The sequence below is a fragment of the Nelumbo lutea genome, chromosome 5, assembly GCF_056320005.1.
Source record: "Nelumbo lutea isolate HS-2025 chromosome 5, American lotus-T2T, whole genome shotgun sequence".
In the NCBI taxonomy this organism is placed as follows: domain Eukaryota; kingdom Viridiplantae; phylum Streptophyta; class Magnoliopsida; order Proteales; family Nelumbonaceae; genus Nelumbo; species Nelumbo lutea.
The window spans coordinates 9016656-9160834 of NC_142688.1; the positions used below are offsets into that span (position 1 = coordinate 9016656).

A 144179-nucleotide genomic window follows, 5' to 3' on the forward strand; every position below is an offset into this window, starting at 1 on the left:
AGACAGGACTTGAGAGAGTGGGAACAGAAACTGGAGGGAGAAAAGAGGCTGGGTGAGGTTCGAATGATTCTGAACCGGAGAGAGGAGAAGGCAAATGAAAAAGATAGGATTCTTAAGCAGAGAGAGAAGGAACTCGAAGATGCTGAAAAGAAGATTGAGATTACTAATGTAACTCTAAAAAAGAAAGAAGATGATATAAATGTCAGACTAGCAAACCTAGCTGTAAAGGAGGAGGCATGTTTCTGTTCTTGTTGAGATACTCCCGTATCTATAAATTCTTGTTAATCCATACCTGATGGAGCGCGATCCGGCTGGTCTTAGCTGTCCGCTGCCTTGCTTCCGAACGGGGTAGCAGGGGACCTGAAACGGAAGAGATGGGAAAGCTCCGGGGGGAACCCGGTGTAGAGGCTCCGAAGCTCAAGTTAGAATCCTTCAAAAGCAAGGTAATACCAGATAGCGCTAGTTTGCATACCTCCGTTGTCGGGGGGCAGGGGTCTCTTATAGTCACTTCGTGTACTCGTCCCGAGGCCCTTGTCAGGTCGGGTATGATTACCCTTGTGCTTGTCAACTCGGCCGTCGTCCCTTCTGCTGAGACAGAACTGTCACTGCCTAACCGTCTAACTGGAGATGGCGGCGTCAGTGGCCGTTTAGAGTGTTGTTACCAAACGTCAGATCCCAAGTCAGTCAGGCGTGGCGCCCTCGGGCACGGACTTCCTTAGTGTCAGGCATGGTACGACTTGTTTGGCTTTGGTGCCCAGAAGATGATGCGAAGTGCTGAGCGAGGCGGTCTTGAGCTCGGAGGTATCCCGAACTGTTACAAGGTGGGTCAGTTCGGCGAAGTGTATCCCGAGCTGTTACAAGGTGGGTCAGTTCGGCAAAGTGTATCCCGGGCTGTTACAAGGTGGGTCAGTTCGAAGTGTATCCCGAGCTGTTACAAGGGTCAGTTCGGCGAAGTATATCCCGAGCTGTTACAAGGTGGGTCAGTTCGGCAAAGTGTGTCCCCTTATTCCCACCTAGGCTTGGCCCCTTTTGCCGAGCTGTCGTTTCTGCCACGTGTCACATAATAAAGAGGTCGGGCCAAATCTTCCTTCATCAATACCCATGCATCCGATACTTTTCTTTTGTTTCTTTTGGTGCAGGAAGTTGATACTGTCAAAATGAACCTGGAGATGAAAGAAAGAGAGGAGTGCACAAGCACTCCAAAGGGGAAGAGGAGTGCTTGTACACAATTGTGGTTCTTTGGCTACATGGTCCAAATTCTGGGAAAAAGAAATCAATTGGTATTGAAGATATCTGTCTAATTCCAAATGGAGATACATCCAACACTGGACTCTTTTGTGAAGATTTCAAAAGAGAAACTTGAGGTGGGTAAACATAGTGAAGTTCATTTCTCAACTATTAAAAGCAAGTCAAGCATTGTAACAAGTCAAGAAGATCTGTTGGTAAACCACCATATAATTATTCTCAGGTAAGTTGATCACAATATGTAGAAAGAAAGATACAGGCATATAGCTACTTCACTATTGTCATTTGTGAGAAAAATGCAGAATAAAATCGCATATTCTGCTGTCCAGGTGGTTCTGGAATAAGGCTGTTTTGTGTTGAGTATCCCATGGTTGTAGTAATGATATTTGATGCTTGTATGCTTATGCAGGAGGCTGGGAGTTCCAAGTTATCTGGTTGTGAAACACAGACACTTAAAGGCTTCTTTCTTCTCTAAATACCATTATTGAGATACTAATACATGTGGTAATTTCTAACTTTTTGTTAAGGTAGGGAGGATCAGCAATTACCAGGAAAGGATCATAGAAGATATGAACTTGGGTGGCAAAAGTTTCCTTGCAAATGATATTGAAGAAACCAATGGTTATGATTCCATATTGATTGAAATTTTGGAAAAGGATTTATCATCATCAACTGTTGTGGATTTCAGATATAGACAAACTTCTATCTTGGCTCAAGCATTCATTTTCCCAAGCTTGTCATCAGAGTTGTACACAAGGGGGGTCATTATTGTGGATAACCAAGAGAAGCTTGGAAAGATATATGATTTTCTTTGTGATTCTGCTCAAATGGTCATGTCTTCAAGAGGAAGGTGTGTATTCTATCTTTAGCATTTTTGCTATTGAATTACAAATTTAGATCATTAAATAAGAGAAACTCCTCTTTCATTTTCCTTTTCATCATTTCTTTTTGTCTACCATTTCTAGATTTCTACTTCATTCCTTCCCTGTTTTGTACTTTCATAATTCATTTCACACTTATTGTTGATTTGGGCTCATCATGTGTGACAATCATCGAATTTCTTGTCAAGAAGAGATTTTAGCAGTTTTTCAACTCTCACCCTTTTTTCTTTTGTAATGTAAATTCCATTCACCTTGCTTTTGTTACTTTAAGAAGGGCATTCCATTATATAGTGAAACCTACTCAATCTGGGGTACCTTCTTTGAGTATTAAAATTGGCTTTTAAAATGATTAGTTTGTTAGGATCTCTTTCATATCAAAACAAAAAATTAGAAAGATCCTTTGTTTATTGTTGGTTTTGATCAACATAGGAGTTCAACGGTATTCTAAAGTCCTAGAGTTGTTTGAATTTTGACACAGGTCCCATGAACACCTAGAGGTGTAAAACTGGGCCCCCACAAAGTGCAGGCTGTGCCATGCTGACCCGCGGGCCGTCTCGGGCTGTGTCGCGCTCCCCTGGGATAACTTGGGGGATCAGCCCAGTATGGCCCACGGCCCAATCCCATGTGGGTCCATGCCATGCCATGGGCCGGGCTGGGCCTTGGATCGGGCCAAAGCTATTTATTTAAAAAAATTGAAAAAAACTTAAAATTTTAATTTTATATGAATTTTGATGTACACAATTGCTTATATATACAATAATTAAATAAATCAGTATAATAAAATTGAAAACAATTGTTTATTTTATTAATATTATATATATATATATATGGGCCATGTTGGGCTGTACTATGGGCTATGGGCGGCATGACCTAGTGGGTCGTGCCGGTCCAACTTGGCTCGCAGACCTAAAACCCTAGCCCCAGCATGACCCACACAAATGTGTCGGGCCTGGCCAGTCCAAATTCGTGTTGGGCCACAGGCGGGTCAGCTTGATTTACTCCTCTATGCCCTTGTAATATTTGTTGGGATTTGCTTCTCAGAGAGTGCTCCTAACACCAACCTTATAGCCACTTCCCACCTTGTATTGGGAACATCTCCCCATGAATAATAAATGCAAGTACGAGAGATGTTCCGATGTTTGACCAAGGCATGTTCCCTGGGAATAATAAATCCAGTTTGAATATGATCCATTTACAACCCTATTGCCCGCATTATGTATGGGCTTGATGCAAATCTGAGATAGGCTTAACTTAGAAGAAAATTGTTTCTTAAGCCTAGAAATTTATAGGTCTAGTTGGGTTTAGCTAAGTTATAAATGATCAACCTTAAGTAGGAGTTTTATAACATTTCTATTTGGGTCATTATTTGTTTTATTGTTTTAATTAATTTTTATATAGAATTCAAATGGTTTATTTTATTACTTTTAATATTTTTTTTACTTTTTACTATTAATTTTAGATATTTTTAAATATCATTCAAATGCATTTTAATTTTTAATTTATGAACTACTAGTTTTTATAAATTTCTTAATTTTTAATAGTTTCTTGACAAAAACTTGCTAAACTTTAATATTTTTATGAACTTTAATAATTTTTTTTTTATAAATTTTAGTTATTAGGTTTTAAATTACACTTTTCTATAACTATTTATGATATTTATATTAACTAATTTTTAAATTGTTATTTGTTTGAGGGTTGGGTTGGGCTGATGTAGCCTAACCTTTGGGCCTAGGTCGGAAAAAGAGTAAATGAATTTTAAGCAATTTAATGGAGTAATTGAGATGAGAGAATTAATGGAGTATTTATTGGAGGAGGGAGAGAGAGAGAGAGAGAGTTAATAGATGATCAAATGAGTTAATGAGGAAGAGGAGAGATGAAAGTCCAAAAAAGTCTTAAAGACTTAAAGTTGCTTGGTTACTTGAATAATTTTATTCAATTTTAAAAAATAGAATTCAAAAAACCATAAAATAGATACATGATAGGGGAGAAAGGAGAACCATGCTGACATGGCATGGCACACCTTGAGCGTACGCACATGTGTGTGTATAATTGAGTTACATGTGGGTCATAAAATTTAAGTCCAAATACCATAGATGATGTATTGTTATTGCACACGTGCGATTTTGCTCTAGTAATATATAATACTTATACTTCTCTTGATTTATGTGCAAAGTGTAAAAATTTAGGTATATTATCTAAAACTCACCATGATGATTACACATTTCTTTTATATTCACCATGATTTTTAGAAACCGCCAAAAATCCCTCTGTTAGTGAGTTCTGTTGTCTAAAATTCACTTTCTGTAGGGATTTTCATTACATGACCAAAATACCTATGAATGGCTAATCAAGTTCATTATAGATTTTTTTTTTAAAATAAAATTACCCTTAACCTCGGCCTGAGCCCACACTCGGCCCACAAATTTTATGGTGAATCCTAAGCCTAATACTTCAAGTCTGGCCTAGGCCTAAGCCTAGCTTTTATAAAATAAAATACTTAAATGCTTAAGTGAACAACTTATGTTAAAGGTAATTGATGAGGCCCCATATTTACGGCCTTGGTCTGTGCCACAACAGGCCCAAGAATGAACCAAAGAGCTCCTTGGTGATCTGAATTGGCCTGACCACTGATCCGAATAATTGGAACCATCTCTGTGTGTATGGCACAACTGGATAAGGACATTGCATTTATTGCCTTTAATTTACCTTGGATATCAACCAAGGCTCTCTGACCTGCCTTTGCCTTCTAGGTTTTCACCTTATGTTTGGATCAAAGTTCAAAGTATCGACACGTATTGGCCTGTATAGGTCAATACGTATCGTTCCAAGATCCCTCTGATACACCCACAGGTCTGACCAGTTCAGGGGGTAGAGGAGACCTAAACTGCCCCCGTACTGGCGTATCGGGCATATTGATATTTTGAACCTTGGTTTGGACCGAGCTCCAGCCTGAAGAACCCAATAGATCAGTATTTCTTATTTGGTTACTTTGTTCATCATCATTAGGAGTCCAATATAAAAATCCATATTGAATATGGGTCAAATTCAGATTAGTTCTGTTATTGAATTGTATTAATAATCGAATTCAAAATAACCATAAATTTATATCATTTCTTTTATTATTTACACATATGTGTATGCATGTAGATATGCTAGTCAGACTCAAATCCTAGACTGAATAAGGTTATAACTGCATATGATTTCATTATCTATACTACTTATAAAAATGTGAATGAGTCTTATTTTTTGGAATTTTCATTGGACAGAATTTACCCCTTCATCTTGAGCTATCATAAGGGCAAATTTATATTTTAATAAAAAAGCATTAATTGAGATAATAAACCAAATGAACAACATTTATGAAAAGAAAGTTTAAGACCCCATCTATACTACTATTAAAAGTGTGAATGGGAGTATGGAATTTTTTGTTTGACTAAAATACCCCAACTTTTTTTTTATTTTTAATTTGGTCCCCCTCTCATTGTAAGGATGGAAATGTAATTTGAACAACTATCATTTTTCTCATCCAAATCCTTCTCATTAACTCTTATATTTAAGGTACATAATAACTACCAATAATATTCATTGAATCCTTTTCTTGATTAGAATACCCCTATTTTTAAATTTATTCTCTCCAATTATGAGAGCATAAAATGTAATTTGAACCACTACATTTTTTTTTTCTTTCAATTTCCTCTCACTAAGTTTATATTTAGAGTATTAACTCTTATATTAATTGACCATATTTAAAAAAATAAATGTGCCAAAGAATGATGATAGAAATAAAATACAAATTTAAAATCAACACGAAACGGAGCTGTTTTCCTATCTAGTAGCAAGTCAATAATTCAACCTTTTAGGTTAAATGTGTAAACCCTTGATATCATAATTCAATAATAATAAAAATTAATTAAAAAGAATGAAATCAAATTAAAATATAAAAAGTACAAAAAATAATTGTAGAAAACATTTGGACACATCTCTAATATTATATATTTATCATGTTAAATAAAAATAAACAAGAATAAAATTGTAAAAAAATTTGAAAATATATTCTTATTATCATCATCATAAAAAGTTATTACATGCTGCTTTGCATACACTCACTAATATATATTAAACATATCTATGTTTCAAAGTATAAATCTGATCGATTTTTTTTTCCATAAAAAAAAAAATCTGATCGGTTTTGGCAAACTAGTCACGAGAATCTAAAATATTCAAACGGCCTTGGACTTTTTGACTCCATTGACACTCATACATCAAGTATCGGCATTATATAATGAAGTCCAGCTTCTATCAACCATAAATCGTCTGGCTCCCTCTGAAGTATGGTTCATCTCGGGTTTATCAAGTAATTCACAAATAATAACGAAAAATCTAGAAGTAACATAACAAGAAATTACATCTGAACGCCCATAAAATTCAATTATAAGGGGAAAGCGATGAGAAGGGTTTCAACGTTGAGATAGAAGGTTCATCATCTTTGGGCGTGGCTTACACTTTGCTTTCAAGGCCTGGGCTTTGGGCAGGGTGAGTCCCCCATCTCCTTCGGTCATGTCCACAAGGTCGTCACCAACCCTCTCCCACTCGAAGCACTGAATAAGTGAGCCCAAAGCTAGCCCAACCACGCGCTCAGCCAACCCCTCCCCGGGACAACCTCTCCTTCCCGATCCAAACGGCATTAGCTTGAACCCATCTCTTCGCCCTTCAAGCCCTTCAAATCTCTCTGGTTTGAATTTTCCGGGTTCCTCCCATATTTTAGGGTCGTTGTGTATGGCCCACAAGTTCACTAGCAGCATGGTGCCACGTGGGATGTCGAAACCTCCTATAACACAGTCCTCTGATGACTCATGGGGTACAAGCAGGGGGCCCGCTGGATACATCCGAAGTGTTTCGTTGATGATACAGCGGAGATAGGGGAGCTTGGATAGATCGGATTCATCGAGCAATCGGCCTTGTCCAACATGATTGTCTACCTCGTCCTGGGCCTTCTTGAGGACGTCTGGATTGTTGAGCAAGAGTGACATTGCCCATTCCATAGTTCCTGCAGATGTGTCGGTTCCAGCTGATAGCAATGCCTGTAAGGAGAAATATTAGGATTTTCTGGACAGGCTTATCTAATCAATCAACTTCATTATGCCAATTAACTTTGCTGGTAAGGTCTTCCGCTGGTTGTAATAGAGACTTGAGATCTAATGCCACCTTACGCCAAGGTTGGGGATGGGCTATCGCTGTTGTGTAGTCGCATGGAGCAAAAAAAAAAAAAAATCAATTACACCAGGGTTGGGGATGGGTTATCGCTGTTGTCTAGTCGCATGGAGCCAAAAATAAATAAATAAATAATTTTATCAGATGAATGCATTTGATAGTATATTAAAGGGGGATGTCTTTAAAGTGAATTATTATTTTTTTGTTGACTTCTGGAAATAAATGAAAACCATTTGGATTGAAAATAATTTTATTCTTAAAACAAAAGCGTAGAAAACGTTTTCTGGTTGTATGTATTTTTATTTCTTAAACTGAAACAAAAAATAGCTTTTCATGCTTAATTTAGAACACGGTTTTGTTTTAATTTTGCTTTTTTCTGATATGGCAATTTCAATAACAAAATAGAGCAAAAAACAAAAATTTTCCTGTGAGACGGATAAACATAATAAATAGAATATTTAAATATGAAAAATTCATATCCATTTATTGGCTGCAAATGAGCTCTAAGCCTATGGTCCAGTACGATTCATCCGGGTCGAAGCCGCTAAGAGAAGAAAATGTCAAAACAATGAAACTAGGCATGCTAAAGAATGAAAATTCTTTTTGTACATCCTACAATTTTCCGTTTTCTATATTTTAGCTGAGTTTTACTCTTTACTTTCATTTTGTTGTATTTTCTGTATTATCTGTAATTTTAATTTATAATTTCTATATTTCTTGTACTTTATCAATTTTAAATTTGAATTTTCTCCTCACATAATAAGCCCCACACTAACTGTGCACTAGAAACATCTTTCCATAAATGATAATATCAAGTACGGGATATGTTCTGATCTTCATGAAAAAAAAGTTGTAAATGTGTCTTTATCCCAAATTAAAATCCTGAAATCTTAAAGTTGGGAGTGGTGGGTCCTTTTCCAAAATTAAAGTTGGGATGGGGTCTAAGTGTTACCATGCGCAAAGTATGAAATCTGTAATTAATAATAAGTGTTAGGGAAAATTCTTCATCAGTATCTTGTAGTTTGGCCCGAGTGATAATTTGGTCTTCTAACTTTAAAATATGATAATCTAATACCTAAATTTTTGAAATATGACAATTTAATACTTACGGACAGTCAGTCATGTATATCATAATGAATTTATGTGTGATTTAATATTTTAAAAATGTTAAAATTATCCTTGAAAATAAAACACATTGTTCATCATCTTCTTCCTCAATAAAATGAAATAGAGCCTAATCTCTTTGTCACAAACACCACAAACATTTGTCATCGTCCTGCAAATATGTGTGATCTCATGTGGTGTCCACTATTAGTAATGCAAACTAGGTGAAGAATACTGGTAGGGGTATAAATGGATTGAATTTGAATTGGATCAGACAATATTTGAATTCGAATATAATCAGAAAATTTGATTCGATATCCGATATTGAAAATTAATACTCGAATTCGAATTTGATTAAATATTCAAATATTCGATTTGATTCAAATTCGATTAATTAATTATTTTAGATAATTAATAAATATATAAAATAAATATTTTATTGATATAAATATTATAAATTATTTATACAATTTAATTGTTATATATAAATTATATAAAAATATTTTATATTATATAAGAATTAAATAATTGGTCGAATTCGAATATTTTTTTAATCGAATCAGGACATATCCGAATTCAAATCTGATAAACTATTCAGTATGAGTAGGATATCCAAATTCGATTCGATTATGTCGAATATCGAATTTGAATTTGGATTTTCGAATACCATTGATACCATAAATACTACAAATATGTGTGATGTAAGAGGCAAGTCTGCAATGCCCCCACCCCTAGAGGTACAAATCATGCATTTTGGCATGACACAATTTTGAGTCAGTCCAACTGGGCACATTGGATTGTGGGCTGTGCTAGGCACGACATGATCATATGGACCATATTGGGCCTAGGGTTTCAAGTCCATGGGCCGACACGACATGGTATGACCGAGTGGGTTGTGCCACCCGTGACTTAGCATGGCCCTATATATAATAATTATATATATATATATATATATATATAAATTTATATATTTTATTATTTTTTCAAAATAAAAAAAAATACATGGCTTGATCTGGTCTACAAGCTGGCCTGACCAAGGCTCGACGGTGGATCAGCCCATCTCATGGTACGACACATGGGCATAGCACAACACGGGCCTGTGAGGGCTCGGGCCATGGGTCATGCCAGGCCGTGCTCGGCCCGATTACACCTTATTGCTTTGTGTGTGTGACGTTTGAGATGACGTAAATGTGTGGTAATTTATTAATTATTAATTATTCTTAATAAATACTAAATAACGATAAAAGGAAAAGGTTAGAAAAAACAAAATAAAATAACGAAATCTGGATTCGGCAAATAAGTACGGGAGATGTTCACAATGCAAACACTCACATGCACATCCACCGTGCATTGAGAACATTTTCCGTACGGGAGCAGATCCCGCTTCGATAGGGTTCTGCTGCTCGCCACGCCGTGTTCGCCCGTGATTGACTTCGTGGCGAGCACCGGAGTACCAGATCTCCAGTTCGAGTGAGTGAGTGAGTGGGGTGGGACTTGGGAGGGAGGAAAAGAAAACTACCAGAACCAGGCCTTTGATGATCTTGTCAGTGTAGTATTCGGGCTCTGCTTTTTGGAGGGACAACAGAACGTCGATCATCGTCTGTCTTTCGCCAGAGTCAGAAGCAGAGTTCGAAGAGGAAGAGTCATCCGTCTTCATCCTCCTATGCTCTTCGATTAATTCCTGAATAAATTCGTCCCTCTTTTGTTGCAGCCTCATCATCCTCTTTTTCAATCCGTTGAGTCCAATCCAGCTTAAAGCCGGCAAGTAATCTCCGATATGCGATGCACCAGCTAGATACAACGTCTCCGTCACTAAATCTTGGAAATGTTTTGCTTTATCTAACTCCCCCACGTTCTCTCCGTAATATCGCTTTCCGGCGATCATCATCATCATCACATTGAGCGTCAACTCAAAAAACGTCGACTTCATATCCACCACCTTGGAACCAGATGAAGCAAGCCGTCGGATCATTGATCGAATCTCGTTGGTGCGGGATCGGGAAAACATCTGAAGACGAGTGGTGGACAAGATCTCGATGGTACTGATGCGCCTGAGATTGCGCCAGTGGTTGCCATACGGGGACCAGACGATGCTTGAATAGTTGTAACCAATGTATTTCCCAGCAAAGAGGCGAGGACGGTTGGCAAAGAGGATGTCGTTGGTGGTGAAGCATTCCTCGGCAGCGGAAGGGGAAGAGACGAGGAGGACAGGGCGGGAGCCCAATCTGAGGAACGAAATCGGGCCATATTTGTTTGAAATATGAGCTAGAGTTCGGTAGAGTGGCTTCTTGAATAATAGGTAGAGATGCCCGATTATGGGTAAGGTGAGAGGGCTCGGAGGGAGTTTACGTTTCTTACCGAATTGAAATTTGGAGAATAAAAGGAAGCCTAAGAAGAACAACACAAAGTAATATAGATACAGCAACACATCCATATCTAATAATTTTGTGAAACTTGGAATTTGATGTGCTTTCTTTACCCTTTACGCTATGCTGGTGCCTGGTGCTGGTATTATATAATAAAATAAAGTATATATATGCATTAGTGGGTTGTGGCCGGGGAAGCCTTTGTATAAACGCATTACACAATCCGCCCACTAACAAAACACAAAATTAGTGCATGATATTATTGACCACCTGTCCCACAAGTGTTCTTCTCAGTCTACGGTCGTTTTGACAGCATATGCGAATTGAGTCGATCGGCTTTAAAGGCAATTTCCAGCAGGTTTCATCTAATCCAAATGTCCAATCCAAAAATCTTTCAATTTTGATTTTTAGAGGAAAAAGATTATGACCATTGTCTTTGGTATCAAAATAGAATTAAGCCCAAAATACAGAATATTAATCTGCAATTTACCCATGACTGTTATTGCGGACTCGTTGTTCAACGAGTGTGATTACGGACTCTTGACTTACCCCTACCTTCTAGAAATAGAGAAGACGACCGTCCAACGTTGAAAGGTCGGACTTGGACCATATTACTTTTCCTTTTTCCAACCCACCCACTCTCTGACATTGACCACCCGGTGGGCCTCGGCCAAACAAAGAGAGAGATGTAGATAAACAAGTGATCCGATTTGAAGATTATTCCAGATTGGAGGTTTGGTCCGCAATTACCGGGTCCAACATTCTTCTTTGGTTCACGGGCCGGGGCTATACACAACGGATCACGGATCTCTTCAAATAAAAAAATCTTAAATTGGTGTACAAACACAAAGAACACTTGGAGATAGGGCTGCAAGTCGGACCAGATTAGGCTGGGTTGAGCCCAACCCTAGCCCAATTTTAAAATTTAAACCCTCAATCCTAACCCTAACTCAATTCGACATTCAATCTGATTTATCCTAACCCTAACTAAATTCCTTCAATCTTAACCCAATTCCTACGAAACTTCTAAATCTCATATCTTAACTCAACTTTCATTGCATATATTAATACTATGTTTTATTAGTATTTATTTGTTGATGCTTTTATTGGTTCTTTAAGTACAAAATTCAAAGAAAAAAATGTTTGAAATGATTATAGTTTATTATGAGTTATAGCTTATAATAGATCTTTTATGAGTAGTAAGCTATGAGTGGCAAACAACAAGGAGGAGATAAAGAATAAAATATTCAGAAAACATAAAAAAATGTTATTAAGGTTTTGGTATTTCCAATTAAATTAAGTGAAGTGATTACCTTAAAAGAAATAAATGATAGCATGTAACAAGGGCTATACAACTATTATGCATATAAACAAATCAATGTATGATATCATATATAACATATATTTATATATGATATATACTATATAATTGGATTCATGTTGGGTTGGATTATCCGAGAGATCAACTCTAATCCAACTTGAAGTAAAGTCAAATTCATAAATTTCAACCCCAACCCGATAATCAACCCAACCCATTCCAACTTTTTAAGGTTGGATTCAAGCCAACCCAACCCAAATTGCAGCCTTACTTAGAGTTGGAGCAAGGCATTTTAGCTGCACAGAGGGATATTTCTCGTATCCCATCACTTACGCAAGGGAGAACGGACAGTCCATCCCCTATACCCACTTAGAAAATTGATTCCGCACTGGCACCTATTAGTGTCAATTGACCACCATGCATGGGCGTAAGCAAGGGAAAAAAATAGATAAAGTGATAACTACTGCACCTATTAGTGTCAATTGACGACCATGCATGGACCTAAGTGATGATGGTAGATTTGGCCCTCCAGTGAAATTGTGACATGTGGCACCTCGCGACAACTAGGAAAACACCCAGCCAACAAACTTACGAAGTTGGTGACCCACCCGGGCACCAGTTTGGCCGGCCTGGTGCGACCTGCGTGCGGCCTGACGCGCGCCTGCGCAACCTGTGCGAACTGCGCACGGCCTACGCGACCTGCGTGCGGCGTGTGGCCTGCACGACCTGGCCGACCTGGACCAGCCTAGCGCATGATCCGATCAAGGCGCCCATCGACGAACCTGGCCTAGACACTGACCCGCCAACTGACACAGGCGCCAGCTTGATGACCTGGTCTAGACACTGACCCGCCGACTGACACAGGCGCCAGCTTGACGACCTGGCCTAGACACTGACCTGCCGACTGACACAGACGCCGACTTGACGACCTGGCCTAGATAATGACCCGCCGACTGACGCAGGCACCCCTCTGACAACCCGGCCCATGCGTCAACCTGGCCGCCTGACAGGTGTTTGATGCCTTGAGATGTTCGAGGTGGAACTAGGGTCTTGGGTGGCTTGGTTCAACTGATGTTGACGACCTCCCGAGGTCGCATGAGAATATACGCATCCACCCCAAAGGCAGATGATTATCATCATATTGTTCCTACAAGCCCTGAGGCTTCCGAGGCAAGGTTGAAAGTATCATTACGTATCTACCCGTATCAACCGATATGTATCATTCTAGGACCCTTTCGATACGCCCCTATAATGGGTGTATCGGGGGTCTGACTGGTTCAGGGGATGGAGGGATCCTAAACCAGCTCCCTTGAACCAGTTTTGAAAAAAAAAAAAAAACAAGTATCAAAATTCCTGATACGCCCCTACCGACATATCGAGCATATCAATATTTTTAACCTTGTCCTGAGATGACATGGCATTAGGAGGTTGGGTGTGTTGGTTTCACCCATGATCACAATCCTTATCAACAGACCCACCATAAATTGCCACCAGCTTAGAGGTGAACAAGACGATGGATGCCCCATTGTATATCTCCATGAAGCTAAAAAAGAAAAATGGTATAATCACTTAAATCTCCCTAGGGTTTTCTAAAATGGCCTTAAACCTCCCCTCAATTTTGACATGCTCTTAAACCTCCCTTGATTGGGAATAAAAGGACTTCTAAACCCCTTCTGTTAGTTTATTATTAAAATCCAATAGCAACAACTGTCATATTATGAATTTAAACATATTATAATGTCAATTTTACCCTTACGTAAAATCATCAAATGTTTGATGACTGAAATATCCTTAAATCTTAAAAAAAAAGGAAAAAAAGAAAAACATTCAACTTCTATTTACCCACAAAAACATGGTTATCTCTATTACCCATATATAAGTAGAATGATCGAACACCCTAATTTTGCTTTTTCAATATTATTCCTGCAAATGCCTGTTTGCCCTAGGGTTGTTCATGGGTCGGGTTGGGTCGGTTTACTGTAGTTTTTCCAACTGACCCGATTTGGTCGGGTTACCTGACATAGAAACCGAAACCGACCCAATGCTAAGCAAAACCGACTTAGTCAGTTTGAGTCGGGTTGGGTCGGTTTTGGTTTTAAGTTCATCCCTATGATAAAATCTTGCTAATTTTAAAAACAGTCATAAATTGAACATCATTTCAGCCATCTCCTATGATAAAATTTAAATAAAAAGTTAATCACAAAAGTTATTCATTAATCATCATTCACTAATCCAAAGTTTCTTGCAACCATTCAAAAACTAAGTGGCCTAATGGGCTTTGGAACTCCATGTTTGAATTAGGAACTAAGTCGGTTCAGTTCGGGTCGGTTCAGTTTTCACACAAGAAAACCGAAACCGACCTGAATCATCGGTTTAATAATTTGCACAACCCAAAACTGACCCGTGATGATGAAAACCCGATTGACTCGGGTTGGGTCGGTTCGGGTTGGTCTGGTTGGGCCTTCTTATGAACAGCCCTAATTTGCCCCATTCTCATATATTATTTTATTTCTATTAATTATCTACCAATATATAAAAATTAGAAATTACTCCTTTCTAGTTCCAATTATAAAAAATAGAAATTACCCCCTACAAATGCCTGTATATCTCCCTGGCGTTGGGAAACCTCCCAATTAAATACCTCGGCTTCCCTCTCACTAGTACCAGACTTTCCCACTCAGACCCTGTGCCTCTGATTAAAAGGGTGAACCATTGGAAAAGCTCGTCCCTGTCATATGCTAGTCGTGTGGAGCTTATTCGGTTAGTACTTGTCTGTTTGGCGCTTTTTTTGGTGTAGCCTGGCAGCCATCCCGCAAAGTGTGCTCAATGTCTCAGTATGTACGAAGTTCCTTTGACCGGGAGCGAACTCAAAAGGCATCTTCAACGTGCGTGAACTGGGATAGTTGTGCTCCTAAGGCTTAGTTGGGTAGGAGTACAAATATAAATATGTATTATGTAAATACATATAGAATAAATACAGCTTTGCTAACCCAGAACGTTTGGAAATTAGCTAGTGATAGAAATTGTCTTTGGACAGTTTGGTTTTTCAAGAAGTATCTCCTAAGACACTCCCTGTGGTCTCTCCCTGTTTCGGCAAGATGCTCTTGGGCTGTCCAGAGCTTCCTCCAGGCTCCAGGTGAGAAGCTTAGTCCCGAACAACGTTCATTACATCATTGGTGATGGCACTTCCACTTTGCTCTGGTTAGCCCTTTTGTTACGGTTCAAAACAGGCTTAGCCTTGCCTACGCTTGGCAGGCTTACGTTGGGGACATGCCCGTCATTTTCGCCTGTAAGACTTTTGGGAGAACTGATGTCATCTTCAGGCAGACCACCGAAAGCTTAACGTACTCCTTGAGGAGGGGTGGTCGACCTCCTTGGGTGCCTAACCTTGGCACTCTTAGACCATCATCCCCTTGCGAGGCGGCCCTGGTTAATGGTTAGCATGGCTACCAGGGTTCCTCATGGGCGCACACTAGCTCATGGGGACAGTGTTGGACCGGCACTGCGCTGCCGACACTCAAGGGAGGCTTGGCACGCGGGCCTGGCTCAAGCATGTCCCTACACCTCGCCAGCCCCTTGCCCAAGCTGATTGAGCTATCCCGTTGCCCCTAGCGCACGGGTGGGTTCCGGCCCAAGCGGTTGCCTATCATCATGGCACACAGGTGCCTGCCATCATCGGCATACAGGAGACCCTACACATCGGTGCCAAGTCACCTCATCGGCGCATAGTCGCCTTCCATGATGGTTGTCCCCCTTTAGCACGTAAGTGGCGCCTCCCATGGACCGGTCTGAGCCAGAAGAGTGCCCCGGCCATTGGACTTGAGGTCATGATCCAGTGCTACTGACTTTGGTGGAGCCATCCCAGCGGGCAACTCCTAGCCTCTAAGCGCACAAAGGCTTGTCCTGGCCTGCCTTGGCCAGGACGCCGCACGGGTTTTCTTCCGCTGTAGAATTACCCCCGTGACAGTTGGTATCAGAGCAAGTTGGCCAGTTGCAGCCGCAGTTGGTTTTCAACAGATTAGCCCAGAGCCAGTTGAAGCGGTCATTTCGACAAGCAGCATTTGGTGGGGTGCGGTCTCTAGTCACCTCCACCCAGGATCGCGCATAATTCAGATCAGGCCTGGTAAGAGGCCATTTCATAGCTTGTGGCCCCATTCCAATGACACTAAAACAACTTCCCTTGCGGTTGCAGACGCTGTGGTTGTTGTCCTCATGCGGTGGCAGACGCGTGAGCCTTGATAGGAATATGGGTACACTGCCCGAGCAGATTGTTAATCAGGCCTATCAAGAGGCCATTCAATGTTCGCGTTCCCATTTCAATGACCCTAAAACAGCTTCCTTTGCGGGGGCAGACGCATTGGTGGTTGTCCTCATGCGGGGGCAGACGCGTGGGCCTTGTTAGGAATGTGGTTACGCTAGCCGTTGGAGCATGGCGGCCCTACACCGGCAAAGTATCAGGTGGACATGCTCAGTTTTCAGGTTGAACACTTGCAGCAGCAGAAGCTTATCACAAGGCGAGTGCATGTTCGGCAACTCATGGGTAAAAGTTGCCACACTCGCGTTCGAAGCGGTCAAGTCTCCTTGAGGCAGCAGCGGTGGGGCCCCCTCGGAGTGAAGATGTAGCCCGAGTCGGCGAGGCGAAGCGTAGTTTCGAGGGCCCAGGAGAGCATAAGCCATGGCTAGGTTTGAGTAACCCGCACAGGGCGAGGTGAAGTCTGCAGGCCAGCATGGTGAAAGGGTACCCAGGTCATCGCCAACATGAGGAGTAGACCTATCAACGTGTTCGGTAGCATCACCGAAAAGCTACCAAGAAGACGGTTGAGCCTTGAGGTAAGATGATACATGGGGCGGACCTCCGCGAAGCACCACACACATTTCTTCGAGGGCCTTTCTTTCACAATTCAACGGCATAGCCATTGCGCGGTTTGAGTAACCTCGACACTGGGGTGAAGTCCAGGCAGGCCGGCATGGTGAAATGGTTCCGTCCCCATAAATGGACACCAATATAGGCAAGACCCGGGCTAGCCAGACGAGCCCTGGAACTGGCAAGGAAGTGGATGGCGCGGGACATAGACGCCCATTCACGAGGAAGACCCATTGTCGAGGACGACAATGGATTGAGTGGGGGAGCCTGTTACGGTTCAAAACAGGCTTAGCCTTGCCTACGCTTGGCAGGCTTACGTTGGGGACATGCCCGTCATTTTCGCCTGTAAGACTTTTGGGAGAACTGATGTCATCTTCAGGCAGACCACCGAAAGCTTAACGTACTCCTTGAGGAGGGGTGGTCGACCTCCTTGGGTGCCTAACCTTGGCACTCTTAGACCATCATCCCCTTGCGGGGCGGCCCTGGTTAATGGTTAGCATGGCTACCAGGGTTCCTCATGGGCGCACACTAGCTCATGGGGACAGTGTTGGACCGGCACTGCGCTGCCGACACTCAAGGGAGGCTTGGCACGCGGGCCTGGCTCAAGCATGTCCCTACACCTCGCCAGCCCCTTGCCCAAGCTGATTGAGCTATCCCGTTGCCCCTAGCGCACGGGTGGGTTCCGGCCCAAGCGGTTGCCTATCATCATGGCACACAGGTGCCTGCCATCATCGGCATACAGGAGACCCTACACATCGGTGCCAAGTCACCTCATCGGCGCATAGTCGCCTTCCATGATGGTTGTCCCCCTTTAGCACGTAAGTGGCGCCTCCCATGGACCGGTCTGAGCCAGAAGAGTGCCCCGGCCATTGGACTTGAGGTCATGATCCAGTGCTACTGACTTTGGTGGAGCCATCCCAGCGGGCAACTCCTAGCCTCTAAGCGCACAAAGGCTTGTCCTGGCCTGCCTTGGCCAGGACGCCGCACGGGTTTCTTCCGCTGTAGAATTACCCCCGTGACACTTTGGCATCCTAAAGGCAGTTTGAGTGATCTCCCTAAAGTGCAAAGCGGGCTTGTCCAAGCTTCAAGAATGGCTCGGGTTAGCTGTATCGTTCAGAATTACAACTGGGTTCCCTTCAAGTCTCAGTTCTACTCTTTCTAATCCCTTTGTTACGAGTCTCTCTCTATTCCTATATCCTCAAAGGCCTTGAAGACAGAGTTGCCTATTCCCCTTGTTTGGGCCTCTGGAAACTGTTGGAAAATGGGGTTACTGTAATTTTGAAGGAGAAGTTTTGAAGTGCGTCTGAAAGCACTGTCTTTAGAATGTTATTTGCCCTTACACAATTTCACTGAGTTTGTTGTTAGGTTACAGGCAAATCCGTTCGCATGATACAACAGAGCCTTGGGCGAGAATCTGAAACCAGTAAAGTTGAAGAATCTCCAAATAAACTTTCTGTAAGACTATAGCAGATCGAACTAAGAGAGAGAGAGAAAGTGGATTTTGAAATTGTATGCTTTTGAAGTCTAATTCATACTCCTTAAATACTTTATGAAGAGGTATGAAGAAAATGTAAGTACTAGTTCAGAGAAAGCACCTTGAACAATCACAATTTCAAACATTGTGACTGTTTAAAAGGTAGTTAATAGAAACCTCCCTTGGCACTCCTTTGTCTCCTGGATGGCAGCCCGCAATGCTCTCTCCACCAAGGATCGCCTTAGTTCTCATGGGATCCAAGTCTGAGACTTTTCTTGCTTCCTCTACCGCTGAGAGATTGAATGCCGACCATGACCATGCGTTCATCAACTGCCCTTAATTTCGCCTGTGAGGTCTGGCGAGTAATCCTATCCAAGTGTGGTATGCATTGGCTTGAAGTCCTCTCTTGGGATCTCTTCTAGCCTGGAGCATCGAGGTGAGCATAATTTCGCCTGTGAGGTCTGGCGAGTAATCCTATCCAAGTGTGGTATGCATTATCTATAATGGACTAACTAAAGTTTGCCACCTTTGGGGTGAGCATAACCGTATTTTCAATATGCCATTTGATCCTCTATCAGGTGAACACATTTAAGTTCCCTCTTCTATTTCTAGTAGGTTTAATTAAGCTAGGAAAATCATTTTTAAAGCAGCAAGAGAATTTCCTAATACTTGATTCAATTATTTTCCATGTCTTTGAGCAAAACTGTATTGTGGTCTATGTTGCCTTTGTACTAATGCTTGTCTAGATGGTTGTCAAACTTAGATCTCCTTGGGTGCCAAAATATAAGTTCTCTTTAAAATTTTTGTATATATTAATGCAAAAACCTAATTTTTATTTTATTTTGTTTTTCATGTTGAATGCATTTGTAAGGAGTACCAACATATCATAGTTTTCAAGGCGCCCAGGCGACTGGGGTGCCTTGTCGCCTAGTAGCCTAGGTCGGCGCCTAGGTGATGGATTTTTTAAAGTAAAACCTTAGATCCTAGGGTAGTTCCCTAGGTTCCATAACCATCTTTCCTTAATAATTATTCATAATTTTCATAAGAAAAGTATAAATTTCATGTTTAAGTCTAAAAAATCAACATTTTATGAGAAGAAAAAGAGCAAAGTAAAGAAAATTAAAAAAAAATATAGGGGTTGAATCCCTACTTTTGTTAGAGGAAAAAAGAAAAGAACTCGTGGAAGAAGAAAATGTGTTGATTAGACACAATTTTAAGTTCTTCCCTTGCTTATAGGTTCAGGTTTTAAAATTTTTGAGAGTTCAATCAAGAATCAAAATTTTGATATGATATGCCCCGTATCGAGTTTATTATATAGTATCTTTGGGGTCTCGATACCCGTTTACAAGTGTTTTTGGGAACCCATTTTTTTAAATAAGATATATATATATAATAGGGAAAGTATCATTATAAGTATCAATACACCTCTGCCAATACATAGAGGTGCATCATGGGTTCAACACATCAGTTAGCAATGTTTGCATTGATTAAACCCTAACAAAATAAGAAAATAACAAAAAGAAATTAGTAAATAAACACATAAAATGAATGTTGTAGTTTAATAATGTCTATTTTATAATTAGAATGTCAAAAAATTAAAAATCTAAAGGTATTTTATAACCCGATGCAAAAAACTACTAGGCGACTGGCGAGGTGAGCCTCCAAGGGTGCCTTGTTGCCTTGGTGTCACCTTAACAACTATGCAACATACATGGATGGAGATGTTTAAGCTCAATATTTTTCATTTTTGTTGTATTTTATTATATGTAACAAGACAAATTGTCTCTTGTGAAACATTTGATGTATGGATATTTTGTAAAAAAATTATTTGTAAATATGATGTGATGTGAAAATAAAATAGGTGATTTCTCAAGTAGGTTAATGTTGGAAATTCAAAAATTTTTAGTGGTGGAAAAGATATTAAAGATAACCAAAATTGAAAATAGTGATGAACAAAATTGTCACTAGAGATTCAAAATTTGATATATTGATAGAAAAAATTGTTAGTAATGGATAAAATGGTAATTATAGATACTTAGAATGTTAATATATAGTGACAGACAAAATAATTACTATAAATATCAATAGTGACTAGCAAAATGATCACTATAAATATGTATAGTGTCGATCTACTAACTGTTACTATAGTAAGAATCTATAGGATGGAGTAGATAATGGGTTGCCCGGGACTCGAACCCGGAACTAATCGGATGCAGTAGATAATTTCTTTGCTAAAATAGGAAAAAAATCCCTCCCCAAACCGTGCTTGCATTTTTTTCATTGCACACGGCTTTCCCTATGTATACATCTAAAATTCAGTTCCCTAAACGGGATTCTAAGAAAGTTGAATACTCGGTTGATTCAACCATTACTATATGAACATTTCAGAATTGAATTTAATCAAAATTATTGTATCTTGGTTTCATAACTAATCATTCAGGATTGGTCAGATCATTGATACGAAGAATATCCAAATACCAAATCCGCTCTCTATAGAACCTCCGCGAAGGAAAAGAAATCCTTGGGAGGATCAAAGAAAGAACTTGTTCTGCCTCCGTAAAGAATTCTTTCAACAATTCCGAACCTAATCTTTTCAAAAAAAGCCCGTACGGTATTTTTGTGTTTACAAGCTAGAGTTCTAGAACACGAAAGTCGAAGCATATACTTTATTCGATACAAACTTTTCTGTGTGTTCTTTTAGGATCCGCTGTGATAATGAGAAATATTTTTGCATTTCCGCCCAAATCTATTGATAATATCAGAATCTGATGAAACGGCCCAGACCGGCTTACTAATGGGATGCCCCAATACGTTACAAAATTTTGCTTTACCCAATGATCCAATCAGAAGAATAATTGGGACGATGGTTTCGAACTTCTTACTAGCAATATTATTAGATATGAATTTTCTAGCATTTGATTCCTTACTAGTGAAGGATTTAGCCGTACACTTGAAAGATAATCCAGAAAATCGAGGGAATGATTGGATAATTGGTTTATATGGATCCTGTCGGGTTGAGACCACAAGTAAAAATGACATTGCCAAAAATTTACAAGGTGATATTTCCATCTATTCATCAAAAGAGGAGTCCCTTTTGAAGCCAGTATGGATTTTCCTTGATATCTAACATAATGCATGAAAGAATCCTTGACCAACCATAGGATAGTTTGTAAATCATTACAAAAACACTACTACAAAATGTTTTATTTTTCCATAGAAATGGATTCGCTCAAGAAGGGTTCCAGAAGATGTTGATCGTAAATGAAAAGATTGTTTACGAATATAGATTGTCATTCACATACATGAGAATTATATAGGACAAACTATTCCTCAAGCAAAGCAGCCGATAAGTCATCCAAGGGTTTGTGTGAATAATGGAATGGTAAGCATTACTCATTTGAAAGTGTCCCACGGTGATTTAATATCTTTTCAAGAATCCTATAGTTAACAACTCTTCTCTATATAGTAATTCGACCTATTGCTCCGGATCCCCCATCAGTTTACTAGGAAGACAAGAATCGAAAGGATCAAACTACCTATTCGGAGGTGAATCATAGAACACCAAAAGCAATGGTGTCTTATGGACCTAACATAAGTCACATCCCTCACGACATAAGATTGAAAGATCCAAATTGATGAAAGAGGATTTGGCCCTCCAATAACATTATGACACCTGGCACCTCGTGACAAATAGGTGCAGCCTCGTGACAACTAAGTAGCTCGTCACCAGGCAGCACTTACAGGCAGTTCGCCACTAGGTAGTTCGCCACCATGCAACCTAGCACCTTACAGCCAGCTCACCACAAGCAGCTCGCCACTTATAGGCAGCTCACCATCATGTAGCCTGGCAACTTAGACAATTCGGCACTACACAGGCAGCTCACCACTAGGCAGCCCGCCACCAAGCAGCTCACGACCAAGCAACCTGGCACTCACAGATAGGTCACTTCCAAGTCAGACCGACCACCACATGACAACCCCGAAGAGCTCACCACCGTACCCCGCATTTTACAAGATTGTGACTTGTAACAATTATATTAGCTCACCCACTCACCAATTTATGCGGAAATGGGCAACCTTATAGGTTGGTGGCTTTATCCCCCCCCCCTAACACGAAAGCAGGTCCCATCACAGCAGGAATCCAGGAACTGTTCCACCAAACACACGAGGACTCTAGTATATAAAGGCCTCACCCCCCATGGGCGAGAGAGAAGAGAAGGAAAAAAAAAAAAAAGAGATGGTAACCCCTGCTCTCTAGCTCTCTCATTCTTTAAAATCATTCTCAGCTCACAACTAAGTGCTGACTTAGCCATCGGAGTGACCTCGCCGGGTAAACACCCTCGGATTATCTGATTCAGTTCATGCATATTCTTCAATTCCCGCCGTCTACAAAGATGAGTAGATCATCTCCTGCGGGGAGGATGGGTTTCTCAGTTCCCGCCATTTACAAAGAGAAGCAGATCATCTCCTACAGGGAGCAGCCGGGTTGCACTACACTGGGGAACTCCACTTCAGCCTCTGAGTAACCAACCACTTAAGAGCAAACGAGGTGATGAGATACTTAACCAAAAAAAAAGTTGATACGTAACCAGAAACCGTTACATTACAAACCTTCCTCTTCGAAGCGGAAACGGACGTGGCCAAAACATATAAAGATCGGCGCAGTCACCGATAGGGACATATCTTTCCGGATAGAGGATAGTCTAGATCGATTCATAGATAGATCTCTCTCCATATAGATAGTTATCTCCATGGATAGAGATAAAGATGGGGATCCATCTAGATCTTGATTCACTATTTCCATTTTTTTTCTTCCTTGATTTTGATTGATTGCCTTTTTGATGACTCGATCAAAGAAACATCAGTTTTCAATAGTCACCAATAGGGACATATCTATCCGGATAGAGGATAGTCTAGATCGATTCATAGATAGATCTCTCTCCATATAGATAGTTATCTTCGTGGATAGAGATAAAGATGGGGATCCATCTAGGTCTTGATTCACTATTTCCATTTTTTTTTCTTCCTTGATTCTGATTGATTGCCTTTTTGACGACTCGGTCAAAGAAACATCAGTTTTCCATAGTCACTGATAGGGACATATCTATTCGGATAGAGGATAGTCTAGATCGATTCATAGATAGATCTCTCTCCATATAGATAGTTATTTCCGTGGATAGAGATAAAGATGGGGATCCATCTAGATCTTGATTCACTATTTCCATTTTTTTTCTTCCTTGATTCTGATTGATTTCCTTTTTGATGACTCGGTCAAGGAAACATCAGTTTTCAATTATTACTTGCTGGGTCGAAGTGTAGACGAGCGAGCAGAGCCCAGGAAATAGGGAAGTCCGTCATAGAGCAGTCGACTAGAAGTAGAAGACTGCTGGCTTGAGAGAAGCGGCCTCTCTCGGGAAACATGGCCCAGTTTCTCTTCTTTTTGTTTGATTTCGGTTTTTTTTTTCAGGGGCCCACCCAATTTCTCTAGTAGTTCAAGCTTGCTTCTAGTACCAAACAAGGGCCTTTCCTTACTCGCCTAAACCAGACTTACTCTTGCTCTTGAACATGAATACTTGAAGTCCCTCCGCTGCTCTGCTCTGCTCTGTCTTATAGTCGATTGTTCTGTGGGTAGTGGAGACGCTAGAGATGTTTCAGCAACAATTCCTACTAATGTTATTTCGTATAAAACTATAGTGTGCTACTGCATCTCGCGCACTCCTGCGAAGAAAACTATAGGGCAACAAGCGAGAAAACTATATTGCGCTAACGCGCACTCCAGCTTTTGCATGCTTTCGCACTGACGCGCTCGAATAGATTATCCAACCAGAAAGAAATGTCACTAACGGCACGGAACAAGTCGATCGACAAGTACTCACTTCGATCCGAGAGTCACAAAGGAAAGAGATACTCATCAACTAGAAACATATACTTGAATGTTGAATGCTATGAGTCGAGAGAGAAAGAATTACTAGTGCCTGAAACATATGTTTAACACATATCGCTTCACTTGCAAGGATAAAGGCCCTTACTTGTACACCTATTCCCATATCACATTGTTCATCGTACCTGATGAGGGTGGATTTTGCCCTCCAATGACATTATGACACCTGGCACCTTGTGACAAATAGGGGCAGGCTCATGACAACCAGACAGTTCGCCACTTACAGGCAGCTCACCATGTAGCCTGGCAACTTAGACAACTCGCCACCTTACAAGCAGCCTGCCACCATGCAGCACTTACAGGCAGCTCACCACCATGCAGCCTGACACCTCACAGGCAGCCCGCCAGTAGGCAGTTCGCCACCAAGTAGCCCAGCACTTCACAGGCAGCTCGCCACCAAGCAGTCCAACACTTCATAGGCAGCTTGCTACCTAATCAGGCCGACCTCCGCATGACAACCCCGAGGATCTCACCACCGTACCCCACATCTTACACGATCGTACTTTGTAACGGCTACATTAGCTCACCCACTCCCCGATTCAGGCGGAGGTGGGCAACCTTACCGGTTGGTGGCATTTTACCCACCTAACTCTCAGACTGTGATTTTTAGCTCGCGGTCTACTATGAGAGTACTAACTTAAGCATCGGAACGACCTCATCGGATTAGCCACCCCGGTTCCTCTGACATTTAGTTCCTTGCAGGTCTCTAAAGAGCAAACGAAGCTCATCAATCCAGCTTGGCACCTGGTCAGCCTAGCACCTCACAGGCAGCTCGACACCTAGTCAGCCCAGCACCTCACAAGCAGAGACCTCGGCACAACCTAAGTCCCAGTTGCCTCTTCGGCATGGGCACCTAAGTCCTAGTCGCCTCTTCGGCATGGGCAACCTAAGTCCTAGTTGCCTCTTTGGCATGGGCACCTAAGTCCCAGTCACCTCTTCGGCATGGGCACCTAAGTCCCAGTCACCTCTTCGGCATGGGCGAGCTAAGACCTAGTCGCCTCTTCGACATAGGCAAAGTTCAGGAGTGGACTACGAGTCGCTTCCAAAGCCTAAGGGTTACAATACTACATAAGACCCAGTCATCTCTTCGACATCGGCAGAGTTCAGGAGTGGACTATGAGTTGCTCCCAAAGCCTAAGGGCTATAATACTACACAAGACCTAGCCGCCTCGTCAGCATGGGTAAAGTCAAAGAGAGTGGACTACGAGTCGCTCCCAAAGCCTAAGGGCTACAATACTGCAAAAAACCCCTTCGGCATGGGCAAAGCCCAGGAGTGGACTACGAGTTGCTCCCAAAGCCTAAGGACTACAATACTGCACAAGACCTAGCCGCCTCGTCAGCATGGGTAAAGTCAAAGAGAGTGGACTACGAGTCGCTCCCAAAGCCTAAGGGCTACAATACTGCAAAAAACCCCTTCGGCATGGGCAAAGCCCAGGAGTGGACTACGAGTTGCTCCCAAAGCCTAAGGACTACAATACTGCACAAGACCTAGCCGCCTCGTCGGCATGGGCAAAGTCAAGGAGAGTGGACTACAAGTCGCTCCCAGAGCCTAAGGGCTACAGTACCGAACTGGCAGAGACATCGGCACCTTACAGGCAGATCGCTTCCAAGCAGCTCCTAGAGCCTAAGAAACTGAATCAGTGCTTACGAGCTCACCGAATTACAGGCCAAAAGGATAAATTTACTTCCTTCGCCGAGTTACTTTCAGCTTGAGAGTGGGGGGTAAATGATGAGGGCAGATTTGGCCCTCTAATGACATTATGACACCTGGCACCTCATGACAAATAGGGCAGCCTCATGACAACCAAACAACTCACCATGTAGCCTGGCAACTTAGACAACTCGCCACCTTACAAGCAGCCCGCCACTATGCAACACTTGCAGGCAGCTCGCCACCATGCAACCTGGCACCTCACAGGCACCCCGCCACCAAGCAGCTCGTCACTTCACAGGCAGCCCGCCACAAGGCAGCTCGACACTTCACAGGCAGCTCGCTACCTAGTCAGGTCGACCTCCGCATGACAACCCCGAGGATCTCACCATCATACCCCACATCTTATGGGACCGTACTTTGTAACGGCTACATTAGCTCATCCACTCCCTGATTCAGGCGGAAGTGGGCAACCTTACCGGTTGGTGGCATTTTACCCACCTAACACGCAAACGGATCCCATCACAGCGAGGATCCAGGAACCACTCCACCAAACCCATGTGGACTCCGGTATATAAGGACCGCACCCCCTAGGGGCGAAGGTATGATGATGATGATGATGCATAATCTTTGCTCTCTAGCTCTCTAACTCTCTGATATCATCTTCAAGCTCTCTACTACTAGGTGCTAACTTAGCCATCGGAGTGTCTCTGCCGGGTAAACCACCCCGGGATCTTTGACTCCTTTCTTGCAGAAACCTCGGTTTTCGTCATTGCTGGCAACCAGATCGTCTCCAGCACGGAGCAGCCAGATTACACTGCATCACTCCCAACGAAAGTAGTGGCTCGCCTACTTCTACCTACTACACCTACATTCTTGGACCTACTGCCCAGACACATATCATCCGGAAACAGATCCATCCATCGAGCCCTCATCAACGGCAAACTATGACCAGTTACAGTGGACACTCATTAGTAGTCAGCCTTCGCGAAAGGAATGACCCTAGCTCGTACAGATAAGGAGTGCCCACTAATGGGCACTCATGGTACAGAAGGACCATGCACCAAATTTTACAAGTACGAGTTGATTGCCCGAAAGAAGTCCGGAAAGAAAGAGGTGAGTCCCGAGGGCCATAACGCCAGAAGCGAGTGTTGGAAAGAATGGAATGACAGAAATTGATTGACAGAAGGAATCACCGAGAGCAGGGAGGGGAAGAGTGACTAAAACAAATAGTCGAGAAAGTATTACTAGACAGAATGGCATTGACTAGATAGTTGTACACGAGAGGATGACTATCACCAACCATACATAAATACGATACAATAAGGCACTCCCTTGCCCCTCGACAAACAATCACAACCCCAAGCCCGTCCACTTTCTGCTTCAAGTCTATCCATCGGTCAAAAACAACATCCGTTTTATCAGCTTTTCAACGGCACACCCTTGCTTATGCTTCGAGATACCCTTCGGCAGGTAAAGAAACTGAATCCGATTCCAAAATGACTCGAAACCGGGGTTCAAATCACTCCATTTTTAATGGCACCCAGGCAGTAAAAAAAGATATAGACTCTCAAACCAGAAGTATGATCCGACTCGAGTTTGTCAAAGAATTAGTGACGGCTTTGAAAATCTGTCACTATAGGTAAATGTATATAGTGACGGTCATATGTTGTTTGTCACTATAGCAAGATTTTATAGTTACAGATGTAACCGTCATTATAGGCCTAACCGTTAGTAACGGATTTTTAAAATCCGTCACTATAGTTTATAGTGGCACCACTTGTAGGGACAGATGGAATTTCGTCATTTTTCATCATTATAAATTCTGTAGTGATGGATTCTCTGTTTATAGTGACATTTTGTCCGTCACTAAAACCCATTTATCTTCTAGTGATTGGGCATTCTAGAACTATTTCAAGCTTCCTGAGTTCCTAATCCAATTCATCTTGGCAGATGTTCTTGGCCGCGTTTAAGGCCAATTGACAGAAGTCTGTGATTCCTCTAAGAACAAAGCCTTTTTTGATCGATGGAACATGCATGTTCATTTCAGGAATCCTATTAAGACTGGCACTCTTGGAACCCCCTCCCCCTGGAATGGTGTGTCCAACATAGATGGGCTCTTAGGCTATGTTTGGTTTGAAGGAAAAGGTAGGGAAAGACAGGAAAATTAATACAAGATTTGTTAAGGTTTTTCTACCTTTGCCTTCCTTTTCCAACATTTTCCCTCAAACCAAATATAGTCTTAATGATTCCCAGATACTTAGTTTAGAAGGAATACAAATGCAAATATCTAGATTGCAAAATTTTATATTTTATATTATTTTTTATATATTTGTAATGGACATATTTGCATTTATACTCTTTCCAAACTGAGTCAGACTTGTGATTTTGGCTTTATCATAAGGACCACCTTGAGTCCCCTCTTTGTGTTGTGGCTGCTGGAATGCAGCCTGTCCCTATTCTGGTCCAAGAGATGGAAGCCATTCATAGAGCAGTCGTGGAAGCGAAAAGTAAAGGCATCAAGAAGCTTCTGGTCCAATCGGACTCCCTCATTGCCATAAACAGTATAATTGGAGCGGTGGAGACCCCTTGGAGAATTTGGTGGCTCATCGCAGAAATCCAGGCCTTGAGGCGTTTTGAGTTTCTTTCCTTTGTGCATATAGCTAGAGAGCCTAACAGAGTGGTCAATTTTTTGTCTAAGGTGTGCATGGGGGCGTACATGAGTTAGTCTTGTATCCTTCGGCCTTCCCGGCCGAGCTCTCCCGTCTCGTTTTAAGTGATATAAAGGGAGCTCAAGCTCGCCAAGTGTAATACATCCGCTGAACTTTTTTATATATAGTTATGAGTAAACCCCTCGATTAGAATCCTTTAAGAAGAGGCACAAAAAATGTTCAAAATACTCATTCAATTATTAATAAGTTGATTTTAGAAAAAAATAATATAAAATTTATAAAAAATAAAATAAATAAGAGAGTTTAAAGCTGGATGTTAACTTTGATCAATTGATATGAAGGGTAATTTTGAAAAATAAATCAATTTTAGAAAAGAGATTGGAAGGATTTAGAGTAGTATTTATATGAAGAGAAAATATGGAAAATAAACATTTTGGTCAAAAGTAATCGTATGGATATTTTGGATGTTTCCATGCCTCTTATTTGAGAATTCTAATAGAGAGGATCAACTTGCAATTGTTTTAAAAAGTTTAGGGAGGTGATTACAATTATCGAACTTCAGGAGAGGTTATAGCAATTGCCAAAATCTTTAAGGGAGGCTTTAGCAATTTACCCTAATAAATATTCTTACAAGTTACTTTTTATTGAACTGTATTAAAAGTTATTTTTTGATAAATATTATGTCAATCTTCATGTAAAAAAAACAACATTTTTTCATTGACATGTCAATTGATTTTGTTTTAGAAAACAAAAGCATTTAGACGAACACACCTAATTAGCCTACTCTTGGACACTCCGAACATGTTTGGTTCGCTGCTTTGTGCCTCATTTTTTTTCTTAATTCTTTCTCATTCTAAGTAAGAATGGGTAAAATGAATAACATTAAAGCATTTGGTTACAAAATTCTTGCCATGGGCCTCATCTTTTTTTTAGAACAAAAAATCGACCCATAACACAAAAATTGAGGCATCTTGTAGCATGAAAAATAATCATGCCCCATCTTGTTCATTTTCATTCTTTAAAGAAACTCTATGATAACAATTATTAAACACCGCCCTCACTCCTAGATCTACAAAACCACCACCATTATTGTTCATTAATTGCCGACCATCCATTGGTAAACATCTATGCAACGATTTTGGAAACTTAGGTTGGCAGTTTATGACCGCTAACATAGCTTTGTTCAATGTTTTAAACACTGACCCAGAATCGGAATCATTTTGGCTATCAATTTCTGGGTTGACGACTCGACCATCCGATTTGAACGGATGGCCCATTCCAACAAAAAGAATTAAAAATCAAAATAAAAAACAGCAAAAAACCATTGAATGGGTTAAATAGGTCAACTATTCAACTGCTTGGGTCAACGGGTTGGTGACCAATTCAACAGTTTTTTGTTGGGAACTGGGGTAAAACAGAACCGGTTGCCTAGATGGTTTCTGGTCTTACTGTCCAGGTCAACAGTAGTTCGAAAATGTTGGTTTTGTTTAAAAATGAAAATAAGCAACATAGGGCACTAGCCAATTTAAAAAGAATTCATTTATAAGAAAGTATTTGGTTCATAGCAATATTTTCTCATTATACTCATTTTACCCATTCTTATCCATTTTAAAATTTCATCTTGAATAAGAATGAAAAAGAAAGAGAGTTGAACCAAACATGGCCTCAACTTACACCTCCGCTAATTTCTTAAATTAATCTTTGAATGTCTAAATGGTCTTTCCCATACAACACAAAAGTATAGGGACACTAATCAAGAGCTGCTTCTTTTCCGAATCTCCTATCAATAAAATACTTTTCAACATCATTTAACATTGAACATCTCATATATAGTATCTCATTTTTATGATGGGTCCTAGTCTCAGATGTGCAGTGTAAGATCATTTTGGATGTGCGTTGGAACGTGTTATTTTGGTAGGAGATTTCAACTACATACTTGGTGCTTTTTTTTAATTGAAGTTTGTTGCGCAGATAGCAACTTTCAAGAATCTCTCATATTAAATGGCTTCTAAGAGAATCTGGATCTGCTACTCACACTAGCGTCACAACTTTTTCCAACCACACAATGAGAACATCTCTCATACTGGTATGTTACTATTCACAGGAGATGTTTCCCAATACACGGCGGTATGTAGTTGTGAGGAAACCCCTTGGGCACTAGAGAGGGTGAGCACCCTATCGCACCACGAGGTGTTGTTGGCAAGTCGGGTTCTTTAAGAATGCAGTTCTAATAGAGCAGTAAATTCCATCAAGTGCTAAATACTGACAGGAAATCAATAGGGAACAAGTACCATGAGACAAAGATGAAAATGACTTTGAAAAGAGATTCAAAGAGTGCTTAAATTTGTCAAGAGAGAAGCAAATGGGGGTTGGTAATGCCCCCTAGTTGTTTGAGGAACAACGAGAACTGGTCTGCTACTTGACTCGGGGAGCGAACTGTTGCAGATTACAGCGGCGCCCCAAGCCCAAGATGTCGCGTTATGCCCTCAAGATAGCTGGAGCTGATGCAAGCTCTATCGGTAAAGCCAATAGCTAGAAGCAGTGACGGCACAACATCCTTGACCAGTTCTCAAACTTTAAATAAGTAGGACAATGCAATTAATCCGTTGAGTGTGCCATGAAATTGATACCTCCAAGTGGGTCATTTTTAGTAAGTATAACCAAGGTTCTTAAGATTAACCCGGACAATGAACCGATCAGGGGTCCAGTTCCCAGGTTGAATGGTCCAACCGTTCGAACCGAATAGATGACCCGTTCTAACAAAAAAATAAAAAATAGTCAAAACCGTTGAACAGTGTGAATGGTTCAACTGACCAGGTCAGCAGTTTACTAGCCAAATCAATGTTTTTTTGGCAAAGTCCCATTTGGAGGAAAACCAGAACCGGTCACCTAACCAGAACCTAACCAGTTCCAGGTTTTTCGGTCTGACCATCTGATCTGGTCCAATTTTAAAAACCATGAACAGAACTAGTGATGCAAGATGAACTGAAAATCGGGTTACTATGCCCAATTCCACACTAACCTAGAATCCACAACAGGTGTTGACAGGTTAAGACGACAAAATGGTTATCTAACTTTCACCATAACTAGGTGAATCGCACTCCAGGTATGTTCATTTTAGCTCTAATTTTGCCTTCACTTCATTCTTTGCTTTCATCACCAACCTAGCCTCCCTTGCTTAGTGTTGCAATCTTTTGCTCACGTATATAACTTAAGCATCAGAGAATTCTATTTCGGATACTTGTACAACTGAAATCGTGAAAAATAAAAGCAACTCGATTCAAACAACCACCTTGGCTCTCATCATTCCATCACACGACACACAGTAGTAGCCAGAAAAATGAGAACGGAACAAGAACGGATGGAGTGGAACCGTGGAAGGAAGCATATAGATGTTCCCGTCTGGGCATGGAGCCGACCCCAAATCCTAAGCCAATACAGCTTAATTACTCTCAATTATTGGAAAAGTGATTGAGGAATAAGGGCCGTCTTCATGACCCCATGAGTAAACAGAAATCTATTGTCCTAATTACGTTACACGCACAAGTTACTAAAATCTCTAACTCAATTACAAAGCCATCAATCTCTTGCTCAGGTATTAAACCCTGAATGGGGGCAACCCATTCATTCTCTCACCAAGAGAAACAAGAAGCAAAACCTCTATGGAGAGAGAAACAATTATCTCCTCTTAAGCACTGAACAATCTTCTTACTTTGTGAATGAGCCTTCGACATATGGGGCATACCTTGTTTTCTTCATCCACAATCCTGCAAAATGCATCCTTGTGAGCTAACTAAATGGACTGAAGAATGAGCTTGATGTAACAAATTCCAACTCTTTGCATATTACCTTTGGGCGCATGTATAGCAGGTGGCACAGTGACCGCAAGGAACAAAGAAACAGTTCCGTTGTTCGTCATAGCAAATCACACATATCTTTCCATCATACAAGTCCTCTGAAGAGCCACACATTCTTGACTCAGGATCTTCTTCTTCTTCACCCGTCCCATAAGAAAATTGAATTCTCTTCTCTGGCAATAATGGACTGGTCTCATTCTCTGTTACTTCCTCTGTTTCTCTCTCCACCATTGTCTGGCCTTCACAGGCTCCTAGATATTTCAAAATCAGTGAAATGATAACCACAATAAATCCTGCAGCAAAGAGACAAAGCCCATTTCATCAAGTCCCTGGAAGCTTTCAAAGAGCAGACAAAGAGTCGAGTTTATATCTGAAACTGTGTAATACCTAAAATTGCAATATAAGCAATCAGGCGAGCAATGAAGGAGAGCTCAATATACCATCCATCAAGAACACCCTGTGATTATTTATGCACAAGCAGTTAGGAAGCTTAATTCTGGTTTGGAAACCGAAATAATAAAGTGAATGAGAAAGGATTGAGTTATTACATGATTGGGAGTTGTTAGAACGACAAAATGAGTTCTGGGGAAGAGAAGTTTGATTTGGCACGACCCATTTATTGTTGAACAATTGCTTGCTGCTTTGCTTGTGTCATACATCTTTGACCAGACATTGATGCTCAATGCCGTTGTAATGCTTTTGGGACTCGTATTCACTACTTTTACATAGTAACTGTCAGCTTCCTCAATAATGAATCCAACCTCTCCCTTGCCTGGCATTCGATTCAGAAGAAACTAAATAGGATTACAGAACATACACAGTTTCTTCTCTCTTGTTGTTGCTATCATTTGAAGAGTTCAACTAAAATTTAAGCATGGGTCTATTGTAAATCGTGAAGAAATTCCTTGAATTAGAACTTGACAACTTTTTGGTACTAAAGAAAAAAAGAAGAAGAAGAAAAGAAAAACTCAGCTTAATTTACTTTCTCTTAGCTAATAAAATGCTCTCCTTGAATGAATAGATTCTGGAATGTGTTACCTTTTGTTGGACTGCTGAGAACGAGGGTATGGGAGGAATTTGTGGAACATGGAACCAATGTTTTGAAACTCCGCTCTCCTATGGAAGAGTCAAACATAATTAATGATTTCGTGAGATTAAGGAAAACCCAGAAATCTAATATAAATGACAATACCTTTAATTACAAGAATTATGAGGTCACTATCACTAAAATTACTACTCTGAACTTCCCATCTCAAACTGATCCTTGATCCCTCGTTCAACCACAATGCGAATTCCTAAAACAAGAATAGTTCAACTCCACAATTCTTTAGATCATCTTACAAAATAGGGGAAATAAAAAAAAAAGAGAGAAGATGGAAGAATAAAATTGAAAATAAAATAGAAAACAGAGAAGATGTTGAATATTACGAAAGAAGAATAATACCTGTTTACGGTATGATCCAATAATGACATAATTTGAGACGTTCCAGTTAGTTTCCAAGCTCAATTCTGGCTTTTCCCGGAACCCATAAAGAAAAACCCCTTTCTTTACATCATCTCTAATCTGAATCTCGTCTACAAAGATAGAACTTGCCTTCAACAACCGCGACGAATTTGGTCCCAACGTCAAATGGCAGTTCCCGTAATACCCATACCGCAAACTCAACGAAACTGCAAGAAACATGAGCACGTCTTGTTTCAGAAACGATTAATTAATGAATGCTGCAGAGAAAAATTATAAAGATTACATGCCACATAACCATAAAGTTACTGGAACGATCCATCGGGAATAAGATTCATGCCCACTGTACGAATAGCTTGGAGATGGGAAAGCTGGTCTGCTCATCGCCACAGAGACCAAGAAATGAGTGGAAAGAAAATGCACTTGGACAGAGAGAGTGAGAGACGATGGTCTAAGGAGGGCATGACAGGTAAGGAAGACCAGTGGATGAGAGAAGGTACTCCACTTCGGTTTCAACTAACTGTTTTTTCGAGTTTGGCGGGTAAGTGGAGGATATTTTTCTGAACGGTAGGTGATCCGCCGTTCTACCTTGCCGTTATTAGGAAATCGTAATAGGGAAAAACAAATTTTTAAAAACCGACCCGCAACTCGAACCGCTTTAGTCATTGGTTTTTTTGTCAGTAGTTTAATCGTTCGGTTCGAACAGATGACTCATTTTAATTTAAAAATAATAATAAAAAAGTTAAAAATACTTAAAATATAAAATGATAAAATTATTATCTCAGTCAAATAGATTAACAATTTGACCACCCAGATCGATGGGTCTTTGAACAAGCCAATAATCTTTGGCCAAGGACCAGGTTAAGGGTGAAATAAAATTGATTGTCTAAACGATTTTAAAGTCAAATAAAAAGAGAACCATACTTTGGCGAGTTTTAATTTGCTAACCACTTGCCGCTGCCTATGTCATGAGCACACGGGAATATCTCAAATTCCCTTCGACTCAATCTTTTAAAAACCGATCCAAAATTGGAGCTGCCCACTGTTTTTCGGGTCAGTGGTTCAAATTTTCAGCCCGAATGAATGATTTATTACAATTTTAAAAAATAAAAAATAGAAAAAAAACTGTCAATGGTTAATTAGATAACCCAGATCAACAAGTGACAGAAGAACGGTTCAGAAGTGAAATTAAATCAAATAATCAATTGCCTGAATGATTTTCAGGCCGAACTGTCCAACCATCGTGGTTCTAAAACTATGCTTTAACTATTAAAAGCTATAGGGTAAAATACTTATACTTCCCTTGACGTTTTTGAAATGTACTTAAACCTCCCCTCACTAAGGTTCATAAGAATGCCCAACTCGATCAAACCGACCAACCCGGATTGACTCAACCCGAGTCGGCTGGGTTTTCATCCGTATCGGTCGGTTTCGGGTTGGGCACATACATAAACCAAAATCTCGGGTCGGTTTCGGTTTTCTTGCGTGAAAACCGAAACCGACCCGACCCGAACTGAATTAGTATTCTACTAGTTTGGTAGTTCCTACTTCCTAGTTTGAGTAGTTTCCTAATTCCTACTAGTTTTCTACTTTTATAATTCTACTAGAACTAGAACTCTAAAAGGCCCATTAGGCAATTACAATTAGAATTCAATTAGGTGTCCTTTTTTAGTTTTTTACCTAGATTAGAATTTATAAGGTTTCTAAATTTTTATTTTATTGATTTACCTACCTAGATTTACCTAGTTTTTTACTCTAGAAGGCACATTATTGACACTTGTTTTTACATGAAGAATTTATTGATTTTATTCTTTACCTGAATTAAATTTAGATTTATCTTGGACTCTTGAATATCAACTTATCAATTAATTCAGATTTTATTTAGTTTTGTACAGGAGCAAAACCAAAACCAACCCAACTCGACTCAAACCGACCAGGTCGGTTTGGCCTGTCAGTGGATTGGTTTCGGTTCCCACTTTAGCTAACCCGACCAGGTCGGGTCGGTTGGAAAATTCCCAAGAAACCAACCCAACCCGACCCGTGAACACCCCTAACCCTCACCTTTAAAAGTTGCAAAGACATATCCTCACTTTTGGTTTAAAAGTTGCTTATTGACCCCTTCCGTTAATTCTAGTGGATGGAGATGAAAAATTCCCAAACTAGTGACTACCTTTATATGTTTACCAGAAAAGTTAAAATTTCATATTACCAAATTTACCCTTCTAGGACTATTCTGCCATCACTTGAAATAATTCTCACTTAGTTCCTCTTTTCCAGTTCTGCCATCCAATTCAATGTTCTCAAGGATTTTCTACAAAAAAACCTCTGTGCAAACAAAGAATACCTACTTTTGAAGGTGATTTCACACAATTTTTTGAGTTTACTTTGATTTTTTTTTTTTTTGTTTTTAGATGTAGCTTTTTTTTCATACGTTGAATACATTATTAGCCTAAGTTTTTTGTGTTTTTTTTTATTCTTGATTTTTCTTGATCTATTATTATTTATATAGCAAACAAGACGAGTAAAAAGTATATATAAACTGTACTTGAGTCTAGAACAGATCATACCTTGTTTTGTTATTGTTTATATAGGCAACTTCACTGTTTGTTTAATACCTGGTTCTACTCGTAAAGGGATGTCTTTGCAATGTTTAAAGGTGAGGGGAGGTTTAAGTACTTATCAGAAACGTTAAGGGCGGTTTTAAGTATTTTACCCAAACATGATTCATGGGTATTTTGGGTATTTTAAAAAAAAATTGAGCAATAAATATCTATTTCTATTAAGTTTTTTAACATGCAACTAATAGAAGGGGTCAGTAAGCAACTTTAACACCAAAAGTGAGGAGAGGTGTTTGCAACTTTTAAAGGTGAGGGGAGGTTTAAGTACATTTCAGAAATGTCAGGGGAGGTTTAAAACTAGGGGTGGCAACAAGCTATTTGTGGTTCAGCTCAGTTTCAGTCGAGCTCGAGCCCAATTCAATGACTTGATTATTAATATATATAATAAAAATATTATAATTATTAATTATTATATTTCTTAATTTTTAAATATAAAATAATATATATATATATATATATATATAATTTTTTATTTTTATAAAATATAAAACCAGCTAAACCGCGCCGAGCTCGAACCCAAGGTTCTGGCTCAAACCGAGCTCAAGCTTGAACCTGATACTATTTGGCTCATCTTGGCTCAAATCCACCCCTACCCAAAATTATATTGCGTTTGTTCAAAAGAACAAAAAAAAGGACCAAAGAAAAGTAATACGGGTTTGCTAGATGGAATTAAGACAAAATGGTTCTTTTTACCAAATTACCCATGGTAATAAAATATCACTTATACGGTTATACCTCAAAATTATATTTTAAAATTGATTAAAGTCTTCATCATAGCTAGTATAATGGCACGTGCAAGATCAACCTTAACGTATTGGGCCAAGTCCAACCCTAAAGGTTGCGAGCCCAGGCCTAAACAGGAAACCTATGCCCGATCCCAAAAGTTTTTGGGCCAGACCGAGATTCTAGGCTAGACATTTTTTTTTATTTATTTCATGTGTAAACATACAATATTTGTACAAGGATTGTCTAACACTTATCATAAGAATTAAAATATCATAAGAAAATAGCAAAAAAATAAAAAAGAAGAAAAAATGGTAAAGAATTCCATTGGTCATTCAATTCTAAAATCAATTCTTATTTATACTTTTTTCCTTATTCAAATTAAAACATTTAAAAAACATAAAATCTTTTAAATCTAAAAAATATATAATATTTACATAATATATCTTTTATTTATTTATTTATCATTATTCTTATTAACTGGCTTTGGATGTGATGGTCATGGTTCCTCTACCTTTTTTGATGTGGACTTAAATGGAACAATTATTCTGTTTTTAATTTAATTATTTCTTCTTTTCTTCAATGCAATTTCTTTTCTCACACCCATTACCCTGATTTGTTAATGAGTGCAAAACTAATATATATAAAAACTTACAAGCAATTAATACTAATTTGATTTGTTTTTTTTTTTTTCACCCGGGATGTGCCAGTGAAATATCAAAAATGGCATGTGCTCAAAATTCAAATTGCTCTTAAAAAAAAGAACAACAAACTCTAACCACGTTGCAAGCAATTCTCCTCGTCGACAGAAACCTGGGGGTAATTGAAAGGCGTTATTTGATTTAGAATCTCATGAGATTTTGAGAGAGAGAAGAGAGAGAACTAACAATGATAGACCGGGACCTAGTTCTGGTCCGAAAAGGAAGAAAGATTACACAATGAATGAGGTAAATAATTACACCAGCAAATTTTCACGAGAGAGAGAGAACGCGAATAAGTCGGGCTTAAAAAGGAAGCTTTAAAACCCTAACCATATACCGTCATATCTCTCAAGCTTTCTCCAACTCGGTCGTCGTCATTTGCAAAAGAATTGCCTGATAAAACAAATCTCCTTCATACTTGATTCGTCTTCCTCTTCCTTCTTCATTCATCTTATTTTTCTTTTTTTAGTTGGTTTTTGTCCTTCATCTCTTCTAATTTTTAGTAGTTTTCTAAGAATAGTTTTCACTCATACGGTTTATACACTTATTGTCAGCTGTGTGTGTGAGAGAGAGAAAGAGAGAGAGAAAGAGAGAGAGAGCTCCAATGCTCCATCTTCCTCTGTTCAATTTGCTTGTGTTTCCTTAACCGTCCTCTTAGAAGATCGCGGGTTTTCCCAATAGAAAAAACAAGAGAATTCAAATATAGAGAATATGGGCAGAGTAAAGCTTCAAATTAAGAAAATCGAGAACCCAACGAGCAGGCAGGTCACTTTCTCCAAGAGGAGAAATGGGCTCGTTAAGAAAGCTTATGAACTTTCTGTTCTCTGTGATGTTGATATTGCTCTCATCGTCTTTTCCCCCTCCGGAAAAGTCAACCTCTTCTCCGGGAAAAAAAGGTTTCCATTGTGTCCTTTGGACTCAATCCATTCTCTGTTCTTTTTTTTATATGATAATATTTAATATGTATCTAGATAGTTTATTTTAAAATTTTACTCGGTTTTTTGTTTGCTCAGGATCGAAGACGTTCTGTCCCGATACATAAATCTTCCAGAGCATGAGAGAGGACGGTGAGCTTTCCATCTCTCATCTCTACTGCTTTTGTAGGTTTCTAACAGGTTATTTATTACTTACTTGATGTGTTGATGGTTTTTTCTTTTGTCCCTTGACATGGATCGATCTGATTCTTTGCTTTTGCCGGATGCCATAATATATAATTACAAAGCCTACATAACCAAGAGGTAAATACCTTCTACAACATACTTGCTAACTTTCTTCTTCTTCTTCTTCTTTCTTGGTGTTGATGTATTTTTGGTTTAAACAATCACAGTTTCTCCAAAGAGATCTTGACAGAATGAAGAGTGAATATGATCTAGCTACCCGAGCAACATGGTGTGGATTTTATTTCTCCTTTACTCAATATATTCCTTCATGAGTTCATTTTTTTTTTTCTTTCCGTCTATTCTTGTTTTTTTTTTAATTTCTCCTTCATCTCTGTTTGTTGAATACTAGTCGAGTTAGCCGCAACACAAGGAGCATCAATTGTCAAATTGAGGTACGTTGATTTGAATGTGAACCTTGGGTTTTATCAAGTCACCTCTTCATCAAGCTTCTTTTAATTAATAATTCATACAGAACTACTTCATCTGGATTACAGGATCTTCAAAATGAAAAGGGTAGATGGCAGTTTCGTTTGAAGGACGCCGAAACGCAATTGAGGTAGGACTAATCTATTATCCCAGTCTGTAATTAAATAGTTCCACCTCAGTCTCCAAAAGAAACCCTATGTCTGGAAGAAATTAAGAAGCGATCAATTGATATCTGAACACCCTAGCTACCTGCTATCATAGGAGCTTTGAAGGAGATGCTCTTCCGATCACCACATTACGTGAAGCTGTTCTCCAGGAGTATATCTTAGAAGAGGCTTTGAGACGTGTGCGAGAGAGGAAGGTATCATATACTGGTTCAGTCGTGTTTCTTTAACTTATTCGCTTCTTTAATCGGATGAACTCATGAAAATTTCCATTTGCGAACCAACAGCTTGCCCTGAAAGGAAATTGTTTTTCAACTAATGTCCAGCCAAGCTCTACTCAGGTACGTAGATATAATTTTTTTTCTTTCTACATTTATGCTTCTTGTGTTGTGTTGTTTTAATTAATTGAATCAAAACAATATTATTAATTGTGTATTAATTTTGCTTGTTTATGTCTAACAATCAGGTGTTTCTGCCACCTCAGAGTTCGAACGTAAACGGGTTTGTTACAGGAAACTCAAACCGTGTCTTTGATCGATTTCCACCACACTTCCAGAGGATAAACTCTTTGGATTCATCAATTGGCCTTCTTCCTGAAAGGTGTTTAGTTAATTATCATGAAAAAAATTGCAGATTGAGCTCTGTATTTATTTATTTTGAACTATAAATTACACTTTGCGTGCAGGGATTATTATCAAAGAGAACACATTGCGCAGTTTCTGCCACCATCCTCGACGTTCATTCAAGTAAACGGTATGCAACCATCGGTCAATCGTATCAACGCACATGGTAGACTGGAGGATGCCGTCGACCTGCGCCATCCCGAGTTCCGGCATGCGAACCTGGATCATTGGCGACCTGAAAGCCATCCTATAGGTAAAGAGCTTGCTTACTATGCCACTAATTCTACATTAGTGTATACAGCTTTATACATTAATAATGATTACTGATGTAACCGTTTTCGGCCATGTACCAATGTTTTGTGATGTAAAATTTTTTGGCTAAGTACCTCGTTATTTGACCCGGTGGTGGCGTGCCTTAGTGATGAGCTACTTGGTGGTGAACTGCCTGGTGGCGAACTGCCCGATGGCGAACTGTCTGGTGGCGAACTACTTGGTGGCGAGCTCCCTGGTGGCGAACTGCCTGGTGGCGAACTGCCTGGTGGCGAACTACCTGGTGGTGAACTGCCCGGTGGCGAACTGCCTGGTGGCGAGCTGCTCGGTGGCAAACTGCCTGGTGGCGAACTGCCTGGTGGCGAACTGCCTACTAGGCAGCCGGTGACTTAGAGAATGCTGGAGCTCCCTGGTGCGGCGCAATCCGATTGCCCTCAGCATGAGGTGGTCTTCTTTCCTTTGTAGGCCGCGGGAGCTGAGGGACCTACGAGAACTTCATCTTTTCCTCCTCTTTGTAAGTGGCAGGAGCTGAGGGACCTGCGAGAACTCCATCTTTTCCTCCTCTTTGTAGGTAGTGGGAGCTGAGGGACCTCCGAGAACTCCATCTTTTCCTCCTCTTTGTACGCGGCGGGAGCTGAAGGACCTGCGAGAACTGAATCAGAGGTCTCGGGGGTATTTTCCCGACGAGGGCTCTCCGACGCTTAAGTTAGCACTCTTATTGTAGAGAGCTTTGAAGATAATATGAGAGAGCTAGAGAGCAGGGGTTACTTCCCTTTTTTCATCCCCCTCTCCTTTGGGGGGTGAGGTCTTTATATACCGGAGTCCTCGTGGGTTAGGTGGGTGAAAAGCCCGCATCCTGTCAGAACCGGGGTACGGTGGTGAACTCCTCGAGGTCGTCAGGTTGGCGCTTGTGTCAGGCAGCCAGGTCGGCGCCTAGGCCGGGTTGTCAGGGGGGCACCTGCGTCAATCGGCGGGTCAGTGTCTAGGCCAGGTCGTCAGGTCGGCGCCTGTGTCAGCCGGCGGGTCAGTGTCTAGACCAGGTCGTCAAGCTAGCGCCTGTGTCAGTCGGCGTGTCAGTGTCTAGACCAGGTCGTCAAGCTGGCGCCTGTGTCAGTCGGCGGGTCAGTGTCTAGGCCAGGTTTGTCGATGGGTGCCTTATGGGCGGCTTGGCTGGATCATGCGCTAGGCTGGTCCAGGTCGGCCAGGTCGCGCAGGCCGCACGCAGTTCGCGCAGGCTATGCGCTAGGCCGCGCGCAGTTCACGCAGGCCGTGCACCAGGCCGGCCAGACTGGTGCCCGGGTGGGTCACCAACTTTGTAAGTTTGTTGACTGGGTATTTTCCTAGTTGTCATGAGGTTCCACGTGTCACAATTTCACTGGAGGGCCAAATCTACCTTCATCAATTACAATATGCGCTTGAACTTAGCCTAGTTTAACCTCTCTCGAGTCTCAATTTTTTTTTTTTTGGTAAGATCTCGAGTCTCGATTTACAATTTTAAATAAGTTGATATGATATTCAATAATAGCATTTTCTTTACTTATAGAATGCAAAATGACTATAATAAATCTGTAGTGGGCCGAGCTTGGGGCGGGTGAACTGGATTGAGTTGACCTGATCCTATAAAAATTTAGGCAAATTGCTAAACGTAAAATTTCTTAAACTACCTTAACGCTTAGGAAATTGACTAACTACACCCTACCCTTTCAGTATTTTCTTAAATTACTTTTATTATTTCTAACAATTGATTAAATCTTCGTCACCGACAGTATATTATTTTATTCATCATTCTTTTATAAATTTTAGGAAGCAGATTACTACTCTACTAAGTCTATGGTCTCTCCCAATATTGCTGCTCGAAATAATGACGCTAATGAGGTTATTGAATGAAATATTGAAATGAGTTAAGAGTTTTAAATTTCCAAGGGAGTCTAGGATTGATGCCAATGAGGTTGTTGCAGGTTTTGATCTCTAGGATTCTATCCTGAAATCGGTTAACTGGTGTTATTGGATTTTAATCTCATAAGAAATTAAATTCAATGGATTTAATTGCTCAATTACATGAGAAATTACACATGTACACTTGTTTGGAAAAATTAGCTTTTTTCTTATAAAATCCAGTTTTGAACTTATCCCACATTGATAAATTATAAGCTTTGTTTTCATTATTTTATAGGAGCTGATTTGCACTCCTTAGAAATAGTATAAGAGAGTATGGAGGTTTGATACCGTGCAACATGTGCGCATGCATGCACACGTGTGTGCGGTGCAATGAGGCGCACTTTGCTCGCGAAGGGAAATTTTGGTTTTGGTGTGATGCTAACCATTGATCGTCGTTGATGAGATCAACGGTCACGATTCGATCGGGTATGATCAAGAGGCACAATTCAAAGTTAACAAGGTGCTTTCTCTAAACCAATATCTACCTTTTCTTCATACCTCTTCATAAACTATTTAAGGAGCATGAATCAGACTTCTCAAACACACATTTTCAAAATCCACTTTCTCTCTCTCGAACGGATTTGCCTATAACTCAACAGCAAACTCAGTTTGGGCAAATAACGTTCTAAAGACAGTGTCTTTAGATGCGCCTTAGAGCTTCTCCTCCAAAGTTTGTCTTTAGATGCGCCTTAGAGCTTCTCCTCCAAAGTTTCAGTGGCCCCATTTTCCAACAGGTGTATTGACAAAACTAATATTTTTCAATCTGAAGACATCAAAAGGGATTATTTCTCTCACTCTCTCTTGCCTCCACTCTCCACCAGCAATGGTGTACCTCCGGCACCACCCCTCCGCTTGACCTCAATCAAGGATCGGAGTTATGGGTTTTTTCAATCACCCTATTATTCCCCTCTTTCATACATTGAGTTGAAATCAAACAACTAAGTAGTGTGGTTTGTCATCTTCCCCAATGAGAACAACGAACCTAGTGGCGGCGTCACTCAGTTTTTCACCCATGTTATTGGCTTCTCCAAAATGGCCATTGGTTCACTCTTAGACCTAAGTTATCTCCCTCGATCGAGGGAAACACTACAACATCTAGCATATTTTCTGTGTCAACGTCCAAGTTCTAACCACCGGAAGTTGTATGCATCTTCTCTGTGTCGTATGAGGAGTGTATGTGTTTGGGAGGTTGGGGTTGAATGAATAGTTGTTGCTACTTCTGTTGAAGGCATCTCAATATAAGCAATTTGTGTGTGTGTGTATGAAGAAGCAAACAGGGCGTTGCATTCTACGATAGCTTCCGTGCCGCTTGTTCCCCTTCTCCATAACCTCCATGGTTTTTAAATTTGACTCGGTGATCGAACCAGTTAGGGATCTGGTTACCGGGTCAAACGGCCAAATGGTCAGCCAGTTCTAACAGAAAAAATTAAAAAAATTAAAATTTGAAAAACGGTCAAAACCATTTGAATTGTTAATCGGTCAGTTCAGCGGTTTGTTGACCAAAATCAACGGTTTTGGGAAAAAACAGAACCGGACAGGTTCGGTCCGACCATCCAATCCGGTTTGATTTTGAAAACCATGATAACCTCCCTCACACTCCAAGAATCATTTCTTCATTTCCACCTCCGAACTCCCCTATAATTCCATCCATTCTCTACTTCATTGCAGTTGTTTTGCTCTATGAATCATAGACAAGAATCAACAGAGCATTGATCCAAGTTCCATTCACTCTCTGCCACCGTTACGTACACCCAGATCAAGAAACCTGATCCAAGTTCACCCTGGCACAGCTTGGCTTAAAGGAAAAAAGGAAGTCTCGGTTCTGCCGCTGCGTCGAGACTGGCAACTGGCAAGGAAGGAAATAGTTAAACTAGGCCCTAAAGACTCTCAGAGCTTTGCAAATCATTGAAGGCAGATGAACCCATCTCCGATTCCTATGTTGCAGGCAATCCTAATGCGACTACAGATGAATCATGTCTCTGATTCCTGTGTTGCTATTCATGGTTTTCAAAACCGAACTGAACCAGACGGTTAGACCGGAAAAATCGGGAATCAATCACCTGACTAGTTCCGTTTTCCCCAAAACTGTTGATTTTGGTCAATAAATCGTTGAACCGGCCGGTTGACCATTCAAACGGTTTTGACTATTTTTCAAATTTTTTTGTCAGAACGGGTCGAACCCGATAACCGGACCCCTGATCGGTTCGGCCACCGGGTCGGTTTAAAAAACCATGTTGCTACTAGGAATTGTTTTCGAGATCCATAAGCTCCAAGCTTTGGCAAGATAGAATCTCCTTGAGTACATTCCCCTAGAGAAACTTTGCTTCTTACAAACACATAGGCTATTCTCGAAGGGGTACAAATTTGTGGGAGAAAACTTCCACTAAGATTGTTGAAAGAAAAATCAAAACCCTCGAGATTTAAACATTTGTAAAAGAGTCAAATGTGGAGGTGCAGGTGGCAGATCTGGGTTCCTTGTAGAGCTGAGAGATACTCAACAAATCTGAAACGAGTGAGAGAAGAAACGGAAAGGAGAGAGAGAGTTAAAATTGCATTTTAGAAAAAAAAATTATACATCACATGGTGTCACATGTATATGGAATTTGATGGAATATTAACACCATATGGGTAGAACGAGCTTGTCAATTGTCAAAAATAGTAGGGGAACTTTAAAACAATATTGAAACAATAGGGGTGTAGTTAGTCAATTTCTTAAACCTTAGGGGTAATTTAAAAAATTTGCCCATTGCTAAAACTTGAAGCTTCTGACCCTTGCTGATATTAGAAGAGTCCGGATCTACTCCTCACATAAGCGCACCTCATAGCCACATGGCATCGTGTATGTTCTCTTCAGTACCAACTGCAAGCCCTTCCTCCTTTTCTAAAATTGATTTATTTTTCAAATTTATCGTTCATATCAGTCATTCAAAGGTAAAGCTGAAACTTCAAACATTTATTTTTTCTTCATAAATCTTGTATCATTTTTTCATAGAAACCAAGCTCAGTAATAATTGTATGGGTATTTTGGTCATTCTCATGCTTCTTATTACAATAATCTAATATTAGGGGTATATTTGCATTTAGGTCAAAAAGTAAGAGGTGAATGCAATTACCAAATGTTTAAACTTCAAGAAAGGTTTCATACGCAATTTATCTAAAAACAAAATATGTAATACACGCATACTTAAACCCATAAAAATATTTATTTGATATAGACAATTATTCTTCTAGTGTTTATTGTTTATTCAACCATTCTGTCAAGAGTAAATCAACCACCATTAATTGTTTCATAATCGCCTAGTTTCAAAATGATTCATGGCCACGAATATGTTTGCAGGGAATAGTGGCTCCGCAGTGCAGAGCCAAGAGAACGATCTCTCTTTCATCTGTTATTCTGTCAGATAAAGACCATCATGACGAAGTGCTTTGTCACCAAATCAATTTCGTCCCAACTCAGGAGGGGAACGCTGAATTCGGTTTTTGTGTTGTGCTGCCTTCTAAGCGTGAAACATAAAATAAGGTGGCAAAAACAAAATTTCTAACTTGTTGGTTTAGAGGAGGACCTAGTTGTTATATCAGTTTGGTGGTTTCAAGCTTTAAAAGAAAGAGCATGTAATTGTTAGACCTGTTTAATTTATGAGCTATAATTAATCTGTTAAGTGTTGGATAATTGGTAATCTTTTTTGGGTTTTTTCCTTTGAGCCAGGTAGCTGGGCCAAACTAAACATTGAGCTTATTGGTTGAGATTTTGCCCACTGTAATGGGCTTGGTTGTCAATAATTCGTCCAATCAAGGTTCTAAATATCAACACGGGTCTATACGTTTTTTTAGTTTTATGTTTTTTCCGAAATCGGTTGAGGGGTTGGTTTAAAGCCTGGATATCCTTTGAACCGGTGATTGACCAGATATAACCCCTGGAGGGACATATTGATAAGCCATCAGCATGATATGGGTCGGTACGTATCCATACTTTGAACATTGCGTCAAATCCAAAACCACTCCATTTATGTCTAAAGGTGGCAGTTGAATGGGTTTGGTTGGGTTTAGTTTGGGTTTATTTTGGGTTGAGCTTCAATCCAACTCATCTAACCCGCCAACCCATTAATGACCCGGTTATATAAAATGAAATGGGTTGGGTACTTGGGTTCAATTCAAACCCACCTTGACCAATCCAACCCACCCAAATCTATTAATCTTATATTTATGTACTTAAAACAAAAGCAAATCCATTTGATTATGTTTGGATTTGATCAAACCACTTAAGTTCACACCGATCATAATAACTTGAACTATCTAATCGGATTGTCTTCGAGCTACTCACATTAAAATTGATTGAACCATTTGGATTTTGGATCAATTTAGTCGATCCAAACCATGCTGGTTCAGTCAATGGCAATTTGACTCGATTGCCCCATATCAGCATGTGCACAGACTTGGGGGCGAAAGATTGGTCCTAAATGTGTCAAGGGAAGTAAATCGGGTCAGTAATCGTGCTTGTACTTGGCCGAACCAGCATAGTCTGGATCGGGTTATGTTCGGACTAGGTTGGTTGATCCAAACGAACCAAACTGAGGTTATCGGGTCTGTTCAAATTTAGACCAAGTTGAACTAGTCCAAACTTAGGTTGGATTGATTTGGATTTATGTGGATTTGGGTGAAGTGTGTTCATTTGAGGAAAAACTAATTTTAGTCAATAATTAATAGAAATTAATGTATTAATTATAAATTATTTCACTCAAATGAAGAAAATTAGAAAAAAAAAGCTTAGGAATTAATACTTGTATCTTTAGTGGTTAAGCCACTAGTTATCCACAACCTAATCCATTTAAATTGACTCAAATGGGTGATCAATCCATTTCCAACCCACCAAGTAAATGGGCGGGGTGGGTTGGGTGAGAAATTGCAACCCCTATCTATGCCCTAGTCCATGTCGGGGAAAGTGAGAAACTCAAACCCTAAATTGGACTTTGTTAAAAAAACTGGATTAGTGGGTATGACCATGTATGCTCAATTTCCTCCCTAGATGGGTTTATGGGTTTTGCTTGCTGGCAATCCAAGATGGACAGGGATATGCTACAAATACAATGCTACCAACATGTCACAACAGGCCACTCAGCTGTACATTGGAAACATCTCCCTTGTCATTCATGAGAGATGTTCCCAATGTGCGGCTGCAGTTGACAGTTGGAACATGTTGGCAGCCTATTGTTGGTAGCAGATCCAAATTGCCCAAGATGGCCCTATTTATTTATTCCGCTGTTTCAAATTAGTTCAAATCAGCCCTCCACAAGATTGCCCCCGACAAAACGTCCCACAGCACATCCCCACCGTGTATTGGGAACATGTGTTGTGGAATGTTGTGGGGGGCTGATTTGATCTCGTTATCTTATTTCCTTTTTTGAATGGGTTTGACTATGCTATGAAAAAGATATGATATCTGAAAAATTTCTGACCAGTCAAATGGAATCATAAAGGTGGTAGTCAATTAGGTGTTATTTATCAAAATTCATGAGTGAATTTTGATTGGTCAAAACTCTTCACATATCATATATTTTCCGCATCCTAGATTTTCCCTTTTTGAATTGTTACCCTCACCTGCTTTGTTTGTGGACCTTGTCCATCACCGAGCTCCTAAATTACAAGAGGATGAAATGTATAATACATGTAGCGGCCACTTCCGTGATGGTAGCATCCACCATTTTAATTAAACAAATGAAAACTTTAATTTTTTTTCTAATTCATCCAAACGTAGATCTCACCTTTTTAATTCAATTAAAATCTATGATAGGAAAACCATATAGTATGAGAAGAATTTTGACTAATCAAAACCCACCAATGAATTGGCTATTATGTTTATAATTCCAGTTATTCCCTTTTTTAAAAGCTTGCAAAACTTGATTTTAACAAGGCCGGCCCATATAAGTGGTAATCAATCATATGGGCTTTCATCAAAATTCACGGGCCAAAGGGATCGAAGCCTTTGCGGTGTCATGTCTTTCTGGCATCATAAGTCATTGGGCTGGGCTGGGGTTGTTAGGTATAAAACCCATTAGTATATTGATTCTTGATAAAAGAGAATAATATATGTATGGCGGGGCGTGACCATACATGCCCTGGCTCAAAATCACAAGTCACAAGACAAGATACGATCGTTCTCAATACACTCAATTCTCACAAACAGAAATGATAAAACCGAAAAACGACACAGACCTCCCATTGGAAAGAGGTCGTCCCCACGCGCTACAGCTCAACTCCGTCGTCCATGTCTGACTCTGACTCTCAACACTCTGCAAATCACAATAAATGGTATTAGATCTGGTGGTCGTTGGGTTGGTTTAGGACACAGCTCAGCCCAAGGTGGTGGAGAGAGAGATACAGAGGGAGAACAACTGCCCAACGGAAGGTATAGGCATGCCGACCGTTGCCTCTCTCCTATCTTCTCATCCCTCTCCTTCTCATATCCTCTCTTCCTATCGCCCTCGTTCTATATCAATCTTCTCGCCCTCTCAATTCCGACCAACAAATAACCCCAGAAAGCTACGGCCCCTCGTGCTCGCTTCGTCGACATCCTCTTTCGATGAGCTCAACGCCAAAGGCAAATCTGATGCCGCCAATGTTTCAAAGGTCAGTTTTGTTTCTTGAATTCTTGTTCTCTTCTATAACGAGTTTGTTACAGTTTGGATAGGGATTCTAATCCGGTTTTGTTTGGTTTTTAGAAATCATTTTTGTCCAATCTTATACAAGATATAGAGCCTTTGGATGTAACCCTTCTTCAAAAGGATGTTCCACCCAATACTGTAGATGCCATGAAGAGAACTATATCAGGCATGTTGGGCTTACTTCCTTCTGACCAGTTTCAAGTCTTGATTGAAGCTTTCTGGGAGCCCCTCTCCAAGTTGTTGGTTTCTTCTATGATGACCGGGTATATTACGTTTTTCTCTAATTTTCTTGTGTTCAAGTTTCGTTGTCATTTATCCGTATCTATGGTGGAGAGAGAAGAAAAACCACCTAATCTGTCTGATTCCAAATGGATGGGCTTTTGTTTCACAAACTAGGGCTACTTCCTCTCTTACATGCGATTGGGGTTGCTTCTCAGTAGTTAAAAATCTAAAATTTTGGTTGAAAATTACAAGCTTGCTGATGTAAGATGGAGGCGAAAACACAGAGAATTATGCAATAAGAGAATATAAATGGGCTAATACCCAATATTCACCTCAACTATCCGGGGTCTTAGGAGACAATAAGAGGTTATGAGTGCGTTTTTTTTAAGCAGAAAAACAGAGGAGAAAATAGCAATAATAGATTAACGAATGCTTATTGTAACTGGTCATAGAACATCATTCATGAGGAATCAGTCTTCACTATCAATAAGGTAATTTTAAATTTTTATTCTTATACTGATCAAAAAAATTGATTCTTATATAAGTCTGCAAGAAAGCCTGATATATGCTTATTGTTAATTCACAAAAAGCACCAACTAAAGTTGACATTCATGTAAATATCTGCCTCGTTTTCTTTGAATCTTCAACATGTTGTAGATAGTCCCGTAACACTCCCCGAGATCATCACTCTCCATCCTGCAGTTCTCCCTTCTGGAAAGCAGGCAAGCTGCTATTTAGTTTTTACCTCCTCCAAAGATTTCAATTAGACCCACAAATCTTCCTTTAATATTCTTCCTTTCTGCAATACGATCTTCCTCCATTTGTGTTGTTCCTCCATTCATGATAATGATTTGTGTAGATTGCTCTATCAATGATTCCTTGAAACCAGAGCACTGTGTTGCCTGCAAATATCAAGTTGCTTTCTTCAACTCTTGAGCCCTCAGTGTCATACTGGATACCGCTTCTTGTCTAGATCTCTTCAAAGATGAAGGATTTAGCCCCATAGTCTGTGGCCTTTTTTCAGCATAAAGTGGCTTTTCTTAGACCTGTACCTGCATTCTCGAGCTTGTCAGTCTGAGATTTACCATTGTACCAAGTAATGGCCCCGATAAACACCTGAAAAAGATTTCCAAAATTAAAACACACACACACACAAATAAATTCCTTCTAAAAAGGGCCCTACTAAAAACAGATTTATAAGACCAAAAGTTTTCCAAGTAAAATACACAGCACTGATTTGGAATCTTCTGATAATGATGTAGGAAACCACTTATCCATAGTCTTGAAATGTCTATGGATTTCAATTAAACCAATTAAATGAGATTGATACAACCAAATTTCTTCTGATACTGGACTAAAGGTTTCTAATACCACTTCTCTATTCTTTGTGCGGCCTTCTTGCTTTCACTTAGGAAGTTCTTTTTTTTTTTTTTATTATTATTTTGGCAACCCCATTAATCTAAGGTAAGATAAGAACAACAGTCTTGATTTGATTATTTAGTATCTGGTGAAAAGTCAATAATCTTACTATCCATTTCCTTGTCCTGGGGTTTATGGGTCACACCTGAAGGATCAGTTGAAGTTTGTACACTTGTATTGACAACATTACTTCAATTTTCATAAACATCCACTACATCTATTGCCAAATGTTCTTCTATAAACAAGCCTATAAATGAAAACGTTTCCCTATAGTTTTGAGCATGATAGAAATGTTCTTTTGGGTAATTTATAGCTTCTCTCTTGCCCACCAATGCTAAAAATACTCTAGGTCTAGATAATAGGCTTGGACATTATTCAAAAATGTTTTGCCTTGCCCTATTTATTCTTTTGAATTTGATCCTTTTTCTTTGTCCATTGATTCCTGAGATAATAAATAGTCCTATTCCATATATTGTAGGTATACACTGAGGAATGCTGAATATAGACTTTGCCTTGAAAAGAACCTTGATATAAATGCAGAGGATTTTGGAAAACAAAGGCTAGAGAATGCTAAACCTGATGACCATGTGATGCCAGTTGATGGTAGCCCAAGAATATTTGAGTTTTCTGGGAAAAATGATATATTGCCCAAATATGAAAGAAGTGATGAATATCCCTCGTATGAGAGCAAGAGTTTTCATGACCTTGGGGAAATAACCCCTGAGGCTCGAGAATATATTCTTCATTTGCAATCTCGTTTGTCTTCTGCCAAGAAGGTACATGCTATTCTCTGTACTTTTTTTATGGCTTATTCTCCATACTTCAAATAAGATTTCTTGATAAACATTGAAATGTCTTCTCCATTAACTTTGATAATTGTCTAACTTTTGATTAGCTAAATTTATCTATTGTCAACATCAGGAAAAAGAATAGGGGTTTGTGCAATCATGTACGACCCATATATACTTCTTTGATCACTGCCACATGTTGAGGGTTTTCTGTGATTTCACATTAATCTTTATTCTACTTTTTAGATCATGTGCATATTGTTTATATATGGTTGTTCAAATGCTCAAATATTGTGTTAGATATTGGATAAGTTCTTACTTCTTTATCATTTCTAACTTCTTATTCAAAACAAATTGAAAGTTTAGTGGAATAAATAATTGGGAGGGTAAATTGAAGGTGATTAAGTTTCACAAGGAATTGCAAAAGCTGAAAGCCAATTTAAAAGAGTGGAAGATGGACCATTTTGGGAGAATTGAGGAACAAAAGTTGAGCCTACTGTCTTAGATTGTAGAGTTGGATGTTAAGGAGACTCAAAGGAACTTGAATGAGCAAGGTAAATTTCTGAGAAGGCAGTTGGAAGAAGTGTTACTAAGAGAGGAGATTTGTTGGAGGCAAAAGCCTAGGCACAAGTAGATTAAGGAAGGTGATGGGAATACCAAATTTTGTGGCCAAGCTAGAGATTGATGGGGAAGTGATCTCTACCCAGGATGAGATTTCTAGGACCTTTCTTGATCATTTCAAATCCATTTATAGAAGACCACTGAATCACAAGTTGCGGGTAGATGGTTTGGATTGGCCAAGTTTGGCTGTTGAAAACGCAAGTTGGCTAGAGAGAAATTTTGAGATTTTTTTTTGATAAATGAATTTTGAGGAGGAGACTAAATGCACGATTTTCTTAATGGATAGGTCCAAGGCCTCAAACCCAAATGGTTTTACAATTGCATTCTATCAAGACTATTAGGAAGTGCTGAAAGATGATTTATGTGATGTCTTTGGAGTTTGCATATAATCATATAGTCGGCACAGGAGTCAGTACCATTTTCTTGGCCTTCGCCCCTAGGAGACTGATGCTAGTTACCCAAAGGATTTTCAACTAATCAGCTTGGTGACTAGTATTTATAAAATTTTAGCTAAAGTCTTGTCTTTGGGGATTAAAGAGGTCCTCCCTTCTCCCGCTAGTCAAAACCAAGGGGCCTTTATACAAGGAAGACAAATAACAAATCCGATCTTGATTACTAATGAGTTTGTGGAGGAGATGAGGAGATTTAGGTGAAAGGGCTTTGTGTGTAAATTGGACCTTAAAAAAGCTTATGATTTGGTGGACTGGGAGTTTTTATTAGAGGTGTTGAGAAATTGTGGATTTGGGGAAAGATGGTGTAATTGGGTGTTTGGTTGCATTAGCTCTTCTCACTATTCTATTTTGGTGAATGAAGTGGTGAAGGAATTTTTCCAAGCTTCTAGGGGTGTTAGGCAGGATGATCTCCTTTCTTCTTTTTGTTCACTTTAGTAGTCGTTGTGTTTGTTAGGTTAATCTCGTTTGCTGATAGGGAGGACTTGACAAGAGGTTGGAGATTAGGAAGAAATGATTTTCCAATTACCCACCCTTGATTTGCAGATGATATAATTATTTTTTTGTTAAGGGGCTGATGTCAGAAAGGTAAGGAATCTAAAAGAGCTAATAAGGAGGTTTGAAAGATTTTCTAATTTGAAATTTAACTTGGACAAAAGCTGCATAGCAAGTATTAATATGGACTATGGAGGGTAGGGAAGTTAAGGCTATTGTAGATTGTTTAAAGTGTTCTTGGCCCTTGAAGTACCTAGGCCATCTGTTAGGAACCAACCCTAGGGAGAGTAGGTCTTGGAACCCAGTGGTAGAAAGTTTGATAAGAGATTAGCCACATTGAAGAAGAACTATATCTCCTTGGGAGGGCACATACTTTGATTAGGGCTACTCATTGCCAATTTGCCAACCTACTTTCTCTTTGTCTTTAGGATTCCACCTAGAAAAGCAAAGAAATTAGAAAAACTTATGAGAGATTTTCTTTAGGAACTAGGGGAAAGCAAGAAGGACCATCTAATTAAGTGGGAGATTGTGTGTAGAAGTAGGGGTGTAAACGAATCGAATTCGAACCGAATCAGGCAATATCCAAATTCGAATTCGATTAGAAAATCCGATATCTGATGGATATTGAAAATTAATATTCGAAAATTTGACCAATTAATTATTTTAGCTAATAAATAAATATTTTATTTATTTAAAGTATATAAATATATAAATTATTTATATAATTTAACTATTATATATACGTTATATAAAACATTTAAATATTTTATATATTATATATAAGAATTAAATAATTGGTCAGATTTGGATATTTATCAAATCAAATCAGGTTATATCTGAATTTGATTCGATTATGTTGAATCTTGAATTCGAAATCAGATTTTCGAATACCATTGGCACCCCTATGTAGAAGTAAAGAGGAAGGGGTGTAGGCATAGAAAATTTGGTACCAAATAATGCAGTGTTATTAGGAAAATGATTGTGGAGGTGGCCTTTGGAAAGGAGTTTGTGGTATGAAGTGGCAGCAAGTATTCATGGTTGTTTAGAGAACAATTGGGATGTTGGTGTATCTTGTTGGGCCATGTTGGCAACACCATGGAAGGCAATTCACAATATTCTTCCCTAATTTCTCAGGTATGTTAGGTATGATGTGTGTTATGGGAATTCTGTTATGTTTCCGAAGTATGTTTGGGTCGGGGATTTTTCTTTAAGGCTCCGTTCAGTTTGTGGAATGGGGATGAGAAAAAGGGAATATTCCAAAAATATTCCTTTTTTCTCTCATTTATTTTGAGGGAAATAGAGGGATGGGATGAGAAAAGTGTGAGATGTCAGATCCCAAAATCATGGATTTGGGGTCGCACCAAAACCATGCGACCCCGATGGAAAAATTTGAGAAACCACTATAGAGAACCAGCGATGTCGAATAGAGGAGGGAGAGAACCAGTGCCTTCCCCGTTACCATCGGCGATCTGCTACCTCCCCTTCCCCGTTCGGACCTAGAAACAGAGCAGCGGCGGTGGAACCCCCTCTCAGCCATTCCCTTCCTCCCTCTCTCTTCTCTTCTCCTCTTTCTTCTTCTTTTGTCTTTTGTTTTTTCACCCAAAAAAAGCACTGTTCATCATCTTCTTGACAACGAACACAGGAAATACCAGTAGTGGTAACCAAGATCATTTACCCTCTAGTACCTCTCCTTTCATCGTCTTCGCTTTCCGCCACGAACTACTATTTGTCTCCCTCTTGGTGAAACAGAGCCATGTTCACCGTCTTCGCTTTCCTCTCGTCACAGTGCTTTTCTCATTGTTTTCCCATATATAAAACCAAACAATGGAAGAGAACTTTTACACTTTCTCATCCCACCCAAATCTTCCCACAAACCAAACGGAGCCTAAAGGACCTTTTTCCTTCCCTATACTCCAGTAACTCCTTTGGTCCCAACTTGGGATTTTGGTTTTCGTAATGGGTTAAGGGATGAGGAGATTGGTTTTGTGTCCAATTTGTTGAGAATTCTTAGTAAGGTTTGTGTGGATCCCTCAAAACCAGACAAAAGGGTTTACTTTCCAAAAGGTCTTTTCTTATAATTCTTTCTTTAAATTTCTTTGTTAGTCTTCGCCTTAGCATTTCCCTATTAAGGAAGTTTGATGTAGACCTATTCCCCTTAAAGTTAGTGCTTTTTCCTAGGAAGTGTTCTATGGAAAGTAAGCACCTTAGATAACTTACAAGAGAGAAGACCTCTCTTGTGTATCTCACCTAATTGATGTATTCTTTGCAGGCATAACAGTAAGGATTGCTACCATTTACTAATTTCTTGTTCCGTTACTACAATAGTCTTTTAAAAGCGTAAGGCACAAAAAAGGTGCAGGGGTCAATTTGCGCCTGAGGCGCGCACCATTTTAAGCAAGGCACAAAAATTAAAAAAAAATGCTAAAAATTCAGAAAATTCAAAAAATTATTAAGCATAATATTAATAAAAACATAAACTTAAATTTTAAAATAAATGTTTTAAAAAATCTATTATCTAAAATTAAAATACATAAACATAACATGTAAAGCATATTCAAATAAGAATTTAAAAATAAAATCAAACATATAAAACATTTTCAAGCATATAAAACTCATAATCTCTTTTTTTCTCAATTACATTACTTCAAGTAGCTAATGTGAGTGTGACATATTACATTCCTGATTCTACGAGCCGCCTTTGTGCCATGCCCCTCGAGGCAAGGGGCGTGGCATGGGGGCGGAGCCCCTGTCCCAACCGCTAGACTCAAAGCAAAAAAGCGTCAAATTTTCAAAAGGCGCGCGCCTGGGCTGAGGCGCACGCCTTTTGAAAGGGTTGCGCCTAGGACTTGGGCGAGGTGCCTACCCTAAAATGCCACCTCGCTTGTGCACCTAGGTGCACTATACTACAAAATTATGGGTTTGGCTTTTCTCGTTGTTTGGGTGCAAGTGGAGTATGCCAATAGAGGTTAGCACGCTCTTTGATTCTTCTACCTTCGTTTAGGTGCTTGGTCTTAAAAAGGAGGAAGGTTTATGTGGAGGTGTTCTAGAACAACTTTGTTGTGGATCATATGGGAAGAAAGGAATGTGATGAAAGAAGATTTGGGCCGACCTCACAATTACGCAACACGTGGCAAAGGCAACAGCCGGCACAATAGCATGCCTAAGGCAAGGGCACCAAAGGGAGGAGGAACCAGCAGTCCGAACTCCCTACCAACAGCCCGAACTCCCTACTAAGAGCCCGAACTCTCACTTAGGCCCCGAGGGAAACTCAAAGGACAGTAACCCGAACTGGCCTGCCCTATGGCAGCTCGGGACACTCCTCTGAACTCCCTACCAATAGCCCGAACTCGCTACTAGGAGCCCGAACTCTTACTTAGGCCCCGAGCCAAACTCAAAGGACAGTAACTCGAACTAGCCTGCCCTATGGCAGCTCGGGACACTCCTCCGAACTAGCCTGCCCTATGGTAGTTCGGGACACACTTCCGAACTCAAGACTTACCTCGCTCACCACAACAGCACTTCGCCTGTAGGACGCCAAACTGAACCGTACCATGCCTAACACCGAGGAAGTTCGTATCCAGGGGCGGCGCACCTGACCGACTTGGGATCTGACGCTTGACAGCCGCACTCCAAACGGCCACCTGCCACCGCCATCTCCAGTTATAGAGATGGCTCCGACAAGGAGCAGTGGCGGTTGTCCCAGCAGAAGGGATGACGCCCGAACTGGCAGAAACACAGAAGTAATCATACCCGACCTGACATAAGCCTCGGAGTGAGTGCGCGAAGTGGTTATAAAAGGCCCCCTACCCCCAACAACAAGGTATGCAAACTTTGCGCCATCTGGTTTTATCTTGCCTTTGAGAGAATACTAACTTGAGCTTCGGAGCAATCTCACCGGGTTCCCCCGGAGTTCCCTCATCTTCTCCGTTTCAGGCTTCCCGTTGCTTCAATCAGAGGCAAGGTCGATGGCAGCTAGGACCGACCGGATTGCGCACCATCAATTGGCGTCGTCTGTGGGAAAGCTTCTAAAAGCCTCCCTCTAAAACTCTCTTAACCTCCTCTTCTTCCAAAAACTCCAACACCCATGGCTTCCTCCAACAATACCGGACGTGGCACAGAAACGAACACCACCGGGGATCAACTCCAAGTTCCCATGGTGTGCATCGGGTAGTTCACCATCCCTCTTTCAGTGGATGGGATCCCCAGCCTGAGTGCGCCACAAGCAGTGGCGCCCCTCAACCTTCCTGCCTTGAACGTCCCTCTTCCACTCCCTATCGAAGCAACCTTCATTGAACCAACTGTTGTCCCACTGGCGACCCTCTAGAACTAGCTGGACGACCTAATGCAATGCATGCGGGCAATGCAAGCCCAAATGCAACAATTCACAGCAGCATCAACTCCAGCAACACCAAGTACTACACCACCTCTCCCAACACCATTATCAGCAGCAGTTCCCTCAGCTACCCCTGAACCAGTCACTGCTTCCACCTCGGTACCCTGTTTCGAAGCCGGTTAAGGCCTCCCCTCAAGGTGGACGCCCTCACCGAGAAGCTTCCCAACTCCAGAATCCCCCTAATAGCCAGGCCTCATCTCCAGGCCGAAAGCAAAGAAAAGTTACCCCCGCCTCGTAGCTCGTAGGTGGGTCGGGAACCTCGTCCACAAAGTCAGCACCTCGGTGCTCCAAGCCTGAGTTCCCACTCACGGAGAACCGGTTCAGCGCCCTAGCAGCAGACCAACATTTCGGGCCCATCGAGCTCGGCAACACGGAGGCCAGCGGCGCCAGTACCAGGCCCGCTCAACGAAGGCGCCAACGAAGTCGCCGAACTGCCACTCGTGTCCTGCCCAAGCTCAGAGGAAAGGAAGAGACAAGCTCGGACGAGGTAAAAGATGCCCCGATTCTCTTAGTTCCTTCCCACCTCGCATCAGAACTCCTGGCAGTCCCCATGCCCAGAGACTTCAAGCTTCCATCTTTGGACAAGTATGATGGGTCCTTTGACCCCAACGACCATGTCGATGCTTTCCAGTCACAAATGCACATCACTAGGGCCAGTGAGTCATGCATGTGCGTGGCCTTCACCACCACCTTCAGGGGGTGGCCTGCACTTGGTACCGGAACCTAGCCCTCGGGTCAATAAGAAGGTGGGCCCAGTTCGTGTAGATCTTCACCGCACACTTCGTTACCAGCAAGCGGTGCCCCAGAACCGAGGAAAGCATCTTCGGGGTAGTCCAGAGGGAAGGTGAATCCATCTGGGGCTACATCAAGCGGTTCAATGAAGCATGCTTGCAGATACCGCTATTAGACCCCACAGTACAGCTCGCCGTAGCCAAGAGAGGGGCAACGCACAAGGAGTTCAAATGGCACATGGTGGCCAGCCAGCCCGCAACCGTGGCCGATTTCCTCAAGCTCGCGGACAAGTTCATGAGAACAAAGGAAGAAATCAACCAAAGAACCGAAGGCGGGGTCGAGAAAAGAAAAAGAGAAGGTAAGCCCTCCAACCCAGGCGACAGAAGAAGCCAAGCTTGAGAAGCGAAGCCAAGCCAGCCGTCCCGAGCTCCCTTAGCAGTTCGGACGGATTACACGCCGCTAAACACAAGGCGGACCAAGATCTTGATGACGATCAAAGATGCCCCCTACGTGAAGTGGCCACCTCGCCTAAAGAGTAATCCAAATGAGAGAAATAAAAATCTATATTGTAGTTTTCATAGAGATCACGGTCATAGTACCGAACAGTGTAATAATCTCCAGGACGAGAGAGAGGGACTCATCCATCGCGGATACTTGAGAAATTTTGTACAAAATGATAATAATAATAAGGCAGGTCGGCAAGGGGAGCACGGAAAGGATGCCCTCGAATCCAGCAGCAGACCGGCCGAAGCCTTGCAGCGACCTCCAAAGAGGTTGGAGAACCATCCATGTGATAGTGGGTGGTTCGGTGGTAGCAGGGTGCACTTCGGCAGCAGCACAGACGTCAGTTCGCAAGGCAGCCCGAGAAAAACAGAACCCTCCAAAGAGGCTGAAGACGGAAGAACCGATCTTTTTCACGGAAGACGACGTGCGAGGTGTCCACTATCCCCATGATGACGCGCTCGTCATAAAACTAAGGATCAGCGACTTCGAAGTCCGGCGCGTACTTGTAGACTCAGGTAGTTCGGTGGACATCCTCTTCAAGTCGGCGTTTGACCAACTACAGTTGTAGAGAAGCGAGTTGAAGCCCGCAAACACTCCTCTGGTGGGTTTCAATGGAGAGGAAGTCAGGCCCCTTGGGAAAATAACAGTACCTGTGGAAATCGGCACATGGCCTTGCGCAGTTAGGCTCAACCACGATTTCCTGGTGGTTGCGACCCCCTCCCTATACAATGCCATAATAGGGCGGCCAATTACGCATATTCTGCGGACAGCTTGAGTCCCGCAAGTGTTATGTTGCCGCCCTGAAGGGAAAAACCAAGGCAATCGATGACCTCGAACGGAGCAGGGCGAGGAACGAGCTTCGCCCACCGAGGAAACGATCGCGATTCCGACCTTGGCTACAGATCCGGCTCGAACACTACAAATCGATGCTTCCATCAAAGAGCCTTCACGAACTGAACTGGTGAGTTTCTTACATCAAAATTTAGATATTTTTGTATGGTCCGCGGCCGATATGCTCGATATTGACCCTGGCCTTATATTCACAAGCTTAACACTGACCCTGTAGTCAGACCCATTAGACAGAAGAAGCACAACTTAGCCCCGGAGCACCGGAGGGCGATCGACGAGGAGGTCGAAAAGCTCCTCGCAATGGACTTCATAAGGGAAGTTCATTACCCGAGCTGGGTAGCCAACCCAGTGCTGGTGAAAAAAGCAAACGGCAAGTGGCGCATGTGCGTCGACTACACCAACCTGAACCGAGCTTGCCCAAAAGATTGCTTCCCCCTCCCCCGATTTGACCGCCTAGTGGACGCGACCTCGGGACATGAGCTGCTAAGCTTCTTGGACGCCTACTCAGGCTACATCCAAATCAAGATGGACCAGTCCGATGAGGAAAAAACCAGCTTCATAACCGAGTTCGGCCTATACTGTTACAAGGTCATGCCCTTCGGACTAAAGAATGCTGGGGCGACCTTCCAAAGACTTGTAAATAACCTTTTCGGCCCTTAATTGGCACGAAAATAGAATGTTATGTAGACGACATGGTCGTCAAGACGTAGTTTTCACAGGAATTAATAAAAGACTTAGATTTTGTCTTCCGAATTCTGCGTCAATATAGCATGAAACTGAACCCAAACAAGTGTGTCTTCGGTTTCACCTCGGGTAAGTTTCTAGGGTACATTGTCAACCGGCGCGGTATTGAAGCCAACCCGGACAAAATAAAGGCCATCCTAGATATGAGACCACCTCGAAAAGTAAAAGAGGTTCAGAGGCTAAACGGCCGCATAGCCGCTTTGAGCCGCTTCATGTCCAAATCGGCAGACCATTGTCTCCCTTTCTTTAAGGCGATCAAAGGCAAAGGGTTCGAATGGACCCGAGACTGCCAGCTTGTGTTCAACGAACTAAAGAGCTACCTCGCCACTGTGCCAACCTTAGCCAGGCCCAAGGAGGGCGAGGTCTTAGAACTGCACCTCTCGGCGAGCGACAAGGTGATCAGTTCGGTACTAATAAAAGTAGATCGGGTCCAGCGACCCGTCTATTATGTTAGTAAAATTCTGCAGGGAGCAGAGACGAGATACCCGCAGATAGAAAAGCTAGCATACGCACTGGTAATTGTAACTCGGAAACTCCGCCCATATTTCCAGGCTCACACCGTCGTCATCTTGACTGACAAACCCCTGAGACAAGTCTTACTCAAGCCCAAGGTTTCCGGTCGACTGACGAAGTGGGCCATCAAGCTCAGCGAGTACGACCTCCAGCACAAGCCACAGACTGCCATTAAAGCCCAAGCCTTAGCAGATTTTATTGCTGAGTGCACATTCAACCTCCCTGCGGACCGCAATGCAACCAAGAGGGTGCAGCGCCAGGCAGCCAAATACGTCATAATAGACGAATGGCTGTACCGACGGTCCTACACACTCCCCTACTTGCGTTGCCTACGACCTACCGAAGTCGAGCTCGTACTCCGCGACACTCATGAAGGTCTGTGCGGTGGACACCTGGGGGGTAGAGCCCTCGCCCAAAAGGCACTTCGACAAGGATACTACTAGCCAACGATGAAGGCAAAAGCTGTTGAGCTCGTCAGAAAATGAGACAAATGTCAGAAGCACGCCAATATCCACCATCAGCCTGCTTCCGACCTCAAATACCTCACCAGCTCATGGCCCTTTGCACAATGGGGCATCGACCTCTTGGGGCCATTCCCGCCAGCAACAGGTGGGAGAAAGTTCCTGGTGGTGGCAGTAGATTACTTCACAAAATGGATAGAAGTTGAACCTCTGGCAACAATTACAGCCCGAAACATACAGACTTCTTTTGGAAGAACATAGTATGTCGCTTCGGGCTACCTCGTGTACAGATCTCGGACAACGGCAAACAGTTCGAGGATATCAAGTTCCAAGAATGGTGCAAAAATATGGGAATTCGTCAGAACTTCACATCGGTCGCACACCCGCAGGCAAACGGTCAGACAGAAGTAATGAACAAGCCCATCCTCCGCGGACTGAAAGCACCACTAGACCGAGCTAAAGGGTTGTGGGCGGACGAGCTACCAAGTGTTCTATGGGCTCACCGAACTACAGAAAAAACCACCACGGGAGAGACCCCCTTTAACCTCACCTACGACACTGAAGCGGTAATCCCAGCAGAAATCGAAATACCTACACTGCGACTAGAAGCATATGATGATCAGACAAACGGAGACGAGTTACGTACCAACCTCGACTTACTAGACAAGGTAAGAGACCTCGCGCACATCCGGACAACGGCCTACCAGTAGCAAGTAGCTCAGTACTACAACGCCAAAGTAAAGAAGCGAAGCTTCCTAGTCGGCGACCTGGTTCTCCGTAAGATTATGGTGCTCAAACCCGGCATGGGCAAACTTGGACCAAATTGGGAAGGGCCCTACAGAGTAAAGAGAGTGCTCGAAGGGGCATACGAGCTCGAAACCTTAGAAGGCAAACAAGTACCCCGAGTGTGGAACATCATTAACTTAAGGCGATACTACCTATAGGTCGCCAAGCGAAGTGGACGAAATCGCTACAAGAGCCAAAGGGCCAGGATGCCGAGCTAACGGAGGAACCTCGGCATAGGCAAGCAAAGAAAAGTTAGCCAAAAGACTCAGGCGAAGCGGAGACTAAGTATTAAACACCGAAACAGGTCGCGCAAGTGCAATGACCCGGGCAAGAAACAGATCGAGCATATTATCAATTCGGCAATTATGTCAGTTCGGGAGAAAGAACAATCAACACTTAACCAAAAGAAAAGTGCATTCCATTGCAAGATAAGGAAGAATACATTTAAAAATAAATAAAAAATTCACAAGCCCGGAGTTGCTTCTTCCTCATCAGAAGGCACTTTAACGGCACCCGAAGGTCCTGCCTTGCCCTCGGAATCAGGCTCACCATTGGCAGCGTTGGCCATCTCCTAAGTTATGCGCAAAGTGGATATGGCACTGATATCGAGCTTGGGGTACGTGTTCCGGATCATCCATCGGCTCAATTTAAATCCCCTCCTGTACGAGTCCACCATCAGGTCATCAAAGCGAGGCGAGGCGATGTCTTCATCAACGGCCTTCTTCTTAGCATCTTCGATGCCTTGGGAAAAGATCTGCGTTTTCTCCCTTATGTCCTCCTGAAGGTATTCGACCTGATGCTGCAGGTCCAACCTCAGGTCCGCCATATGCTTCACAACCACCCCCATGGCCTCGGCATCCCTCTGAGACCTCGCCTGCCTGGCCATAGCAACGCGAGCAGCCTCCTCGGCAGCATGAGCAGCCGCCTCAGCAGCTCGAGTAGTCGCCTCGGCGGCACGGAAAGCCTCTTCGGCAGCTCACGCCTGCCTCGAGCTCCTCTCCACCTGGGCCGCTAAGGCATGAATAGAAGAGTTCACCTACCAAAAGGAACAAGTGATTAAGACGACAGCAAGAGGGATAAAAAACAAAGAAGCCCCGACAAGAAATTTGACTCACCACCATAGCATGAGTTGCGGCGCGGCACGCGATCTAGTTCAAGGGAAGATCGGTCCACGCTGCGATCTCCTCGGGGAAGGTAGCCTCCCTACTCTTCTGAAGAGCATAGTTCGGCGACAGCACACTCCTAAATTCCCCTTTAGCTCCCGAGCCTGAGGGTCCAGCTCGCGTATAAGCAGACCTAGAGTAAGCAGGAGCACTAGAGTAGGCGGGAGCCCCCGTGTGAGTAGTCTCGGCATAAGGGGCCCCTACCGCTTCTTGCATTGAAGGAGCCACCTCGGGCTCCCTGGGCGGATCCTCTGACGTGTATTCTGGTGCATGAGGCTCCGCATCCTGGGGCAACTCGGCACGAGTTCGCTTGGCGACCCGCTTCCTCCTCTTCATACCTTGGAACAGGTGCCCACCGCGAGTCCTCTCCAAGTCCATCACACCTGCAAAAAAGAGTTCGACATAAGAATAAACGAAAGAACAAAGCAAAACAAAACCTCTAAGCATGGAACCTACTCGAACTCAGTCCGACCACAATGAGCTTGGCCTCTGTCAGGTATTGATGGCATTTTAGCCCTAGCCGTGCCCATTGCCGAAGGCCCTTCACCGTCTCCTTATCAAGAGTGACACCGGAGTCAGGGGCGGCCATCCCCCACCCGGTCTGAAAAGGCCACCCTCATGCACTTCGCACCCCGAAGTAGTACCGCTTTCACGCCGGGACCTTGTTGGGAAGTTCGTGCAAGAGCTTAAAACCCGGGCGAGGAGACAGGTAATACGCCCGCCTACTCCCGAGAAGAGGACCCGCTTGTTTCTTGAGCATCAAAATAGAGGAGAATATCTCGAAGTCTAAAGGAAAGCCCTGTTCGCAAAAAAGGGAGATTGGCCCCACCAAGTTACGAAGAGAGTTCGGGTGAAGCTGGTTGACGGTAACGCCGAAGTGGTTTATGACCTCGACAAGAAGGGGGTGGAAAGGCAGTCTCAGCCCCGTAGTGAGCTGCTCCCGAAATATCACGATCTCATCAGGACCGTGTTCCCTAGGAAAGCTACCCGAAGGAATGAAATAGACATACTCCCCAGGCAAATTGTAAGAGGTAATAAGGGATTGGAGCCCCTCGGGCGTCATGGTGGAAGGACCAAACGTGTTTGGCATCTGACCTCGACGAGAGGTAGACGCCAAACTGCCTGAAGTGGCTCAACTAGAAGAACCGTCTGAGCTATCTAAGCTATCCAAGCTAGACTAGTCGGGGGATGCGACTCAGTTCGTAGAACCTGCATCAGAACCACTAGAAGAACCGTCTGAGCTATCCAAGCTAGACATCAAGGAGAAAAGGTGGATTCCAGGAAAGTACTCACTCAAAAAGGAGGTTCGAACAGACTCCAGAGACTGGAACAGGCAAAAAACTTTGAAGGCGAGCTAAAGCTTGGACGCGAGCTGAAACTTGGACGCGAGCTCAAGAAGCAAAGCGCAGAAGTGACAAAGCGACTGGGGTCCCCTACTATTTATACCCACAGTAACCGAGAACCAACAGTGCAGATCAGAGCCAATCTGACGGACCGCATTCGCGCTGACCGCACGTCCCCTGAGACTGAGACGTGATTGGCACACGTCTTTCTGAAACTGACAGAGCGCCGTGCACGTCTTTCTAAAACTTGCAGAGCGACCAGCGCACGTCTCCTCGCCTTTTGAACGGCAGCGACGCATTTTTTCAAAATCGGAAAGACCCGTTGTCACGTCTCCAGCGGCGCGCTTTTTTGAAATTCGAAATAAGCGCGCGCCACCACATCTATCAACATTTGTAAGCAGGTAGGTGCGTCTCCCACCTTTTGGGCGCTCTGACAAAGCACCTCGCGCTATCAAGATTCGAAGTACGGGACAAATCCACCTACCACCTCGCGAAACTCCCCGCGCCAGGGCAGGACCCTTAGCACGAGGAGTTGGGGGCAATTGATGAAGGAAGATTTGGCTCGACCTCACAATTACGCAACACGTGGCAAAGGCAACAGCTCGGCACAACAGCGCACCTAAGGCGAGAGCACCAAAGGGAGGAACCAACAGTCCGAACTCCCTACCAACAGCCCGAACTCTCACTTAGGCCCTGAGCCAAACTCAAAGGACAGTTACCCGAACTGGCCTGCCCTATGGCAGCTCGGGACACTCCTTCGAACTCCCTACCAACAACTCGAACTCTCTACTAGGAGCCCGAACTCTCACTTAGGCCCCGAGCCAAACTCAAAGGATAGTAACCCGAACTAGCCTGCCCTATGGCAGCTCGGGACACTCCTCCGAACTAGCCTACCCTATGGCAGTTCGGGACATACCTCCGAACTCAAGACTTACCTTGCTCACCACTATAGCACTTCGCCTGCAGGACGCCAAACTGAACCCTACCATGCCTAACACCGAGGAAGTTCGTATCCAGGGGCGGCGCACCTGACCGACTTGGGATCTGACGCTTGACAGCCGCACTCCAAACGGCCACCTGCCACCGCCATCTCCAATTACAAGGACGGCTCCGACAAGGAGCAGTGGCGGTTCTGTCCCAACAAAAGGGATGGCGCCCGAACTGGAAAAAACATAGAAGTAATCATACCCGACCTGACAGAAGCCTCGGAGTGAATGCGCGAAATGGTTATAAAAGGCCCCCTACCCCCAACAACAAGGTATGCAAACTTTGCGCCATCTGGTTTTATCTTGCCTTTGAGAGAATACTAACTTGAGCTTCGAAGCAATCTCACCGGGTTCCCCCCGGAGTTCCCTCATCTTCTCCGTTTCAGGCTTCCCGTTGCTCCAGTCAGAGGCAAGGTCGTTGACAGCTAGGACCGGCCGGATTGCGCACCATCAGAATGCAAGAATCTTCCAAGAGAATGAGAGAAGCCTACAAGAGATAAAGGATTGTGTGCTGAATAGGGCAATCCAATGGTTAAAAACTTTGGAACTATTCAGTCAATTTTGTTTTGACGATCTATGGAGGAATTGGTCATCTATGGCAAGTTGCTCTTTCAGAAAGAACGGTCTCCCTCTGAAGGCTATGGAAAGCTAAATTTTTATGGAAACAATCTTGGAAATCCAGATCTGTCTGGAATAGGTGGGGTTCTCAAAAATGAGGATGGGAATATTTTGTCCTTTTTCTCAGGTTCACTGGGAGAACGGCTGGATTACTACCAGCTATTCCAGGCATGCATGTTGCAAATCAACGTGGTTTGAAATCCCTACTGATAGAAGGGGAGTCAAAAGTGGTGGTGGTGTAGGACTCAGTCTGCTATTTGGTGCTACTAGGAATGAAATCAAGAGATTCAAAGCGCTTACACAGAATAAGAATATAAGCATGAAGAGGGTGGGAAGAGCAGCAAATGCTTTGGCTGATTGTTTAGCCAAGCAAAGGGGTAAATAGGGAGCATTTGTTCTTGGCTCAATTGTAACTTGCTTTATTTTTTAACTTATGTTATTGGAGAGGATGCTGCTGCACCTCTCTTCTGGATACTTGTATTGCTTTGATCTATTGAATTAATAAATTCTTCTACATTGATCCAAAAAAAATGTTGCATGTCAATAAACATGGTATGGATCATATGGATCAAATGTAATGAAGGTAACAGTTCAAATAATTTGTCATTTAAAAACAAGTTGCGATTTTGGATTGGAATGATGGAACAGTATCTTGGGTAAGTCAGATGAATAATCTATTTGGGTCATGAGGGTTGCAGCAATATTGGCTGGCCACATGTTACTGGTTGGCTCTATGCTTATAAGAAACATGTTGGATGCAATAAGACTTTTCAATGATCAATCATGTGCAGAAAATATAAAGAACATGTAGAGAAGATGGGCTGAATGGCCCATAGACTGTCATTTCATGTTATGTTATGTTTCTCTCTGTTGTGGGCCTTATTCTGGGCCCATACTCTGTAATATTCTGTTTTTTGTATTTTCCTGCTCACTCAAGGGCCTCTCTGTAATTTGTCAAAGATTAACTTATTAATAAGATGTTTAGAGTGTTAGAGAGGGGTTATGTTCGAACTTCTTACTCTCTAGCACTCATTGCCGCCAGATCTCTCTTCTCTTCTTCTCCTGTTTGTTCATTTTCTGGTTTGCATCTAATCTCAAACAGTTCCATACATCAAGTGGACTGTTTTTCAACTTGGTATCAGAGCAGGCCATTGCTTGGCGTGTCCCTCATGTGGTTCTAGTTCAGCCAACTACATGAGGAGGTTCTAGGGCTGAAAGTTTACAGTCATCCGCCTGGTTCTTGGAGGTCATTGGAGGGTGCCCAAGTTTCTATACACTTGGAGAAGGGTTCGGTGACTAGGAAGAACCAGAGAGCAAGTTGTTTGGCCTGATTTGAAATCAGAGAAAAGGACTTTCGAAGTTATCTTAGAGAACAAGTGTTCGGCCTGGTTTATAGTTCAAACCAGAGACTCTCTTGCTGTAAGTCTTTTCTCAGTTCTTTGCTGAGTTATTTTTTGTTATTTGGGAGGACTGTTAAATTCAAAACACCTCCATTCGGCGCACTGTTGCTGGACTGATTTTTGGGTTATTCTGGAAGTGTGGTTCGGCTGTTATTGGGCTTCCAAACTGCCAAAAAAACTGATCTAAATTGAGTGGTACAAGCCTCTACTTTAGTTCAGCTGCTTCTTGGACTTAGACAAAGTGTTCTTGAAGTGATTTCTGCTTGTTAACAGTGAAGTGTTGGCTGTTGCATACATAGTGTTTGTAAAAAGTCCTCTTAGGTACTGTGGACTGTTTTCTTTGTTCTCCTTGGGAAATTATTGTTGGGAACCAAGAATACATATTGTTTGGAGGCCTACTGATTGTTCCTTGAAGGCTGAATCAGAGTTTCTCCTCTTTGAAAGTGCTGCCACCGAACTTGGTTCTCACGGCTGTCAGTTCTGAACTGAGTTTGTGTGTTGTTGTGTTTGCTATTGTTTCAATTCAATCTGAGTTCTTTGAAATCAGATCACTTTTAAAGGCCTGCCGAAACCTTAATTGAAGTTGTTACATAATGGACTTCTCAGAAATTGAAGAACAAGAGCACTGCTGAATATGGACATAATTTGGGAACTACAACTGATTCCTTGTTGGCTGTAACTACAGTTAAATTGGATGGAACCAATTATTTGGCCTGGTCACAATCCGTAAAAATTCATATTTGCAGTAGAGGAAAGTGGGGGTTTATCCTCTGGGAGCAAGAAAGCTCCCCCAGAGGAGGATCCCTCTTATGAGAAATGGGTGCAGGAGAATTACACAGTGATTGGGTGGCTTGTGAACTCAATGCAGCCACAGATTAGCCAACATTACTTGTGGATGAACTCGGCTAAAGAAAATCTGGGATAGTGTTGCAGAAACTTACTCCCAGAAGTTGAATGTTGCCAGAGCTTACAAACTGAGAAGTGATGTGAAGAATCTAAGACAGGGGGAGAAGTCACTTGCAACATACTTCTCAGCCCTAAAATCTATATGGCAAGAGATTGATTTGATAGAGGCCGTGACATGGGATACCCCTAAGGATGCTGAAACATATAGGAAATTGGTTGAAAGGAATAGGGTCTTTGAGTTCTTGACAGGGCTGAATTCTGAATATGACATTACAAAGCAAAACATCTTGTCCAAGGAAGATGTTTCATTGTCTTAAGCATATGCTTTGGTCAGCAGTGAAGAAAGCAGGAGGCAAGTGCAGGTTCAAGGGGTCAGTATCAATGATCATTTTGCAAATGTGGGAATCAAACCCAAAGGGGTTACAGGAGCCCCCAGTGGCACAGGAAAGAAGGAGGTGGTGTGTGAATATTGCAAGAAGCCGAAACACACTAAGGACAAGTGCTGAAAATTGCATCCCAGTCTTGTCCCTATCCGATTCCAGAAGAAGAATGACAGTAGAAAGACAGGAAGTGCACATACAGCCACAAGTACAGATATAGAGTTTGAGTCTGCAAGTGCACAATTGGAAGCCATGAAAGCTGATTATGAGAAGTTTGGAAGGATGATCAGCGAACTTGAAGGTGTAACTTCATCATCCAACCCTTCTGGAAGTCCAGCCACCTCTGCATTTGCTCACTCAGGTATAAGGGCTTCTACTAACCATGCATCTACCTCAGGTAATCCCAAGACCCCTTGGATCATTGACTCAGGTGCTTCTGATCACATGACCAACCTTTCCACTTTGTTTGTGTCATGATTTACTTCCTGGTCGTGACAAAATCACCTTAGTTGATGGTTCTCTTGCCCCCATTTCTGGCAAGGGAACTGTCAAGCCTACAGGCTCTTTACTTTTATCTTCCACTCTTCATGTACCTAAGTTAAATACCAACTTGTTATCTGTAAGTAGCTTGACCAAGTCATTGAATTGTGCTGTATTTACTGCTACCTATCTCATAAACCGTATGCCATCTAGGGTTTTAGGGTTTAAATCCCCCTTCAGTTTAAATCCCCCTTCAGTCTTCTTCATCCAGATAAGGATCTCTTCCCAATTCCTCTTCGTGTGTTTGGTTGTACCTGTTATGTTCACATTCCAAGTGTGCAGAGACACAAGTTTGAACCAAAAGCCCACAAATGCATCTTCCTCGGTTACTCCCCCACACAAAAGGGTTATTGTTGTTTTGATCCAAAGACTGGCACCAGACATGTCTCTATGGATGTTACCTTTGATGAACTTTCTCCTTTTTATGGTTCCTCTCAGGAAGGACATTGTCAACAGGGGGAGAGTCTGTCACAAGTTTTTGCTCTTCCCCTTCCTGTCCCAATTCAGTCTCTTGACAAATCTGTATCCTCACAAAATGAATCAAAGGAGGATCAGCCACTTCATTCCTCTTGTCCTAGTGCTCCTATTTCTTTACCTCCTCGTCCTACCCATAATCCCAAAGTGTATCAAAGGCAGAGATCCAGGAATGAGCAAGTGGTTTCCCTTACAACAGATGAGGCTCATACCCTCCCAATCACAGATGAGATAACAAGTATTGCTTCAGCTCCCTTGGAATCCCCCTTCCCAGATCTTAATGTCCCCATTGCTGTTAGGAAAGGAAAGCGGAAGTGTACTGCACACTGCATTTCCAAACACCTTTCTTATGACGTACTTTCCCCTTCATATTGTGCCTACCTCTCTTCAGTTGCTTCTAACCCCATTCCTAGGTCTGTATCAGAAGCTCTTGGGATTCCAGAATGGAGAGATGCCATGCAGGCTGAAATGGATGCTCTACATGAAAATGGTACTTGGGAGGTGGTGGATTTGCCTGAAGGGAAGGATCCAGTTGGATGCAAGTGGGTTTTTACCATTAAATACAGGGCAGATGGGACTATTGAGAGGTACAAGGCCAGACTTGTTGCAAAGGGCTACACACAGACATATGGGATTGACTATCTGGAGACTTTTGCCCCTGTTGCTAAGATGACATCTGTGAGGGTTCTTTTATCTCTGGCAGCTCACTTTGATTGGCCTCTCTATCAGTTAGATGTAAAGAATGCATTTCTGAATGGTGACTTACATGAGGAGGTCTACATGTGTCTTCCTCCAGGAATGTATGGGAAGGACATGCAAGGAAAGGTATGTAAACTGAAGAAATCTCTGAATGGCCTCAAACAATCTCCTAGAGCCTGGTTTGAGAGATTTAGAGCTGCACTTGTTAAATTCGGCTATGTTCAGACACAGTCAGATCATACTCTTTTTGTGAAGAAAAGTGGGTCTCTAGCAGTGTATCTCATTGTGTATGTTGATGACATTATAGTGACTGGTGATGATGCCTCTGGCATTCTGGGCCTTAAGTCTTTCCTCCGTACAGAATTTGAGATTAAGGATCTGGGGGAGTTGAGATATTTCCTTGGCATAGAAGTTGCCAGATCCAGGGATGGGATTCTTATTTCCCAGAGGAAATATGTCCTTGATTTGTTGTCTGAAACTGGAAAATTGGGTGCAAGACCAGCTGCAACTCCTATTGATATGAGTCACAAACTTTCAGCTTCGGATGGAACTTTGTTGGAAGACAAAGGGGTCTTTCAGAGACTTCTTGGGAAGCTTTTGTACATGTGCATGACTAGGCCAGATATCGCGTATGCTGTCAGTTGCATTAGCTAGTTCATGCATGCTCCTAGAGATACCCATATGGCAGCAGCAGAACGGATTTTGTGCTATCTGAAAGGCTCTCCAGGAAAAGGAATTCTATTTGCCAAACATGGTCATCTGAAACTTGAAGCCTATACTGATGCTGATTGGGCTGGAAATATTGATGATAGAAGATCTACTTCAGGGTATTGCAGTCTGGTGGCTGGTAATGTTGTCTCTTGGAGGAGTAAGAAACAAACAGTTGTGGCTCGATCCTCCGCAGAAGCAGAATATAGAGCCATGGCACATGGAGTCTCGGAATTATTGTGGCTAAGGTCCTTAATGGAAGAACTTGGGGTAGATCATGACAAACCCATGATGTTGTACTGTGATAATCAAGCTGCCATCAACATTGCTCACAACCCGGTACAACATGATAGAACCAAACATATTGAGGTTGATAGACACTTTATTCGTGAAAGAGTCTCCTCCGGTGAAGTGTGTCTTCCATTCATTACTTCTGAAGGACAACTGACAGATTTTCTCACCAAGGGCATTTCCAAGGCAAGGCTTCAACATGACACTGGCAAGCTGGGCATGATTAACATCTATGCTCAGCTTGAGGGGGAGTGTAGAGAAGATGGGCCGAATGGCCCATAGACTGTCATTTCATGTTATGTTATGTTTCTCTCTGTTGTGGGCCTTATTCTGGGCCCATACTCTGTAATATTCTGTTTTTTGTATTTTCCTGCTCACTCAAGGGCCTCTCTGTAATTTGTCAAAGATTAACTTATTAATAAGATGTTGAGAGTGTTAGAGAGGGGTTATGTTCGAACTTCTTACTCTCTAACACTCATTGCCGCCAGCTCTCTCTTCTCTTCTTCTCCTGTTTGTTCATTTTCTGGTTTGCATCTAATCTCAAACAGTTCCATACATCAAGTGGGCTGTTTTTCAACTGAACATATTCATTTGGTGAAGTAAAATAATAGAAGAAATATGTATAGAAAACAAAAATCTATTCTTGAAAGGGATAGTCAGCTTCATGTCACGGACCTAGACTCCTCTAGCGTCTCGTGCGGCACTTGGGCAGCAGTCCGTTGCTCCATAAGTCAGCCTTCCCTACTTAGAGCACTCTCCTGGTTTTTGAGACCAAGTAGCCTACCAACTCGTCCCTCACACTAAGGCACACACTTAGGCAACAAAAGCACAAAGCACACAAGGAAAGAGAGATGGAGAACTCAAAGGAACTCGTTGTATTACTCAAGAGAGGAATACAACACTTGTTTGCTTGGTTGCTTAATGCAAATGAGGGAGGGGGTTCCCTTTTATAAGCACCTCCACCTCCTTAAGGGATTTCTCTAGAACATAAATGTTCTGGACTTGCTTCTAGACTCCTCCTTCTTCTAGACTTATCTCAGTTCCCTTAGATACATGAATGCTCTAGAATAGGTCTAAAAGTATGTACAAAGTTCAAGGTGTTCATGAAGCTTCTAGAGTGCTTCCGGAATCTCCTTGAACTCTCTCGAAGTGTCTTGGGGTTTCTAAAACTTCTAGAGTGTTCCTGAAACCTCTTCCATCAGCCCTCTCCACAGTAAGGTCGAGTCAATCTTGTCACCTCGTGACATTCAGCTCTCAACTTGAACCAAAACACTACCTCAAACTCTCCTAGATGTTGGATGATCTTATCACTATTTGAGTTGCCCAAATTCATACCATAGAGGGGTTCAGAGATTAATTTGTTGATGATGTGGTGAGAAGGTGATCTTGTGTTCTTCATCAACTGAAAGACATTTTTGTGCTCATCCCTTTGCAGGAATAGCCAAATTAACTAATTGCTTTTTCTCTAGGGAATTCAAGACAGTTAGGGGTTCAAGTGGTGCTTGGAGACTATGAGGGAGAGAATTACTGGTTTATTCTGGTACCTTGGTTATCTGGGTACTCTATCAGAACAGAGATTATTTCTTGCTTCAGGGTCTGATATTGATGTTTTCTTTGTCTTCTCGTAAGTGGAGATAAAGGGGGGATCCCTAGGTAGTTATAGGATGGATGAAAGATGGTTATGATGGCACTAGCAGAACATCACAACAAGGAGGGCAGCTGCTTTGATTCCAAAGACCATCCAACTTGTTGGCTGCTTGGTTTTAGGTAGAGTTGATACAAGTGAGCTATATTAGGGTTCAGCCCTCCCGAGTTAGTATTTAGTAGTTACTTGGTTTGTTGTTTGGACATCAGGATCTTGACCGTTATGTCTTGAAGGTCTAGACTTGTTCTTGTACTTTCATTCCTTTTAGTTATTATAGGGGAGGTGTTTATTTATTGGATTGTTTGTTGTTCTCTTTTGGGTTAGGGCAAATTCTTATTCTCTAGGTTCTATTTGAAGCATTACTGTTTTCTTTGTTGGCTATGATACTCTGGGCTATGATAATGTGAGACAGGGCATTGTGCAAACTTTCAGCAAGCTAGGAACCAGATTGAAAACTGTGAACCTCTCTCATTATTTGCTTCTATGATGTGCAAGCCATCACATTCATTCTTCTTTTTGTAATCCTCGAGAAAAGAGATGCTTTTGTTGAAATGCAAGTCATGTCTGTCTCCATAGACCATTGTGTCTGGAAGTTTGGTTTAGAAAAGGAAGTGATTTACCAAACCAAAAAGACTGACCCATGTATCTTAGTTGAATGGTGGTGCATGTAGCAACTCTAGACTGAATCTCAATTGTCATAATATTCTATTGTCATGTCTTAACAATTCATGAAACTCCATTAAATTCTGTCAAGTCCTTAATTTTGTTGGACTGTGAGAAGGTTATTAAGGTACTCCCAATCACAGCAAAAAAAGGGGCTTTCTTTCTAGCTTGATCTTTTAAGCCCAGTCGGTACTATGGGTGGGCTGAAAAATTTAGGAAAAAAAGGGGCTTAATGAACAAGTCCCCAAGTTAATTGGGCCTTATTTATAATGCTTTAAGCATTTAACGGGCCTGTAGTAGAGCCCATTTAGGCGGTGTTCAGAACCATGTCCATCTCATGGATGGCACGTTGCGGTCCACACCATGAGATGTCCATGGAGTTCAGTTGGCTGTGGACGGGACTGGTCCACAATACATCGTGGATTGTCCCTGTCCACAACCTAAAACCCTGGCCAGACATATATCTTGTGGATGTGGCCGGTCCACAACATTTCCACTCTATTTTGATACAATACATCTCTTCTACATGCTTTTCTTTCTTTTTAATTTTTAAATTTTAAAATAATAATTTTTTAATTTTATCACAAGCCCGGTGGTAATCCTTTTCCACTCTTTTTTCATTTATTTAAATATTAATTTTCTTAATGCACTGTATTCAGGTCCGATAGGTGATGGAGACTCTTTGAGAGCAGAGATTATGGCCTTGCTACAAGATCTAAGACTGGCTAAACAATGGGGGTTACACCAGATTGAGGTAGAAGGGGACTTTAAACTATTAATTGGGTGGTTGCAGTCAAATAACTTGGGGGCCTGAGTACATCAACAATTCATGAGGGAAATAAACTGCTTAGCAAGAGAGGTTGGGGCATTGTTCAAGTGGACAAGGAGGTCAGCGAATGGACTAGCCGACACCCTTGCAAAGCAAGGAACTTTCAGGGAAAACTTGTTTTGGGCTATTCTTAATCAAAAAGTACTTTTTTTGGGGTAAACACCATTGACTGGGTGGTGACAATGTATTCTCTTAATATGTCTAATGAAAGTTACCATTTTTGATAAAAAAAATAATAATATTTTTAAATATTTAAAATATTTTTTATTTTTAAATTAGTTTACTATTGTTTTTATTAAAATTAATATTTATTGGTTAATTTTAAATTTTTATGCTTTTGTCAATATTTTTATTATTTAAAATGCAAACATTAGACATCTATGATTGATTGTGTAGGTCATTCATAAAATGCATATGAGATACATGGAATCAAAAAGTGTGGTGTGGACCAGTCCACACTCACCAATTTCTCATCTACACTACAGAACACACCCTTAATGGGACAACAGGCCCTAAAAGAACTAAATTTATATTAATTAATAATCTTGTGAGGTGTCCCACTATATTTATAAAGGGAATGCCACTTGCTCTATCCTAACAAGAGGGTTGTTTTCCCTCCTTTAGCCACTTGAAGTGGAGTGACACGTGTCACCCTAGGAAGAGAAGACTTTTTCCCTCCTCTAGCCACTTTAAGTGGGGTGGCACATCTCACCCTGTGAAGATGGAGTTATTTTCCCTCCTTTAACCACTTTAAGTGGGTAACACATGTCACCCTAGGAAGAAAGTTTTATTTTCCCTCCTTAACCCATTTTAAGTGAGGTGACACTTGGCACCCTAAGAAGATAGGGGTGTGGAGTTACCTAACCATCTCCCTCCTCTATATTAACCCCTCTCCTTGTAGGAGAGAGGGCTAATGACATTTTTTTAGCTAATGCTATTTTGTTGATAGAATTTCCAGCAATAAAAGACAAACAAGAGGAGAAAGAGGGGAAGATTGTGGTGTGAAGAAAAAGAAGAGAAGGAGAAAGAGGAAGTTAGGGATTGAAGTGTTTCCTCCACCTCTTCACTATGATACTCCTCAACTTCCTTCATGAGAACTATGTCTTCACTTCTATTTCTTTCACCCTTTCTTTCTTTATTGTTATTTTTTCTCTTTCTCTCCTTGCCTTGTTCATGAAACTTGGCTGGTTATAGTTCATCACACTATATACACCTATAAAATCATTACTTTATGTGAAAAACAACCATCTACAGCCTTGTTCATGAAACTTGGCCAATTATGGTTCCCTCTAAAGCCTAGCTAAAAAAAAAAAAAACTTGGCTGATTATAGTTCCCCACACTATGATAATGCACATAACCAATATTTAAAGGCCAACCTTATTTATGAAATATGGTGACTTATGATCCCTATTTGCATGTCATGCATTAAAAAATAAGTTTGTTGGTTTTCTATCAAATGAAGAGGGAATATATAACAGAGTTTTCAAAGGAAAACTCTCTAGGAAAGTTCTACTTAGTTTAGTCTGTTCATTTGTACTAATTCAGAATCAAGAGGTTTTCTTTGCCCCTAGTAGAGATGTAATTAAGGGAACATCTACATGATTTCCGAATGGGACTTACCCAAATATCAAAAAGCCCAGTTATCAGTCTAATTGAGTGAACTATGTCATGTGAGAAATTATATTACAAATTTTTCACTCACAAATTTATGCTATACACATTCTGTTTTTTATTCTCATCCTTAGGCTAATACAGACAGGTCCTGTTGTAATTTAATGGTTCTGTTTGATCATCACCTAACTATCTTTTATATGTAATATGAAGGAACTATCTGAAGTTAAAAGGAAAAATGCAGCCCTTCAAATGCAACAGTTTGTTGGGGAAGAGAAGAATGACTTATTGGACTACCTGAGATCTCTGCAACCAGAAAAGGTAATCTTTCTGACATTTTTTATCTTTAACTTTTTGTAGCTGGTATTACAACTAATATTTTTCTTACAAGTTGCTTTAGTAGCTTATATGATATCGCAGTTTACAGAGTTAGATACCTTCACTTTGTGATTATTGTTTCTGCATCTTAATTGTCGCATCCATATGGTATTGTTGCTAAAAACAGAAGAGTGAGAGAAAGAGAAATAGGTTGAAGGATGGACCAAAAGATTTATGAAATTGAGGCTGGCCGAAGAGCACTGACTAAATTATGTAGGACCAACTGCTCTGACACCAAATTGACATTGGACTAGTAACCCAAGGATGAGTCTAGGGGGTAATCATTGGCTAAGAGAGGGTTATAGGGATGATATTAGGACTAAAGGTAAGGATTCGAAGGGGTTAGAAAGACTTTGGGTTAAAATTCTGAGAAATATAGCTTATTTTTGGGACCACAGAAAAAAATGTAAGAACTGATGAAGGGATGGAATAGTTAAGGAAATTTAGAGATGTTTAAGATGATGGGTTACAAGGAATGGTTTAATTTGAAGGCATCTTAATCAGACTTTTCACAACAAGAAAAAAGTTCCTTCATAAGAGAATTTGCCAAATTTCCATGAATGAAAATTTTGGTTAGAATTTTTGGATGGAATGGAAGGTGATTGAAACTTGTGTGGAGTGACATAATTTGAGGGCATTTGAAGGTGGTTTGGCACAAAAGGATGAAAATTTCTTAAATGGGAAAAATTAGGGTTTTGATATAAATATGAGAGAAAAACAATTTGGATCATTTTTAATCCTTTAGAAATGTCAAATAATCTCTTTTAATGAAGATTTGGTTGGCTGTTGATGGTTGTGGTTTCTGCTTACAAAATTATAAAGAAGATAGAGAGAGAAAGCTTGAAATCACTCAACTGGCACCTAGAATCACTCACCATACGCACAATAGGCAAAAAAATAAATAAATAGTCCAATATCATTCAGATATTCACCATATTGGTCAATCATACTAGAACTAGACAAATTTTAAGCACATCAAACTCTTAGGCTAAACCCTATCCCTCAGATGTAAAATGACGAGCACACCCTTATTGTCCAAAAATACAAGAGCCCTGATCAATCTCCTCCTTAACTTTACTAGTGCCAGATTAGCAAGGTGAGATGTGGTTGGTTGGTGGAAAGGTGATTCATTTGTGCAAGGCTTATATCACTTTTTGCCTGGAAAAGGTTTAATGGTTAGGTTGTTTGATGTGGCTTCTACTCTCCACTTGCAAGGTGTTTAGAGGTGGCCCCTATTTTCCACTCTTTTGAATTTCACATTAAGGGCAGTTAAGGTTGTCCTTATTTCTGGCCTCTAAAATGATTCCACAGGAAGGGTGCGCATGATAGCTGCTGATATCCTCCAATATGGAATTTTAGAGCTCAGGTGGCTGTGGCTGCTCCCATTTCCACCTCCAATAAGTTTTGAGGCAAGGGAATGTGAGGAAACTTGTGATTTTCTTCTTGACAAATATTGGGATGATGACACCTGTTCTCCCATGGCTTTTGCAATCAGCCAATAAAACCGCGGTGAAAGTGCTTGTCCATGTTACCATCACTTTATGATTTTCTAGAGCTCTGAGTTGGTTGTGGCATCCTGGCTCCAAGAACTGTTATCAATGCTACTTTCTTTTTTTTCTCCACCTCTTTTCTTGGCAGGTAAAAGGGTTAATCATTATTCATTGGTAGCTTGGTAGGTGAAGATGGGTTTTGAAACTAGGTCTATAGTGTAGACACTCAAAGACTTCTCTAACTCATCAAGTTGGAATCTTGACATTGGAAGGATGATTTTCTAAATCTGCTGGACCCTATTCTTTTGTGGTCAGACTCTTAATAAGTTGACTATATGACTTTGGCACAATAACTCCCTGATGAGGAGGGGTTATTTTCATGCTGGTAACATGTCTTAAAGTTTTCTAATTAACAAGTCTTAATCATGTTTTCAACTTCCTTTATCAAAAGAGATCTCAAATTACTTTTATAGTTCATATAGTCGTCAGTTTTTACAGGGATTATACTAATGGTGGAGGAAACATGTTCTGTCAATTTGTACTTTCGTATGTTTTGGTGCATTTATATGCATGGAATAGGCCATTGATGGAAATATTACGCTTGCATGATCCCAGCCTACAGGTATAAGGGCATGTCTTTTTTTCATTTAATTTTTACATTTTCTATGATTTTTTTCTATTTTAAACACTTTTTCTAATAAGAATTATATAGGCAAAAAAGACAAAAACAAAAGGAGTTTGTATGAACATATCCAGTAAGTTTTTTTTTTTTTTTTTTAATGATAGCTTGTCATCTTATTAATGTGTGAGAAAGAACAATAGATATGTACAGTATAATTGGTACAAGCAGTACCCAACACACTCCTACATCCTTTTATGTTCTTCCAACATCATAACCGTTTGTTTGACCCTTCTCTACATTACATCATTCCATTTTCCATCCAACCATCCCTTTTATCTGTGGCTCCCATTGGTACAATCTGTGGCTCTCTGTTGGTGCCCTGTTTTGCTAGAATATAAGACATGCCATTAGCTGATCTTCATACTCAGACAAAGGTGGTGTTCAGATCCCTTTCTGCGTTCCTTGCTTCCCTTACAATATTTGTGTCTGTGGAACTGGATGGTTCTGTTTCAGTCCAGCCATGCTATTATTAGCCTTCAGTCACCTTCCACCACAAGGCCTTTATATTCAAGTGACCTCCTTAACTTTAAACCTTGAAGTACTGCCAATATCTCAGGCCTTTTTTTTTTATGGATCCAATATTTCAGGCTATTGAGTTATTTTGTTTGATTGGTTCTGAAAAGATAGCCCTCACCTCTCCCTCAGGGTCCTGAAAAGGTAGTCTTTATTTCCGGAAACTGTTTTTCAAAGGGGAGTGACTACCCTGTACCTAAAACAGGAAAGCAACTCTCCCATTTATATATTAGATGAGTAGTGAGGTTAGACCCAGCAGAAAATTTACCCAGAAAATATTCCAATTCGAGAGCTGAGATCTCTGTCCCTAGAAACCTCATAAAAGCTCCAACAACTGGCATCCTTTACCTATTTACCCATCATAAACTGGCCCAAAAGCCTGCAGACTTTACATTTACTTCATTGCTTATTAGATCTTGAACGATTAGGATGTGGATTCTCTTCTCACTCTTTTCTTACAAGTACCACCCTGGTAGATTGTTCAGAAGGCAGGCTTTTGATATCATCTTTTCCTTGGTTTTTAGTTGAGTCCATTTGGAGAAATGCCTAAACCTTCTAAAGTGGCTTGAGATGGTTCCAACAACTGGCCAACCAATAAATAGACAAAAAAACACTCACTAATTAGGGCTGTTCATCAAATTGATGAAGCCGGCTAATTTAATTTTTAATAATACCGCTGCAATTTTTAAATTTAAATCTTTTGAACCGACCGGCCAAACTGAAAACCAACCCAAACGATACAACCCAAGTTGGCTTGTTTTCACTAATGGTTGGTCAGTTTCGGGTGACCAACTCCCCAACCCAATCAGGTCAGTTTGGTTGGCCAAACAACCTACAAAGGAAACAACGAACAGACCCATGAACACCCCTATCACTAATTTTGTCCTTGCAAATTTGATTTTGATTTGTCGAACCACCGAATTCTTCATTACTAATTATCAGGAGAGGTTTGATACAAAATCTCCTTGGTGTTTATTGGGCGAATTAGAAGTAATGCCCCAAAAAGCTTTTTATTTTTTTCTTTTTTGAACTTTTTGGTTACATGGAAGGGGTTTAAAATTTAAACTAAAGTGTACTCCACAAATAGAGAGTAGTTAGATGCATATGGAGAGTCCTTTGGTTTTCAACAACAGAGCCAGGTGGAAGATCCCTGTGTCATTTGAAGTTTGTAATCCCTGACTAGCAGATCTATCCCCTATGAGTGGTTCTTTACTTCTGTTTCTATGAACAGGTGGCTGAGCTGTCAGAACCAGCATCCCCTGAATTGCAAGAAACCATTCATAGTGTCGTACATGGGCTCCTTGCAACCCTTTCTCCTAGGATGCATTCTAAGACTTCTCTCTCTGATAACACATCAACTAGAATCATGAACATTGCAGCAGAAGAAGATTGTACTGAACTTGTTGAGAACACTTCCATCCAATTCCAGCCCATCATTTCAGTCACTCGGGATTACCTTGCTCGCCTGCTTTTCTGGTATGTCCATCTTCTTCATTCTATACTTCTCATGCTTTTAATTAGGTTGGTGGATTCTTAACTCATTACTAATCTAATGCTTTATTGGTCTTAAGGTGCATGCTACTAGGACACTACCTCAGAGGCCTTGAGTACCGGCTGGAGCTGATGGAACTGCTGACCTTGTCTAGTGATGTGGAATCCAATGATGCTTCAAATGGTGAGCTAGTTGCTTAGGAGTTCTTATTCTTGTTGGCATGAAGAAAATCAATGTACAGGAACAGCTACGTTGAGGTCTCTTGGCAATTTTGGATTATGATTTATGGGAATTCATGGTTCCTCCTAAGATACTGAGGCAGGTTTTTTAAGACCTGTGTCACAATAATCCATAGCTGAGGTTCCCAAGTTCCTTTGCGAGTAAAGCTTGAAATGTAGGCCTAAGAAATGCTGTTTTTTATAGCTTCATCATGTAATTTTTGTTTATGCATGCAACTAGTTTCTAGATGTTTAAAAAGAATGCATTGCAATTGCAACCACGAAAAAAAAGGAAATAACAATTGTTTCTCTGAACTTATTGTAAATTTGTACGAGGAAAAAAAAGTAGAATATTCAGAATCTCAAATGAGAGCCGAAGTTTTTATGTAAAAAAAAAAAAAAGTGGCTTAAAATCTCAAATTTTTAATATCTAAAACTGGTACATACTCCATAGAGTGAGACAGTCATGTAGATTTGGTCAAATTGCAGTTCCACTTCCACCCAAGGTTCAAAATTCGGTCGATGATTGGTACGCGAAATGAAGGTATAACAATCAATCATGATTTAATATGCAAGAAAGAGAGTGCTGGAATCCGAAATCCAGTCATCGGGTTGATTGGGTCAATGGTCTAATTGTTCGGGTTGGATTTTTTTTACCAAGTTAATGTGTTTTGACTTTTCTCCAGATTTTACTTAATGTGAACCTGAAATCTTGACTGAGTGACAGTTCAAATGGTTCATCGGGTTGGATCAACAATGAATTGAAAACACTTCTCGAACCAATTCAAATGTAAAAGCTTTGGTCAATCCTTTCGCCAGCAATAGAATCTTTCCATTTCATATGTATGGTTTCTTAGGAAGCACTCATGTACCTTTATTGCTTGCTCAATCTGTTTCACCGAGAGAGGTGTTCCCTTTACCAGTTACCAGCGGCTTTGGTGGGAAGATGTTTCCTATAAAAGAGCTAATCGGAAACACGGACGTTGTAGGAAGAAAGAGTTGAAACTTGAAAATTGAAATTTCATCTCCATTTTCAAGTCTTTGTATTTTGTTTTTGTATGACTACGCAAATTACGGTACATTAATGGACTTGTCTTTGTCTCCTCTTTAACTGTAGAAAATGTAGATACGTCCCCAAAGTAAAAGACGGGAGTGGGAGTGGACAAAGAAACATGGAAACTAATACGGATTGGTCTACAAAATTGCACGGGCTCCCATTGGGCACTGGTCAAGTGACTAAGCTCCGCCCAAAACCCAGCAGTTGGTCATGACTTTTTGTCACGACTCACGACTAGTTTAGCTGGGGTTTTTATTGTTCAGTCCATCTTTACAAAGTTACAAATTTTAACTCCACCGTATAAATAGGATAAGTCCTGACTATGACTATGGATCGATGCTAAACTTACAAGCAAGATATGGTTTATTATTGGGACTAGTAATAGATTAAGAGAAGGTTGTAACTTAAAATTCTGAGGTGGAGTGCAGTCTATTTATCCCAGATGGTCAAATATACTAAACTTTAAACTATTCTGATAAAAGTCCTAAACAGATTTTGTTGGCTGAGGGTTTGAGGCGTTGGGGCGGGTGCGGTCTCGTCCTGAACCTTTGAAACGAGAGAACAGGGGAGGATGTTTCAGTCAAACTTGCTGTAGCCGCGAGAACGTGCCTCGTGAACATTTTGATTTGGGGAATGTTGCAAACTTTTCAACCTTATTAGTTATATATTCAAGAACCAAAAACGAAATTCCGCCCTTCAAACTAGGTGGAAATCATCTAAACCCTTCCATAAAGATGAGATTTTTTACCTTTAATAAACCCTAAAACACTTACACGCTTAGTTTCGAATGAATACAAATATAAATATATAGAGTGCAAAATTTTATATTATTTTGTATATATTTACATTTATACTCTTTCCAAATTTTGGAAATAATATAAATAAAATTTTAAAAATGTAAAATTTTGTGTTTTATATGTATTTGACTATTTATACTTTTTCCAAATTGAGCCAAAGGAATTGATGAACATATACGGCCAAATCTATAAGAATCAATTGGTATCCGATACATAGGCATCCACCCTTGCTCATTAAGCACGATAACCCAAAGGAGAGGGCATTAGGTCAAGAAGGACAAGTGGCAGCCACAGGAGCACAGGTGATGTCATGGCTTCAAGTGGCCAATAACGAACGACCTAGAGCGGGGCCCAGCATTGTACGACATACGTAAGAGGTAAGACGTGCCTGCCAACATATTATAAAACAAGTATTCCGAGATTTCGGACACGTGTTGCAGACTAACCAATCAAGTTTAGTCTCGAGAGGTGAGTCACTTTGCCTATATAATGGTAGGCAATAGGCATTTACTCATTTACCCGCCACCTTAAATAGAATCACTTACCTTGCATACCTGCTAGGCTGGTACTCATTCCCTTTTTCTCTTGGGACTCATCGAACTTTGACTGTTAGACTCCTCACCCCGGGGCCTTCGAATCTCAAAGTTCTTAATTACAATAACTTTTGGAATTCGAGACATCCATTTCATCAACAAAATGACAAATAAAAATTTGAGGACAAATCTCATCCAAAATAACACATTAGAAAATTTATACTGAATTTGATTTCAGAAAAAAAATCACAGAAAAAGGTAAAAAATAAAAACATAATTAAAAATCCTTAAAGGTTGTGTTTGGTTTTGAGATAGGAAGTAACAATAGAACCATAAAATCGGAGGTAAAGTTCTTAAGAACTTTCTGTTTATCTATTAATTATTTTCCTATCAAAAGTGATGGCGATCAAAGTCACCAAGTAAGGAATGTGAGGTCTACGGGGCTCCTCGAACAAGGATTCAATCCAAATACAAGAAAAAGGCAGGTCAGAGAGTTCGGGGTGATATTGTAGGCTTGGAACTCTGACGTTTAAGTCATTAGAATGGTTAATTTTTGTTTTTTTTTTTTTTTTTTTGAAAAAATTAGGACGGTTGAGTTATACAAGTTAAGTTAAGAGAAATAAATTCAATATAACCATTAAATTTTGAAATCTACCTTTATATACGACAGGTACTCATGTCAACCGATGCGTGGGGATAATGCAATGTAACTTATCTTCTCTGGTCTTTACCGTCTCTAAAACTTAGCGGCAGTCAAGTATCCATTTTTCTCTTTTTTTACATTTTAATTTGAAAAAAAAAATTATGAAAACAGTCCGTTTAAATGACTTGCATTCCTTATAGGCTCTCACCTCGTATTTGGACTGAGCCTTTGTTCGAGGAGCCCAATACACCTCATATTCCTTATTAGGTGCCCATATTAGGGTTGTTCATGGATCGGGTTGGACTAGTTTATTAAGATTTTTTCAACTGATTCGATCTAATTGGGTTGCCTGAAATTGAAATCGAAATGTTAAACAAAAATGACTTAGTCGGCTTGAGTTGGACTGGGTCGGTTTCAACTCTAAGTTTAACCATGGTAATAAATTGGTAGATTAGGCATCAGAGAAGTAGCTAACAACATCATCCAGCAAGGAAAACACATAAATTAAGAAAAAACATACCAATAACTTTGTGAATAAGGAGCACCCCTCAATCAACTTATCAAGAAAATAGAAAGTCAAACTGTATTAGAGAAGAGAAAGAAGACTGAAATTTGTATATTTTAAAAAACCTTCTAATCTAAATAAAAAAATGACACCTAATTCTAAGTGTAATTGGTTGCATACTTGGTGTAAAAGACCATAGAAATTAAGATCATTTGATTCTTTTTTTTTAACTTTTCCAAAAAAATTCATTGTCTAGTTGCCTTACATACTTTCCATTAATGTCATTACTAACTATAAGACTAGAAATTAAGTTAGGTTGTAATTAGGATAGAGGCAAGTTAGTTAAGTAAAAACTAAGTAGGTTGTAATTACTAATTACGAACTAACTACTAACTACTAATTTGATTCGGTTCAGGTACAACCCAAAATCGGCCAGTGCTGAAAAAAAACCCGACCAACTCAAGTTAAATCAGTTCAAATTGGTCAATTTGGTCGGATTGAGTCTTCTTATCAACAGCCCTACTCTTCGCCCTCGTAATTGGTTCGTTACGAGAAGAAGACTGTCTTTTTAGCTTTTTTTTTTGGATTTGTTTACTTATATAAAAATTAAATAAAATAGGTCAAAGAAAAGTATTTTATCTCATCCTCTCTCCTATGCTTTTTTTTAACCAAGCTCAGAAAAATCACTTTAGTCTAGATTAACCAATGCTTTGAAGATAAACATGGACAAGCATGGCTATTAGTCATCACTGCTTAAGTCCTTATTGAAGAGTCAATATATTAACTATTATAAATTAAAAAAAAAAAAAAGTTTAGAGCAAAATCGTGGAAGCTTAAAGAATCTTGCAACCTGTACCTTTCAAAGCTATTTATGATACAGAGGAATGATCATGTTACCTTCAGCACAGCACATGACAATAAGCTCATGTAACTATTTTTGTGCAATCACTAATTCATCCAACGAAGGTTGAATGAGAATTAAGAAACGAAGTTGGGAGTGGTCAAGCACAGGCGAGATGGGGGTAAGTATATTATTATTAGTGCTTTGAGTTAATTAGTTCATTATCTTGTGATGTTTTATATTTTTCTTGTGGGGTTTCCAGTTTCCACAGCTCTGACGTCCCAGAGATTTATAGACTAGAATAACAACTCTAAGCGACAAATATATAAAAACGCACCGACAAGGGAAGATCGAACTCTACTACATGTATGCCTCGTGCCTTCCCTGGGCGATGCTTTTCGGTGAAGGTCTCAAGGAATATAGTAACTGCACGTTTGCTGAAATCCTTTCATTCAAGTAAAGACCGACCGACCAGCGGACGGAAGCTTGAATTATTATCTATTTCTTACTCTCTCTCTCTCTCTCTCTCTCTCTCTTCTCTCTCTCTCTCTCTCTCTCTCTAATTTACATCTGTTACCAGGAGAACAAGGAGCTGTAAAAGAGTTGCAGGTTTAGTACTGGAAAAAGAAGTAAAAGTGAAAGAACGAAACATACACGATAGTCCACTATGTTTCGTTTAGAGGATGTTAGTTTGATCCTATAAAGGCCTGGCCTGAAAATGAAACGTCGAAAGACACTTTTCACAAAAGCTAATTAAAGAGGAGAGAATAACAAAAGAAAAGAAGCTAGAAAATGATACAAATTAAAAGGAAAAGAATAACAAGTGTAAATAAAAGTTAATTTTTTGCAAAAGCTAGGCAGCTGGTTGAGTTGGTGGGCTAGACATTCTGAATTTATTCGGTTCGCCTGACGTTCCGTCACCTCGTCGTTCTGGGGTCCAATGTGGGCAGGCTGGGCTAAAATGCACTGAGACCACTCTGGAGTCAAGTAGCTCCATGATAGGTGTAAAGTTAACACACCTTGGCACCTTGTATTGGTTGATTGAAGCACCCCTTGAGATTGCGTAGTCCATTAGCGCTTCAAATGTACCGCTTTTAACTACCCTTATTTCCAATGGACCGATCGAGCTGTCCGCCACCCGACCTTGTCTGTAGACCGAGTTCAGTGACTCTTCCATGGCGAGACAACACTTGTTCAGCACCTCATCAGTCGGCCCATTCCCTGGGTCCTTCACCAGTAACTCCCAATAGATCACGTAATGCCCTGGGATAGTCTTGGTGTCGGCATAGCTTGTGTACTCGACCACGCTACTGTTGAACTCGCGCAAGAGCTTTGACGCGTTTTCGACCGCACTCTGCAACTCTGCTTCGTCAGTCTTGTCTGAGTCGATGCTCAGCAGCACGTTCTTTCTCCTCACAAAGTGAAACTGCGGGGCCGAGTTGTGGAACCCGGTCACTCGAAGTATGTCCCCGACTCGGTAGCGGTACAGGCCGGCGTATGTGGTTATTACCAGTTCGTACTCTTTCCCTATCTCTACATCGACAAGGTCGACGAGGCGGGGAGGAGGGGAGTCTCGAGACAACAGGGAAGCCGATGTTGGATCATGAGGTAGGAATTCGAAGTAGCCCATGTTGGGCATGATGGTGTAGGCTACCTCGGACGGCTTGCACATGGGTTTCAGGTTCAGGCCGAAGTAGCACTCGGAGGACGCGTACATGGTGCATGCCAGCGGCAAGCCACCGCTGTAGTAATCAAGGGTGGGAATGTATTGCGCCATGGCACCCGTGACGATCACGTCAAGGTACTTGGTTTTAGGCCAAATTCTGTTGATAATTCCTTCCCACTTCTCTCCAGAGCACTCACTGGTAATGAATTCAGCCAATTTGGGGTTGGGTTTAAGGCGAGACACCATACATTCCCGGATTGAAGGATCAGTTATCTTGGAATTCAAGGTCCCAGTAGCGATGTCATGGACGAGTTCTCGCCAATTGAGTTGAAGGAAGCGGATGGCTCTGAGTAGGCCGGAGGCGAAAACGGCACCTACTCGGAGGACCTCTTCGCGCTGGTAGAGGCCACAGAGCATCTGGGTGTACATGCTTTGGAAGGAGTCAGGGCATAGAATGGCTTCGTTGGGGCTGGTGTAGACATTGTAAGGGTCGTAGGGCCTGGTCTTGAAGTGGTCACTCTTGTAGTAGCTGGTGAGAACTGGGCGGGCCAACAGTCCACCTGGCGTCTTTGTCTCTGATTTGACGAAGTAGAAGTAAAGAGCCTTCCCCTTGTCTAGTCCCGGTACATAACTGTCCGAAAGCAAGACGAAAAGAATGAAGAGACGTTAAACGTTATTTTCCTTCAACCAACCCCATAAAATACACTCGGAGTCTCTCAGACCCAGTTCAGGGGTAAATCATAAAATGCACATCTTTTCTTTCTTTAGCTTGCTAGCTATAGCCAGAAGCTAAAATTAAACAGAACAATAGTGACATGAATGCTTACAGGTTCATTACAGGTGTAAGAAGACCGTAGAGCAGCTGACGACGGTCCAACTCTGCTTGAATGGTGGGCATGAGCTTTCTTTCACCCGCAGAAGTTCCAGAACTGTGAGACCGCAAAAGAAAGTTATCAGCATTAAAGGTTTTGGGCAGTCAAGGTCGTTTATAATAGTTTCGGATAAATATATGAAAGGAAACTAATTACCTGGTGAGGAACTCAGAGATGGGATGTGCTGATAAGATGGCGGAGCGATCGCCATTAGCAATACGTTGGATTTCAGGCTGAAGATCCTCGTAAGTGATCACGGGGATCTTCGATTTGAAGGTGTCACGATCGGTCGACCCACCCAGCTGGTAACGCCGGAGGTACTCGGTTTCGGCATTTTGAGTAAGAATCTCAGCCAACACCTTCTGTTGAACCGAGTCGGCATTTTTTGTCATGTCTTCGATGAACTGAAGCGCCGTGGCGTGTTTTTCGCTGGAGGACGAGATTGAAGAATCCACAGCCATCGTTGAAGAGAAAAGAGTAGCTGAGCAAAAGAGCGAGAGAGCGAGAGAGCGAGAGAGCGAGAGAGAGAGAGGGGAGATTGACGCTTTGGTTAATTGGCTTAGGTTGGGGATGTGGACTGCAAGCTAACAAAGGAGTATTTATAGCCTTATAGGCGAGTCCGGTTGAGTGACACGCAATAGATAGCGTCAGGGCGGGCCCACCGGGTAAGAAAGCTCGGGCGGGAGAGGGAGCCATGCAGGTTTCAGGTCGTCGACAGGAAAATATATTTGACGCCGGACGCGTAGGGAGAAGAGGGAACAGAGATGGGTCCACACCACGTCATGTTGCCGCCCATAGACCGTACATTGGTCCATGTACGGCCAAATCAGCAAATCCCAAGCTGGCAGTTCGTCCGGGTGTACGCGTCAGCGAGCCACGCGGCCTCTTGTGGCGAGGCTGTTTGCCCTTGACAACGATAGCCAGCCGGCCTAGTCGGCAGTTTCCACTGTTGCTGACGTTGCAAAATGGGACCGATGCCTACTAAACTAGTAAACCAGGACTCACAGTGTCATGGAAAGACACAGGAGGTGAGACCACTGACCAGAGTCTAATGGCCTGAACCAAACTTCTCTCACTTCTAGACGAGTTGAATTGAAAGTTAGGAAGGTTGGCAATTTATCACAATCTTCAATAGTTATAAAACTATAATTAATACACACAATACAGCAGTGATAAGACATTATCCAATCACGTTCCATCTTCAATATTTTTTCTTTATTTTCACATACTTTTTCTCTGAGAAAATAAATAAAGAAATAAAAAAGCGAGGCTTCTTTGTTTCTGTACTTGCTCTCTAATTCCCGTCCTTATCTTTGTTTCTGTTTTGGGCCTATCTACTGATAAATTGTCTCCACTGGACATATTATTAGGCGTAGGTACAGAGAAGACAGACACAAAACATCCGTCCTTTACTTACAGAACATAGACATACGTAATATACGTTGCATGTGCAGTGGATCAAGAACCCACCATCTTAGGAGATATCCAACACCTTGGATCATTTAACTGAGACCCGCTAAATAGTCCCCCCCCGGAAAAGAAAAATGAAATTACTGTAAATCGTTCAGACAAATTCTTTGCTTCTAAACGGGGTTACACAAATCACAACAGCTCATGATTCTTTCATACAATTACACGAATCTAATCAAGCCAGATCTTTCAATTTGACTTTTGACTTGTTCATTCCATTTATTTACAGGCCAATTGCCTAAGTTCAAGGTCTTCTTCATTCATTATTGTAGCTTATGTTCTTCGCTTAGCTTTCAAACCGAGTAAGGAGTAACCCTTTGAAATCATGTTGATATTTTTTTTTACATTAAGACAAATAATGTAGGAGACATCACCTCTTAATTACAACTATTAGTGCTTAGTTCTTAAATGAGACGTGACAACATGCATATACCTGACACTGTACACATGCATGTGTTGCTTCTTTGTTAAAGATATCCTAATCAGGCTTTTCCAGCGATTATAGAAAATGATAGACGTTAATCATCTTAAATTGCTTACCAACTTAACGTGTCAAGGGCAACTCAAAGATATAGAGCCCACAAAAATCTAAGGATGTGTTTGGGAATGCTTCCTCAATGGGCTTCTTGTATTTTAAAAGTCTGATATGTAAACGTTTAAAAAAAAATTGTTTAGCTTTTGGTAGGGATGGCAATTTCTCCCATAAAATCGGGTTTTGCCCCGAACGGGGTGGGTTTTTCATGACCCTAAACAATGACGGGGTGGGGACGGGAAAAATAATTTTTCTCTGAATCGGGTATGGGGCGGGGGCGGGTTTTGTATATAAATCCCCGAACCCGAAGGTAAATTAGTAAAACATATCTAGGTTTAATATTGATATTTAAAATATCTCTAAGTTTTCTCTAAATTTTTAAAATCCTAGGATCCCATAATTTTATTTTTGAATTATCACTAAAGTATTATAATTCAATTCTAAAACACCCCCAAATTTCTATATCCTATGTATAAATTGTACATAAAATAAATATTTTTTTAAGTAATTGCTTTGGAGCGGGAAAAATTTAGGAATTCCCCGTCCTCAATGGGGAATGAATGCTCTGCCCTAAACCCGCCTCGCCACTGGGGACAGAGCAGGTACGGGGCAAGGTATCGTGAATTCGGGGCGAGGACGGGGAGGGGGTGCCCCGCCCCACTGCCATTCCTAAGCTTTTGCATTTGTGGAAAGCTATATTGAAAAAAGGGGTGAGGGATAAAAAGCAATCGACCAAACACTTAAGAAAATGCCCTTTAATGTTTGGTTAGCAATTTTTCCAAATTCCATGTAGGTGTTAAGCATTAATGTCTTCTTCAAAAAATGGCACTACATCATTGTCACATTTGAAATCAGTTTTTTGGAAAACATTTGCTATATGTTTGGTATAACTTACATTTATTTAAAAAGTGTTTGTATTTGATTTGTCTTCAAAATTAGGGAAAAGTCATTGGTAAATGTTTTCCTACTATTTATTGGCAGCTAGGTGACATTAGGCACGTATAAGCGGAATAGTAAATAAACACCATGGTGTTTGAGGAAAATGTTAAAATGAAACTTCTCCCAACAGTTGGCTTGCACACAAACTAAGATAAAAGTTTATTAGATAAACAGGCTTACCAAATAACATTTTGATACAAACCCTATATGGCAATGAAATGGCATCATTTATCAAAGAAATGAAAGTCATACCAAACACTACTAATTGGTTAACCATTTTTCTAAAAAAAAAAAAACAATTTCTCATACCACAACTTGAAAATTGAGAGAGGTGAGATCTAAGAAAATACTGGTGTTTTCCCATTTTTTCTACTATTGATAACAATAACACACTGGCATGGCATTGAAAAACACCTATATAAAAACGCCTCTCAAAAAATAACATTGATTGCAAACACCGCCCATATTACCCACTCTTTCTCGCTTCTGGCTAAAAAATTGTTGGTAGTAGTACTTATTTCATGCCGCTCCACAAATTAAGCTAATTTCAGTTGAAAGCAGCAGTAGTAATGAAAATTCAAAATGACATAGTGCTTGGTTAGGTAAATTGACAGCCCTTTTTGTGGTCCAAGGTGGCTGCTTCCTCATACTTTGAAGGTTGAACTGCAACCGGTTACATCATTTTCTTTTTTTTAACTTTGGTTCATTATGAGGTCATGTGTTGATAGACCAGCTATTGGTATTATTTAATTTATCCTGATAAGTTGGGCCGACAGCACTATACTTCTAAAACTAGGGTATAAGACTACGCTTCCACATGGCTATGCCAATGAAGCATGGCCTCAGCTAGTAGAGTAAATAATTCTTCAACAAGTTTGGAAACAACCGATCTGTATATCCGGGTATACTATTACTATTACGTAAGCAGTAATCACTTTGAGGTAGGTTGCTTAATCTGTTTTGGGTAGTTAAGATGATGATGAAATTGTGACAATCGATTATACCAATCAGACGGCAGCTAGGCTTCTAGATGCATAAGGTGTATGTATCTCTGTGTGTTTAAAATATAAAAAATGCATTGAAGGAGCTGAGGCAAAGGGTAAATGAACGAATATAACAAATTAAATGGAAATGGTGATGGCGTGTACCAAACTCCATTCCATGACTTGCTGGTAAATATGAGGACAATTAATGTTCGGTACCAAGATTTGGAGGTATTCTAACTCTAAAGATTCTATGCAGCCTGAGTAATTCAAAAGTCTTGAAAAAGGAAAGCAAGAAGTGGAATCAAGCTCTTTCTTTTTTTTTTTTTTTTTTTTATTTCTACTGGTCGTCATGGTTAGGTAACTTTCAACAAACTGAATTTTTTCAGATGTTGACTTGTCAACAACTATAACAAGGGACTCTGCTCTTATGGGGTGCTCCTTTTGTCTTAAATATATGGAGTTAGTTACATGAATCCTGTTCCGTCACATTATGGTATTTAAATCATTTTTCACTATTTTCACCCAAATCCTTTTTCATCTGTCCCAAATTATCTTAAACCTTTAGGCTTGTAACAGATCACTTCTTTTAATAGATGTTTGACTTGGCTCTCAAATTTGAATTATTTAAATGCAAAACCACCATTAATACTCTCTGCATCGTTAATTTAGCTCATACAATTATTATAATAATAGTCTAAATAACAAAAATGAATGATGAAGACTTTGATAGCTAAAATCAAACGTAGCCCATGCTCATATATGCGTGTGCTGATGTAGGACAGACTATGTTAGTCATACAAACAAGCCATGCGTGAAGACATGGAGACAGTAGACCGTAGTGTTGTCTCATACTTGTGGAGCTCAATCAAGATGATTTGGGCCCAACATACTTACAATGGACGTCACTGAGGTCTGAGGGGTGACATACATATATATAACAAAGAACCCTAACAATCTATCTATCTATCTAAGAAACAAATCTTTACAAGCCGCCCAGCCTTTCCATTTTGTCAACCTAATAGATTCCACATACCAGTTGGTTTAATTTATTCTCTGTTGTTTCGTAACTCATGCTTCATGTACATTGTACCGAAACCAGAATAATTGAAAACGGACTCAAATTAAAAGGGAAGCAACTGATATCAGCCCACATATGAAAACGATTCCCTGGACAACCATCAGCTCTGTATTTGCATCAGTCCAAAGAAAAGCGAAAATAAAGGTCTGATGGGCCCAAAATAGCAATTGCCTGTGCCTGTCACAAGAACAGCAAACATATTCCTATTTTTGCAGCTTCTATATCATAACTGTCATTAAAAGAATTTATACGACTGAAATGGGCTTCAAGAAAACCCACTTTCATGCCCGACTGTTAAATGGTAATGCCTGCAGGAATCAAATCCGGGTATCCATTCCAAATTAACTGGTTTAATTCTTTATGAATGGTCTGTTTGCCCACTGACAAAACAAACAGAAGTGAGTTGGCAGTCCTCTTGTATGAAACCCAATTAACAGGGAAAGGGTACATTGGGCTCACTGGGCCCGTAACAATTTAAACCTTAGGGGCCGACCCAGATTTAGAACGGATTTAGATTGTCCAGGTCCAGCCCAGACAGGAAAGATAAACATATATAAAAGATGGGGGCTCATATGGGTTGGCAGGTCGGGTCGGCAAAAGACCACTACAAACCCTACCATCTGTTATACATGCACTGACCATACCACCTACTAACCATGCACCAGTCCGCGTGGGCTATCTTCTGCCAGAGGCAGAGAGCCAGAAAGAAACTGTTATCGTAACCATACATAAAAAGTGATATCAAGTGCGCTCCCTAACAAAATATCGGTCTGTGCTTTAAACAAAATAAATAAAAAAAGAGAGAAAGAAACAATCGTCTGTGTTAAATGTGGGTCTAAAAGCAAGATTGTAGGGAAAGGTGGAGGTGATGGTGGCAAGCAGGATGGTCCCTTTAGTACTGCCTCGTGAAACTTCCGATTCAATCATGTTCATCAAGCCATGGCCACCGTGTAACATTACACGTGAAGATTTTTAACTCCATGCACATTTTGCCCGACCTATGGAGTCAAAGCCCTATCCAACCACGCCGAAGGTAAGTGGAGAATGACTTCACATAGGCATCAGGCTTCAGATTCCTCATTCCTGGTCAATTCTTCATGTTTTACAAGTGCGATGAAGAACGAGACTCACTGCCTCACCTACTTCTACTTGTATTGTGCTTGGGTCCTCCAATACGGCGCCTTTGTGAATCAGCCTTCGGATAAAGAATCGCCCCACTTTTCGGTCTACTTCAGTTCAGGTATGAGATAACACTACTCATGAGTGATGATCCATTTGACCACGAATCAAAGTTCTTTTTCGGGTGTTTCTTTTAAACTTCTCCAATCTAATACTTTCGCACTTTCACTTAAACCATAGTTGAAAGCTGAAAGCTAGCTGCATTTGAAATATGACTGACCGACTTCAGCCTTCACTTCCTTGGCTGCGACATACTCGCTGCAACAGAAGTGCAGAACAAACATGGGATTTTGTTGGTTGTATACTGGACCGGACCAGGTTATCAGAATTCCAAGTTGAAGGCTTCTAAGGAAGGACGTGTTAAATGAGTTTGTTCAAAACTCAAAAGGTTTTCCAAGAATAGGCCAGGCAAAGCCATGAAGTGAATGGAGAAAGTTTGGCTGTTTGGAAAAAGCAATTTTGGCTGTTTTGAAGTTTTATGGGTGTAAAGGAATAATTGCAATCAATTATCTTTTCATTGAAAAGAAACAAAGAACTGAATGGATTAACGTGTCATGTGCAGGAAGCCCCAAAACAAACAGGGATATTCTTTCCTTTTTGTTTTCCAACCAACCCAAACTTTGTAATTTATCGACGCAATATGGCTACGCGGTGGACTTGTCATTGGATCTGTTCATCATATGGATTGGATCCAGTAAGGTTCTACCAGGAACCGGGCCCAGGTCTCTATCTGATCAAGTCGTGTTGGTGCAGATCTCTTCCGGCCCAAGAAAACATTCCCTGGGCCTCACGTGTTTTCGTCTCTGTAACTAATCTATACGTTTTGGCCAATGCTGGAATGCTGGACCAGAAGCTATTCTTTCTCATGTGTCCAAAATGAATCCTTTTTTTTTACTGAAAAATAAAATTACTGCGGCCAGCTTCTTAATTTTTTTTTTTTCTTAAAAAAAAGTACGGCTAATATCGATGTGCAGTAAAAAAATTCCGAGCACATAACGTTCTTTTTTTTTTTTTTTGGTAAATAAATCTTTAATTTGAAGGATTAACAATATATAGTCGAATCGAGATAGATACAGTAGAAGATCACAAAACAAAGCCTAGGATCTAGTCCACAATATAGAAAAGGCATTGGCTACTTGCTAAGAAATGAGCTGCTCGATTTCAGACTCGTACGAATATGAGTCCATTGGATCTTTAAATCAGTCCCAATCTCAAAATGGATGTCACGAACCAGAGTTCTGATTTCCATAGCCATCCCTGGACTGCGCTCAGAGAGAACATTGATAACTTCACTGTTATCTGACAAAAGAACTAAAGATCTCAAGTTCATATTCCTTGCCATTCTCCCCGCTAGTAGAACGGCAAAAAAATTACGGCAGATCTTGGAATGTTCTGAACCGCCAAAGCTGCAGATATAGACCTATTCTGTTCAACAAAAACTACTCCATATCCAGACCTTTCATCGCATTTGAAGGCACCACCTACAAAAACCTTAGTTGGAGGATCTTGGAGCGTGCTAATAGTATCTTGTTCAGCTGTCGCTTGGGTTCTCGACCTACTGACTCAATTGGATGACGCCATCAGAACCTTTGCCTCCTTCCTCTCCTAGCATAATCTGTAGGCATTCCAAATTATATGAGCAGCATGATTTTTGTTTACACCATGGACCACATTGTTACGATTTAACCATATAAGCCAAACAAGACTAAGGAAGAGATTCACAATGTCTTTGCGGCTGTCAGAGTCCAAGTTCTGAGATAGCACCAAATCTGAGACATTAGCTGAACATTCCAGGTTCTACTTTGAGCATCTATTAACTCAGTCACCATACCCAAGTTACAGTTTGAGGGTTTAGGAATCAGAATTTTAAAGCTAGTCGAGGGAATCCATCTGTCTTCCTAGATTCTGATGTTTGAGCTTGTGCCAACACTCCAAAGACTACCCTTGACAATAACTTCCCTTCCCTTGATCAAACTGCACCAGCCCCAAGAGGACCTATTTTTACACTTTACTTCCCATAGAGTAGATCTAGGAAAGTATCTAGCTTTTAGGATCTTTGCCCATAAGGCATCTGAGTTTTTGACTAACCTCCCGACTTGTTTAGCTAACCGAGCCTGATTGAAACACCTAAGATCTCTGAAGCCCATTCCTCCTTTCTTTTTACTTCTACAGACTTCTTGAGAATACCTCCATACTTAATGTGCTGTTGGATTTTCATACTTACATAGATAGCCCTATATCTAGATTACGAGGTATGCGTCACAGACACCGTCAATTGCAACCGTGTATTGGGAATACCTCCATACTTATACTTTTTTATTCATCATGCAAATGGTCATGCAAATGGTTGTTGATGAAGGAAGATTTGGCCTGACGTCACAGTTATGCGACACGTGGCAGAAACAACAGCTCGGCAAAAGAGCCAAGCCTAAGGCGTGAACAAGGGGACACCAGTGGACCGAAATCCCTACGGGGGGCCCGAATTCACCCTTGGCCCAAAACCAGAGTAATCCGAACTGGCCAACCTTGTAACAGCTCGGGATATACTCGCCGAACTGGCCAACCTTGTAACAGCTCAGGATATACCTCGCCGAACTGGCCAACCTTGTAACAGCTCGGGATATACCTCACCGAACTGACCTGCCTTGTAACAGTTCGGGACACACCTCGCCGAACTGACCTGCCCTATAGATACCTCCGAACTCAAGACTTCGCCTCGCTCACCACTCCGCATCACCTTCTGGGCACCAAAACCAAACAAATCGTACCATGCCTGACACTGAGGAAGTCCGTGCCCGAGGGCGCCGCACCTGACTAACTTGGGATCTGATGCTTGGCGGCCGCACTCTAAACGGCCACCTACCACCGCCACTGACACCGCCATCTCTAGTTAGAGAGACGGTTAGGCAGTGACGGTTATGTCCCAGCAGAAAGGACAACGGCCGAATTGACAAGCGCAAGGGTAATCATACCCGACCTGACAAGGGCCTCGGAGAGAGTGCGCGAAGTGATTATAAGAGCCCCCTGCCCCCCAACAAATAAGGTATGCAAACTTTGCGCTATCTGGTGTTATCTTGCTTTTGAAGGATTCTAACTTGAGCTTCGGAGCCACTACACCGGGTCCCCCCCCCCCCGGAGCTTCCTCATCTCCTCCGTTTCAGGTTCCCTGCTACCCAGTTCAGAAGCAAGGTCATTGACAGCTAAGACCGGCCGGATCGCGCTTCATCAATTGGTGTCGTCTGTGGGAACGCTTCAAAAAGCCTCCCTCCAAACTTCCATAACCCCTTTTTCTTCAAAAAACCCAACACTCATGGCCTCCTCCAGCAACGCCAGACGTGGCACGGAGACAAATACCACCGGGGAACAACTTCAAGTCCCCGTGGTGTGCGTTGGACAGTTCACCATCCCCCTTTCGGTGGATGCGATCCCCAGCTTGAACGCGCCACAAGCAGTGGCGCCCGTAAACCTTCCTACCACAAGCATCACCTTTCCTCCCCCCTATTGAGACAACCTTTACTGAACTGACTGCCGTCCCCCTGGCAGCCAACCAAAACCGGTTGGACGACCTGATGCAGTGCATGCGGGCAATGCAAGCCCAAATGCAACAGTTCCAGCAGCACCAGCTTCACCAGCACCAAGTACTACACAACATCTCCCAGTATCACTATCAACAGCAGTTCCCCCAACTGCCACTGAACCAACCACTACTTCCACCTCGCCACCCCGCTCCTAGGCTGGTCAAGGCCTCCCCGCAGGATGGACGCCCCCACCAGGGAAAGGCCTCCCGGCCCTAGAACCCCCCTAACAGCCAGACCTCGTCCCCAAGCCGAAGAGAGAAAAATATCATCCCCGCCTCGCAACTCGCAAGCGGGTCGGGAACCTCGCCCGCGAGATCGGCACCCCAGCGCTCCAAGCCCAAGTTCCCGCTCACGGAGAACCGGTTCGGTGCCCTGGCAACAAACTACCAGCATTCTAGGCCCATCGAGCTCAGTAACAAGGAGGCCAGCAGCGCCAGTACAAGGCCCACTCAACAACGAAGGCGCTGGCGTAGTCGCCGAACCGCCACCCGTGTCTTGTCAGAGCTCAAAGGCAAAGAGACGAGCTCGGACGAGGTAGGAGCTGCCCAGATTCTCTCGGTTCCTTCCCCCCTCGCATCAGAACTCCTGGCGGTCCCCTTACCCAGAAATTTCAAGCTCCCACCTCTGGACAAGTACGACGGGTCCTTCGACCCCAACGACCACGTTGACGCTTTCCAGTCCCAAATGCACCTCGCCAGGGCCAGCGAATCGTGCATGTGCGTGGCCTTCACCACCACCCTCAGGGGGGTAGCCCGCACTTGGTACAGGAACCTGGCCCCCGGGTCAATAAAGTGTTGGGCCAAGTTCGTGCAGGTCTTCACCGCACACTTTGTCACCAGCCAACAGTGCCCCAGAACAGAGGAAAGCATCTTCGGAATAGTCCAGAGCAAAGGAGAATCCATCCGGGGCTACATCAAGCGATTCAACGAAGCATGTTTGCAGATACCGCGGTTGGACCCCGTAGTGCAGCTCGCGGCGGCCAAAAGAGGGGTAACACACAAAGAATTCAAATGGCACATGGTGGCTAACCAACCCGCAACCGTGGCCGAATTCCTCATGCTCACGGACAAGTTCATGAGGACAGAGGAAGAAATCAACCAACGAACCGAAGGCAGGAACAAGAACAGAAAGAGGGAATGCGAGCTCTCCAACCCAATCGACAGAAAAAACCCAACCCGGAAGCCGAAGCCGAACCAGTCATTCCGAGCTCCCCTAGCAGTTTGGACGGATTACACGCCGTTAAACACAAGGCGGACTGAGATCTTATTGACAATCAAAGATGCCCCGTACGTGAAGTGGCCACCTCGCCTAAAGGGAAATCCGAACGAGAGAAATAAGAATTTGTATTGTAGTTTGCATAGAGACCATGGTCATAGTACCGAGCAGTGTAATAACCTCCGGGACGAGATAGAGGGGCTCATCCGTCGCTGATACTTGGGAAACTTTGTACAACACAAAAATAATAACAATAAGGCAGGTCGGCAAGGGGAGCACGAAAAGGATGCCCCCGAGTCTAGCAGCAGACCTGTTGAACCATTGCAGCGACAACCTCCGGAAGAGAGGCCAGTTCGGGGAACCATCCATGTAATTGTGGGAGGTTCGGTGATAGCAGGGTGTACCTCGTCAGCGGCCCGAACTTCAGTTCGTGAAGCGGCCCTCGAGGAATGGAACCCCCCAAAGAGACCAAAGACCGAATAACCAATCTTCACGGAGGATGACGCGCGAGGGGTCTGCTACCCCCATGATGAGGCGCTTGTCATTAAACTAAGGATCAGCGACTTCGAGGTCAAACGCGTACTCGTAGATTCGGGCAACTCAGCAGACATCCTCTTTAAATCAGCATTTGACCAGCTACAGTTACAGAGGAGCGAGATGAAGCCCACGAGCACTCCCCTGGTGGGTTTTAGCAGAGAGAAAGTCAGGCCCCTCGAAAAAATAACAGTACCTGTGGAAGTCGGCACATGGCCTTGTGCGGTTAGACTCAACCATGATTTCCTGGTGGTCACGACCCCCTCCCCATACAATGCCATAATAGGGAAGCTGATCACACATATCCTACGGGCGGTCGTCTCCACCTACTATTTGGCCATGAAGTTCCCTACAGACTGGTGTGGGGGTAGCGCGGGGCGACCAGCTCGAGTCCCGCAAATGTTATGTTGCCGCCCTGAAGGGAAAAACCAAGGCGGCCGACGACCTCGAACTGGAGCGGCCTGCGGAGCAAGGTGAGGAACGAACTTCGCCCACGGAGGAAACGGTTGTAATCCTGACTTCGGCTACGGACCCAGTTCGCACACTTCAGATCGGAGCTTCCGTCGAGGAACCCCTACGAACCGAACTGGTGAGTTTTTTACTTCAAAATTTAGATATTTTTGTCTGGTCCACGGCCGACATGCCCGGCATTAGCCCCGGCCTGATAACTCACAAACTTAATACTGACCCTGTAGTCAGACCCGCTAGACAGAAGAGACGCAACTTAGCCCCAGAGCGCTGGAGGGCGGTCGATGAAGAGGTCGAGAAGCTCCTCGCAACAAACTTCATAAGGGAAGTCCATTGCCGAGCTGGGTGGCCAACCCGATGTTGGTAAAAAAGGCAAACGGCAAGTGGCGCATGTGCGTCGGCTACACCGACCTGAACCGAGCTTGCCCGAAAGATTGCTTCCCCCTCCCCAGAATTGACTGCCTAGTGGATGCGACCTCGGGAAATGAGTTGCTAAGCTTCCTAGACGCCTACTCGGCTACAAGCAAATCCGGATGGACCCATCCGATGAGGAAAAAACCAGCTTCATAACCGAGTTTGGCCTATATTGCTACAAGGTCATGCCCTTCGGATTAAAAAATGCCGGGGCGACTTTCCAAAGACTTGTAAATAGGTTGTTTCGGCCCCTGATTGGCATGAAGATAGAGTGCTATGTAGACGACATGGTCGTCAAGACTCAGTTTTCACAAGATTTAATACAAGACTTAGATTCTGTCTTCCAAATCCTGCGTCAGTTTAGCATGAAATTGAACCCCAACAAATGTGTCTTCGGCGTCACCTTGGGCAAAGTCCTAGGGTACATTGTCAATCGGCGCGGTATTGAGGCCAACCCGGACAAGATAAAAGTCATTCTAGATATGAGACTACCTCGGAAAGTAAAAGAAGTTCAGAGGCTAAACGGCCACATAGCCACTCTAAGCCGCTTCATGTCCAAATCGGCAGACCGCTGCCTACCTTTCTTCAAAGCAATCAAAGGTAAAGGGTTCGAGTGGACCCAAGACTGCCAGCTCGCGTTTGACGAGCTAAAAGGTTACCTCGCTAGTGTGCCAACCTTAGCCCGGCCCGAGGAGGGCAGGGTCCTAGAACTATACCTCTCAACAAGCGACGAGGTGGACAGTTCGGTACTAATAAAAGAAACAGACCGGGTCCAGCAACCCATCTTTTATGTTAGTAAAATTTTGCAGGGAGCAGAGACAAGGTACCTGCAGATAGAAAAGCTAGCATACGCACTAGTTACAGTGGCTCGGAAACTCCACCCATACTTCCAGGCTCACACCGTCATCGTCCTGACTGACAAACCTCTGAGACAAGTTTTACTCAAACCCGAGGTTTCCGGTCGATTTACGAAATGGGCCATCGAACTCAACGAGTACGACCTCCAATACAAGCCAAGAACTGCTATTAAGGCCCAAGCTTTGGCAGATTTTTTCGCCGAGTGCACTTTCAGCCACGAAGCCCCACAAGTCGAGCCCGAGGTCCCCAGTTCGGGCGAACCCGGAGCTCCCGAGCCAATAGAGTCTGAACCCCGTGAAGTAGCAGCCAGTGTGGCATCTCTCCTAGTCAGGCGAAACGCGAACTAGGATGAGGAGCCCTAGATCCTTCACGTGGATGGTTCCTCGAAACAGCAAGGCAGCAGAGCTGGAATAGTCTTATGCGGCCCGGGTGGCACAAAATTAGAATACGCACTACGCTTTGAGTTCGTTGCATCCAACAACGAGGCAAAGTACGAAGCACTGATAGCTGGGCTGGACCTAGCATGAAAGGTAAAGGCAAAACACTTGGTCATCTGCAGCGATTCCCAGCTCGTGGTCAACCAAGTTACGGGCGAGTATGAAGCACACGAGCTCTCCATGATCGCATATTTGGCGAAGTAAAAGAAACCCTGCTCAACTTCCAGTCACACTTCATCAGGAAAATCCCGATGTCAGAGAACACTGAGGCCGACACTCTGTCCCGGTTAGCCAGCACAAGCCACAACAACATGAGAACTGTGTACATAGAGGGCTTACCTCGGCCTAGTATTCTCGGGGGGACAGAGGAGGTCGCTCCCATCTTGGAAGCAGAGCCGAGCTGGATTGACCCACTGGCGAGCTTCTTGATAGATGGAACCCTCCCTTTAGAACGCAATGCGGCCAAGAGGGTGCAACGCCAGGCAGCCAAATACGTCATAATAGATGAACGGTTATACCGACGGTCGTACACACTCCCCTACTTACGTTGCTTGCGACCTGCCAAAGCCGAGTTTGTACTCCGTGACACTCATGAAGGCCTGTGCGGCGGACACTTGGGGGGCAGAGCACTCGCCCAAAAAGCACTTCGACAATGATACTACTGGCCAACGATGAAGGCAGAAGCTGTCGAGCTCGTCAGAAAATGCGACAAGTGTTAGAAGCACGCCAATATCCACCATCAACCTGCCTCCGACCTCAAATACCTCGCCAGCCCGTGGCCCTTTGCACAATGGGGCATCGACCTCCTGGGGCCATTCCCACCAGCAACAGGTGGAAGAAAATTCCTAGTTGTTGCAGTAGATTACTTTACGAAGTGGATAGAAGTCGAACCTCTGGCAACTGTTGCGGCCCAAAACATACAGAACTTCTTTTGGAAGAACATAGTATGTCGCTTCGGGTTACCTCGGGTACTAATCTCCGACAACGGCAAGCAGTTCGAGGATATCAAGTTCCAAGATTGGTGCCAGAACATGGGGATTCAGCAAAACTTTACATCAGTCGTGCACTCGCAGGCAAACGGTCAGACGGAAGTAATGAACAGAGTCATCCTTCGCGAACTGAAAGTACGTCTGGATCAAGCTAAGGGATTGTGGGCCGAAGAGCTACCAAGTGTCTTATGGACTCACCGAACTACAGAAAAAACCGCCACGGGAGAAACCCCCTTCAACCTCACCTACGGCACTGAAGCAGTGATCCCGGCGAAAATCGAAGTACCAACATTGCGACTAGAAACATACGACGATCGGACGAATGAAGATGAGTTACGTACCAACCTTGACCTGTTGGACGAGGTAAGGGACCTCGTGCATATCCGAACAGCGGCATACCAGCAGCAGGTAGCTCGCTACTACAATACCAGAGTAAAGCAACGAAGCTTCCGAGTCGGCAACCTGGTCCTTCGTAAGATTATGGTGCCCGAACCCGGCGTGGGCAAACTTGGACCAAACTGGGAAGGGCCCTATAAAGTAAAAAGCGCGCTTGGGGGGCATACGAACTCGAAACCTTGGAAGGAAAACAAGTACCTCGAGCATGGAACATCGTGAACTTAAGGCGATACTACCTATAAACCGCCAAGCGAAGTGGACGAAATCAGGTCCTACGTGCCACGATGCAAAGCCAAGAGGAACCTCGGCGTAAATAAGCAAAGAAGTCGAGCATATTATCAGCTCGGCAAAAAATTAGTTCGCTGCAAAAAGCCTTCACGGCAAAACAGGTCGCGGAAGTATAATAACCCGGACAAGAAAGTGGCATATTCAGTTCGACAAAGAATCAGTTCGAGGAAAAGGAACACTTGGGCAAAAAGATTATCTATTCCGTTGCAAGAAACAGGAGTACATTGGCCATCAGAAGGGACTTACAAAAAAAAGAGGTTGTTACATGCCCGGAGCTACTTCTTCGCCATAAGAAGGCACTTCAACAACACCCGAAGGCCCTGCCTCTCCTTCAGAGTCTGACTCGCCATCGACAACATTGGCCATCTCCTGAGTTATACGCGAAGTGGCTAACATCGAGGTTAGGGTACGTGTTCCGGATCATCCACCTGCTCAGTTTGAACCCCCTCCTGTAAGAATCCACCATCAGATCGTCAAAACGCGGAGAGGCAATGTAGTCTTCAACGGCCTTCTTCTTGGCATCTTCAATGCCTTGGGAAAAAATCTGTGTTCTCTCCCTGATGTCCTCCTAAAGAAATTCGACTTGATGCTGCAAATCCAACTTCAAGTCCGCCATATGCTTGACAACTACCCCCATGGCCTCGGCGTCACGCTAAGGCCTTGCCTGTCTGGCCATCGTGACGCGAGCAACCTCTTCAGCAGCATAAGCGGCCGCCTCAGCAGCTCGGGTATTCGCCTCTGCAGCACGGAAAGCTTCTTCAGCAGCATGAGCGGCAGCCTCAGCAGCTCGCGCCTGTCGCGAGCTCCTCTCCACTTTGGCCGCTAAGGCATGAATTGAAGAATTCACCTACCAAAAGAAACAAGTGAGCAATAACAGCAAAAGCGACAGAAAATGAAAAAGGCAGACGGAATCTAACTTACCACCATAGCATGTGTTACGGCGCGGCAGGCGACCTGATTCAAAGGAAGATCGGTCCACGCCGCGATCTCCTCAGGGAAAGTAGCCTCCCTACTCTTCTGAAGAGCGTAGTTCGGCGTCAACACGCTCCTAAACTCCCCTTAAGCTCCCAAACCCGAGGGCCCGGCCCGCGTATGAGCGGACCCAGATGAGCAGGAGCACTTGAGTATGCAGGAGAGCTCATATGAGTGGTCTCAACATAAGGCGCCCCGGCAGTTTCATGCATCGGTGGAGTCACTTCGGGCTCCCTGGGCAGATCCTCCAGCGTGTGGTCTGGAACTTGGGGCTCCTCATCCAGGAGTTCTCTCCGCGTCCATCACACCTGCAGAAACGAGTTCGACATCAGAAAAAATGAAAGAACAAAGCAAGCAAGAAACCGCATAGCTAGAAACCTACCCGAACTCAGGCCGGCTGCAATAAGCTTGGCCTCCGTTAAGTAGTGATGGCACTTTAAACCTTGCCATGCCCATTGTCGAAGGCCCTTCACCGTCTCTTTATCGAGAGTAACACCTGAATCAGGAGCAGTCTCACCCCCCCAGTCTGAAAGGGCCATCCTTGTGCACTTCGCACACCGAAGTAGTCCCGCTTCCACGCCGGGACCTTATTAGGAAGATCGTGCAGAAGCTTAAAACCCTAGCGAGGAGAAAGGTAATATGCCCGTCTTCCCCCAGGAAGAGAACCCGCCTATCTCTTGAGCATCAAGATGGAGGAGAATATCTCTAAGTCCAAGGGGAAATTCTGCTCGCAAAAAAGGGAAATTGTCCCCACCAGGTTCCGAATAGAGTTCGGATGAAGTTGGCCAATGGTGACACCGAAGTGGTTTATAACTTCGACGAGAAGGGGGTGGAAAGGAAGTCGCAACCGCGCAGCGAGCTGCTCTTGAAAAATCACGATCTCATCAGGACCGTGTTCCCACGGAAAGCTACCCGAAGGAATAAAATATGTATACCCCCCATGAAGGTTGTAAGACATAAGTACAGATTGAAGCCCCTCAGGCGTCATGGTCGAGGGACCAAACCTGTCTAGCATCCGACCTCGGCGAGAGGTAGACGCCAAACTGCCCAAAGCGGTTCGGCCTACTGGTTCATAGTCCTCGAGTTCCACCTCATGATCACTGAGGCAGTCGGGGGACATGGATCGGTTGGTAGAACCTACGTCGGACCTACTTGAAGAGTCGTCTGAGCTATCAAAGCTAGACATTGAGGAAAAGGTGGATTCAGGAAGGTACTCACCGGAAGAAAGTTTTGAAGGCTCCGGAGACAAGAACAAGCCAAAGAACCTTGAAGGTTATGTAACTAGCCTTGACGCGAGCTGAAAAGTTGGACGCGAGCTTAGTAGACAACACAGAAGTGACAAATCGACTGGGGTCCCCCACTATTTATAGCTACAGTAACCAAGAATCGACCGTGCAGATCAAAGACGATCCGACGACCCACGTTTTCGCTGACCGCACGTCTCATAAGGTCGAGACGTGATTGGTGCACGTCTTTCCAAAAAAGAGCGAAACGTTAGCGCACACCTTCTTGAAACCAACGTCGCGCCGACACGCGTCTTTCTGAAACTGACTGCGCCGCACGTCTCCCTGACAGTCGCCCGCGCACGTACAACAGTGGCACGCCTTTTTGAATGACCCGCTGTCACGTCCCAGCGGCACGAATTTTTGAAATTTAAAACGTGTGCTGTCATAACCATCAACATTTATGAGTAGGCACGTTTCCAACCTTCTCGGAAACCGAAGAACCCTGGCAAAAGCAACTCACGCAGTCAAGATTCGAAGGACGGGACAAATCCACCTACTACCTCGCGAAACTCCCCACACCCGGGCAAGACCCTTGGCGCGAGGAGTGGGGGGCAATTGATGAAGGAAGATTTGGCCCGACCTCACAGTTATGCGACACGTGGTAGAAACAACAGCTCGGCGAAAGAGCCAAGCCTAAGGCGTGAACAAGGGGACACCAGCGGACTGAAGTCCCTACGGGGGGCCCGAACTCACCCTTGGCCCAAAACTAGAGTAATCCGAACTGGCCAACCTTGTAACAGCTCGGGATATACCTCGCCGAACTGGCCAACCTTGTAACAGCTCGAGATATACCTCGCCGAACTGGCCAACCTTGTAACAGCTCGGGATATACCTCGCCGAACTGGCCAACCTTGTAACAGCTTGGGATATACCTCGCCGAACTGACCTGCCTTGTAACAGTTCGGGACACACCTCGCCGAACTGACCTACCCTATAGATACCTCCGAACTCAAGACTCCGCCTCGCTCACCACTCCACATCACCTTCTGGGCACCAAAACCAAACAAATCGTACCATGCCTGACACTAAGGAAGTCCATGCCCGAGGGGCGCCACACTTGACTGACTTGGGATCTGACGCTTGGCGGCCGCACTCTAAACGGCCACCTGCCACCGCCACTGACACCGCCATCTCCAGTTAGAGAGACGGTTAGGCAGTGACGGTTCTGTCCCAACAAAAAGGACGACGGCCAAATTGACAAGCGCAAGGGTAATCATACCCGACCTGACAAGGGCCTCGGAGCGAGTGCGCGAAGTGATTATAAGAGCCCCCTGCCCCCCAACAAAGAAGGTATGCAAACTTTGCACTATCTGGTGTTATCTTGCTTTTGAAGGATTCTAACTTGAGCTTCGGAGCCGCTACACCGGGTTCCCTCCCGGAGCTTCCTCATCTCCTCCGTTTCAGGTTCCCTGCTACCCAGTTCAGAAGCAAGGTCGTTGACAGCTAAGACCGGTCGGATCGCGCTTCATCAGTTGTAGAGATGGTCTGAGTACAGTCTTGTGAGGACTGAATCCAAATTCCTAGATTCTTAGAATTTTCAGTAAAGCATAATTAAAAACTTTTTTTTTCATTTTTTAATTAAAAAATACAAGGAAATAGGACTTAGTTTGGACTTGTGTTTATGGTAGCAAACTTTGGGATGGGGATAGAACTTGGCATCTAATCTAGGGTCATAGAGACTAGAGGGCTCCAATTGTAAATTTGTAATGCCATCTACGGGATTCGTATGCTGTTTAGAGTGCAATTTGCTTAGACAACTCAAGTGGAAGAATTTGTGTTAAATAATCAACATAATAGTCAATCCACCTAGATAGAAATTTATATATTGCAAAGTGTATAAAGAATGTCCACCCTAGCCCAACCCGAGGCTTTTAAGTTTTAACCCCCATCCCTAACCCTAACCCAATCTAGGGGTGTAAGCGGGTCAAGCATATTCACGAACTACTTGGACTCGGTTCGAGTTGAGATTGACTCGAGACAAGTACTACGTCGACCCAAGTTCAAGCTTCACAATAACCGCTCGAGTGGCTCATGAGCCTAATTGAGTTCATGATAAAATACCATTTTTAATATATTTGCATTTATAATACAAATAAATATTAAATTTTTGACATTAACATATTTATAATATAAATAAATACATTTATAATTGATTTCCAAATATATATTTTTCTTTACAGTATTTATAATATTAATTTATTTTTACTTTTAATAAATAATTTATTTATAATCAACTTGAGTCGAATTGAGCTCGATTAGCTCATGAGCATCAACTTGAGCCGAATTCAAGCCAAATACATGAAACTAGATTAAGATCGAGTTGAGTTTTGAGCTGAGCTCAAGTTCAAGCAACCTGATACTCAACTTGATTGCACCCCTAACCCAATGTGACCTTCAACCAGATTTAGTCGATCTAACCCTAACCCAACCTAAATTCTCTTCGATCCTAATCCAACCAACCCAATCCAAAGTTGTCTTTGAGTTGGGCATTCTTTTTCCCATTCACTTCAAATCTCATAAAAATATCTCAAATTCTTTTAGTCTTTGTCTAGAAGACTTAAATTCAACTTTTGCGACCACGTTATTTGTTGGTATATGCTTGCTTGATGTTTTCATCGGTTTTCAGTAAAAAAAGAAAAACTGGAAGAATGCTTGAAATGAAAGTCCAATATACATTATGATGGATCTTCTATTGAAAATCTAAAATCATGGTATCAACAATAATAAAATTAATATCATCGATAACAACTTGACAATAGGGCCAGTACTCAAGACAAGTGGATTATGATAGTATCCGTATAATAGAGTCCGGTTAGCACTAGTAGAGTTCGGTTAGGTAAGGTTGGGTCTAGTTGCCCAAGGAATCAATCCTAACCCAATCCAAAGTGAGGTCGTATTAGCAAAATTCAACCCTAATCATAACCCAATTGTTAATCTGACTTTTTTTTTTTTTGGGAATTAGGATTGGTTTTCAGGCTAGCGGTTAGCCCGGCCCAATTTGCACCCTAACTCCACTTGACCACTTGACCACTTGTTTATTCTCCATGAAGTGGATCTCCGTAGGCGACCACATCTATGATCTAGCGATAGCCCATAAGTAAGAGGAACGTGTTTTGTACTATATAATAAATTTAATAAACTACTATTATTATTGTTATCAATAAATGGCCAACACACACAGCAAGACCAGCCATTTTTGTAAGAGGTGAAAGAATAGTTTCTAAGAGGAAATTCGTGCTATTAAAATTAGTTTGCTGCTTGGGTTTCAAATCACCCACGCACCAGCAAGTTTTGAAGCCACTTGGGCAACCCTAAGTTACATGACTATACTTGATTCATTCTTATGGGCAAATTTTATGTTAAAAAATATAATGGATAATATTTATTTGGGATTTTGGAAAATTACCAATATAACATGGACCATTGGGCTGAAGCCCGTAGATTTGGAAAAGTATTGGAAAGCCCAAAACCAGGAGGACTTGCGTATTCCTCTCACTAACATTAGTGGCATTATTCATGATGCAATTTTTAGCCTTAAGGGAAAAACCGCGGCAAGTGTTTCTTTCCGGCAACTTCATTCAATATTGCAAATTTAAAAATGAGAGCCCAAAAACTCTGTTTATTTGCAGAGAAAATTAAAAGTGGATGCAAAATTGGCACCCGGTTCAATTTTGCAGTAATTTGTTTATAATTATGATTTATACTTCTGTCTGATACTTTTCTTTTGTGGGGGGTGGGGAGGAGGAGGGGTCTGATATGTATTTACTGGCATGATAATCCAATAATTGATCTAAAACTTGTGCCACTTACTCCTGCCTCAATTATATCTCATGTAAAATGGGGATCACGTAAATTTTGGCCCATCAATAAAAGACAACAACAAAATTTGGAGGAGGAGGTTTTGGATCGGTCATCAAGGTTTTTTTTTAAAGCACGTTGCTTGGGATTCTTCTCCTTCCTCCTCTTCTTTTAAAGTTACGTTTGATAAGATTTATTGCCTCTAAATGGGCTTTTTTTAGAATCAGTTGTTTTAATGAAAAAAACACTTATGTGACAATATTGATGGTTCAGAAAAGGCCTTTTCCAATATAAAGACGATATTACCCTTCATTGGAAGGGGTGACATGGAGTGGTGAGAATTACTTTTCAACCAATTTTTTAGGGAAAAACAAGGAAAAATGGCTAAAAATTCGAACCTAGTTATAGCTCACCAATGCTGCAAGTGGTGAGAAGTGAAAAATGAAAAGGACAAACAAGGAATGAGAAGATGGGTTAAGGGTTTTAGAATCAACGGGGCATTTTGAGTATTAAGAAATATTTAAATGGGCAAAGCTAAGATGGAAAATAAGAAGCAGTTCTTGAAAACACAAAAGCCAAAAGCCGCTCATCAACTGCCTTTTTCTAATGGGCTTTTTTTTTGTGGAAAAAAATGGTTATTTCTTTTTCACCAAAACGCTTTTAAAGGGTGCTTTTGGCTTCTAAAACGCAATAAGCACCAAAAACGCTTGATTTAAGCCCCACCAAACATAAACCTAATACCACAGAGAACTTGCAACTGCATGAATTTTATCTCATGCATCCATATTGGATTGGACGCCAAGTGACCATCTAAGCTGGGGCCATCTGTTTGTAATATTACTTTGGACAAGATATTACTAAACCTAATATACGAGCAACCTAAGGCAACAGAAAGAGAAATGAACTTGAGCTTCATTCATCGATTTCCTGTTGAGCAATCCACCTCGAGTGACCTTCATTCCTTAAAGAATTTGCTGCTTGGTTTCCCTCGCGATGGACTTGAGAGTATAAAACGCTGATGTTACCCTCCCACACTATCTTCCTGCATTTCTTCCTGCATGGTTGTAGAGCCTTTGAGAGTATCTATTGTCATCTTTGAGTCTCATTTGATAATGAGTTTTCCAGCACCTAACTCTTTAGCCAGTCTAAAGGCTTCTAGGTTCTAGCCCAGCCCGCATTTCCCACGGTGTTCAACCCTTTCGCTGAAAAATCCAGTTTAAGGGAGGCTTATAACAAATATGGGAAAAGCCGTATAATACTACTCTAAGGTTGTATTTAGCATTCCTTATTTTTAGGATATATATATATATATATATATATATATATATATATATATATATATATATTTTTTGTAGTTAAAATGTTTATACAAACACTAAGGCTCCATTTGGTTTGCGGGAATAAGGGTTTGGGATTAAAATTAGAATAGAATATTTCAATTCTAACTGTTTGGTTGAGCAGAATCAGAATCATCATTCCCATTCTTATTAGAATGGCATTACCCATTTGAGGGAATGGTCATTCCCTGCCCTTCATTAGGAATAAAATTCCATTCCTATTGATTCCAATCTCCATTTTCATTTCTGTCTAAACCAAACAGATTATGGGAATAAATCCTTCCAATTTCGATTCCAATTCTAAATGCAAATAAAGCGGACCCTAAGTCTTTAAAATAAAGAATGCCGAATTCGAAATATGTTGCCCAAGACGCTACCCACACCCCACCCTACCCATAAGTGCAGAGTCATGTGGGTATAGCAGATCCGAGCTCCACTCTTTCACTATCATTTTTGAAACGAAACGACTGTAAGTTGCATAGATCTTTGCACGCTAAGTTGCAAGATGCATATTTTCATCAGGTAAAACAACTTGTGTAGTTTTCAGCACGTGGTGATAACTTGACCTCAACTCGGTATTTCCTATGGGTTGTGTTTAGATTGGGGCTATTAGATGGGCCTAATCGGGATATTTGGGCTTGATCGTAGATGGATTTAGGTTTGGGTTTCGGAATTAGCACAACAAGTAGATCTGTTCATGGGCCGGGTGGCTTGACCCGATTCGGCCCCCGGACGGGCTTGAATAGGCTTTTAGGTTCGCGGGCTTAACCTCAGGCCAAAAAGCCCGGTCTGCATAAAATTTGAGTCGGGCTCGGGCTTTGCCAAAATAGCTCGGCCTGACCTATAGTTAAACCTAAGTAAAAACCCTATATGATGTCCATTTGAATATTTTTTTTGATTTAAGAAGGTTGTTAATTCACTTGTAGGCCCATTGTTCATTTAAATAAGTGAAAAAAAAAACATCTGAATTAAAATAGATAATGTCTATTTGAATAGAAAAAAAATTAAATTTCTTTTATTAGGTCGGGCTTCGGGCTTTTTATCAGAGCCGAACTCGGGCCCAAATTGTAAGCCCGTTAGTCGGACTAGGGCTTAACATTTTTCTGTTAATAAAAGGTAAAAGCCCAACCCGAGCCTGATCCGGCCCGGCCCATGAACAAGTCTAACAAGAAGGCAGAGTCCATTATCGCTTGCTATGGTTTATCTGTTTCTAGAGTTCTTACTTGGCCATGTTTCCCTGCTTTTTATTTTTTTAGGGTTGTATCTATTCTGATTGTATAGTTTCTGTTAATGAATTTGCCTCATTAAGTTAAGCTTTAAAAAGCTGAATTATATAACCAAAGAAAGTCTGAAACAACGATATGTCATATGTGGGGGTTGGGCTTGCGCTAAAATCTAAAAGACCTATACCCAAATTGTCATACGTGATATCAGAAATTTATGATCCGTCGCCTGAAACGACTTTAAGACTTTAAAAGTTGAAGGTCACGTGATATCAGTCTCACGTTTTTACGGTTATAGCTATCAATTTTCATTTATTTATCAAGAGGCGAGCTATTGATCGGACGGCTAACAGGTAACAGCAGTATTAGAGCGTCAAGCACGTAAGACGGTGTGCATTGAATTGGTGGATGGTCATAAGAAAAAAGTGGTTCGACCATCCCAGGATTCTAGGTTGTTCGGGCAAACGCACGCAGAAGAGGCAACACATGCCACGTGGTCAGAGTCTTTTTTCGATCGGCAAGAAGCCAAGAAGCCAAGAAGCTTCGGAAGAAGAAGTAGATAGACAAAGCGGAAAGCGGAGGTGCGATCGCTGTTTGGGTTCCTAGAATAAAAATGAAATGGAAACCGAAACCCTCTTAAATCACACAAACATACGGTACCAAGTTAACATTAAAATACGTGCTTTGTGAAAGTTAGGAGAATAAAAATGTTCTATTAATCTGCCTTTCGATCTAAAAGGCGGGAAAACATTTCGGTTCCCGATCTCTCCTCCACATTTTCGCAGTCTCCTCTTTTATCCGATCTGAATCTCTGTCTTTTCTCGCCGTCCAACTGGTGCGGAGCTTAACGGATTCAAGAGGACGATAAGGTAAGCTTCTAAACCAATCCTTGTTGTTGTTGTTGTTTTCTTTTTCTTATTCTTTTTCTTTAACTTCTCCCCTCTTTCATGTTATCTTCGATGGGGTAAGCTGGGGTGGAGCTTTGCAATGGATTGTGTTCTTAATCCCAAGTAGTTAGGATAGCTGCGTTTCAGTGCCGAAGTTAGTGTTTCTTTCTGACATGTTGGGCCTCGAAATTGTATTGGCTAAGGTCTTAATTATCTAGACCTAGATGGTCGAGCTAGGGTTACGTTGAAAGCATTGGACAATGCGGGTTTAAAATAGTAACACCGTTTCGTTGAATGCATGTAGTGACTATGTTTTTCTACACACCAAACGTTTCAACTTTAGGTTCAGTGACTTCAATTGCCGAAGCCTTAGTGTTCTTAATATCTGCCAGGTTTGGCTTTCAGAAAATAAGCTGCAACGTTGTAGTTTTACAATGGACAGCATAAATGCCGAAGCGGCAAGAATATTGGGAGACCGAGATACATGGGTTCAACGTTTAACTTGAAAGTTGTTGCTGTTGGGTTTTGTAGGGTCAACCATTCACATTCGTCATGTCGGTGTTATTAGAGGCATGGGTACCCTGTTTTGAATTGTCGCCAATATTTATTTATAACCGAGCACTTTAAGAGGTTTGGGTGAGAAATGCACCTACTCGGGATGTATACACTCAACAGCCTTCTTTACGATGGACTTGTAGAGTGCAATGTGTAGATTTAGTTATTTGGCATTAACCGCCAACAGAAAATGCTAAAAGTATGGAAGCAAAGAATTATGAATTACGTGTTGCCTAGTTCTTTGTGGATCTTGAAATAGTTACTAAATCATGGTGACTCTTGAGGAGGATTATTTTTTTAACTTGACTATGCATAGAAATATCTTATACCCAGAAAGTTCAAGTTGTATTGCAGCATTTGTAATGTCAGGTCACCAAGGGACTTCTGATGAGAAATTAAGTTGGGTGGATTACAGTGCCAAATTGATATTTCTCTTTGAGTTTGTCCACGGAACACTGTAATTGTGCTATTGGATGCATTCTCCTTTTATCTGTATTGATTAAACATTCACATATATAAGATGTGTATGATATGCTCATTTTTGAGCAGGCTTCATCAAATCACTTTGATTGTCAGTTGAATGCCTCTGATCCTGTCAGAAGAGCTGGTACATTATAAAAGGAGAAAGAGGCCAAATTCTGTGCAATATGTTTCTTTTTCTTTGTTTTTTATTATGTTGGACTTTGTTTAAAGAAATGGACGAACTTTTCAGAAGTTCTCTCTTGAAGTTGCTGACTAAAATGGATGGGCATCTACAATTTCACTGAGAGGGTGGTGCTCTCATGTGGCCTTGTCATTAATCATTAAACATATTGGTCATTGGATCCTTCCTGGCGGGTTGTCAAGTTCATCTTTGATGGCTGCAATCTTAGTAATCTGGGCTTTATGAGTTGGGGGGGCTTTTGGATCTTGAGTGTTCAGAGTCATCATGTATTTTCTTCAGGGCTTGGGGTTGTTTTGCTCCCTAGGTTTTTGCTTGGGTGGAGGTTGAGGTTGTTTGCCAAGTGGTTCTCAAGTCTTATGTGGGCAAGGAAGAGGGCCTTGGATCTGTGACATTACATTAAAGAGGCTAGGTCCTTGGGTGCTAAGGTGGACAGCTTGATCCATTGGCTTCAAAGGTCAGGCACCCCACTGGCACAAGACTTAGAGTTGTACTTGAGAGGGAAAGAACTTCATTGGAGTTTGTGCCCCACCTAATTAGAGCTATTGGTTATTGGGATTAAGGACCCCTTCAAATAAATCAACTAGTTACCCTATTTATTCTTTTATTAACCACCTTTAGCTAGGAAATGATCTCTTATTTAGGTATCCTTAATTACAATCACTTAACCTTAATCTGTACAGCCCTATATTTTGTGTAGAACCTTAGTAAGAAATAACCTATTTATTCTTGCAGCAAATTTATTGCTCAGTTTTATCCATCAAGCAGTGTTGTTCTGCGACCTGATTGTGGAACAAATCTGAGAGGGTGGTAGCAGCCAGATAGAGGATTTCATACTTATCAAAAGGAATGAGTTAATATTAATGAGGTTGTTTCTCAAATCTACCCATCTCTTTCTTAATCCTATGTAGGTTATCCATAGCAACAACTTTGGAGAAATTTGTCATTATAATGTTTTTCTTTTGTATGGTGTCGTAAAGGAATGAAAAAGTATATTTATAAAAAAAGGAATGAAAAAGTATCTTTATCTAGAATATAGGGATGCCTATGCATCCAAGAAGAATGATACATGATGGGAATTGTTTTTTGATAGATGACTTACATTTTACCAAGCTTCTCAGTTTCCAGCAAAATAATAGTCACTAGATCAGCAAGGCTTGAGGAACAAACACACCTTGAAGATTGGATTTGGGGCATGTGCTAAAATGTTGTGTATTGACCATTTCAATTTCAGACAGTACTTTTGTTGTTGAAATACATGAATATGCATGTTATATGTTTATAATATGTGAACTTACTCTGCTTGCTTTAAATGTCTCTCCTACTCACAAATCATTGATCATCTAATTCACATTTCTTGCAGGAGTATTGATTAGATAAGACTCAGAAGTCCCAAACATATCAGAATTTGCAACTATCTGTTATTTTGAAAGGCAAAACTATTTTGTCATTATCATCACCATCTCCTAATTCTATTGACCATTGGTATGGAATCCTCTTAAGAAACTCATTGATAAAAACAAATCCTCTTAAGAAACATTGCATATTGAGACAAATACTTTCCAGTTAATTGCAGTTTAATGGAATAACTGTGTTTGTTGATTAACTATTGTAGGTGATGCATATGGGTGCTGCTTCTCCCGTGAAAGAAAGTGATGACAAACAGAAAATTTCAAGTCCTGAAGAAAGTAAATTGGGACAGAATGTTCAACTTGATTCTGGAAACATACAAAGTGAACCAAAAGAGCCTATGGATGGGGGATCTGATGTTGCTGATACTGAAAAACTTGAACCTGAATCTAAGGTTGTGACCAAGAATTCTAGCAGGTCTGCTTACAAGAAAAACAAGGTTTCGTCAAAATCAATAAAAAGAAAATATATGTTAAGATCTTCAACAAGTAGTACCAGAGTTCTTCGGTCAATGTCACGTGGCACTTCTAAATCTCCTGTTCCCAGTAGCAATATGGGGAATGCTACCACTGAAAGTGGAAATACGAGAAAGAGGAAGAAAAAAGTAAGCAAAACATTGAATGATGAATTCTCAACAATTAGGAAACGTATAAGGTATCTGTTGACTCGAATGAATTATGAGCAAAGTCTGATAGATGCTTATTCTGCTGAAGGCTGGAAAGGAAACAGGTTTGTATTGATCTAAAGTACATTGGAGATATCATTAATTCTTCATTTTTGTTTTAATTTCATTTGAATTAACCTTTCATTTGAATGGCGGAAAGCTTTTGATACACTGGCTGGTCTCTGGAGGTTTGGAATGCAGTTAGCTTTTGATGCACATTTCATTTGTGTAAAATTGCCAAAGGTTAGGTCCATATCCAGTCCACCCCTCCAAGACCCTGGATAGCCAGGACCAACATTGGGTAATGGCCCTCTGGTTAATTTTATCTCTTTTACCTATTTCTGATATTCATATTTGAAATTGGGCCTACCTTTTCCTGTCCTTTCTCATTTTCTGTCATCATCTTGATGGAATTGAGCTTTTTTTTCCCTCTCATTCTTTATTATGATCTTAGTTTCTTTTTTTTTTTTCTGGCTAAAAGAATATTAACTAAAAGTATCTATTAACTAGAAAAAATATAGAGAATAGAAGGGGTTCCCTTAGAGAGGCTGGCTTGTTACTGCTGATATTTATATATTTGTGATTCCAAGATATTGTTTGTGATAATCTAATAGAGATGGCTGATAGTTCATTCTCAGCATTCTCAAACAATCAATCTATTCTTCTCCTTTTCTTTTTTCTCTTTATGTTTATCTCCCTACTTTTTTCTACTTCAATTTCATTCAGACAAATGCGAGTTGGTTCCAAAGCTTCTTATCATGTTTTCCTACTTCCATTGCTGATTTATTCTCCAAGATATGCTGATGTCATTGGTTGTACATTTGATAAATAAGATAGAAAACGATTTATTTTAAAAGAACTAAGATTAAAACCCAAGAGTTTGGTGAGGAAGGTTTTTGTTTTTTCTCTTGTGGTGAATTTAATATGTCAAACAAGTTTTAAGATTTTCTTGAAGAGTTTTATGGTGAACGGTTCAGAAAAATTCTTGTCTGGTTGTTTTGATTGGTATGACATAATACCATGGAGTGTTTTTTTTGTTTTTTTTTTTTTGATAAATGAGTGAAATTTTATTAAACCAGCAAATAAGAGTTGCATGCAACCCATAGAAAGGCACGTGATGCGACCTTTCCTTCAAAAGCTAGTTACAGAATTATAAGTGCAAAAGAAATTACACAGAAGCCCAAAATAAAGTATCCCGGAGAACCCCTTGTTTAGCAAGTGAATCAGCCATTGAGTTTGCTGATCTGCCTATCCACTGAACTTTGATTGTCATATTCCTTATTAACCATTTAACCTTTTTGAGAAGACCTCTAAAACCCCAAATCACAGTGTCTGGATCCTTCAGCCAACCCACTATCACCTGGGAATCCCCTTCAATAATCAGATGCTCTATGCCTAGCTGATTTGCAAGCTGAATTCCTTGTACAACAACAAGTAATTCGGCCCTTAAAGAGTCTCCCACACTCGCAGGACCTGAGTACAAAGATATAATGTTACTATCTTTGTTTCTCAGCACTCCTCATATGCCTGAAGGGTCTTGGATTTCCTCGGCTACTCCCATCAAAGTTCAGCTTGATAAACTCCTCCCCTGGTGGCATTCATTCAATTCCTTGTCTATCCGTCTTGGTAAAAGAATTAGCCGCTGCTAACCAGCTTCTCCATAGGTCATTAGAAGAGTATGCATCAAAGAGCTTTAGAGTTTTCAGCCACTGAAATGCCCTTGTCAGAATACACTCTTTAACTTTCGAGAAGCTCATTTCTTTTTCACAAAAGATTCTGGTGTTCCTTTCTTCCCAAGCCGTCCACAACAAAGTTGCTCTTATGCACTTCTACATAATTCTCCCTCTCTTTGTGTGCCATTCAAATATAGACGGACTAAACAACAAGCTAGTATTAAGATGGCAGGTTCCACCTACACTCAAACAACATAAGAATCCAATTCCATAAAATTGTAGCAAAGGAGCAAGAGATCATTAAGTGGTGACAGTCCTCATTCTGAGGTTTACAAAGAACACACCATTGACACCAATTAGGGGATAAGCACCAATTTGGTCTCATCTTTTCTAGGTTTTCAAAGGTATTAATCTTACCATAATAAACTTTCCAACAAAAAACAGCAATCTTTGGGGGAATGGGCCTAGTTCAAAATTCTTTAACTGGGAAATTCTGAGGTGCAGAAGTGGAACAATGGGACATGAAGAAAGAGGAGCAAGTGAAAAAACCTTTCGGTTAGGGGTCCAAATTCTTGTGTCAAGTTTGAGGGGATCTAAACAAATAAACTCAAGTGAAGACAATAAATCTGAAACACAAGCACTTTCATCATCACGTAACTCTCTACGGAAACCAAAATCCCAGTTTACGGCCATAGAAGAAGCTGAGGCGAAAATAAAACTGGAAACCCGCTCTTCCTTATAAAGGGAAAGAGAGTAAAGAAAGGGGAAAATGCCTTTAAGAGGTTGGTTGCCCACCCAAATGTCTTCCCAAAAAAGAACATTGTTTCCAGAATTAACATCATACCAAACCAGATTGAGAAAATGGGGTAGAATTCCGTGAATGGCCTTCTAGGGTGTTGCAAGAGTTGCCCGTCGAGATACCCCGACATCCCAACCGTTTTGCAAACAGCCATGAATACTATTCACCACCTTGTGACACAATACCATGGAGTTTAAGAGTTAGTAAATGGTATTGATGTTCAAACCATAAAAGAAGTGAATGAATGAATTGGGCTTTGGAATTTTTAATTGAGGGGGGGGGTTGTCCCCTAAGAGGTGCTTGGACACTTTCACCTGGTACATTATAACTGATTCTTTTCCTTATATTAATAAAATTTTCATGTTATCTATAAAAAATAGTGAAAATTGGATGAATCCATCCTAGTGGAAGGATGCATTGAACCAAGAGAAGGGGAAGCACTGATGAAAAATAACATTGGGAAGCTTGGCTATCTTCCTCATAGAAAGGAATTAGTAGGTTATAAGTGAATGCTCAATATCTATACCGAACTTGAGGGGGAATCATTGTTTTTGTGTTGTCATTCATGGGTACTTTTGTCAATTTGATTATTTATTATATAAACTAATAGAGAGGGCTGGTGACTCACTTTTAGTTTTCTTACATACTTTAACCTTTCTTCTCTCTTTACTTCTTTCTCTCTCTCTCTCTCTCTCTCTCTCCCCAAAATTTTCCATCTCTTTGTTTTCATTCTTACAAAAATGGTCAAATCCATGTGAAGAAACCCAGGATAGAAGAGTCATAAACAACACAGAATATAATTCATGGTTCCTAATGGAAAAGAGCAGTCTCTTCAAAGCTTCTTAGCTGTGATCATAAGCCTAGCAGGATTTGGTTGTGCAATAATGCATTACTCATCAGTGGATTGACTATAATGCATTTATAGTCCTCAATCTCTTGCAAGCATTCACTGGCTTTGATGAGAATTGCATCAGATACCTACTTCTGGCTTCCTGAGGGTGTTGAGAAATCAAAATTTTCTAGAATCTGTTCTTTTAGGTCAAAATTTTCTAGAATCTGTTCTTTTAGATCCTCCAAAATAGAGCATTCTTTAAACATCCTGCACCAAAGACTGAAACTGAAAGGGCAATGATGCCACCAGAGGAAATACTGCTTGTCTTGGGAAGGAATTAATTCTAAAGATGGTGAATACACCTCCTGAAACTGAAATTGTATACTTAAACTGGATAAATACGTGGTTAATGGCTATTTACCATGTCTTTCCTATGAATAAGGGTATTGGTTTTTTCTTTTTTTTTAGAGTGGCCCCCGGCTAACGTCTCTAACTAGGAGGAACAAGGGCCTTGTACAACACTAAGGGAATTCTATGACCACTCATAAGTCCCAACCTTGCTATTGAAAGCGTTGAAAGAAATGAAGACATTATTTAGATATTCAAGAAGAGTAGCACTACTAGTCCATGAGTTGTTTAATCCCCTTTTAGAAACTAGATTCTAAGAAATATCAACTAGTACAGGTCATAAAAGAAGTTATAGGATGACCTTGAATGATTGAATATCTAAACTATTATTAAAAGTGTGAACAAGAGTCTTGAACTTTTGCTTGACTAAAATATCACAATTTTTGAATATGGTCAATATCTAATTGTAATGACAAATGTAATTTTAACAACTATTTTTCTCCTTATTCATCCCTCTCATTAAGTCTTATATTCAAGGTATTAAGGGCATATTCGTTGCTATGAAGTTTGACATCTAAAAGTGCAGTAATTACATTAAGAGGTATATTTATTGAACTTTTCTTCCCTCTAAACTCTGAATGCAGAGAATGTTGTTCTGAATTCTGAAAATGATCAAATATTCATTTTGACCCCATATATGAGAGTTTTTGTTTGTCCTTTTAGGGGTATCATTTGTATGATTGCACTTTAAGAGATAAGAGATAAGAGGAAACGAACAACCATTTTTCTCATAAAGTTAAAAGATTCCTCTTAAGAGATAAGGGTTAAGAGGAAACGAACAGGCCCTAACTCTCATAAACATTCATTGAATCTTATTCTTGACGAAAATACTCTTATTTTTTAGTTTAATCCCTCTCTAATTGTAAGGATACAAAATGTAATTTGAACTACTACATTTATCCACATTCAATAATTTCTTACTAAGCCTTATATTTTAGGGTTTTAACTCCCAATTGAATCCTATATTTAAGCTATTATTTTCACCAAGAAATATAAATTTTGTCAATTGGATCTACATCCAATACTTAGAATAATATAAAATACAAGGTTTTTAAAATTAACCGAAAAATGGAACTATTTTTCCATCTTGGTGGTGAGGAAGCAATTCAACCATCTTGGTCATGTGAGCCAATCCATGACATAATTAAATAAAAAAACTTTTAAAATCGAAATAAATAAAAAATACAAAAAAATTGGGCACACCTCTAATGTTATATATATATATATATATATATATATATATATATATATAATATAAAATTATTTTAAAGAAAAAGAACTATGATAAATAATAATTATTCTTATTTATATTGAAATGAAATATAAATTTAAATCCAATCCAAAAAAATTATTTTTGTGGTGGTGGGTTAATAATTAAACCCTTTGAGTCAATTGTCAATGCGTGGAGTCATAATTATATAATAAAAATTAAAAAAAGATAAAAATACAAAAAGAATATACAAAAATATATAATGAAGCACATTAAAGGAGAAATAAGTGTGACAAAGAATACTTGTTTTTATTGATGATATAAATAAAATACAAATTTAAAACCAACCCAAAAATAGGATTGTTTTCCTATTTAGTGGCAAGTCAACAATTCAATCTTTTGGGTCAAATGCATCAACCCTTGATGTCTAAATAATAATAAAAAATAAAAAACATAAAAACATATAAAAGTATTAAAAATACAAAAGTTTTTGTAGAAAACATTTGGTCACATCTCTAATACCATATATTTATCATATTAAACAAAAATAAGTGTGACAAATAAGAAAATATATATTATCATCGCATCATAAAAAAAATGTCATGTGCAAAGTGCGTGAGCACTTTATAGTGAGGTAAAGTATACAAGTTTTTTGATGGAGATCTAAAGCCACCCAACTAAAGATCTTCCTGTGATTCAATTTTTTTCTCCAGAGACCAAATCATACCTGACAGGTGGCATTTAAATGGGCATAAGAAACTGAAAGCTTCTTAAGGCAAACAAGAGTATGCTTGGCAAATTCAACATAAGAACAACTATCGTGTATATCATATCTATTATTTATTATTGCATGCCATCAATTGGAAATTTCAATGGGAAATCTACAGTCATATCCCTTTCAGGGTTGCTTACTTCTCTCCAATTAAGATGGTCATTGTTTGAATCACCAAAACCCTAATGAAAGATTCTCATGGTTTGTCTAACTTTGTTTTTCTGACCATTAACCATCAAAATGGTATTACTGAGTAGTAGATACATTCATGTCCCCTAAAGCTAAGGTTTACACCCAAAACCTCAACATGAGACTTGCAATAGAAGTAGATCAAGAATAGATACATTCATGGCATAACAAGATTCATGTAACTGACCCCATATGGTTGGAACAAGGTTTAGGTGAGGTGATGGGGATGAGGCATGATGTGAGGTGTTCCATTATCCTATGGCATGAAGCATAAACAAGAACTTAAGAGGCATAAGCCTCCCAAGCATGGATTTTTTAATTAAATTTTTTTTAAAATAAATATAGTTATCATCCAAAAAATTATGAGAACTTAGAAAATTTCATACTTACAGTTCCAAATAACACATTCATCATATTTAAAGATAAAACTGAATTATCATCATCCATGATACATGACTTGCAAAGTTTCATATCAAAATTTCAGAATTAAAAGGTAAGAGCATATGAGGTTTATGCTTCCTGCATAAAGGTGTACCTCTTTCTAAGGGCTTCTGAGCTCCAATTGTATGCCTCAAGTGTGTCTGTATCAAAATGTACTGTAATGGAACACCACAGTAGACACATTAATTCACACCAAGGAACTTTGGTATATCTCGTATATCCTGTGTCTTCTTATATTTGCCAGTTTGAGAGAAAAATGTCAAAAACCATATGTATTAGCCAAAACAGGCTGTAGTATACTATATTTATTCTTTTATGTCATTTTATTGTTGTCACCTTAGGTACTTTAGGGTCTATGAGGCTTAGTGAATGCTTGCATCTCCTGGATGGTAAGTGAGAAACTCCATTATCATTACTATAAATGCAATTAAGTACTAAAATGTTTTTTGTTTCATTTACCTTAATATGCTAATGATTAAAAAAAAGATTGTTTTAATTGGAGGATGTTGCTTTCATTCTTTCTGGAGCTAAACCTTCAACTTTGATGGCATGTCTTTGCAAAGTTACTTATATGAGATTTGCATGTGTATTTTCTTTGTTAGTATAACTAGATATTTAAATTTGCAGCCTAGAAAAAATTAAGCCAGAGAAGGAACTTCAACGTGCCACAGCTGAAATTTTACGTTGCAAACTGAGAATACGTGAATTATTTCAGCACCTTAGTTCTTTATGTTCTGTAGGAAGGCTTCAGGAGTCTTTGTTTGATTCTGAAGGACAAATCTACAGTGAGGATGTATGTGGAATCTGTTGAACTTATTACCTCTGTTTGTCTTCTTTAAAGCTGTTATTTACTTCCCTTATTTACTGTTTTTGTGTATGGGAAAATGATACTTTAGTACAGTGCTTAGAGTTGAAACTGTCTTGTGGCAGATATTCTGTGCCAAATGTGGGTCTAAAGACTTGTCTACTGATAATGATATTATACTCTGCGATGGAATTTGTGATCGTGGGTTTCATCAGATGTGTTTGGAACCTCCATTGTCAAAAGAAGAAAGTAATATCCAATGATTAGTTGAAAGTATTTTCTAGTTGATTGTTAGTTAAGAAACTTGTTTTTAGTTTAAAGTTTATTTCATTCTTTCTTGCAGTTCCTCCTGGAGATGAGGGCTGGCTGTGCCCCGGATGTGATTGCAAAGTGGATTGCATTGAATTACTAAATGAGCTTCGAGGATTGGATCTCTCTATCAATGACAATTGGGAGGTCAGCTGGAAACCCCTAGTTTCTCCTAATATAGCTGCTTTCTGGAATTGTTCAACTTATATCACTCAGCAACACTTTGTTTTCTTCAATTTGCAGAAGATATTTCCTGAGGCAGCAGCAGCAGCAGCCGGAGATAACCAAGATGGTGACTTTGGATTTCCTTCAGATGACTCCGAGGATTATGATTATGACCCAAATGGTCCTCAAGTTGATGATGAGAAGGTTCAGACTGATGATTCAAGTTCCGAGGAGTCTGACTTCACCTCTGCATCAGATGACTCAGGTCCTCCACCCAATGATGATCTGTATCTGGGTCTTCCTTCTGACGATTCAGAGGATAATGATTATGATCCTACTGCTCGAGATCCTGATGAACATGCCAATCAGGAATCATCTAGTTCTGATTTTACGTCTGACTCTGAGGACTTTAGTGCTTTAAGTGATCATAACATACCTATGGTCACAGATGAAATTCCTGTGTCCTCATCAGTGGATGGTACTAAACCTCTCACAGGATCAAGTGAAAGATCTAAAATGGATAGAAAGAGGAAAACACCTATACATAGTGAGCTCCTGTCCAAATTGCAGCCAGATGAAGAAAATGCTTTGCCCGTATCAGGGAAAAGGCATCGTGAACTGTTGGACTACAAAAAACTGCATGATGTAAGTTTATATTCCTTTATTGAAAAAAAAAAGTTCCTCTTCCTTTTCATTGTGGTATACGTATATAGTTTTGATTCATAGTACATGTACTCGCCGTTGTTTAGTTTAAAAGAACAACATTAATTGACTATAGGTAAAACTTGAAGCCAGTACACCTTGTTTTTTCCTCAACTTGGTATTCCGGGTGTGTGTGTGTATTTGTTTCTGTAATGAAGGTTTTTAGCTCATGTAAGTAGTATATAGAGAAGTATATGAATACTGCATATATGATGTAGGGGTGTTTTTGACTTTCCATTGTATTTTTTTAGCTCATGTAAATAGCATATGAAGGTGCAACCATCCTTATCCACTGTCTTCCTGCCTCATTCTCTCTTCCTTTTATTTATTATTTCTCTTACTTTTTGGTTACTGGTTGTGGTAACAAGATCACAAAATTGTCTTTAATGTGCCTCATTGGTAAGATAACAGGAATATTTGTATTGGTGCTTCTGTTTTCTCTTAACGAAGGTTTTAAAAATGGAGGTGTAACACCAATTGTTCCACTACCCAGAGGCATGACCCATGGTTCTGAATGCAAGGGTTGGAAGATCTTAAGTGCAAGGAGGATGCATATTTATCCATGCATGGGATGAATTTTCATTTCGAGTTATCTATAAGAAAAAATTGTAACCAGCACCCTGATGATACCCATGACAAAACCTACAACTGAAGGCCATTACCCAATGTTGGTCCCAGCTTGAAGGGATTGCCTAGGCATTGAAATAAGCTTTGTGATTTTTATAACAAAGTGGCCTCTCTCAGGATCAAACCCCCATTTTCGCACTTGTAAGCTCAAGATCTTATAATTGCACCGACCAATGGCTCCTATGACAAAACCTACTGTTTGCTGACCTGCAATAGGGTTTAGAGCAGATAGCAGAGAGAAGAGGAAAGAATAAGAGAGGAGAGAATGGATGGTTGGCAATTCTGTTCTCAGCTGACCTTAAAGTAACTTTTGTATTAAAAGGATATAGTTACATAAAAATACAATTATGCCCCTGATTAGTGAAGCCACTTAACACCAAATAAAAGGAACTAATTTAGGCCCAGTATATTATTATAACTAATAACCCAAAGAAAAAAGGTCCATAAGATTAATCACCCATTTCAACACCTATAATGCATGGATAAAAGGATTGAGAAGCAAGGTGCCAACCAGCTGGTTGGTAAGGTCTCCTGCTGGTCGTAGTGGAGACTTGGGATCGAATCCCACCTGCACCTGGGTTGGGGGATGGGCTACCCCCCGTTGTGTAGCCCTTCACAAGATATAAAAATAAAATAAAAGGATTGAGGAAAAATAAACCTATCTACTGCTTATTTTCAAGGTTCAAAGCATCAATACGCTTGATACACACGAACACGAGTATTGGGTGTTCTGATTGTATCAAAAAATTTTTTTAAGTTTTTCTTTTTTTTTTTTTTTTTACTTTGTGTATCACTGACCTCCCGATATGATGTGATACAGGTATTTTGTATTGAAATTAGAGAGAGAGAGAGAGAGAGAGAGAGAGAGAGAGAGAGAGAGAATGGAACCAGAATATTTGGTAAAGTGGAATTAGGTACCATCATCATCACCATGTATCTGGGATGATATATCATCCTGTACAATTATGGGACCAGAATATTTAATATTTGTTGAAGCCATAAAATGAATACCTGCTGAAGATATGGCTTTTTGCTTTCTTTTTCTCTTTTACTATTTTACCATGTCTATTGTGTGTGTGTGTGTGTGAGTCAGAGAGAGAGAGAGAAAGAGGAACGGGACCATAATATTTGGTGCAGTGGGATTAGGTATCATCATCATTACCATGTTTCTGGGACAATACATGATCCTGTACAATTATGGGACCAAAATATTTAATATTTGTTGAAGCCATAAAATGAATACCTGCTAATGATATGGTTCTTTGCTTTTTTTTTTTGTTCTTTTGTTACTATTTTACCATGTCTATTGTGAGATATTACCATCCTTTATTGCAGATACAATTACATCTATATGACTTGAACTGTATAGCGTTAATTATTGTGTTCTCTCCATTCTATTTATTTATATGTTTATCAATCCCTCATTTTTAAAGGAGACATATGGAAACCTTCCTTCTGATTCAAGTGATGATGAAGACTGGACTGCAACAGATGCACCAAGTCAAGGAAACAATTGTGCTGTCAAAAGTACATCTGTATCACCAAATGGAAATTTGCCAACCATTAATAATGGGATAACTACCAAAGGTGAAAGGCAGAATTTGGAAGTGACAAATAATACTCCAAAGGAAACTCACCAGATACCTGAATTAGGAGATGCGAGCCATACAGCATATAAAACAAATGAAGATGATCAAGAGCCTTGTTCCATTGAAAAGACAGCTACCACGCCAAAACATAGAAGTCTTGGAAAAGCTGTAACTCAGGTAATAGGTTTTTTTAAAAAAAAAAAAAAATCTTCCATCTGAGCTCTAGTTGTTACTTGTTAGATTCTGGGTCAATCATAGTTTCTATTTATTAATATATGGTAGGTCTAAGTAAATTGCAGATTTGAAGTAAATTTATCGTGAGAATGGGGTTAACCATTCCAACAGAAATTGTGGTCTTCTTAGTAGTATTGTTTTGCAGCAGCTAGTGTGGTATCAAGTTTCAGCAATTGATTTATCTTGCTTCCAGGAGAATGGTACTATTCTCAAGTAGATACCAGTGAAAAGTAGTTCATTCTCTTTAGCTTTCTGCCCATGTTATCTAGTCTCTGGATGTTAAATAGGATTTGTGGGTTATTGAATTAAAAAATAAAAAATCGAATGTGGTCATCTTTTAACACGATCGCATGTATCACACAGGTGTCTTCTAGTTATCTTAATACAATCAAAAGCATATTTATGGAATTTGGGTTCCTGACCCATTTTTTAATGGGTAGTGAATCAATTATCCAATCTTAACAAAAAAACTTAATAAACTCATAAAGAAGTTTATAATATGACTTTTTTATAAATAAAATCATCTTCCATTATTTCAAAGATTGGTTACATGAAAATCCCCTTAGAGAGGTGTGAGGTGTCACCTCTCCAAACAGCGAATACATAAACTACAACAGAGATTACATGAATGTTAATGTTAAACAAGAGTTACAGTTGCGCCCAGAACAATGTTTCCCTATTTGTCCCTTGTTTTGCCAAGGCATCAGCAAATGCATTAGCTGATCTCCCCAACCCACTGTACTGTTATAGACATATTTCTTGTCAGCCATTTGAATTTCTTTAATTCAATTTTGTAGCCCCAAGTGACATCCCTCGGATTATTTAACCAATCCACCACTGTCTTAGAATCCCCTTCAATCAGAAGCTGCTCCACGCCCACTTCTTTTGCAAGTATTCCTTGTATTGTAGCTAACAGCTCTGCTCGGATGGAGTTCCCAACACATAAAGGGCCAAAATAGAGTAAGACAACCGCTCCAGCCTCATTCCTCAATACACCTCCCATCCCAGAGGGACCCAAGTTACCCTAGCTACTCCCATCAAAATTCAGCTTCAAAGAACCAAGAGGAGGGGGGACCCAACTAGTCAATACCCTTACCTTGGAGGTGGAACAGTTTATAATATGATTTTACTGATAAAAAAAATCATAAAATGTGGTGCTCCCCCCCTTCCCCCCCAAAAAAGGATGTGGTGGTTCTTGTTTCTATATTGTTTCTCCAGGCATATAGTTGTAATAAAAACAAGCTATATTGTTTCTTGTTTCTATATTCTCCACTCTAAACATCTTAAAAGATCCCTTCTTTTTCTTCCAAATCTAGTCTCATCCTTAGTCAACCTTTGCTCTTTATTCTCTCCTTATATCATCTTGTTTTAATTCCATGGTTCCATCTCCCTTCCCCTCTCTTAGTTACACCTAGTATAGTTAAAACAGCTAGGCTACAAAAATGAATGAATGTATATATAAATATAGAAGTCTATTAATATTTTATAATGTATTATATTACCATACATAAATGTTATGGAATTTCATATTAATTATACAATATCAATTTTTTTAAAGGGAAGAACCATGAATTAATTTCATAGGGAACTACAATACAATACAGTGCTCAAAACCCTTGCGCAACATCCCAACATCATTTGGAAATTATAAATTATCATACTATAATTGAAAATTATAAATGATGAAATGACAATGGATTGGCTAGGGGTGCAAATGGATTGGATCATGCTTCGATCCGATTTGGTCGAATTTGGATCACCCTTGGTCGGATCTTCGGATCACCCCTATCCGATATGAGAAGATCCGATCCAATATATGTTATTTATTTATTTATAAGTATATTATTTATATTATATTTTTATAAAATAACATGTTATATATGCTGAAAGTAATTAAAAAGTACTTGTATTTTTTGTTTTTCCTTTATTTAATTTGGTATATTTTATTTTTCTTTTAATAATTTATTAATTTTTAAAGAAAACAAGTTGGATCGGATCAGATCCAAAGATCCGACTTACCGGTAGGGTTTGAGTTCAGATTGAGGTCTATCAGATCCAACCGGATCTGCCATGAACAATGTCGGATTGGATTTGGATATACCCTAATTCGAATCAGATCCAATCAATTTGCATCCCTAGGGTTGGCTACAGGAATCCTGTTTCACCATTCCATTCGTTTAGTATCATATCCATTGTTAAATTATGGGTGCTTAAATCATTTCTTTTTATTTCCATTCAAGACTTTTTCCTAACAGGTGTTTTGGAGATGACAATTTACACTTGATCTTCAAAATAACCTCACACATTTTGATCTACATACACTCCTATCGACCAAAAATGAGTTGCACATTTATTATTGTATAAATGAGGTATAATTAGTTATTTTCCTACTAGTAAAAACTAATTAATTATTTTTTTCTCCACTAAGATGTTTATTTCTATATTGCTTGCTTAGTTGGTCTTCTAGGTGATCAACCTCCAAAATGTATACTTCAACTGCACTAACAAGACCTGTTATTTGTCTTTGTGGCTTTGAACTTTGTGGTAGCTTTTATAATTTTTTTTAAAGGAGAATGAGTTATGGAACTAGAGGCCTTATCAGAATAGGGAGACATGGGCAAGAGAGGGGCCCAAAGAGAACCTTCACAATATGCACAAAATACACAAGTTAGGAAATGAGCTTGAGTTGGCAAGTGAAATAGGGGAGAAGGTGAACTCCTTTGATCTTAATGCTTGAAATGCTATTGGTGACAATTGTTTTGAAGTTTAGAGTGTTGGAAAGGAAGGAGGGATAAGAGTTGTAGATCCCACCTGCAATAATCTGAAATAAAATAGAACATAGAAGAGAAGAAGAAGATTAAATAAGATGGAAGAGAAAGAAAGGAAGAGAGTAGTTCGAACCTCTCTCCTGTCCCCCGGAGTAATCTTTTATTCTTTAATTGTAATGTGAGCACAACTACTGCCCTTAATAGGGCGGCCAGCACTAAAAACAATAATGAAAATAGAAGAAAACAGGCCCATTACTCAAACATAACTAAATAAAAGAAAGAAACTAAGGCACATTCAGCTCATCATCTCTACACTCCTCCTCAAGCTGAGCATAGATATCAATCATGCCCAACTTGCTTACATAGTGTTGTAACTTTGCCAAAGGAACACCCTTGGTAGAACATCTACCAATTGTTGCTCTCAGGCAATGGAAGGAATATAAACTTCTTTTGAAGCCACCCTTTCTCTAAAATGCCGATCTACTTCAATATGCTTTGTCCTATCATGCTGAACTGGACCGTGAGCTATTTTAATTACAACATTAAGGGCTTATCATATGCAATACCCATCTTCTCTAGAAGTGACTTGAGGCATAGCAACTTTGAAACTCTATGTGGCATTGCCCTATTCTCTACCTTAGTTCTAGATCTAGCTACTACTAACTACTTCTTACTTCTCCAAGAGACGATGTTTCCCGCAACTAAAGCACAGTAACCCGATTTAGATCTTCTATCATCAATACTACCAGCCTAGTCAACATCTATATAAGTCTATAGTAACTTCCCCAAAAGTCCCTAGAACATTCCCCTGTCAACCAAGAGATTGAGAGCTTATGATTGGCATCAATAGGTGTAGAAGCAGGTTTGGCACCAAGTTTCCTAGTCTCCATGAAAAGATCTAACACATACTTCTGTTGGCTACTAACCGAGCCTTTCTCTCAGTGGTGCCATCAACATGATACTTGATGGTGAACATTACATCTCATCGGTTCCTTACCATGAGGCAAATCCACAATATCCCAGGTATTATCTTTGCAAAGTGCTTCTATTTCAGTTCTCATAGCCTCCATTCTGGCTTAGACAGGGCCTTTGTAACTAACTTGGGTATAAGTTGAGAGGAAATAGAGGCTAAGAAAGAATAATGAGATGGGGACACAAGCTATAAGAAAGGTGTTTGGAAATACAATGTGTTGTACATTTTCTCTTACCTTTTCTCACAGCTATACTACCTCCTACTCAGGAAGGGCCAGTAATGCATCCCAATTGTGTCCTACCCCTTACAAGAAAATCTGGTAATTCATTCTAGAGGCTAATGATCTCACCTCACTATTTAGAAGGTGATGTATCCATGGGCATTCCTCATTTTGTACTATCCAATCATGAATGGAGTTTCAATCACTTCTAAACTGATGCAGCTTGTGAGCCACCTCCACATGTTTTTTTTTCTTTAGTAGGTTAAGGAGAAAAAAACTACAGTCAGAGGGGGTATGTTGAGTTATTCTTGTTCTTTATAAAAACAATTAAAATAATGATAAAAAAATATAAACAATTAAAATGGATTGCAGGCAAGCCCGTACAAGCCCAACAGCACTGGTTTACAAGAAACTGACCAAAAAAAATCTATAGACATCTTGGCTTGTTGGTTCCTATTTTCTATTCTCTGATAATTGCTGTCTCGTATCAAGTTTCAGCTTCAGGCCTTCTCTTTTCTATTCTATTGTATGGAAGAGTTGATGTGAACTCTCTCTCTCTCTCTAGAGAACTTCATACTCCCTACCCATCAAGTGGTGTGCAGAGTTCTAGATAATCTATACCACCTTATATTTATCTCCATTCAAACTGTGATTTTTACAAAACAAAACAGAAGGTTTAATGGTCTACAGACCACCCTGAACGAGATTCTAAAACTTTCTATTATATGTTCGACTCCATGTGTTAATGATTATGCTCCACGGTCTATGCTCATTATTCTATACCAGTCTTTTTTTTCTGGAAAGCCCAATGGCTTTCTGCTATAGACAAAATTCCAACTTCACAACATACAAGTAAACAGAGAAAAAAAACACAATGCAATGCAAAGAACATCATAGTAAAATACGGTTCTTATGGTTCTTATTCAATTCAATACCTGTTGACAGAATTATTCCATACATTTAATTTGCTTCTTCGAAAATTTGTTTAAACTTGAGGAACCCTCTAAAACTGTGGTGACATTTTGTTTATTGTTTTACCAAACATTTTATGGTAATTTTGCAATGCAGAAACTCTACGAGGCCTTTAGGCAAAACCGGTATCCAGACAGAGCAACAAAGGAGAATCTCGTAAAAGAATTAGGAATCACATTGCGGCAGGTATGCTTGCATCTGTGTCTTTTAGAGGGGATTGAATACTATAGCATTAATTCTGGTTTTCTGTATTTCAGGTTAGCAAGTGGTTTGAGAATGCTCGTAGGAGTTTGCGTCTTTCAGCAAGTGAAGCTGAACCAACTTCTGCAAACAAAGTTTCCGCTTTGGCCCCAGAAAATGGGAAAGTTCTTGAGCCTGAACCCAAAATGCCTGCAAAAGACGATGCCACCAATGATGGTATGGATAGAGAGTCAAGTAAAGAAGGTCATACTGAGGCCGTTGCAATGGGATGCTTGAGTTGGAAGGAGGAGAAAAATGATTTGGAAACTGGGGAAAGCAGCCAGCAGAAATTGGCAGCTCCCAATTCCAGAAAGAGAGGAAAGGCTCATTTGGATGATCAAACACCAATTGAGACATTAAATAGTGGGGAGACTCCAATGGAGGCGCAGAAAGGTCAAGCGACCCAAAAAAATGACCTAAATGCAAATCAGCAAGGGACTCTATCTGGAATACGGACTAGGAGTAGAAAGACTGCCTGATGACATCATTGTGGAACTTAACCATTGGTAACCCCTTGATTCACTCTGAAGCAGCCTCCTAGGAGGGCAAAACATGGGACTAGTTCACATTTGTGCAGCATTGCTCTCTTTGGATTCACTGCCGGAGAGGCAGGCCTGCAGCACAAAGTGCATGCTACTTTGGATCTCCTTGCCAAAGGGGAAGGGGGAGGGGGGCTTTGTATTGATCTCTTTTTCTGGCAACATTGTATTGGTCTCAATGTTGTATAATTGGGAAAAAGTTCCCTTTTGCTTTAAACATATACCCTGATTTTGGAATTTCCCATTACCGAACCAGATGTCCAGTTATACTGGCTCATGATTGACTCTAGAGCCATTCTGCTTAAAGCATATAAATCTGTGCCCATGTCCTGCCTGCATGTGTTTCTCATGCTTACATTTTCTCCATCCTCCCCACGTTGAATCTGTCTTTTCAACCAAGAGTCGATTACTCGATTATACTACCCTTGATTATGAAGGGCCTATTTGTCAATAAATTTTAGTTAACCACCTGGAGATGATGGTACGTGTGGTCTGTTTGTTTGACATTACACGATGACATCTTGTTGATGGCCAAGTGTTTTTTTTTTTTTTCTTTTTTTGGTAGGTAGATGGCCAAGTGTGTTAGCGCCCGCATATATGCGTCCAGGAAGCAGCAAGGGACCAAGGGGCAAAGGTGTCTCAAATCACTCTTTTTTATGAATGCTCCTTGGGGCAAGGCTATGTTTGATTTGATAGAATGTAAGCGAGAAAAATAAATCTTGCAAGCTGCAAATTAATTTAGAGATCAAAGTGTGCAGCCCAAAAAATTATTATCTTTTATATGCAATTTTACATTAAAAAAAATAAACTTTGAGCATTTAATTCTAGTTGCGAAAATCATGTAGGAAGTTCCTCATTTGATCAGATAAAAGGTGGTTGATGTGGCTGATATGTTGAGTACATGGCCAATCTAGTGGATGCCTACGATCACAGAGTCCTGCAAATGATAGAAAAGGTGGATTCGTGTAGGAAGTTCCTCATTTGATCAGATAAAAGAAACCCTTTTCCCCCAAACTGTCGCCTGAATGGAACCGTACCAGGGATGAACGGTCATCTGGACTTTAGTCCACACATCATTGCTTTTAAATTTTTGAGTATCGCTGCAAATTCACTCGTGCAAATAAAGGCGTCTACTTTTTTACTCTCCCAAGGTGCATCCCTACACCATCACCCTGTGTTTTGTCAACGGACATCACCTGACATTCAAACCCACCCACCCAGTCTTAAGCAAACCAGTGGGTTGAGACTAGAGTAGTGAAACTAAAATCGGATTTGCTCCTCACAAGAGTGCGTTTTACATTAATTTCACACATCTCAGCCCTGCATTGCGAACATCCTCTTATGAATGACAAAATCAAGTATGGGAGATATTCTTAAAGTGTATTCTTACACCCTTTGTTTTGTCAGTGGAAACCATCTGACATCAAAGCCACCAATCTTAAGCAAGTCAATCAATTGAGAGTAGTGAAATCAGATTCTCTCCTTATACAGTGTGCCTCGCACTAATTTCACAAAGCATGCATTGGAATGACAAAATCAAGCAAGGATCAAAGTATTGGTATTAGGTATCGTATAGAACAATTTGGATATGGATATAGATATAGTTTGGAAGTGCATGGATATTGATGGAGTGCGATCCGGCTGGTCTTACCTGTCCGCTGCCTTGCTTTCGAACGAGGTAGCAGGGATCCTGAAACGGGAGAGATGGGAAAGCTCCGGGGGGAACCCGGTGTAGAGGCTCCGAAGTTCAAGTTAGAATCTTTCAAAAGCAAGGTAATACCAGATAGCGCAATGTTTTTGCATACCTCCGTTGTCGGGGGGCAGGGGGCTCTTATAGTCGCTTCGCGTACTCGTCCCGAGGCCCTTGTCAGATCGGGTATGATTACTCTTGCGCTTGTCAACTCGGCTGTCGTCTCTTCTGCTGAGGCAGAACCGTCACTGCCTAACCGTCTAACTGGAGATGGCGGCGTCAGTGGCGGTGGCAGGCGGCCGTTTAGAGTGTTGCTGCCAAAACGTCAGATCCCAAGTCAGTCAGGCGTGGCGCCCTCGGGCACGGAATTCCCTGGTGCCAGGCATGGTACGACTTGTTTGGCTTTGGTGCCTAGAAGATGATGCGAAGTGCTGAGCGAGGCGGTCTTGAGCTCGGAGGTATCCCGAACTGTAGCTAGGTGGGTCAGTTCGGCGAAGTGTGTCCCGAGCTATTACAAGGTGGCAGTTCGGCGAAGTTTACCCCGAGCTGTTACAAGGTGGCAGTTCGGCGAAGTCTACCCCGAGCTGTTACAAGGTGGTAGTTCGGCGAAGTCTATCCCGAGCTCTTACAAGGTGGCAGCTCGGCGAAGTCTACCCTGAGCTGTTACAAGGTGGTAGTTCGACGAAGTCTATCCCGAGCTCTTACAAGGTGGCAGTTCGGCGAAGTCTATCCCGAGCTCTTACAAGGTGGTAGTTCGGCGAAGTCTATCCCGAGCTCTTACAAGGCGGTCAGTTGGGCGAAGTCTATCCCGAGCTGTTACAAGGTGTGTTAGTTTGGCGAAGTGTGCCCTTGTTCCCGCCTAGGCTTAACCTCTTTTGCCGAGCTGTCGTTTCTGCCACGTGTCTCATAATAAAGAGGTCGGGCCAAAATTTCCTTCATCAATTGCCCCCCACTCCTTGCGCCGAGGGCCTTGCCATGGTGCGGGGAGTTTTCACGAGGTGGTTGTAGATTTGTCCCGTCCTTCAAACCTTCACTGTATGAGACGCTTTTGATAGGGTTTTTTCGGTTTTCGAGAAGGCTGGAAACGTGCCTTACTCAAGAACGCTGGTGGTTGTGACCGTGCGTTTTAAATTTCAAACCAACTCGCGCCGCTGGGACGTGACAGCGGGTCATTTCAAAAAGGCACGCCACTGTTGTACGTACGCCGTCGACTGTCAGGGAGACGTGCGGCGTGTCAGATTCGAAAAGACGCGTGTCGAAACGACGTCGGTTTCAAAAAGACGTGCTGACGTTTCGCTTTTTTCGGAAAGACGTGCGCCAATCACGTCTCGACTTCAAGGGTTGCGCGGTTGGTAAGAACATGGGCCGTCGGATCGTCTTCAATCTGCATGGTCGATTCTTGGTTACTGTAGCTATAAATAGTGGGGGACCCCGGTTGGTTTGTCACTTCTGCGGTTGTCTATCGAGTTCGCATCCAACCTCCCAACTCGCGTCTGAGTCTCTTCCAGCTCGCGTCAAGGCTATACAGTCTTCACGGTTCTTTAGCTTGTTCTTCAAACTTTCCGGTGAGTACTTTCTTGAATCTATCTTTTCCCCAATGTCTAGCTTTGATAGCTCAGACGATTCTTCGAGTAGGGCCGACGTAGGTTCCACCAACCGAGCCGTGTCCCCAGACTGCCTCAGTGACCCAGAGGTGGAGCTTGAAGACTATGAACTAGTGGGCCGAGTTGCTTCGGGCAGTTTGGCGTCTACCTCCCGCCGAGGTCGGATGCTAGACAGGTTTGGTCCTTCGACCATGACGCCTGAGGGGCTTCAATCCATACTTCTGTCCTACAATCTTCCTGGGGGTACACATATTTCATTCCTTCGGGTAGCTTTCCTTGGGAACACGGTCCCGACGAGATCGTGATTTTTCGAGAGCAGCTCGCCGCAGGGTTGCGACTTCCTTTCCATCCCCTCCTCGTTGAAGTCATAAACCACTACGGTGTCACCATTGGCCAGTTTCATCCGAACTCTATTCGGAACCTGGTGGGGACGATATCCCTTTTTTGCGAGCAGAATTTCCCCTTGGACTTGGAGATATTCTCCTCCATCTTGATGCTCAAGAGACAGGCGGGTCCTCTTCCTGGGGGGGAGACGGGCGTATTACCTTACTCCTCGCCAGGGTTTTAAGCTTTTGCACGATCTCCCTAACAAGGTCCCGGCGTGGAAGCGGGACTATTTCGGCATGCGAAGTGCACAAGGATGGCCCTTTCAGACCGGGTGGGGTGAGGTCGCTCCCAACTCAGGCGTAACTCTTGATAAAGAGACGGTGAAGGGTCTCCGGCAGTGGGCACGGCAAGGCTTAAAGTGCCACCACTACTTAACGGAGGCTAAGCTTTTTGCAGCCAGCCTGAGTTCGGGTAGGTTTCTGGCTATGCGGTTTCTTGCTTGCTCTGTTCCTTCATTTTTTCTAAAGTCGAACTCGTTCTGCAGGTGTGATGGATGCGGAGAGAACTCGCGGCGGGCGTTTGTTCCAAGGTATGAAGAGGAGGAAGCGGGTCGCCAAGCGAACTCGTAACGAGCTGCCCCTGGATGAGGAGCCCCAAGCCCCAGACCATACGACAGAGGATCTGCCCAGGGAGCCCGAAGTGACTCCACCGGTGCACGAGACTGTCGGGGCGCCTTTCGCTGAAACCACTCATACGGGCGCTCCTGCGTACTCAAGTGCTCCTCACTCTGGGTCTGCTCATACGCGGGTTGGGCCCTCAGGCTCGGGAGCTCAAGGGGAGTTTAGGAGCGTGTTGATGCCGAACTACGCTCTTCAAAAGAGTAGGGATGCTACTTTCCCCGAGGAGGTCGCGGCGTTGACCGATCTTCCCTTGAATCAGGTCGCTTGCCGCGCCGTAACACATGCCATGGTGGTAAGTTAGGTTCCGTCTTCCTTTTTTATTCTGTTGCTTCTGCTGTTATTTGCTCACTTGTTTCTTTTGGTAGGTGAATTCTTCAATTCAAGCCTTGGCTGCCCAAGTGGAGAGGAGCTCGCGACAGGTGCGAGCTGCTGAGGCTGCTGCTCATGCTGCTGAAGAAGCCTTCCGTGCTGCAGAGGCACATACCCGGGCTGCTGAGGCGGCTGCTTACGCTGCTGAAAAGGCTGCTCGCGTCGCGATGGCCAGACAGGCGAGGTCTCAGCGTGACGCCGAGGCCATGGGGGTAGTTGTCAAGCACATGGCGGATTTGAAGTTGGATTTACAGCATCAAGTCGAGTACCTTCAGGAGGACATTAGGGAGAGAACACAGATTTTCTCCCAAGGCATTGAAGACGCCAAAAAGAAGGCAGTTGAAGACTACATTGCCTCCCCGCGTTTTGACGATCTGATGGTGGACTCTTACAGGAGGGGGTTCAAGTTGAGCCGGTGGATGATCCGGAATACATACCCCGACCTCGATGTAAGTGCCATAATCACTTCGCGCATAACTCAGGAGATGGCCAATGCTGCCGATGGCGAGCCGGACTCTGAAGGGGAGGCAGGGCCTTCAGGTGTTGTTGAAGTGCCTTCCGATGGCAAAGAAGTGGCTCCGGGCATGTAAATTTTTTTTTTTTGCCAATGTACTGTTTCTTGCAATGGAGTGTCTTTTTCCCCTTGCTCATCTTCCCCGAGCTGTTTCTTTGCCGGGTTTTTAGATTTCCGTGGTCTTTTATGCTGCGAACTGATTTTTTGCCGAGCTGATAATGTGCTGAAGTTCCTCGGCTTGCCTTGTGGCACGGCCTGATTTCGTCCACTTTGCTAGGTGGTTTATAGGTAGTATCGCCTCAAGTTCACGATGTTCCACGTTCGGGGTACTCGTTTGCCTTCCAAGGTTTCGAGTTCATATGCGCCCCCGAGCGCTGTTTTTACATTATAGGGACCTTCCCAATTAGGTCCAAGCTTGTCGACGCCGGGTTCGGGCACCATAATTTTCCGGAGGACCAGGTCGCCGACTCGGAAGCTTCGTCGCTTTACTCTGCTATTGTAGTAGCGAGCTACCTGCTGCTGGTATGCCGCTGTTCGGATGTGCGCGAGGTCCCTCACCTCGTCCAGTAGGTCAAGGTTGGTGCGTAACTCTCTCCGTTCGTCTGATCGTCGTATGTTTCTAATCGCAACGTTGGTATTTCGATTTCCGTCGGGATCACCGCTTCAGTGCCGTAGGTGAGGTTGAAGGGGGTTTCTCCCGTGGCTGTTTTTTCGGTCGTTCGGTGAGCCCATAAGACACTTGGTAGCTCTTCGGCCCACAATCCCTTAGCTCAATCCAGACGTGCTTTCAGTCCGCGCAGGATGGCTTTGTTCATTACTTCCGTCTGACCGTTTGCCTGTGGGTGCGCGACTGACGTGAAATTTTGCCGAATCCCCATGTCCTGGCACCACTCTTGGAACTTGATATCTTCGAACTGTTTGCCGTTGTCGGAAATTAGAACCCGAGGTAATCCGAACCGACATACTATGTTCTTCCAAAAGAAGTTCTGTATGTTTCGGGCCGTAACAGTTGCCTGAGGTTCGGCTTCTATCTACTTCGTAAAATAATCTACCGCAACAACTAAGAATTTTCTCCCGCCTGTTGCTGGTGGGAATGGCCCAAGGAGGTTGATGCCCCATTGTGCAAAGGGCCACGGGCTGGCGAGGTATTTGAGGTTGAAGGCAGGTTGATGGTGGATGTTAGCGTGCTTCTGACACTTGTCACATTTTCTGACGAGCTCGACAGCTTCTGCCTTCATCGTTGGCCAGTAGTATCCTTGTCGAAGTGCCTTTTGGGCGAGTGCTCTACCCCCCAAGTGTCCGCCGCACAGGCCTTCATGAGTGTCGCGGAGTACAAACTCAGCTTCGGTAGGTCGCAGGCACCGCAAATAGGGGAGCGTGTATGACCGTCGGTATAACCGTTCATCTATTATGACATATTTGGCCGCCTGGCGCTGCACCCTTTTGGCGGCATTGCGTTCTACAGGGAGGGTTCCGTCTATCAGGAAGCTCGCGAGTTGATCGATCCAGCTCGGCTCTGCTTCTAAGATGGGAGCGACCTCCTCTGTCCCCCCGAGAATACTAGGCCGAGGTAAGTCCTCTATGTACACAGTTCTCATATTGTTGTGACTCGTGCTGGCTAACCATGACAGGGCGTCGGCCTCAGTGTTTTCGAACCTCAGGATTTGCCTGATGATGTGTGACCGGAAGTTGAGCAGGGCCTCTTTTACTTTGGCCAAATATGCGATCATGGAGAGATCGCGTGCTTCGTACTCGCCGGTAACTTGGTTTACCACGAGTTGAGAATCGCTGCAGATGACCAAGTGTTTTGCCTTCAACTTTCGTGCTAGGTCCAGCCCGGCGATTAGCGCTTCGTACTCTGCTTCGTTGTTGGATGCCGCGAACTCAAAGCGTAGCGCGTACTCTACTTTTGTGCCGCTCGGGCCGCACAAGATTATTCCAGCTCCGCTGCCCTGCCGGTTCGAGGAACCATCCACGTGAAGGATCCAGGGCTCCTCATCCCAATTCGCTCTTCGCCTGATCAGGAGAGATGCCACACTGGATGCTACTTCACGGGGTTCGAACTTTATGGGCTCAGGAGCTCCGGGTTCGCCGCAAATGGGGACCTCGGGCTCGACCTGTGGGGCTTCGTGGCTGAAAGTGCACTCGGCGATAAAATCTGCCAAAGCTTGGGCCTTGATAGCGGTTCTCGGTTTGTACTGGAGATCGTACTCGCTGAGTTCGATGGCCCATTTCGTCAGTCGACCGGAGACTTCGGGTTTGAGTAAAACTTGTCTGAGAGGTTTGTCAGTTAGGACGATGACTGTATGAGCCTGGAAGTACGGGCGGAGTTTCCGAGCTGCTATTACTAGGGCGTATGCTAGTTTTTCTATCTCCGGGTACCTTGCCTCTGCTCCCTGCAAAATTTTACTAACATAATATATGGGTCGTTGGACCCGGTCTGTTTCCTTTATTAGTACCGAACTGACCACCTCGTCGCTCGCTGAGAGGTACAGTTGTAAGACCTCGCCCACCTCGGGCAGGGCTAAGGTTGGTATACTAGCAAGGTAACCTTTTAGTTCGTCGAACGCGAACTGGCAGTCCTGGGTCCATTCGAACCCTTTGCCTTTGACTGCCTTGAAGAAGGGTAGGCAGCGGTCTGGTGACTTAGATAAGAAGCGGCTTAGAGCGGCTATGTGGTCGTTTAGCCTCTGGACCTCTTTTACTTTCCGAGGTAGTTTCATATCTAGAATTGCTTTTATTTTGTCCGGGTTGGCCTCTATACCCCGCCGATTGACAATGTAGCCTAGGAAATTGCCCGAGGTGACGACGAAGACACACTTGTTGGGATTCAACTTCATGCTAAAGTGTCGCAGGATTTGGAAAACATAATCTAAGTCTTGTATTAACTCTAGTGAAAACTGAGTTTTGACGACCATGTCGTTTACATAGCACTCTATCTTCGTACCAATCAGGGGCCGAAAATAGCTTATTTACAAGTCTTTGGAAAGTTGCCCCGGCGTTTTTTAGTCCGAAGGGCATGACTTTGTAGCAATACAGACCGAACTCGGTAATGAAGCTGGTTTTTTCCTCGTCGGATGGGTCCATCCTAACTTGGTTGTAGCCCGAGTAGGCGTCCAGGAAGCTTAGCAACTCGTTTCCCGAGGTCGCGTCCACTAGGCGGTCAATTCTAGGGAGGGGGAAGCAGTTTTTCGGGCAAGCTCGGTTCAGGTCGGTATAGTCGACGCACATGCGCCACTTGCCGCTTGCCTTTTTTACCAACACCGGGTTGGCCACCCAGCTCGGGTAATGGACTTCCCTTATGAAGTTTGCTACGAGGAGCTTCTCAACCTCCTCGTCGACCGCTCTCCAGCGTTTTGGGGCTAAGTTGCGTTTCTTCTGTCTAACGGGTCTGACTACAGGGTCAGTATTAAGCTTGTGAGTTATCAGTCCGGGGCTAATGTCGGGCATGTCGGCCGCGGACCAGGCAAAAATATATAAATTTTGGAGTAAAAAACTTACCAGTTCGGCTCGTAGGGGATCTTCGATGGAAGCTCCGATGCTTAGTGTGCGAGCTGGGTCCGTAGCTGAAGCCTGGATTGCGACTGTTTCCTCCGTGGGTGAAGCTCGCTCCTCACCTTGCTCCGCCGGCCGCTCCAACTCGAGGTCGTCGGCCTCCTTGGTTTTTCCCTTTAGGGCGGCAACGTAGCACTTGCGGGACTCGAGCTGGTCGCCCCGCGCTACCCCTATACCGAAGTCCGTAGGGAACTTCATGGCCAAATAGTAGGTGGAGACCGCCGCCCGTAGGACATGCGTGATCGGCCGCCCTATTATGGCATTGTATGGGGAGGGGGTCGCGACTACCAGGAAATCATGGTCGAGTCTGACCGCACAAGGCCATGTGCCGACTTCCACAGGGACAGTTATTTTCCCGAGGGGACTAACTTCCTCTCCGCTAAAACCTACCAGGGGAGTGTTCGCGGGCTTCAGCTCGCTCCTCTTTAACTGCAGCTGGTCAAATGCCGATTTGAAGAGGATGTCCGCTGAGCTGCCCGAATCTACGAGCACGCGCCTGACCTCGAAATCGCTGATCCTTAGCTTAATGATAAGCGCGTCATCATGGGGGTAGTGGACTCCTCGCGCGTCGTCCTCCGTGAAAAAGATTGGCTCTTCGGTCTTTGGCCTCTTTGGGGGATTCCTTTCTTCGAGGGCCACTTCGCGAACTGAAGTCCGGGCTGCTGCCGAGGTACACCCCGCTACTACGGATCCTCCCACTATTACATGAATGGTTCCCCGAACTGGCCTCTCTTCCGGAGGCTGCTTCTGCAACGGTTCGGCAGGTCTGTTGCTAGACTCGGGTGCATCCTTTTCTTGCTCCCCTTGCCGACCTGCTTTATTGTTATTGTTGTGTTGTACAAAATTTCTCAAGTATCCGCGACGGATGAGTCCCTCTATCTCGTCCCGGAGGTTATTACACTGTTCGGTGCTATGACCATGGTCTCTATGGAAACTGCAATACAAATTCTTGTTTCTATCGTTCGGATTTCCCTTCAGGTGAGGTGGCCACTTAACGTACGGAGCGTCTTTGATCGTCATTAAGATCTCTGTCCGCCTTGTGTTTAACGGCGTGTAGTCTGTCCAAACTGCTAGGGGGGCTCGGAATGACTGGTTCAGCTTCGGCTCCCGGATCGGGTTTTTTCAATTCACCGGGTTGGGGAGCTCGCCTTCTCTCTTTCTTTTCTCGTTCCCGCCTTCGGTTCGTTGGTTGATCTCTTCCTCAGTCCTCATGAACTTATCCGCGAGTTTGAGGAATTCGGCCACGGTCGCGGGATGGTTGGCCACCATGTGCCATTTGAACTCTTTGTGCGTCACCCCTCTTTTGGCCGCCGCGAGCTGCACTGCGGGGTCCAACCGTGGTATTTGCAAGCATGCCCCGTTGAACCGCTTGATGTAGCCCCGAATAGACTCTCCTTCTCTTTGGACCACTCCGAAGATGATTTCCTCTGTTCTGGGGCACCGTCGGCTGGTGACGAAGTGTGTGGTGAAGACTTGCACGAACTGGGCCCAGCACTTTATCGACCCGGGGGCCAGGTTCCTGTACCAAGTGCGGGCTACCCCCTTGAGGGTGGTGGTAAAGGCCACGCACATGCACGATTCGCTAGCCCTGGCGAGGTGCATTTGCGACTGAAAGGCGTCAACGTGGTCGTTGGGGTCGAAGGACCCGTCGTACTTGTCCAGAGGTGGGAGTTTGAAGTCTCTGGGTAAGGGGACCGCCAGGAGTTCCGATGCGAGGGGGGAAGGAACGGAGAGAGTCGGGGTAGCCCCTACCTCTTCCGAGCTTGTGGCTTTGCCTCTGACTTCCGACAAGGCGCGGGTGGCGGTCTGGCGGCTTCGCCGGCGCCTTCGCCGTTGAGCGGGCCTTGTGCTGGCGCTGCTGGCCTCCGTGTTACCGACCTCGATGGGCCCGGAGTGCTGGTAGTCCGCCGCCAGGGCACTGAATCGATTTTCGGTGAGCGGGAGCTCGGGCTTGGAGCGCCGGGGTGCCGACCTCGCGGGCGAGGTACCCGACTCACCCGCGGGTTGCAAGGCGGGGATGACATTTCTCTCTCTTCGGCCTAGGGACGAGGCTTGGCTGTTGGGATGGTTTTGGGGCCAGGAGGCCTTCGCCTAGCGGGGGCGCCCAACCTGCGGGGAGGCCTTGACCGGCCTCGGAGCGGGGTGGCGAGGTGGAAGTAATGTTTGGTTCAGTGGCAGTTGGGGGAACTGCTGTTGGTAGTGATACTGGGAGATGTTGTGCAGCACTTGGTGCTGGTGAAGCTGGTGTTGCTGGAACTGTTGCATTTGGGCTTGCATTGCCCGCATGCACTGCACCAGGTCCTTCAACCGGTCTTGGCTAGCTGCCAGGGGGACGGCAGTTGGTTCAGTGAAAGTTGTCTCAATGGGGAGAGGAAAGGGGACGTTTGTGGTAGGAGGGTTTACGGGTGCCACTGCTTGTGGCGTGTTCAGGATGGGGATCCCATCCGTCGAAAGGGGGATGGTGAACTGTCCAACGCAAACTACGTGGACCTGAAGTTGCTCCCCGATGGCATTTGTCTCCGCGCCGCGTCCGGTGTTGCTGGAGGAGGCCATGAGTGTTGGGATTTTTGA

The 144179-nt window shown here is 41.9% G+C and overlaps 6 protein-coding genes across 8 annotated transcripts; 3 read left to right on the forward strand and 3 right to left on the reverse strand.

The window, feature by feature from the left end:
* Positions 1–6343: 6343 nt before the first annotated feature.
* On the reverse strand, positions 6344–11118 carry LOC148850209 (cytochrome P450 81Q32-like). The gene is made up of 2 exons (XM_088942842.1): positions 9961–11118; positions 6344–7207 (listed from the first exon to the last, which is right to left on the reverse strand). Exons 1-2 carry the CDS (start codon positions 10873–10875, stop codon positions 6584–6586), a joined length of 1539 nt encoding a protein of 512 aa, XP_088798968.1. The 5' UTR covers positions 10876–11118; the 3' UTR covers positions 6344–6583.
* Positions 11119–32155: 21037 nt separating this feature from the next.
* Positions 32156–34506, reverse strand: LOC148850210 (E3 ubiquitin-protein ligase APD2-like). Its single transcript, XM_088947404.1, has 8 exons — positions 34337–34506; positions 34029–34255; positions 33777–33879; positions 33623–33700; positions 33133–33356; positions 32972–33041; positions 32577–32877; positions 32156–32494 (listed from the first exon to the last, which is right to left on the reverse strand). Exons 1-8 carry the CDS (start codon positions 34428–34430, stop codon positions 32416–32418), a joined length of 1176 nt encoding a protein of 391 aa, XP_088803530.1. The 5' UTR covers positions 34431–34506; the 3' UTR covers positions 32156–32415.
* A 4160-nt stretch (positions 34507–38666) lies between these two features.
* LOC148850211 (agamous-like MADS-box protein AGL104) lies at positions 38667–46327 on the forward strand. The gene is made up of 11 exons (XM_088947451.1): positions 38667–38984; positions 39102–39155; positions 39311–39326; positions 39416–39477; positions 39598–39640; positions 39743–39804; positions 39936–40035; positions 40126–40179; positions 40305–40438; positions 40524–40714; positions 46007–46327. Exons 1-11 carry the CDS (start codon positions 38800–38802, stop codon positions 46072–46074), a joined length of 969 nt encoding a protein of 322 aa, XP_088803577.1. The 5' UTR covers positions 38667–38799; the 3' UTR covers positions 46075–46327.
* A 2429-nt stretch (positions 46328–48756) lies between these two features.
* Positions 48757–81701, forward strand: LOC148850212 (MAR-binding filament-like protein). Its single transcript, XM_088944347.1, has 6 exons — positions 48757–49293; positions 49386–49591; positions 51448–51745; positions 76775–76882; positions 80856–81100; positions 81196–81701. The coding sequence occupies exons 1-6, from the start codon at positions 49081–49083 to the stop codon at positions 81314–81316; spliced, it is 1191 nt and encodes a 396-aa protein (XP_088800473.1). The 5' UTR covers positions 48757–49080; the 3' UTR covers positions 81317–81701.
* Positions 81702–86423: 4722 nt separating this feature from the next.
* On the reverse strand, positions 86424–88825 carry GH3.1 (Auxin-responsive GH3 family protein). The gene is made up of 3 exons (XM_088947887.1): positions 88405–88825; positions 88204–88305; positions 86424–88007 (listed from the first exon to the last, which is right to left on the reverse strand). Exons 1-3 carry the CDS (start codon positions 88707–88709, stop codon positions 86564–86566), a joined length of 1851 nt encoding a protein of 616 aa, XP_088804013.1. The 5' UTR covers positions 88710–88825; the 3' UTR covers positions 86424–86563.
* A 23902-nt stretch (positions 88826–112727) lies between these two features.
* Positions 112728–133341, forward strand: HAT3.1 (Homeodomain-like protein with RING/FYVE/PHD-type zinc finger domain-containing protein). 3 transcript variants are annotated; one of them, XM_088947408.1, is made up of 11 exons: positions 112811–113094; positions 115064–115196; positions 115692–115813; positions 115944–116467; positions 123354–123519; positions 123657–123780; positions 123875–123987; positions 124084–124650; positions 126768–127100; positions 132187–132276; positions 132348–133341. In XM_088947408.1, the coding sequence occupies exons 4-11, from the start codon at positions 115947–115949 to the stop codon at positions 132807–132809; spliced, it is 2376 nt and encodes a 791-aa protein (XP_088803534.1). In that variant the 5' UTR covers positions 112811–113094; positions 115064–115196; positions 115692–115813; positions 115944–115946; the 3' UTR covers positions 132810–133341. The 3 variants fall into 3 exon arrangements, with proteins under 3 accessions (XP_088803533.1, XP_088803535.1, XP_088803534.1); XM_088947407.1 differs by lacking the exon at positions 115064–115196 and having other exon boundaries at positions 112728–113094; XM_088947409.1 differs by lacking the exons at positions 115064–115196; positions 115692–115813 and having other exon boundaries at positions 112761–113094.
* Positions 133342–144179: the final 10838 nt, after the last annotated feature.

Excerpts from the sequence above, each read along its gene's own strand:
- LOC148850209 (XM_088942842.1), bottom strand. The coding sequence starts at position 10,875 with ATGGATGTGTTGCTGTATCTATATTACTTTGTGTTGTTCTTCTTAGGC. Across the intron at positions 7,208-9,960 it reads TCATCAAAGGCCTGGTTCTG|GCATTGCTATCAGCTGGAAC; the intron begins GTAGTTTTCTTT and ends TTCTCCTTACAG.
- LOC148850210 (XM_088947404.1), bottom strand. The coding sequence starts at position 34,430 with ATGAGCAGACCAGCTTTCCCATCTCCAAGCTATTCGTACAGTGGGCAT. Across the intron at positions 34,256-34,336 it reads AGTAACTTTATGGTTATGTG|TTTCGTTGAGTTTGCGGTAT; the intron begins GCATGTAATCTT and ends TGTTTCTTGCAG. Across the intron at positions 33,880-34,028 it reads TTGGATCATACCGTAAACAG|GAATTCGCATTGTGGTTGAA; the intron begins GTATTATTCTTC and ends TTCTTGTTTTAG.
- LOC148850211 (XM_088947451.1), top strand. The coding sequence starts at position 38,800 with ATGGGCAGAGTAAAGCTTCAAATTAAGAAAATCGAGAACCCAACGAGC. Across the intron at positions 38,985-39,101 it reads CTCTTCTCCGGGAAAAAAAG|GATCGAAGACGTTCTGTCCC; the intron begins GTTTCCATTGTG and ends TTGTTTGCTCAG. Across the intron at positions 40,180-40,304 it reads TCCAGCCAAGCTCTACTCAG|GTGTTTCTGCCACCTCAGAG; the intron begins GTACGTAGATAT and ends TCTAACAATCAG.
- LOC148850212 (XM_088944347.1), top strand. The coding sequence starts at position 49,081 with ATGCCGACCGTTGCCTCTCTCCTATCTTCTCATCCCTCTCCTTCTCAT. Across the intron at positions 49,294-49,385 it reads ATGCCGCCAATGTTTCAAAG|AAATCATTTTTGTCCAATCT; the intron begins GTCAGTTTTGTT and ends TTTGGTTTTTAG. Across the intron at positions 51,746-76,774 it reads GTTTGTCTTCTGCCAAGAAG|GAACTATCTGAAGTTAAAAG; the intron begins GTACATGCTATT and ends TGTAATATGAAG.
- GH3.1 (XM_088947887.1), bottom strand. The coding sequence starts at position 88,709 with ATGGCTGTGGATTCTTCAATCTCGTCCTCCAGCGAAAAACACGCCACG. Across the intron at positions 88,306-88,404 it reads ATCTCTGAGTTCCTCACCAG|TTCTGGAACTTCTGCGGGTG; the intron begins GTAATTAGTTTC and ends GCGGTCTCACAG. Across the intron at positions 88,008-88,203 it reads CTTACACCTGTAATGAACCT|TTATGTACCGGGACTAGACA; the intron begins GTAAGCATTCAT and ends GCTTTCGGACAG.
- HAT3.1 (XM_088947407.1), top strand. The coding sequence starts at position 115,947 with ATGCATATGGGTGCTGCTTCTCCCGTGAAAGAAAGTGATGACAAACAG. Across the intron at positions 123,520-123,656 it reads GACAAATCTACAGTGAGGAT|ATATTCTGTGCCAAATGTGG; the intron begins GTATGTGGAATC and ends GTCTTGTGGCAG. Across the intron at positions 127,101-132,186 it reads TTGGAAAAGCTGTAACTCAG|AAACTCTACGAGGCCTTTAG; the intron begins GTAATAGGTTTT and ends TTTGCAATGCAG.